This window comes from Homalodisca vitripennis, chromosome X, assembly GCF_021130785.1.
Source record: "Homalodisca vitripennis isolate AUS2020 chromosome X, UT_GWSS_2.1, whole genome shotgun sequence".
Taxonomy (NCBI): Eukaryota; Metazoa; Arthropoda; class Insecta; order Hemiptera; family Cicadellidae; genus Homalodisca; species Homalodisca vitripennis.
Window position 1 is genome coordinate 105,318,637 of NC_060215.1, and position 144,179 is coordinate 105,462,815.

Genomic DNA, 144,179 nt, shown 5'->3' on the forward strand with positions numbered 1-144,179 from the left:
AACTTCTTATGATAAGATATTGACCATAGTGTTATAAAGTGGTGAAATTGAAAATTAGTTGGTAGTAGAATTAAACGGCCACAAATATTTATTAGTGTTTAGCAGTTCTTAATACTTATGATTGGCCGTAAATTTACTTTTAATCGAAATTGGTTGGATATCTATTCGCTGAATATACTGAAGCTAAACACTAGACATTAAACTAAGCATTTAAATGTTTATCTGTATTTCTGTTTATTTGAATGTGTGACTTTCAGTATACCACTTAATATACATAAGATCCTGCATTCCAAGAATACCGCTGTTGGCCTGCCATTCGGTCAGAGTGTACAAAGTACAGAGTACGTCTTTTCTGTAAGACTTTTTGCCGAGTTTTGCACTACAGCTAGCCTTTTAAATATGCTTAACATTGGTCCATGATTCAAACCAATCGTACCAAAGAAAGAAAGCCTTAATATTTTTTTAGCAATTATTATACAATAGTTCTTAAAAAATAAGAACGAAAATGTATATATATATATATACAGGGTGATTCAAAACTAAACGGCAATCTCTCGGGAGCTTATTCTATAGCTAAAAACAAGTAAAAAAGTTCATATAACTATATGCCCGGAAATGCTTCGTTAGCGAGTTACGCCTAGCGAAAGATTTCGCCCGGATTTCAGAAACCCTTGGTGAAGTCAGGCCGTATAAAAATGGTAAAGGTAGTTACAAAGATACAAATACGATTGTTTTTTTATGTTTTTTATATCTGATAAATTTATTAAAATTCGTCCCAGAGCTGTAAATGCAATACTTTCAGAGATATCTTACGTAAAAACACAAGAATTGGTGCAAAGAAATAACACATTTTTGTGTTTAACGTAAGATTACTTCCATAAATGTTAAATAAAGGTCATTTTTTTCTTAAACAGATTTGTAGAACATTTAATTCTGAAAAGATTCATGTGAATTACTTAGGAAAAAAATTAATAATAAGTATTGAAATTTAGCTTTATTTAAAAATAAAACAGGCGCACAAAAATACATATTCTTATCTGCATAAAATATTAACTAATGTTTAGGTTGTGAGTAACAGCTGATCATTTATTCTAGACTGAACATTAACATAAAATGTATTTACCTTTATAAAACTGTAATAATCACCTATAATAGTTGCTCAAAGTGTCCTCCGTTGTTAGCAATGCACGTTTTCGCACGACGAATCCACTCTTTTCTAGCGCGTTTTCATAACGTTTGGAGCATTCTTGATAGTTTCTGCCGCCTCTGTAATGCGATTACGTAACTCCTCTATGGTTTTAATCCGTTTTGAATAAACAATTGACTTCATCCAACCCCATAAGAAAAAGTCTGCTGGCGTGAGGTCAGGAGAACGTGGTGGCCATTTTACTGGTCCATTTCGACCAATCCATTGTCTACCGTATGTATCATTTAAATAGTTTTTCACATCATTAGAAAAATGTGGAGGTGCTCCGTCGTGCATAAACCATGCATTTATTCTGTTTTGAACAGGAATATCTTCCAAGAGGGTAGGCAGGTTTGTTCTTAAAAAATTTAAGTACGCTACTCCATTAAGTCGATTAGGGAGGAAAAATGGACCAATCAAATTATAACCCAGAACACCAAGCCATACATTGACTGAAAATGTATGTTGAAAATGCCTCGTCGCAGTTTCATGTGGGTTGTCGTACGCCCAAGTATGGGTATTACGAAAATTTACAATTCCATTTTTAGTAAAACAGGATTCATCAGTAACGAGAATTCGCCGAAGAAAATACTGATGTCGTAAACAATTTCTTCTTAACCAGCGGCAGAACATTTTCCGTTTATTAAGATCTTGCGGTAATAAGTCTTGAACACGTGTTATATGGAATGGGTACAACTGTGCTTCATGAAGTGTCCGCCATACGCTTGACTGGCAAATATTTAACTGACGTGATAATCATCTGGTGCTTGTGGTTGGTGATAATTCTACAGCATTTATTATTGCTTGTTCATTATTATAGTTCCTTGCGCTACGTTGACGACCAGTATCTATTCGCTTCGGTTTAAAGCTACCAGTTTCTCTAAGTCGTCTCTCCACAGCTTCAAATGTTATGCGATCAGGCGTTCTTCGATGTGGAAAAGTATCGCGATATTCCTGAACTGCAGCTAAACCATTCTTGTTAACTTTGCCGTAAATCAGTATCATGTCCGTACACTCTTCAAACGAATACATACCATTTACATTATCTGCCATTATTTACTAAGATAATTACATACACTTTTATAAAAATATTTAACAAAATATTGTAAAAATAAATATTTAATAAAATATTTTATACACTTGTATAATATATTTCCAAATAATCACAGGATCTCACAAAATACAATCTTCACACGCCACAATACAAAAACCTCCATAAAGGTTATTCAAATATTACTTCATGAACTTAATTGTTGATCAGCTGATATTGCCAACCTTTGCAAAGAAAATATGACGATAACAAGTGTTGAATAAATGATCAGCTGTTACTCACAACCTAAACATTAGTTAATATTTTATGCAGATAAGAATATGCATTTTTGTGCGTCTGTTTTATTTTTAAATAAAGCTAAATTTCAATACCTATTATTAATTTTTTTCCTAAGTAATTCACATGAATATTTTCAGAATTAAATGTTCAACAAATCTGTTTAAGAAAAAAATGACCTTTATTTAACATTTATGGAAGTAATCTTACATTAAACACAAAAATGTGTTATTTCTTTGCACCAATTCTTGTGTGTTTACGTAAGATATCTCTGAAAGTATTGCATTTACAGCTCTGGGACGAATTTTAATAAATTCTTCAGATATAAAAACATAAAAAACAATTGTATTTGTATCTTTGTAACTACCTTTACCATTTTTATACGGCCTGACTTCACCAAGGGTTCTGAAATCCGGGCGAAATCTTTCGCTAGGCGTAACTCGCTAACGAAGCGTTTCCGGGCATATGGTTATATGAACTTTTTTACTTGTTTTTAGCTATAGAATAAGCTCCCGAGAGATTGCCGTTTAGTTTTGAATCACCCTGTATATATATATATAGTATTTCGATATGAATGTTTGTATATCTGAGTGAGTTGCATATCAGAAAGGAAACAATATGTTGGTTTCAAAGGAAAGATAAGCTCGAGTGGTTTCCTGAATAGAGCATCATTTTTCCGCCGCTTGCGGTTTGAGATAGAATTGGTTGTCCAAGTGAATGTTATTGTAACATTTGTTTGTTGCTCAAAAATAATATCTTATGCTGGGTCAACTTGAATCATTATTGTAATGAATGTTAAAAATCTATTTACTGTGTGTCCACAAAGTCTTGTCACACTTTTAATTGATTATAGGTAGTTATAGGTGACTATGAAACACATGTTATAAAGTTTGGTTTTAATTATCTGAGTTACCCACTGTCTCATTCGTTGATGACAGACATAATGGCAACTTTGCAAAGAAACGTTAAGTATATTTTTTGCCGAACAGAGTTTTATACTGTGATTTCAATGCAGCGTTAGTATCGTCGAGTGTTTCATTATACTCCCTCTCGCAGAGGGGGAGCATTTATTGATGGGATAACATGTTTAAAGAAACCGGCAGCTTACTGGACAAAACGAGGACATAATATGTCCTTTTTAGGAGCTCCAAAAGAGTCTTAGCGGCATAGTGGCCGTGAGCTGAGTGTCCTTAAGTTTTATATATATATATATATATATATATATATATATATATATATATATACAAGATGTTTGACAAATCTGGGTACGGCTTAATATTTTACAAACTATAGCAGATAACATCTATAAACTTTGCACATTTGCATATGGCTATGTAAACTATTTTTTCTTGCTATTACCATGACATGCCAACCATGGGGGGACGGCCCACAGAGGAAAAACATGGAAATCTTAAATGAAAGCATGGGTCGAGTGATACCTCATTTAAAAGAGCTCACTTTGTAGAGTTGAATGCCGCAAATCGCATCTCAAAAGGTTTATCCAATCAGAAATGGCGGGTTGTTTTAGGTACACATTGCAAAGTACATTATGCGCTGCCATTTCTGACTAGATCCGCCGAATTCTGATGCGGTAGGCGGCGTTTCACTGTACTAACCGATGTGTTTTCACTGACCTTTTTTAAATTAGCAAATTATGTCATAAATTTATAACACACAATAAATAAAACTAAAATGAATTCGTCGTCTTCATGTTTATGAATTAACATGGTTACACACTATCAATGCTATTTTATTTACTATGTGAAAATACAATCTTAGAACAAAGTACTTACTTATTAATAATTTGAAACTCTTTTATTTACAATACATGTTCAAATTGTTCTCCCATTGCAGTTTGCGTAAAGGATTCGATGTTTGGCCGACATATTGTTTTTCACAAAATTTACAGTCAAATTGGTAAATACGATTTTTAGTGTTACAGTTGATAGTTCCTTACTGAATCCTTACTGATGAGTTCCTTACAGTTGAACATACATGATTGGTTACATTACTTTTAACATTTTTACTTGTAGACATGCTCTTACAGGTTCCACAACGAGGTTTTTGGCAAGGTTTACAACCAAAGGACTGTGATTTCCTTATTTACCTTTTTTAGAGGATCAGTACAGACCAACATCTGTTTTAATGTTGGTGGGCTTTTTGAATACCACTCTTGGAGATTTTGAAAATAAGTTTTTTAGTTTCTTGAGAATTTTTAAGTATGAATCGTTGTGGAACAGAGCTATAATTAACTATAATATCGGAGTTACATAAAAACTGTACTTGTTTATATCTGCACCCCTACATATAAAACAGTTTAGAAACAATACGTTCCGGTCTTAATATCAATAACAAATAATTCAAGTTTTTTGGCACTTTTCAACCAAGTAGAATAGTGTTAAAATAAAATTGTTATTAAATTACAAGTTATGGAGTCCTTAGTCATTCTTGAGCGTATAATATTGTAAACCACTACTTAATAAGTATAATTTTTAACACAGATTAAATTAAGCAAGTTTTGTCAATTTACCATAACCGGCAAGTTTCGAAGTTCTAAAAATAAATGTTATTTCTGATCGAAAATATAATTTTAGGTGATCGACTATTTTTATATAAAATGCTATTGTGGATAACAGGTCCCGTCGGTGCGTCTCTGGTTAAAATTTACAAGCGTATTAATAAATACTTTAGATACGTTCCAACATGTAGTTATAGCTGCCCGTTTTCAAAAACCGTTTATTTCATTTTCCCTTGCATTATTTTTTTCTTGTCAAGACAAAACTACTAGTGTATGCACATCGTAAGGCAGTAATAAGGTATAACTTTAACTGTGTCAATAGCGGATGACATTATTAATGAGATTCTTGGATTGTTTGCTAATGTGCTGAGATTCACTTGTATGAGTCGACCGTTATTACTACACAAGTTATTGCTATAAGAAGCATATGCAAAGATTTGGCTTTCAAAAATTGCCTAAAAGCTTCTCTTATCAAACGTGTGTGCAAACATGTTGAGGAGATACTGGCGAAAGTCGGACTAGAACTTAATGTGCTATTTATACTGTACAGTGTTACCATATTAATGCATTCTATAGTTTTTCTTAAATGCGTATAGTTTAAATAGCATACAGGAGTCAAATAATTTATATTTCTGCACCATACAACAAAAAATAGCCTATTAGTGCCATGTGGACACATCAGTAGGCCTAAGTACAGTATTCACTCCCGAGTTTGGTACTCTTCATTCATTGGCAGGGCTGATAAGAGATAGACAATGGGTGTTTATTACAGAGAATATATTGTGTTTCTGTGACAACCAAATTCCTAAGAACTTAAACTTTACATTATAGGGCTTAAAATGCTCCAGTTGTAACTAATTTCAGTAATAAAAAGCAAGATATGATTACAGGAAAAATGTCTAGTTTAAATAGTCAATAAGTCATCAGGAACAGGATAATGTTTTTTGTTGTGTTATTATAAAACTACACGTACCTACAGGTTGAGATTCTCTACTCTATGTGGATGTATTCCTAAATTTGGCTTACGATTAATTTTAACCACAGAAAGTGCTAATCACCACAGTCTCAGTGAAACACAGCGTATAAAGCTTTTCTATGGCCAGACCAATTAACGCTTAGCTAAATACTAGCGAATTCTGTTGATTGTTGATCTATTGATTTTGATTTTATCAGTTTCATCTCCTCATTTCAGTTTGGTATTTTCGGGAACAATAGATAATGGATACCTGGAATTGGATGTTCATAATCCTAATGTTTATGAATCATGGAGCAGTTTCAGGATGTCCAGGTGAGTTTAGATGTTTCATAATGTACAGTATTGTTGAGAGAGGATATTTTTCCATTGATAGGTTTACACATATATTGTGCCGATGGTAATTGTATTATATTTAATAGGGCAATCCCAATGAAAACATAATTAGGAATAAATTATACATGTATTAACGTTAAAAGACTTCTTTCAGTTAATCTATAAGTAATTCGTATTCAAACTTCTTGAACGTTTTCTTACATAAAATAAAGGGTAATTACATAACAGTATTACATGTATTACCTACATGGTAACTGTATATTTTGTTGAAATATTTGTATTCCTGTTTACTAATACCTTATAATGCTTTTCTTAATAAACTAAAAAACAAATGAATAATTATTAGTAGTTTTACTTCTCTGCAGACACCGAATAGGGCATCTGATATGTTTTTTGTCTGTCCAAAAACCCGTATTGATTCTTCGACATTATATCATGAGCAACAATATATTCATAAGCAATGATCTCGTTGAGTGTGTGAAAAGGATATTTCACCAGCCAAACAGTAGGAGCGGTCCTCAATCTTCTCTTGGCGAGGCATCTTAATTCCTCTTCCTTACGGTTGTGGTTTAAGGTTGTGCAGCTTCTTGCCTCTACAGGAATATTACTTTTGATGTTGAGAGAGATGATGAGCTGGTAAGTGGTAATGTGGTCCGTGTCTAGTATTTCAGTCATAGAAGTGTCTATTCTGCAGCTGCTGTTGTCCATCAGTATAACAAGATGACTTCTTTTATGTAGATGTTTACTATTTTCATAGTCTTTAGAGTCCTGAAAACTTCTTTATAATTTTCTTAAAAATTTCTTAATTTTCTATGTAGCTTAACTCATCTATAGAAAGAACTCATCTCATAGGAAGAATGGTACGTAATTTTTGAAATAGACATGTGACTCATAGATTTTTTGCGTTTTATAACATAAAATTAATCATTTATTTTAGAGAGGATATTGTTTACATACTGTGACCAGTAAAGACGCTCATCGACAACGACTCTACATACTTTGGCTGGGCATTCCTTTCCACATGGTATTGTTGGAACTTCCACATCTTCTCCCAAAAGCTAGTTGGCTTGTTTTGTCTGGATTTACCACCAAGACATTTTAAAGGCAGTATTGATAAGGGTGTTCAGTGCTTTGAATTATTTGCCTAATTTATTTATTAACTTGTAATACGAGTTCATGGCTCAGGCAATCAAATGCCTTGTTCAGGTCTAGGAAGAGACTTGTAAGAAGTTTTTCTTCCTCTAGACTGGCAAAGATGTAGTCTACAAGTTTAATATGGGATTTTGTTGTTGATTTTCACTTGATGAAACCATTTCGTATGTTATTTAGTACATTGAACTTCTCACAATGGTCAAAAAGCCTTCTCAAAACAATATTTTTCCAGGATTTTATAGAAAGTTGGCATTATTGATATTGGTCTATAATTACCGGCTACTGTTTTACTGTCTTTTTACGTTTTAGGTAATTTTTTTTTGTAAAAGTTTTCAGGCTGAAGGAGATTGACCTTGCATCAATGATTTGTTTATAATACTTCACAGAGGTATTTTGAGTAATCCATTCCAGTGTTTCAGTAGTTTCGTAGAAAGGTTGTTTGTCGCTGAAAAAGCTTTTGATTGAAATTTTAAATAATTGTAAGTATTCATATTTAGTTTGTATATTGAAAATTATTTCAAATATAATCTTTAGATGGGTTTGTGTGTAAGTTTATTTTTCGGGTTTTAGTAGTTAATTCTGGTTCTTTCTAACTGTTCTAGATACTGATGATGAAGTGGTTCACATAATTTGTAATAATGCATTGGTCATCTTCTATGAACTCATCAATTTCAAACTTGAATTTTTGTTTAAATAATCTGTTATATTGTCCTTTATAATTTATTATCTTCCACAGGGCTTTAGATTTATTTTCTGCTCTATTTATGGAACTGGCTGATACTTCTTGTCTTAATTTTCAAGGCCTCATATCATATTATTTCTTATCTTTGGCTAGGTCACGTTTATCACATATTAGAACATGTAAATAATATACTATTCCCGGCAATCTATTATAAGGAAACGAAAAATTATGGACATTTCTTTAAGGTAAACTTGTGTATTGTCAATTACATTATTAATATTACATTACATTCAACCTTATTACTTTCAGACACAGCTCAACAGCTAATCGTCTCAAATATACAGCCTACATCTGTCGACATTACATGGAGTATGAGTTTTACAGCAAGAAATTGTGTGAAGAGTTACGAACTTAAAGTTTGCCTAAAGGATATATGCAAAACGCACATCAAGACTCTACCCAACTTATTATCTGCATTAATAAATATCGTGTTCGGTTTTGTTGATTTTAGCCAATCATTAACTAATTTAGAGCCGTGTTCCGATTATTCGGTGAACATAACAGCAGTGGACACGAATGGCAAGAGGTCATCTCAGTTCAGCTTCAAGCTTTTCTCCACAAAACATCAAGGTATTATAAGAATTATCTCCCTTGTTCTAATATTTATATTAAATAAATTAATTTATTCGATGAAATTAGTTTTTTACAAATATACGTAATTATTATATATGCATTAATAATCATATAATAACTAAATTGTGTAATACTATAACATATCTTTGTTTGAATTTTATTTTTTACGATGGAAGGATTGTGAAGGAAACAGCATTTTTTCGGACATTTGCCATCGTTCAGTGAAAGAAAACATTACGTTTCAAAATCTGAAATCCGATCTCTTCTTCAGGTAATTAACTAACCTAACATATAATTACAAACTAGGTTAAAATTTAAAAAAACATACCAAAGCGTTGTGGCACGCCTAAGTCAAGAATCACAACCGCCATGTTGTGTGTCAACTTCACTAACTCTAAAACATGCACTTAATAAAAAGTATACACAACGTTAATCATTAAAACTGAACTACATTATACAGGTCACAATACGTCTTCATTCGTCTACAAACCACCTAGTGTTACTGATTTTTGTTTTCACTGAACAATGGCAAATGTCCGAAAAAATCCTGTTTCCTTCACTATAAACATTATATTTAATTTATAGTTTACTCAATTTTAATGAACCATAGAGATAACATAGGTTTACTTTATACTAGATTTAATAAAATGCAAATACCTATAAAAACTTAGATTAGTCTAATGACCACTTATCTAATTTTACCAAACCATTAAGTAATATTTAAAAATTGTAATGCTGAATTATTAAATTATAACTACATTTTGCTAATAATTTAAGTTTGCTAGGAGCAATGTAGAAGGCTAGGAGTACAGAAGTGACAGGTATTTATTTGGCACTCCAAAGTTATGTTAAAACTAATTATTAGAATATGCTTTTAATTTTTAATATATATCATTCTGCTCAATTTAGCATGAGTTTACTGCCACGAATAAACAACATAGTTATCAATGTTATTTTTTTTATGAGTGAGATGTATTTCTCAGTGGAATAGTATAAATCCCTAATTGGTTACAAATTTACTTCTAATCGCTGAAAGCTCTGTAAAGTTTTTAAGGGTTAAAAATAGGGTCAGAATCCGAGTAACACTAACTTCGCCAAAGCGTTTAGTCAACTGATATCATCATCGCTAAGGAAGGAAAGGAGTTGGTATATATACGTACAGTGTCCTCCCAGATACGTCTACGTGTCCTATCCACTTAAGGAGCAGAGTCCGAAGAAATAACCGAATTACTGACTGTCTCAAGCCGCCTACGCTCGCCAGAGTCTGCCGAATGAGTATCAGAAGAAGAGTGTCCGACTAAGTCAGAGAAATCATTTTCAAGGACCATCCTTGGGTGTGAAACATAACTAAACCTAATTTAAAATACTTAAATTAAAAAATAAAGAATCTACTCGCCTTTAAAATGAATCAATGCTATATCAATACTGATGTTTAAAAAAAATAATCCCTATTCACCTTAGCAACTTTTACCAGCTGACACTGAAGCGAAGTAAACTCTCACCCAGCGTACGCCAGGACGAGGTCAAAACAAACCAAAAAGTTGTTATAAATGTATGTTTTGAGTTCCATTAAAATATTTTTTATAAACAACCATTAAATGTAGAAAGTTAAAATTTCCAACATATGCTAATCTAGAAAGATCGTTAATTTTTAAAAATTGAAAATTTCTTAGTCAACAAAATTCAAAAAGGTGGTTTTTTATTGAAATCGCTCAGGAGATAAAAATCTTGTGGCATTTTTCTTAAGCTAGTAACATATCATGTTTGCAAGTATTTTTCTTGTTTCTAAATTTGGTGTAAGTATTTAGGCAGTATAAAAATAAAGTTATTTTGGGGTTAAAAAAACACAATAATTATTATTACATTTAAAAATCGATATTGTAAGAAACAATCTGCATGACTCGACATCCACGGTTTTGAACAATTGAATCTACTTTTATGTTAAAACACAGTTGATTAGAACAACAATAAATTCAGATAAGTTATTAATTTAATTATTTGTTTTTGATAAGATATCATTCATTACTTTCACTTGTAGAAACAGTATTAGTCAATAGTACTCTTATTCTATTTAAGATGGAAGATTACCCATTTAACTATCAAGCTGATATGAGATTTATGTATAGAAAAGCAGACGGTAACAGTCGTTTTCTAGCGTCCAATCTGTATTATGAATCATTTCCAAATTGACAACAACCTACCCATTAATCATTAACTGCAGACAGAGGTGTACAGAGACACCGTAGAACACCTGACTTACAAGAAAACATCTTTCAACGAGTAGAGCAAAATCAAGGCAATAAATACTAGGAAGTTCCGAGTAATACTCAACGTAGACCACATGGCAGTATGGCGAGTTCTACATGAACCGATGTTATATCCGCACCATTCATCAGCGTGTACAAGCCCTTAGTCCTGCTAACTTTCCATTACGTTTGCAGTTTTGCCAATAGTTTATTAGTAAGCTAACAACCCTGGATTTACATAATTAGTTTTGTATACAGATGTAGCTTGTTTTAACCGAGATGGAATAACCAACTACCACAATACGCATCAATGATGAAACACCAAGCGCCAATCATGAAGGAAAACATCAATAACAGTTTAAAATAAATGTTTGGGCGGGCATCATCGGAGACTGTTTTTTATGTTCTTTTCTATTACTTAACGGGCTAAATGGTGAACACTACAGACATTTCTTACAACACGATTTGCCACGGTTTTCGATGATGTTTCCTTGATTGTGAGAGAGCGTTGTTAGTTTATGCAAGATGGAGCTCCCCCGCATTTTAGACTGGATGTCAGGCACTTTCTGGACCAAACTTATGGTGAAAGATGGATAGACAGAGAGGGGCCTGTATCGTGGCCGCCTCGGTCGCCTGATCTGAATCCAATCGATTTCTTCCTTTGGTGTCATTTCAAAGATCTAGTTTATGAAAGACCAGTTAACACCAGGGATGACCTTTTACAGCGTATCACTGCAGCCTGTAACACTGTAAGGAATAAACCAGGAATAATTGAAAGTACTCGGCAATCAATAACCACACATGTTAATGCACGCGTCGCATCAAATGGAAGGAATATTGAACATTTGTTTTTAAATGATCTTTAAGGATTTGAAATAACTACTGTACTGTTAAATTGTCCCGTCTTTCTTAGTAATGACAACTTAAAACTAGGAGATATTTTTGTTCAATTTTATTAACACTGGTAGAACACTTTAATTTTCTGAAACTTGGAAAACTTGCAAATATGATATGTAAGTAGATTAAGAAATATGCCACAACTTTTTGTATTTCCTCAGCGATTTCAATAAAAGAGATACTGCTTGTTTTAGAAAAATCTTTATACAGTTTATTGATTCTAGTACTTTTTTATACAGGAAGCATTCATTGAGAAATTCATGATAAAAGATTGTAAGAAAGCCGCCATTTTGAATTTTGTTTTATTTTTGACGATCTTTACTAGATTAGCAAACGATGAAAATTTTAATTTACTACCTTTAATGGTTGCTTAGAAAAATTGTAATGTAAAAAAAGACAAACAGACGGGGGGACGGAAAACTCGTTTTATTCGTTTTAGGACACACATTTATAGGAAATTTTTGGTTTTTTTTGACCACAGTAACAACCCTCCTGAAGTTTTTTCAGTGTATTTTAGTTACACCCTATATAAATGATCCAACTTTTAGTTTGAATTCCCAATGTCCTATGATCAAAAACTTGCGAAAGGCACTTCTACCAAACCATATGAAACCCAGACTAGCCTTTCTGGCAATCGAAAACAAAATACTGGTGTTTCAACAACAACAAAAATAATTGTGTTTATGAACATACTTTTAGATATTTACCGTGTGTAATCACCTGCTTATGGTTATTAAGTGTTGCTCCCGACTTTTCGAGTAAACTTTCCGTATAGCTCTTCCGTTGATATGCAGTTTCTGGTACCAAGTCTACTGAGGGAACATGGGAACTATACTTGCTCCGGTCTCTCAAATAGTTCTCATACTGCTCCGCCTTCATAATCATGTAATCCAGGGTAGACATATCCTTCCCAACCATTGTCAACTTATATTCAGGGCGCATATGCGTGTATGTTATGTCATTTTATCTGGCTTCGAAAATCTGCCTTGTCTTTTAATTAATGTAATAATTGCGATTGCAAAGCTCCGAAACGACTAGTTTTCCCCCTTGCGTTCAGCGGATTTCTTTATATAAAAAATTCGTGGTTCCCTGGATAAAACTGATTTGAGAAGCATCGAACGAACCATGAATCCCAAAATACCTCCAGAAAGGGCTTTCAAAACATAGGAATGGTGAACGCCTTAAGCCTTGATTAACTCTTCAAGCCTCTCTAAAACGCAACGGGATCCTTTTCCCATCGAATCGGAAGTTTAAATTCATTATAAAATTACATATATGAGAAGCACCGCCAAAACTGCGTGGAAGGTTAGGTCGCTGATAATATTCTAAATGTAAACCTGAAGTACCGACTGTCTCTAGTCGCCTATCCGCTCCATAAGGATATCACTCACAATTAAGGTTGCTCGAGTTATTTACCATCCTGACACCAAACGGAATATTAAGATAAAAGTAAGTAAAAGATTAAGTAAAAGTGGGTGGTGTTTTATATGGTTTTCAAAATTAATTGTGAATCATATTCAAATATTTTGTTTTTGTCCAATGGTTTCTATACAACAAATTTATAGATTTCAAAACATATCTTTTTCAATGCTTGTGGCCTAGACCTTTTAATAAAATAGTAATCACCGTGGCTGGCTGTTCTCTTGCTGTAAGTTAGTGAACCATTTATATGAAATTAAGTTGAAAGAAATACTAACCTAAATTTAAACTAGTTCATAATATACGGCTACGGTCATTTTAATGTTCAGCATTGGTTGCGAAATTTTCTAAAGCAATTGTTGAAGGATAAAGTTTATACGTTATGATTAGTGGATGTGAGAGACTCTTTTGTAGGCATCAGAGCATTTATTTTGTAGAGGAAAAGTTTCCTGTTTTGACCAAGTAAATTGGTTAATGGATCGCGAATTAAAAGACAACTTTTGAGAGAGTGTTTGGCGAACGGGTTTGTTTGGGTGGCTTCACTAGATTTGTAGGGGGTCGCATTGTGGGGGCAGTTCTTAGAAACATTTGTGGAACAAATGAGCCTGTGCTAGCTGCACCTTATTCTGTACCTCCACCTCATCCTAAGCATAAGCAGGCTAGCAGCTCAATGACTTTTATAGAAGGAGTGATTTACAGTATTCCAAAAATACTACAAGCTTATGTCAAACCGAAATAATTCCTGGTATTTTATACCGATCAATGACCCAGATGTTTTAATTTAAGGTTGTGAAGCGTTATATACGTTGTACAGTCTATGTTGCACGTATAACTAAGGAACTACTTAACGGATTCTCAAATTATACCACGGTACCTAGTGTGAAATTCGAGTTTCAAAAATTGTTATTTAATTTATTAGTGAAGTAGTTTTATGAGTGAGGTCCATGCCTTTTCGTTTATACAGTGGTTTGTAATGGTAGTTTCGTTTAGTTTTGTAGGTTTATTCGTTTTTGTGGCTGGTAGTTTTGTAGCTCTTTGTAGCTAGTAACTATCCGCGTAATTGAAATGCAGTGCTTAGCTTGGATTATTTAGTTTCAGTTTTATATTTCAGTTACTGCATAGGTTTCAAAATAAAAACCATGCCCCAGAATACACGTTTTTGTGAACCTATTTTATGATGGTAAAGAAACTTAAGGATGTAACATTGCAAATGAGAATTAAATCCATACGTTTGGATACATTTCGTGTGTAATTGGCACCGTACAGGATGCAGAAGGCACTAAAAGGGGTAGTACAGAAACAAATAGCGGATTTACTAGCCACAGATATTATTATTGAACGGTCTGACACACCGTGGAATAACCCGATTGTGTTAGTAAATAAAAGGCTTAACATAGATGCACCTTCTATTCTGTAGGTACATCAACATGTGAAGTACAGGATGTGTGTGGATTTTAGCGGTGTTAATGCTTTAATGCGGAGGAATAATTATCCGTCACCTTTAATACAGACAAGGAATGTAGTATCTTTAAAGATACTAAAAGGAATGTACAATTGTTACGAATATGGATTCATTATTAGGTTGTTATGGAGTTAGTGTTCATTCAGAGGATAGGCGGAAAACTGCATTTGTATTGTCTGATTCTTTGTAGCAATATAAACGTATTTCCATTTGGTTTGATGTCTGCTCTGTTGACTTTTAAAGGTTGTTGGACAGCGTTCTAAGTCGTTTGAGTTACGGCAGGAGTGCTTGTGTTCCTAGGTGATGAGCCAGAAGAACAATGGAGGAGTATGCTGATAGGCTGAGGGATGTATGTGTTAGAATAGCTGAAGCTAATTTGGCTATGCAACCTGAACAGTTTAGGTTTGCACGGAGAAGTGTAGACTTTGTTGGGCATAATATGTGTGACTTTGAAGAAAACCCCAATAGTAAGTAAATTGAAGCAGTTGTTAATTAAGCACATAACTGCAAAATTGAGGGCTGTACTTATTTTCGTAGAAAAGGTTCATTTTTATCATATGTTTATTCCAAATTTTAGTGATAAAGCTGTCTTTTATTAATTTGACTAGAAAATGTGTAGGGTACCATTAAAGTTATTAAATGATAAAGGTACTAATTTTGTAAGTAACTTACTCAAAACTACATGTAAATTATTGGGTATTCGTAAGCTGCAAACTACACCCTTTAAGCCAGAAACTAACGGTTTGTTAGAAAGACTACCTGACGTTATTGGCACTATGATACCACATTGGGTGGATGAACATAGCTCAGATTAAGAACAACCTTTTGCGCCAATGGCCTTAAGAAATACAAATAACGCTGCTACGGATGCGTCGCCATTCTATTTAACGGATGGAAGGGAGATGAATGTACCCAGTGGTGATGATCTGAATTGAACTTTACCTGGCCTTAAGAAATACAAATAACGCTGCTACGGATGCGTCGCCATTCTATTTAACGGATGGAAGGGAGATGAATGTACCCAGTGGTGATGATCTGAATTGAACTTTACCTGGCCTTAAGAAATACAAATAACGCTGCTACGGATGCGTCGCCATTCTATTTAACGGATGGAAGGGAGATGAATGTACCCAGTGGTGATGACCTGAATTGAACTTTACCAGAAGACACGTCTTATGTTAATTTGGTAGCACTACTCGTATGAGGTTGTCCAAATTATCTTTCATTAGAGACCGTATGGACGATTTAATTAACAAAGATCATCAGCGTGATGTATTAAACGAATCCAATAGTAGTAGTTCGGCACAAGCTGAGAGCTTATTTCTTATTCACAGCAAAGTTCTGATTTTGTAGCTCCTAGCCCCACCTCCTCAAATTTAGGATGATAGATGATATCCGGGACGAATATTGGTCTCCGGGAGTTCCGATTAGACTCTCTGCTATAAATGAGGGGGATGATGGGTAAGAAGAGCCGGAAACATCTATTAGTAATAATACTAGGTCAAAAATTATTTGAAAATAATTAAGTGTTTTGTTAGAGGTTTCTAAATTGAGTCCTTGCGTACTGTGGGTTTTAATTAGTAGTGACAATTGTTGATGTGTATTGCTAAACTAAATTCAAAGCTGTAGTAATTATTTTAATTGTCGAGTAAACGATAGATTTTAATTGATTTAGTTTGAAGAACATATATAATCAGATAATTTATACATAACGTATGAATCATTGCTGTCTCAAGTGATGTGAAGTGGTATGATGGATTTATAATTAATGAGAAGTATTCAGAAGATTAAGTATTAATCTAAAGTTAGATTGTGGGGTTCTTGCGCGGTGATGGTATTGTGATTGTTTACTGTATATTATTTGCACGGTTTCTTTTTTTTTCATTTCCGGGTTAATGACTGGGATTCTAGTCACGAAATATGTGATAAAATGTGAGAAAACTTTTTGACAGTTATTACCGGTACTGTTTTTTAAAGAGCTTGACATAATGGTTTTAGGGTATTTTTGAATTGTAGCCAAATTTAGTGTACATTTAAGTTACAGTGATTTGGTATTTTCTTTATGTGATTCAACTGATACGCTTCAGTAAAATTTATCACTTCTTACGTGGGTAGAGTATGGATAAAAAGGGAATAATAATTTTCTAGTTGAAGGGACTAGGAAAAAGACGGGGCTATAATTAATTCAGCCGGAACAGGTTTATAGTGTTTGTTTGAAACTCTAGATGATAATGATGACTTTAGTTCGTTGTATCTAAAACTTTGTACATGGGTAAAACTTGAGGAAGGCACTATTAGTTTACTAGAGAAGTGGCTGTCTTATGTGCGAGACATGCAATATAACATGAAAAGTAACGCAACATGATGTCGATATGTTTGCAAAATTATAAATTCAAATTTAAGCAAAATTACCAACAGTATTACTATTGCGTAGGAGGATGTTATTGGCTTAAATAATAAAACTATTTTTTCCAAATGAGTAAGTTTGTACTCTTTAATCAGAAGTATAGCGTTTGTGATTCAATACTTACATTCTGAATTAGTTACGATTCTAGGGGCATTGGATGAGATTGCGTAGGGAGTCATAAGTTTTATTTTGATTTATCCGTATAAATTTATGAAATTATAACGGGAGTAAAGATAAGATTACCTGGGGGCTATACCCTTCTTGAACCCGTGCATGTAAATACGGTACATTTGTTTTATACAATTTGCAAAGGATTTGCCATATCTTATAAGGAGGGTATAAGAAATTGTTTTTCGAGTGCCCATCCAATCAATAAAAATACATTTCGTCTTAGATATAATCTTAATGCTCCTAGTACATAATGAGAGAATTGAAAATTATATCAGTCGTAATTATGTTTATTTAAAAAATGTGTTTTATTTCTATTCAAGCTAAAGTAACCTGAAAGGTAATTTTAGGGTTCCTTTACTCTCGTCACTCTTATAAGAGAAATACACATTGGAACGGTATCAGGGACTCTCTGTGTCAAATAGCAACGTTGTATCTCTCCAGGAGATATTCAGCAAGTTTACTCTAACAGGAGCTGACATGGTTTATTCGCATTCAGTTCTTCAAATAATTAGAGAAGAAACGATCAAGTTGGAAAACCATAATATGGATATTGGTGTTAAAGTGAATTCTATATCATTTTTGGTATTAACAATTTTTGTGCCACTTGAGGTGTGGCAACTCAAAATATTTTGTATTTTGTGTCGTATGACGCGAGTGAGCAGGATGATGTCAAGATGTGCGGGCCGCTAAAACGGGACGAGCAAGGAACTGTTAAAACAGCGTTTGGGAACTGGGGTCATATGACGCGAGTGAGCAGGACGATGTCAAGATGTGCGGGCCGCTAAAACGGGACGAGCAAGGAACTGTTAAAACAGCATTAGGGAACTGGAATCATATGACGCGAGTGAGCAGGACGATGTCAAGATGTGCGGGCCGCTAAAACGGGACGAGCAAGGAACTGTTAAAACAGCATTAGGGAACTGGAATCATATGACGCGAGTGAGCAGGACGATGTCAAGATGTGCGGGCCACTAAAACGGGACGAGTAAGGAACTGTTAAAACATCGTTAGGGAACTGTAAACCCAAGACGGCGAGGCGCGGCACTGCTTTGCGGCTCAACAACCTTGACCAATGTCATGCGCTTGACCTTGTTGGTGACGCCACTGATAAGCAGCCGACTGAATTGTCAATATGCGTTATTATTATTGACCTGAGTGAAACGATTGCTTTTTAAACATGTATGTCATCTTATTAGTTATTAAATTCAGTGCAATATTGAGTAAAAAATTATACACTAATTAGACACGATAGGGAAGGCAAGGAGGGTGGCGGTGTTGCCGTATATTATAAGAGTTTTTTTTTAAATGCAATGTTTTAGCAAGATCACAGGCCCAGTACTGCAAAAAAACCAGAATTTCTAATTTTGGAGGTATGTCATGGGTGGAAACTTTTGCTTTGTGTAATGTACAGACCCCCTAAAGCTGGTCACTTGGCTGAATTTTTCGATATAGTGTCAAACTTGTTACCTTTGTATGATAATTTAGTTATTATTGGAGACTTAAATATAGATTTAAGTAGTAATAGAGTGTTCTATGATAAAACCCAATTACTGGAGTTGGTTAATCTGTTAAATTTGCAAATATTGCCTCTCAACCCGACTTATCATCTGCCTACGTCCGATACTCTGTTGGATCTGATTATTTGTAAAGACACTTTTAGAGTAAAGAACCACGGACAGTTAGCAGTGTCAGGGATTTCTTACCATGATTTGATATTTGTTGAACTTAATTTTAAGTTAAGACTAGGATTGAAAAAGGATTTTATTACTATTAGGGATTTTAAAAATATTGATACAAATCATTTGAAAAACGAATGTGCCATGTTGAATTGGAACGAGGTATATTTATGTGAGAATATAGATGACAAAGTTGATATTCTGTGTAATAGGTTGGTTTATTTGTACGATAAATATATTCCTGAGAGAAGTATTTACACAAACAAAAATCCATGTCCTTGGATTGATGGTCAGCTCAGATTACTGATGAAAGAAAGAGACACTATGTATAAAAGGTATGTTAGAACAAAAGATCCTGTTGTATTTAATAACTATAAGTTGTTACGCAATAGAATTAAACGATTAATTAGGGATGCTAGAAATAGTTTACTTTGAGAACTGTTTTCAATCTGATCTAAATAATAAGTCTATGTGGAAAATTGTAAAAATCAAGGCGTAGGAAAAGAACCTAAAAAAGTTTTTAATCCAGTTGTTTCGGTTGATGATTTGAATTCGTTCTTCTGTGGCATAAGTAATAATGTAAATTTAGACTTAATTGCTTATTATAATAGTCTGGGACCAAATGATCAAAATAATTGTTTTAGTTATAATGAAATTAATTGTGAAGCTATACATCATGCTATACTGAATATTTCATCGAATGCGGTAGGCAGCGATGGAATTCATGTTAAGTTTCTAGTTATAATTTTTGAGGAAATTAAGATTATCCTGAGACATGTTATTAATTTTTGTTTAATGAACAACGTTTATCCCCAGCAATGGAAAAGAGCTCTTATTTTACCGTTGCCTAAAGTACAGAATCCTACTGATTGTAACAACTACAGAGCAAAAAATATTCTATGTGTATTCGGTAAAGTATTTCATAAGTTAATCTATGAACAGGTGTAAACATTTATTTGCAATACTAATGTACTGTATAAGTATCAGTCTGGGTATAGAACCAACTTTAGTACTCAAACTGCCCTGGTCCGTATTACTGATGATGTGCGCTTTGCTATGGACAAACGTCAATTAACTGTGATGGTTCTACTTGATTTCACACGTGCATTCGACTGCGTCCATCATGAATTGTTGTTATCAATCCCCAAAATCATATTGTTTTAGTGATAATGCTACCAAATTGTTTCAGTCATATTTGTCAAATAGGGTTCAAAGGGTAAAAACTGTGAGTGGTTTACTGTCTAATTGGAGGCATAATCCTGTGGGTGTTCCGCAAGGTTCAACTCTCTCTGCAATGCTATTTTCTTTGTATATAAATAAAATATGCGAATCGTTAGTTTTTAGTAATTCAATGTTATATGCTGACGATCTACAATTGTATGTACACACTAATGTTAAGGATATAAACAATGCAGTGGCAAGTTTGAATGCTGATTTAAGCACATTATTTCAATGGTGTAATGATCATGGTTTGAGCTTAAATATTGCTAAATGTAAATCAATAATTTTAGGGACTAGTAGACTGTTAAACACTATAGATCTAAACAGTGTCAATCGTGTATCTATCAATGGTAGATTTCTAAAGTATGAGAATATGGTGTTAAATCTTGGGATTAGAATAATGAATACTTTATCCTGGTCAGAACAGGTTAACTATGTATATAAAAGGGGTTTTTCAATGCATATATCAGTTCAAACGTCTATGTTTCAGACCATCTGTTGAGATTAAGATCATGTTGATTTCTAGTTTGGCACTTCCATTGTTTGACTATGCTTTGGTGACTTATTGTGACATGAATAACATGATGATTGATCGTTTGCAAAAGGCTTTAAACGCCTGTATTAGATTTATTTTAAACTTACGTTTGGATGACCATGTGACTAATTACTACAAACAGTTAGGATGGTTAAAAATAAAAGAACGTTTAGAATATAATACAATATCATTAGCATATAAAACTTTAAATAATAGAGAGCCTCAATATTGATATGAAAAATACAGATTCATGGAAAATGTACATTTGAGACAAACACGTTTTGGTAGTACAATTTTACAGTTTCCAATACACAGAACTGTTGTGTATGGCAAGGCATTTCACACTCAGTCAATAAGATTGTTAAATAACCTAGATAATAGTATTAAAGATAGTACCAGTATCAAAAATTTCTTGGAAAAAGCTCAAATGTAATCTCGTGAAAAGATATGAACAATGAAAGTAGGAAATCTCAATGTAATTGTTAAAACTTAAACACCTTAATTATGATAAACAATGTGTAACTTTAACCTTAACATTGTTGTATAAACTATCAGTACCATAGAGTGTAATATTTATCAAAGTATTTGATAGTCATAATAGTGAAAGTAATACAATTAACATATTAATTAATAATTTTGTTATTGTTGTTGAATATGTAACAGTCACAACTCGCTTTATATATGGTAATATATGTATTGTTGGCCTGTCACAGTGGGAGATTGGACCGTAGACAATTGTCAAATTCTCTCTCTCTCTCTCTCTCTCTCTCTCTCTCTCTCCTCTCTCTCTCCTCTCTCTCTCTCTCTCTCTCGTTTTTTTTCGTACGTCTAAAAAAACGTTAAAAACTGCACATATCAATGTTGAAAGTTTGAGAGCACACAGAGAATCTTTCCTTCAGTTATTCAGCGATAACATGTTTGATATTATAGTAGCTACAGAAACATTTTTAGATCCAGTTATGCAATCAGCACCTTATATGATCGATGGGTATAATATGATAAGGCATGACAGAGAAGGAAAAGAAGGAGGTGGCATAGCTGTGTACCTTAGAAGTAATCTAAGTTATAGAATAATAGCCTCATCCGACTCTAGATATAGTAAGAAAGTAGAGTATATTGTGTTAGAAGTTACGTGTGTCTGGAAATTGTTGTTATGTGCAGTATATCGCCCCACAAAAGCGTCTGGAATAGCCGAGCTGTTTGATATTATAGCTAATTTAATGCCCACACATGATAATTTATTAATGTTAGGTGATTTTAATACTGATCTCAGCTCTAATAGAGTTTTTGCTGATAGAACTGCATTATTGAATCATGTTGATGCTCTTAATTTAAATATTTTACCACTGAATGCAACCTACCATTTACCTAATAGCGATACGCTGTTGGACTTAATTATAGTGAATGATGTAAATAAGGTAAAAAAGCATGGTCAGTTGGCTGTTTCAGGGATTTCTTACCATGAATTGATTTACGTAGAATTAAATTTAAGAATTAAGTTAAATGTAAATAAGAACAGATTAGTTATAAGAGATTTTAAGCATGTGAATATCATTAATTTAAAAAATGAATGTTTAAATACGGATTGGGGCAATGTGTATAGTAGTAATAATATTGATGAAATGGTTAAATGTGGTTGAGGAGAGATTGTTAGAATTATTTAATACATTTGTACCTGAACGAGTTATTCGTAAGAAAAGAAAACCTTGTCCTTGGATAGATGAAGTACTGAAAGGGTTGATGACACATAGAGACTCTAAATATAAGCGTTATGTTAGAACAAAAAATGTGGGGGACTGGGAAGAGTACAGACAGTTAAGAAATAGAATTAAGAGATTACAGAGAGATGCGAGGAATCGTCATTTTCGTTTGTTACTGGAGGAACAAAAGTCGAGCAAAGACATATGGAAGATTTTAAATAGTCAGGGTGCTGCTGGTAAGGAAAAGAAACATATTTCAGACCCTATTGTTAACATCAATGACCTTAATAACTATTTTTGTGGTGTTAATAATGGTATAGACAATAACCTGATTGAATATTACAAGAGTAAGAGAGAACTAGGAGATACTCATAATAATTTTAAGTTTACTAATATTACTGTAGAATTAATTCATAGTGAGATTAAAAACATTTCCTCTAATGCAGTGGGAAATGATGGCATACCATTAAAATTCATCAAATTAGTGTATGATGAAATAAAATATGTTTTATGTTACATTTTTAACTATTCACTTAATAATAGTGTTTATCCTAGTCAGTGGAAGAGAGCATTAATTCTGCCATTACCAAAGATTGATAATCCTTTAGAATGCAAACACTACAGGTCTATAAATATTCTGTGTGTCCTAGGGAAGATTCTTGATAAGCTTGCATATAAACAGGTCAGCGAATATGTTAATGTAAATAATATCCTGTTCAAATACCAGTCTGGTTATCGCCCTGTATACAGCACTCAAACTGCCCTGATAAGAGTAACAGATGATATCAGACGAGCCATGGATCAGAGGAAGTTAACAATATTAATGCTCTTGGACTTTAGTCGAGCTTTTGAGTGTGTCAACCATAGGCTACTATTGCAGTAGGGGAGAGTGGGGGAATTGTGCGCACCTAAGGGAAAATATTTTTCATATTTTTTTAATGGCTTATTTTTGTGTCATCCGTTTACACCAAAAGTTGAAGTGGTTATCATACTATACACTGGTGTGTTTTTTGAAAATAAAATACCCTAAGGCAAACTATGTACATTTATTTTTCTAAGAGTATGCAAGAGCGCACAATTGCCCGAACGTAAGGGTAATGGTACGCAGTGGGGTTGGGTAATGGTGCGCGTTTTTGAGCACATATCGGAATGTGGAATAAAAGTCACCATTTATAGTAAACACTTTATTATACAGTGTGTAAGTAAAACATTATAGTGAATAAAGTATAAAATGGTTATATAAAATGTTTTTGGTTACAAAGAGATATTTTTAATATGAAAGAGATAATTTTTTAAACAAAGAGGATAAAAATTATTTTAGTATTTACAGAATTCGCAAATAAAGTCTTTAGCTGATTCTTTCATTGTGCATGCTGCGTGATACCACTTTCCGCACAATATACATCTGTACCACAGTTCCCTGTCCTTTTCCATGATCTCCACAAAAACCACACAACTCATTGGGGGCGCCCCCTCAACTGCGTCTAGATCGATTACACTTCTGTCTACATCGTCAAACTCGTCATCAATTGCAGATGGCGCTGAAGGGTCTATGTCTGATTCATCTGATGTGTCCCAAACGCTTTTCTCTAGTTTGTGATAAGGCCTAACTTTGGTCCTTTTTTACCTTACTGGCAGTAGGCCCCATTGCTTTTATTAAGTTTAGGAGACAAAGCTAAACTTTGAACAAACTTCTGGTTTTTTTTTTGGTCAGTCTCTTTTTTTTTCAGTTCTTCTTTTAGTTTTTTCTTTTCTGCATTAGCTTCTAGTTTTATTTTAACTGGAGTGCTAGTTAGAATTTCTGAATGTTGTTTTTCCCTGGGTTTTTTTCTGATTTTGCAGGCTTATAAACCTTCTTATTTGAACTCAAGAAAGGAGCGTATGCCAGAAAGGAGTTGGAAGCTTTGGTCGATGTGCACGGTAACGGATCATCAAAAAGACTTGGTGCAATTGCAGTTGACTGAGGACTTCCGAAAGTTGATGGTGTTGACACTTGACTTGTGGAAGGGAGTGTTTTTTTCTGGACAAACAGTGATCCTAGTTGGTGTAGGCATTTCATGCTCTGGAACTCCTTCTACTGGAGGGATAGGCAAGTCGCGCATTTCAGCCATTCCGTTGTCAAAAAACTTATCAGGTTGAAAGGGAAAATCCCAGCAGAACGGAAGCCTGACGCAGCATTAGACATGGTAGCTACCTTTTATAAAAGCTTGATTAAGGAGTCCGGCAACATCATACTCGGTTATCTTCTCATGACCGGATCGCATTAGATGAAGATCATATTCTCTATACAAGGCGTTTTTCAATGACCGAAAAAAGTCAGGTCCAGTGGCTGAAGCCGATGGGACGTGTGAGGGGGCAAAGATATCATATGAATGTTGCTGTCTTTGCAAAACTTGTAGGCCGGTATGGATATATGACTGTTGTGATTGTCCAGGATTAGAAGAACAGGATCCTCGGGTGTAGTAGGGTGTGAGTGTTTTTTAAAGTGAGCTAAGCCACTCCAAAAACAGCTCCGAGTTTGTCCAGCCGTTGTTAGAGAGGCAGTAAAGTGCACCATGTGGTCCATTCACTTGAAGGTTGGGGGTCATTCTTTTGCGTGGATATATCAGCATTGGTGGGATGTAGTGGCCACCAGCACTTACACAAAAAACTGCTGTGATTGTTTCTTCCCCTTTCCCCTGAAGTAGCCCCACCTACTCTTTTAGCACCCTTTAGTGCCAACACTTTTGGGCACTTCTTTTGGACGGTTGTTATAACCGGTTTTTCGTCCTGATTGTACGTACGGTGGGGGTCTATTTTCAAATTTATGTATCACTGCTTTCAAGTTATCAAAAAAAATCTTAACCTCTTGCTCATTGAACGCTGAAATTCTGTTAAGACTTGTGTTTTCAGGCTGGCGTAAACTTCAGGTTTGTGTTGCGTTTCAAGTAGCTATATAACCAGTCTTTGCCTGCCAGACAAGTTTCTTTGTTTGAAAAGAGTGCTTAAGCTTAAGAACCATTGTCTTCAGCAAATCTGTAGGCAATTCGGCGAAGCTCTTTGGGTGTTAAACCATAAAAAAGACTACTTAGCAGCAAAACAAATTCACTAAGTTCAGCTTCCGTCTCTGCCGGGAAAATAGTTTTCCGACCTAATCGAAGATTGACGTCTCTTAGGCCTATTGGTTCCTGAACGGCAAGGTATTTTCGTAAGGTTCGCCTCTGGAATGTTTGAAACTTCTTCCGACTTCTCTGATTTTCCCTTTTCTCTTCTTTGACAGCCCGCAAAGCATTTTTTAGGTCATCTGGCGAGTACTTTAGGCGATCACCCTTTCGAATGTAATTTCTCGGCATCTGAGAACAAAACCACGAAAAACAAAGATTAGGCAAACCTTTGTATATAAGCGTGTGAGGGGGAATCATGCGCGCAAACGCGTACCATTACCCGACTGCGACCATGTGCGAATAAACCTAACCTAAAATATGCAACTGAACTAATCTAAAGACCAATCATATACCGAAACACGCGTAAATTAACGTAGTTTAAAGACTATGTACAGATTATTTAGATTGGAGAAATGATGTAGGCTTACCTTCTTATTTCCTGATGAGAGAAAATTATAAGAAAATCACGATAAACACTTCTTTTCACTCTCACTCATTAACAACTGCCAGTGGCCGCGCCGGGTGTTGTTGTCTAGTAGTTCGCATAGCAACCGCTAGGTGCAGCACTTATCAGACATCGGATTACTATGTCCGTTTGTCTCAAACAGTGATGCGCACTATTACCCACTGCGCAGAAATTACCCCACTCTCCCCTACTCGAATCATATAATTTTGATGACATAGTTCTTAAGTGGTTTTGCTCTTATTTAGTAAATAGAGTTCAAAGAGTTAAAACTCAAAGTGGTGTACTGTCTGAATGGAGGTGCAACCCTGTAGGGGTGCCTCAGGGGTCAACAATGTCGGCATTGTTATTTAGTTTGTACATAAATAGAATAGATGAACCTATTACTTTTTGTAAGACAATGTTATATGCTGATGACATGCAAATGTACACACACTGTCAGTTGGATGAAATTAATATTGCTGTTGACCGCCTAAACGCTGATATTACAATGTTGTATAAGTGGTGCACTGACCATGGGCTAAGCCTGAATGCAGCTAAATGCAAACCGATAATATTAGGAACACCTCGTCTTTTATCTAATGTTAACTTAAATGAGATTTTGCATGTAACAATAAATGGGGTTGCAATTAATTATGAGCATACTGTTGTTAACCTAGGTGTTAGAGTGTGTAATACGCTGTCATGGTCGGAACAAGTTAATTATATTCATAAGAGAGTATACCAAAGTTTGTATAGGCTTAAGAGGCTCTGTTTCAATCCAAATGTACATATAAAAAAACGCTTGTATCTACCCTTATTTTTCCACATTTTGACTATTCCAATGCCGTATTTTGTGATATAAACAATGAACAACTGCAAAGGCTACAAAGAGCACAAAATGCATGTATTCGTTATATTTTCAATTTACCAATAGATGCGCATATTACTGCTTATTTTAAAGAGCTATATTGGCTAAAGATCAATGAAAGAATTGAGTACAGTGTTCTATTACAGATGTATAAAATTTTGATGTTTGAGAAACCAGACTATTTATTCCATCAATATATAATGATGAACCGTGTGCATGGTAGGGAAACAAGATTTGGTAACATTACTCTACAGTTTCCAATTCATAGAACTGTAACATATAATAGATCTTATCATGTAAGGAGTATAAGATTATTAAACAACTTGGATGACAGTATTAAATATGCTCCTAGTATTTCTTTGTTTAAAAAAAGGCTAAATAATCATTTGTTGGCTAGATATGAGTAATTACTACATCACTGCTGTAAACATAATATATGTGATTAATGAAATTAAATTTAGATTACCATGTAAATAATTGTTCTGTGTTGTTTTCTTTTCGTTGTGTATAAATTATAATGTATATTTATTAAACTGTGCATGTAAATAATTGTTCTGTGTTGTTTTTTATTTTTGTTTTGTATAAATTATAATCAATATTTATTAAACTCTTTATTATGCATGTTTAAATGCATGTGACTTATTAAGGTGTTTAGGTTAGTTTGAGAGGAATAGTTATATTTATTTCATGAAATACTTGCACTTTATCTCTAATATGTATTGTTGAGTGTGCAATGGTAAAAAAATAAAATAAAATAAAAATATATATATATATTTATAATTTAATATTTAGAATTTATAATATCATTGTGTATTGCTGGAATAACCTTGTTACAAGCATGTAATGTACAGACATGTATACAATGGAATGTAAAAATGCTTGTGTATAAGTAAGACATGTTTTTCCACAACTACTGTAATAATTAATGATAAAATTGTAAAATGTTTGGGGCCTGTCCTGGAGGAAGAGTGGACCTTTGGTCTAAGCCAGGGCAGGTTAAATAAAGAAATTGTCAAATTTTTGCTCTCTCTCTCTCTCTCCTCTCTCTCTCTCTCTCTCTCTCTCTCTCTCTCTCTCTCTCTCTCTCTCTCTCTTCTCTCTCTCTCTCTCTCTCTCTCTCTCTCTCTCTCTCTCCTCTCTCTCTCTCTCTCTCTCTCTCTCTCTCTCTCTCTCTCTCTCTCTCCTCTCTCTCTCTCTCTCTCTCCTCTCTCTCTCTCCTCTCTCTCTCTCTCTCTCTCTCTCTCTCTCTCTCTCTCTCTCTCTCTCCTCTCTCTCTCTCTCTCTCTCTCTCTCTCCTCTCTCTCTCTCTCTCCTCTCTCTCTCTCTCTCTCTCTCTCTCTCTCTCTCTTCTCTCTCTCTCTCTCTCTCTCTCCTCTCTCTCTCTCTCTCTCTCTCTCTCTCTCTCTCTCTCTCTCTCTCTCTCTCTCTCTCTCTCTCTCTCTCTCTCTGTCTGTAAGAATTTTATTCATTTCACAATATAGTGCGTTTAGTAAAAAAACAGATATATTTCCAAACATATATATCCAAACATATATATTTATAAGTACATTCACTTTGGAGTTATTTCATCGAGATTATAACCATATTGTGTAAACTCAGTTCCAGGAGTTGTGGCTGGCATAAACGTGTCGAAGGTGACTCCTCACTCGCTGACAGTGGAGTGGGAGGAGCCTACCTCAGCGCCCCGCTGCACTCGAGGATACAGGCTTGTGCTGAGCCAGGATAGTAAGTTCAAGCAGCAGATAGACTACATAACAGTCGATATATCAGAGAACATGAAGTACACCTTCACTGGGCTCGACCACTGCTCTCTCTACTTCATCTCTGTCAGAGCTTTACCAGAAGACACTTCACGAAGTAATCCAGTAATCTTCAATAATTTTGAAAATGAACCCACATTCTCGTTTACTTCTATAATAAGTAAGTGTGTTACGTATATATTTATAAGTGAATTTTAACGATAAAATATCTATGTTTTGTATTGTAGAGGTTAATAAGTAGTTAAAACTATTCTAGGAATAACGTATGGTTCTACTGTCAGATTGCATTTAGGTGTGACGTGTCTATTTTTTAGCCTAAAATCCGAGAGCCATTTTGCATCTCATAATCAAGAATTTGAAATCTATAAATGAACTTTTCCCAAGAAATAATACAATCTTGTTTTGGTGAAGGTCGTATGTAACGGCATCGCAACAGTTAAACATGTCAAACAATATAATTATTATCAAAATAATATTTTGTCAGTTTAACACACTTAAAACCAACCATCAGACTCGTTAAATAGTTATACTACATTCAAATACAACTATTAAATAATTAAAACTGTATATAATAATTAAATCAGGAAACGATTGACATTGGAAATCTTCATGTGATAGGGTGGCGTACTGGTTATAGAATTGATTGGGTTATTCATATAACATTGTGTTGCTTATTTTATTTGTAAATTGTTTATCTTGCATTATTTTATACTTCAACTCAATGGAGCCATTCGTGTGTTCTTATACGGAAGAAAATCAACATAGCTGTGAGTACAGTAGCCTATGAAAAACGTGGTATGTTCCCATAACGTACATTTTCAACCTAAATTAAATAATGATTTTTACTGAAATAGTTGTCAAATAACTTATATTAAATATATCATTACGAATTTAATGAAGTCAACAACAGTTCTTTTAATAAAAGAAATATCCAAAATGTAAACTGTACCACCATCAAAACACTACGCACTTTAGGACAGGGCTCATATAGCATTGGTGTTACACAACGCATTTTTAAATAGTCAGTGTGTACTACCGTTGAGGCACTACGCACTTTAGAATAGGGCTCATGTAGAATACGTGTTATGCAATGCATTTTTAAATACTTAGCGTTTACTACCGGGGAAGCACTACGTTCTTTAAAATAGGGATCATATAGCATTGGTGTTAAAAAAATGGACTTTTAAATAGTTAGTGTGTACTACCGGTGGAGCACTACGCACTTTAGAAAAGGGCTCATGTAGCATCGGTGTTACACAACGCACTTTTAAATAGTCAGTGTGCACTACCGGTGAAGCACTACGCTCTTTAGGATATCGCTGATAGGGCATCAGTGTTACAAAATGCACTTTTAAATCGTAAGTGACAACTACCGGTGAAACACTACGCACTTAGAATAGGGCTCATGTAGCATCGGTGTTAAAAAATGGACTTTTAAATAGTTAGTGTGTAGTACCGGTGGAGCACTACGCACTTTAGAAAAGGGCTCATGTAGCATCGGTGTTACACAACGCACTTTTAAATACTCAGTGTGCACTACCGGTGAAGCACTACGCTCTTTAGGATATCGCTGATAGGGCATCAGTGTTACAAAATGCACTTTTAAATCGTAAGTGTGTACTACCGGTGGAGCACTACGCACTTTAGAAAAGGGCTCATGTAGCATCGGTGTTACACAAAATGGACTTTTAAAATAGTCAGTGTGTACTACCGGTGGAGCACTACGCTCTTTAGGATATCGCTGATGTAGCATCAGTGTTACAAAATGCACTTTTAAATCGTAAGTGACAACTACCGGTGAAACACTACGCACTTTAGAATAGGGCTCATGTAGCATCGGTGTTAAAAAATGGACTTTTAAATAGTTAGTGTGCACTACCGGTGAAGCACTACGCACTTTAGGATATCGCTGATAGTAGCATCAGTGTTACAAAATGCACTTTTAAATAGTCAGTGTGACACTACCGGTGAAGAACTACGCAATTAGGTTAGGGCTTATGTAGCATCGGTGTTAAAAAAACGCACTTTTAAATAGTCAGTGTGCACTACCGGCGAAGAACTACGCAATTAGGTTAGGGCTTATGTAGCATCGGTGTTACACAACGCACTTTTAAATAGTCAGTGTGCACTACCAGCGAAGAACTACGCAATTAGGTTAGGGCTTATGTAGCATCGGTGTTACACAACGCACTTTTAAATAGTTAGTGTGTACTACCGGTGGAGCACTACGCACTTTAGAAAAGGGCTCATGTAGCATCGGTGTTACACAAAACACTTAAAATAGTCAGTGTGCACTACCGGTGAAGCACTACGCTCTTTAGGATATCGCTGATAGGGCATCAGTGTTACAAAATGCACTTTTAAATCGTAAGTGACAACTACCGGTGAAACACTACGCACTTAGAATAGGGCTCATGTAGCATCGGTGTTACACAAAACACTTTAAATAGTCAGTGTGCACTACCGGTGAAGCACTACGCTCTTTAGGATAGAGCTCATGTAGCATCGGTGTTACACAAAACACTTTAAATAGTCAGTGTGCACTACCGGTGAAGCACTACGCTCTTTAGGATATCGCTGATAGGGCATCAGTGTTATAAAATGCACTTTTAAATCGTAAGTAACAACTACCGGTGAAACACTACGCACTTAGAATAGGGCTCATGTAGCATCGGTGTTACTCAACGCACTTTTAAATAGTCAGTGTGCACTACCAGCGAAGAACTACGCAATTAGGTTAGGGCTCATGTAGCATTGGTGTTACACAACGCACCTTTTGTTAGTCAGTGAGTGCTACCGGTGAAATACTACGCTTTGAAAGTATTTTAAACATCAACATTGTGTTTTGAAGTTTGTGCTGAGTTATGAGTGACACCAAGTATTAGAGCGTTCCATGAATAATAATTTCATTAACATACATATGTTTGGATTTAACATCTCTTGAAAGAAGATGGATAATTTTGGTGGATAGAAATATTTTAAGAATTTTAATATGTTACTTGTTGATACCTTTTACAATGCACTTTAAACATAATCATTTATCTGTTTTTAAACTCAAACCTCTACCAATCACAGTCTCTTCAAACTGATTACCTAATCTACTTTTAGGATCTTAAGTTGCGGGTGAGGACTCAGGTGTGCAAGTATTTCCCGAATCGTATGTATGTGTATTTGTGTAATCTGTGCTTTTAGGTTAGATGCTATCCCAGATACAACCTCTTAAAGTATATGGAAGAAGTTTACATTCACAAAACCAATTTTGTAAATGGTCTTATGTTGATTTCAATAATGCCCTTGGGATTGGACATGTAATCGAGATGTTTATTTGGTACCGTGAATTTGCCTTCTAAAAATATTCCAGAGATAAAATAAAATATTTCATCTAATGAATGCGTATCTAACTAAACTATTAAACAGAAGATGAAACTTGTTAGACTCTAATGTATTTTATATTTATCTTAATTGAATGATAGTTTTATTATATTCATATTTTATTTTATATAGAAATATATAGTTATATATGACACGTGAGTGTGATTATAAGGTGTAGACTGTGATAAGTAAACATCTTGCCTAAGCATCAAAAGCAGCTTTTTGGAGCCCCTACTCTATTTTCTGCAGAAAAGCCTATTCTAAAGTGTACTGCAACAGTCTGGGAATGGAGTTTACCAATATTAGATTCAGTGAATGATTTATTTCCTCATATATTATCCTGGTTTACCATGTGACCGTCACATTTACTATGCAGTTTTCTGTATGAACAATAATGGCCAAGGTAAGCATATATGTTCTTGATGGTCATATAGTGTTATATTTCAAGTTCAAAGTTCAATATATACATGTAAACCTACACTGACAAATGATATCATACTTTAAAAACGTTTTTAGAATTTGGGTTATGCTCCCAAAGTACTCTCCTTGGTAGAGCGTCTGGTTGTAGGACGGGCTGCATTAACAAAACCATTATGGTTTTCTAAAATTGACAAAAATTACCATTGAATAAATATTTTTATGACATTATCACATCCTATTAATGTTGGCCTGTGCAGTTGTTATGTTCAGTAAATATGGTATAAGCTCGGAAATAATATATCTATCTCACCTGGAAGATGAAACGAATTTTAAAATTTGTGGAGAAAATGTACGCTTAACCCAAGCTTTATAATCTCTTTAATAGAACTATATAGTTTGACTAACGGAAAATAAAATATTTTTATTGAAAGAACTACTGAATTGTTACAGAAACTAAATAAAAGACATAATCTAATGATCCTTGGTGACTTTAATATTGTCTTACTTGATAACTTAGTGGTTCTGATCAAATTAAAGATACCTATATTAACTTTTTTAGGCCTTGACTCTCCCACTTGGGTAGACATTTTCGCAACAGACTGTATTGTCTGATCATTCTGCTCAACTTAATTCAGTGACAGGTGTTGGCACTGTTGGAATTTTTCCCGTTAAAATAACCTCTTTTAAATAACCTCATATAGAGAGTCGTGGTGAGATGTTGATAATGTATTCTCTGTTAATAAAATGTTTGCTGCATTTTTACAAACATTTAGCCACAGTTTTGTTGTTGAGTCCGAAGAAAAGAACAAAAATAACACGCAATAAAATCAATAATAAGTAACTCACTCGGGGTATAATAAATTCAAGAGACATTCTCTAAAAAACCTACATATAACTTTAAAACTAAACCCTACTAAAAAAAGAATCACTACAAAAAAATGTATTCGATGGTAATAAAAGCTGCTAAGTCCCAATACCTACATAACACCCTCTCTTCATCTTGTAATAAGACTTCAGATGGGTGAAAAATAAATTAATCAATCTAAAAAAAATATGTCATAAATTTTTAAACTGAGTTTAAATTATGGGTTTTAAAAGCAAACCAGGAAATATGTGAAGCATTGCATAATCACTTCACAAATAATCACTTGCACAGCTACTAAATTGAAACCTGCTGGAACCCCCTTTGCAGACCCAGAAAAAGAACTCTGTACCTGATAGTCCTGTCTCATTGTATCCTGTAACCTCGAAAGAAGTAATTGGTGCCGTACGTATGTTAAAAAGTAAAACATCCTCAGGGATTGATTTTGCTTCAATCAGTGTTGTAAAATGAAGTATGTATGCCATCAGTCGGCCACTAGCCACCATTATATCACATTATTTTAGATTAGGTCAGTTCCCTAGTGCACTAAAGAATACAGTCACTGCGCATTCAGTGCACAAGGTAGGCGATAGTTGGCTCCTAGACTCATATCGTCCCATATATAAAATATATACTTTTAGTCAAATTTTCAAATTGATTTTTTTGACCGTTTAACTTCTTTTCTAAATTCAAACGATATTTTCTCAAAGTAACAATTTGGATTTACGAAGCGTAAATGCATTAGTGAGGGTTTTTAAATGCATAAAATTGCTTTATTTCCCTAAATTATTACTGAAATAGACAAAAAAAGACGGGGGAGTCGTGATAGATCTGACGAAAAAGCATTCGATTGCGTGAGTTATTCACATCTTTTGGATTGTCTAAGAGATGGTCAGAGAAAGGCTGGGTCGCATATCGTTACAGTGGTTGAGCTCCTATCTATCTCTGCCCAGGTCTAAGGCACCCGTTCATTGTGAGCCTCAGTAAATATCTGTGTCCCCCAAGGATCGATTCTGGGACCAACACTCTACAATTTTTATGTAAATAATTTACCGATGGTAGATAATTTCCTACAATACCATCTGGTTATGTACGATGACGATCTTGCTGTCAGCTTTTCCAACGTCACTGCTAAAGAATTGGAAATTAAAATTCATGTTTGTTTTAACACATATATCAGTTTTTAATCGTTTAAATTTACATATGAACCTAAACCCCCGTTTGTATGGAATTTTCTTGGTGGGTTGAATTTAATTCACCTACTATTGAAATTGACAACACAGTTGTATGAATACTTTGTATGACAACAGAATGAATGTGTTAAATGTCTGGGAGTACATATACATGATGACTTCAGTTGGCGGCGTACTCACATAAACCAGGTCTACCGGTCTGTCTCTTCATCTGTATTCCTAATGTGCCAACTTGCCCAATACCGCAGTGAGTTCCTGATTAAACCTGTTTACTGCTCTAATGTTGCGTCACGCGTAAGGTCTTGGTTTATTGATCTGGGGCGCGGCTAACCTAACAAAGATTAATAGAGTGTTTGTATTACAAAAATGAGCCATTCGTGTTCTTGCGGGCCTAGGTAAACGAGGCTCTTGTAAAAGTGCATTCAAGAATTAAATTTGTTGTCAACACTACCTTGACTAAACATTTTTTAAATTGTTATGTTTGCAAAATTCAATAGTTTATCATTCATTGGTAGATCCGCGGAAGGAACACGGGTACAACACCCGATCACGAGTGAACCTCCGACAGACACAGCACCAGTCGGCTTTGGCTGCAGGTTTGCCTCTTAATGACGGCGCCAGGGTGTTCTGGAGACTTCCTGATTGCCTAAAGTCCATCCAAAACAAATCAGAATTAAAGCTCAAATTGATCAGCTCTTAGTGGGGAGGTGCTTATCCTCAGTAGGAGAGTTTTTATCGTGGGTGTATTACATTTACGATAGATTCCTCTATTTAGGCTACTTTCTCCTATTATTTAATAAATCTAATGCCTTTGTTGTTGTTTTTTTTTTTTTTTTTTTTTTTTTTTTTTTTTTTTTTTTTTTTTTTTATTTTGTTATAACAAATTTAACATATTGACATTGTCATAAAACTTGTAATTGTCAAACGACAACAAATAAATTAACATTTCACTTTTTCTAGTATAATAGTGAAGAGTTACTTTAATTATTATCAACATCATAAACAACAAGAACTGTTTATTCATTTGTTGTAATACTAGCTTGTTAATATTGACTACATATAGCCCATTTTAGAAAACAATAATAAATTAATAAATGTGTATGATTTCAGGTAATGCCACTGTGGAAAATCTGACCATTGATAACTTTTCTGAAGACCAAATAACAATTTCTTGGAAATATTCTGATCCTTCGCTCGCCTGCCTTTTCGAGTTTAAAGTGGAGGTAAAATCAAGGACAGCCCATCGCATCCACAGCTCTAGGTCCATGAACTTCAAGATCAAACAGTTAAATCCTTGTACAGTTTATGACATTCACGTGACGGCCATGTTTGGGGGAGGATTGCCATCGCAACAGTCAGTTGGTATAACAGCGCATACACTCCCTCGAGGTATTCTATTGTTTATATTTTAATATCGGCAGTAATGGTGACGATGAAGCTTGTATCGGATGTTCTTAATTCTATCACTACATTGAAAATTCACTCAATCGATATTCATAAATTTTGAATTTTGTGAGGCCTTTCGATAATAGCTTTGCTATTGAAAGGCCTCACAAAATACAAAAGTTATGAGTATTGGTTGTGGTTATTTTTTAATCTAGTGATTGAATTGGCAGTAATGTTAACACATGGTATTTATAATATGCAATGTGTTATAATAAATTAAAGTAAATAGCATAAATATTAACGTATTTGGCCTTATAACGTATCTTTTAATTCCAAAGAAATGTATCCATTTCAAGAAAAATATGAAATCTCTAATCTTGTTTCAGAAAATCTTTTGAATGAACCAGTACAACACATACAAGTGCACAACAAAAGTGACATATCCCTGACTGTCTCTTGGGTAGGCCCAAAGATGGGAATGAATTGTGTGGAGACTTATATAATTGACACTAAAGATTCAATAGGTAATACAGTTTCTTATGAGCAGACTAACCAAACCATTTTTGAGCTTATTAACCTCAAAAAATGTGAGGTTTACTATGTCCATATCAGGCCCAACTACTATGGTACTACCAGCACAGCCTCTACACTACAGCAGCTCGGAGACTCAGTTATTGTGACAAATACTACAACTCAAGGTAAATACTATACTGTATAACTATTTTTGATTCTTTTTTAAGGCTTAAGCATGAATAAACTAGACAGTAGTAAAATGCATCAATATTACAGATATAATATTCAAATTCGTTTAATGTCGTAAGACAACTTTTTTTGTATGACAGAGTCAAGTACATGCTGTATATATATATATCAGTTTTAATATTTAATAGTAGAGGATTAGAGAGTGAAGGGGTTACGATGTACACGAACCTGTTTGCAATTATTTTAAAGCTTAGTGTTGTTTCATGAAGAATGAACCCTAATTGTTTGAAAATCTTGTGATCTTGTTGTGGTTTGCGATAGTTGCCCGTTTTCCAATCAAGATCAGATTGTTAAATATGTTATATTTAACAAGTATATAAAGGTCGGAAACTGATGAAACGTAATATATACTGTATATATAAATAGAATAATATAATATTATATATAGAATCGTTTTAGTTTAGCCATTGTAAATATGAATTATTAATTTACAGAATTTACAACTACATTGAAAGTAACAGTGCTCGACAGGTTTTGTACTTGTCGGTTTTTCAACTTCATTAATATACACATAATGTATATATATATATATATATAATATATATATATATATATATATATATATATATATATATAATATATATATACATACATATTGTATATATATATATATATATATATATATATATATATAATTTATTTATTTATTTATTTATTGATGTGTGTTTCTTTTACAAAGTACTCTTTTGGCTCATGCATAAATTTCAACCTGTATGCATATATTTAGCATTGAAAACTGTGTAGACAATGTTGTGGTGGAGTTACGAATGAAGGCTGAATGGAACAGCCTGCAGCTGGCCTGGACGTTACCAAACACATATCGCAAGTGTGTGAGCGAGTATGTTGTGCAAGTGTGTAGTCGCTTGGGTTGCCTGGATGAGGTGACGGTACACGGTATGTCGTACTCTGTCTCCAACCTGAGTGTCTGCACACTGTACAAGGCCTCAGTAGTAGTCAAGCTCTCCGAGAGCAGGTTGTCCAGCAAGAATGCCACGGTCACACAGCTGACCAGGTCTTCAGGTAATTCGGACTATGATTATCAATTCGATTGTGCTAAAATAATATAGTATAAGCGTTGTTCAAATTTTATTTAAATCCAATTCCAGGAAATAGGTCGGCTTTTTTATTAAAATGTAGACTCCAAATTTGGCCAGTTTATTATATAACGTAATCGATCATGGATCTATGGTATTCTTCAATGGAATTAACTTACAAAATTAATACAATTTTATAATAGTTCATGTGTATCAAATAGTTTAAAAATATTGTGTCATGCCGTTGACATATTATTGAGTTACTACCATATTAGTATTATTTTATAACTCTATTAAACTAAATTAAATAAAGAAAAGAGCCAAATTCAGCACATTCGGCATAGGAAATTAATTTGAACAAAAACACGTTCATCTTATACATTGCAAATTTTATAATTAAGATTGGTACATTATCAACAAGGCTGGTTTTACAGTTCGCAACTTTAGATCGAGCAATACGTTAAGTTCTACAAACTTTAGTACTTTTTAGCACTAGTTATTCCACTTTAGTTCCTGAAGTTGTTTTGTTCTACTGGATTGGACCTGATAGTTTTAAAGCGGAAAAAAGTCAACGTTTTAGAGCGGTGTATAGCTGTTTGTTTCATCGACATTCAAACTCAGAACTTTGTCGGAGTCACTTTAACAGTTTATTACTGTAATAAAATCCTATTGTACCTATAAAATTGGGATAATACAAATAAAATATCTATTTTCAAACATATAATACCAAATATATTCAAAAGTCCGTAAGTATTGAAAAAATACTGTTAGTATTTAAAGGTTTATTGTGTAGTATTTTGAATTTTCACTAATATTCCAATCTCGTTATTTCAGAACCTCTGAAGTCACAACTGTTCTATCAAGTGAAAAAGACATCAGTGGAGCTTCAGTGGCAAGTGTTGAACATGCCATCTGAATGTGGTAAAACATTCGTTTTTTCAACTTTGAGCGCAAATGGTTCCATTATTGACGAGAAGAAATTTGATTATATTCGTAGGATGTACAGCGTGTTAGATTTAAAGCCTTGCCAAAGCTACTCTTTTGATCTTAAGCTTGTGGATGAGAATGGCTCTTCTACGATTGATTACAATTCTGTTAACGTGGTCACACAAGCTTCAGGTGAGCCCCAACATTTATATTTAGTTTGAAGGCAAATTTTAAAACATATATTCCAAAAATGTCCAAGAGTTATGAATCCTAATAGATTGTATCAATGCAATTAGATTGATTTAGTATCAACCTCATCCAAACTGATGATTATTTATGTTTCTTCGTATATTTGTTTCTTTATATACTATTTGATAAATAATATTAATATTTTATATATACATTAGTATTGCGTAATTGGTTGAGCGTTAGCAAAGTAGTGTTGGACTTTTTCTCTGTCTGTCTGTCCTCGCAATATATCGAAAGCAAACTGAACTGTAGAAAGCTCATTTATATACAGGGTTTTAATTAACTCCTGATACGCCTGGATATAGCGCAAAAAAAATAATAATCTGTAGCGACAATGCCAGTTTCTTATGCATATCAACACAATGCATGCGTGATATAATGTAAGGGAGTATTTGTCCATAACTTTTAATAGAAACGGAGTATTGGTGTTTTCGTAGTGTTATTGTGTTTCTACTGAATAAACTTTTAATATAAAATTTCACAAGATAGAGGTTGCAATTTGAAAATTTAAAGTTAACCCCTTCTACCCCCTTTGAAAAGAGGAATAAAATATTTTTTTCTGTCCAAAAAGTCCAAAAAAGTATATTAATAGATATGGTGAAGATTAGGCATGTCACTCCATGGGAATTGGCTGAGCGTTAGCGAACATTTTTACAATGGTCTTATGGGTAATTATGATGGTAATGATAAATTCGCAGAATACATAAATGTTCAAACAATATGAGTATAGCGATACGTGTAGCCTATGACTTGAAATAGCTCATAGACATACGAGCGTACAACTTTAGCGAAGGCTACCACGCGACACGTGGCGAAGCGTACTTCTAGTTTTCTATTACTTTTCATATCATTAGCAGTTTTTTTGACAATTTTCTTTTCATGCCTTAAAAATAAAGAGAAAACTATAGGCATTTGTAAACATGCTGAGTGCAATCAAATGAAATTTAAATATATGATATAGCAACACAAATATTGTAACAAAATTAACTATACACTTGAATGTTTGCATTCAATTTCACCTAAACTGTTACGTGAAACTTAGTGTGCGCACTCCTGCCTTGTTTGTAAAATGGTAGCCAAAATTGTACTAGAGAAGTGTTGAAAGACATTTATTTCAATTTAGTTAAATATTTATAATAATCAAGTTGACACTTCTCTCATTCTAGTTTTTCTTCTCTAAAGTTAACCCTACGGACTCACTCATGATACTATGGTGATAGTAACATATTGTTTGGATTGTACCACATGTACATTTACATTTTTGTTTACAGATGATATGACTGTCAGCAACCTCGAGATGGGCCGAGTATCCCATCACTCATTGTACCTAAAGTGGTTCCTGCCAGAAGAGTCCAGTGTGTGTGTGTCAAACTACATGGTGACGTTTCGCACCACCGACAATAGGACTATAAAGAACCAGACTCATGACAAAAATATCACCTGGTCAGATGAAAGTCCCTGCAAATTGGATTCTGTTTCAGTTCACATAATGAGTGAAAAACAAATAAGAGGTGTTCCAGCCGTAATAGACGTTCGGCAAAGATTGGAAGGTTAGTGTCCACCATAATAGCTTTTGTTATTTATTTATAGAATCATACGACTGACATGCCATTAAATACCATTTAAAAATCATATTTTGTTTTTAAACTTAATTACTCATAATACATGTTTCTATTTATCATATAACCATTATGATGATAACCATATGTTCTGATATATATTCTTGTTCCAGATGAGAAGTTTTTGTCGTTTAAAGTGATCAAAATAGCCAGCAGGGAAGTAGAAGTGCTATTGACAAGTATATCGTTCATTTGTGTCAAAGAATATGAGGTCAGTTGGTACACCTCTGGTTCTGATGTCATAATCTCGCCATCCACTAAGTTCAACCGCAGTGTCTCTACAGGTCATCTGCTACCCTGCACCGAGTACATGGCTGTGGCCCAACCATGGAACGATCGCTTCAGGCTTCAGACTATCACTCGTAACGTAACAACTAAATATGAAGGTATTTTTTCTATATATAAGTTGTCGTTTTCAGTTTAGACATCACGTTTTATTCTGTTGCCATCTTGCTTCGAATTTAATTTAAGATCTAAGATGCTTTAAGAAGTTTTATGAATTTTTGATCCACGAAATAAAATAATTAGTATTTCAATTTAACAGTTACATTTGTTACCTATATAAGTGACATGTTTGCTAGATAGTAGCTCTAACACAAGTGCAAATATAAGCCAATGCATAATAATCTGATAATAATTATACATTCTTTATGTAAATCAGTGGTTAAACGTTAAAAACTAAATAGTACCACAACTAATCCGCGTGTAAAATACACATTTGATGAAAATAATTCAATACAACGAATTATAGAACGACCTGACTAAATTCAACGAAAGAACTATTCCTTTTGACCCAAATCAACACAGTTCCTCCTTGGAATCTATTTACGAGTACTAAGTTTCAAGTCTCTAGGACATTTATATTATTGTCACAGGCGGTTATACGGATAAACGGAGAGAGGGACAGAGAACTACCCTAAAGTATTGAAGTTTGAAGTTGTACCCTAAAATCATATTCCTTAGACGAAGAGGAATCCATTTATCAAGTTTCAAGTCTTTAGTAATTTTCTATTAGAGTTATCGCAAATAAGAACATAAGTGTTGCTAAGCGCTAATCTAGAGAACGGCGGGGGGGGGGTGTTTAAACCCGAAGAAAACTTTATACAGACAATACCTTGAAATTATTTTCTGAATATTTAAGAATTTAAACAAATTATGATAATATTACAAAACATAATAAAAATGTAACTAACATTAAACAGCTACTCAATAAACATGACTAGCTACTCACAGTGTAGTTGCAGCCTCATACGTACTCATCATGATGTGATTGGCTCTCCACACAACTCGGTCTGGTGATTCCTCTATATTCAAGAGTATATATGTTTATGTTTATGTCGTTTATGAAACTCATAATGTTTAGGCTGAGGATGAAACATGAATGATAAATGACTAGCTACTCACAGGGTAGTTGCAGCCTCATATATGATGTGATTGGCTCTCCACACAACTCGGTCTGGTGATTCCTCTGTATTCAAGAGTATTATGTGTAGTGTGTATATTTATGAAACTCATAATGTTTATGCTGAGGATGAAACATTAATGATAAACGACTAGCTACTCACAGGGTAGTTGCAGCCTCATATGGACTCATCATGGTGTGATTGGCTCTCCACACAACTCGGTCTGGTGATTCCTCTATATTCAAGAGTATTATGTGTCGTTTATGAAACTCATAATGTTTAGGCTGAGGATGAAACATGAATGATAAATGACTAGCTACTCATCAGGTAGTTGCAGCCTCATATGGACTCATCATGATGTGATCGGCTCTCCACATAGCTCTGTTTAGTCATTACTCTAAAATCAAGAATATTGTTTATTTTGTGTATATTACTATTCATGCTTACAGTATTTAGGCTGGGAATTGGTAAATGTATTTTAATAATTCAGTTTTAATTGTCATAGAAACTATTTGTTTAATATAAATTAAATTACTATGTATTGAAGTGTGTATGTGACACGTCAACAATAGAAGCGTAATAGAATGATTTATGACATGTGTTTTAGAACCGAAGCTGACACTGAACATCAGTGCCATACCTCGTGGATTTAACATTTCCTGGCAATTAAAGAATGTAGAATCTAGAAGATGTTTGCATTATATCAGAATATCCACAAGATCCAAATTCAGTTTCCATGAGGTAATTCTTACTACATTTTCTCTATGAGTAATTGTATAAGGTTCATTACGAGGGGGGTTTTTGTATGAAAACGTAACTTCCTTCATTCACACTTCAAAAAGAATGCCAAATTTAATACTCGCTATCCTATAGAATTTTTATCTATTCTCTCTAAACAAAACAGTTTCACCCATGACTGGTACTAAAATCTTTGCTTGAGAGTATATAAATGAATTTTCCTAACACATTTGATTATAGCATAGTTAAGATATTTATGGACTATATCGAATATTTGGTTTTTCAGCAATTTGGTTAAAGCGATTTTATAATTTTTTTATTATAAAGAAATATGTTATATCTTAAATGCAGTTCCAATTTTAAACTAATGTTATAAAAGACAATGTAAACTGAATTGTTCCTATACCGTATACGATAACATTGCAGCTTTTATTACAAGCACTGATTTTCTAACATAAAGGAGATTATTACAAATGTATAAGAACCCACAGTCTTTAAACTGGACTTTTAAAAAACTTGATGTCTTGTCAGTTGTATTTTTCAAGACTCGAATTGATTTAATTTTCTCAGATAAAAACATTAAATTCTTTGATTGAACATCCCCATAAATGAACTCTATTACATAGGGTAAAATTCCATGTTGAGCTGATAAAAAAGTATCGAGATTGATCCAAATCAAATTGTTTATAGTTATTTTTGAACTAAACACAATTTTAAAGAGTCTCTTACAAGGGTTTAAACAGTGTTTTTTCGTTTAAACAGTGCTTTTTCCATCTTAAATTGCTACCACGAGTAATGCCTAGTAGTTAAATTGGTTTATTTTAGTTATTTATTTCAGGAATAGCTGTAAGAGAAAATGAATTAGCTCAGACTTACTATTCATAAATGTTACACTCAACCCAGTTTTTTGCATTTCAAAAGCCCTACCAAGCTGGAAATATACAAGATTTATTATCGTTATCTTTTAAATGAAGCACTAATATTTTACAGGAACGCTACAATCAAAATAATTAACAAAAATTGAGTAGAAAAAATGTTCGAGCACAAAACTTTGAAGTACCTCTGCAGCAACATCTTAATTATTGTTACTTACAAGTATTTTGTGAAAATATATTTTATTGCAATTTAATAAATTATTCATGATAACATGCAAATAACTTAAATTCTTTTATTTCGTTAAAGATATACAAGCAAAGGCTTTTAAGTTCTTTTGTATGCTGTTATAAGCTTATTTACAACCTTTTTAAGTTATAATTATAAAATATTATAATTGCTTCTATAAATAAGATACTATTGTGTTTAGGTCGGAAACCAAATTAGTTAGAGTGCAATAAATTTATAAATTAGTCAATATAGTTGAACAGGTAAAAAAAACTCTACGATTATACCTAAAAGTGGCATAATCACCATAGTTCTAACATCATTTCTGGTTTTCTAAAAACTGGGATAACTTTAGTTAGTACAAAACATTCCGCAAAAATATACTTTGCGTAAGTAATACAAATTAAAATGCCATAGGAAATATAACAGTGTTAATTAATCTTTTAATCTAAAGACTCAAGAGACCAGAACTTCTTCATTTATTGAATCTCTGAGGTTTTATCCTACTGATCCTGCCATCTGTGTTTCAATGTTTTCCAAAAATGATAGATTCAGATATAGACTTATCAAATTTAATAAGCAAATAGGAAAAACATATATCCAAATTTAGTATCATTGCAATCTTATTAATATTTTGAAATAGTGTAAGAAAGAAGTTTTCTATTGATGTTCACATTACTTAATTAGAAGTAACCCGTTTTCTTGTAGCCCCTTCCTTATTATTAGGCTGATTAGTGTCTAAGGCTGCTTAATATTTTTATTGGCATTATCAATGCAATTATAATTGGAATCTTTTATCGCTTTAACTATGTTAGTTGGTATCATACCATTTTTTATATTTTTAAAACTAATCCTTATCCGATAGTTTTATTGAAGGGTAAACCAACTATACATGACTGATCTAGTTTTAAGTAGTTCCTTATTTCCCTTATAGGATTTGCACTTATTGACAAAATTTTTTGAATCTTGAAGATAAATTATGAACCAAAATAAAGAAAGACAAAATTTATATCAACATTAATATACAAATCTACCCAATCAACATCTACAAATGTTCCTTAAAAACGCTAGTGCTATATCAGAATTGAAACGTATTACAGCCACAAGAACGATTTTTATCAATCAGACTAAAGCTTCCCTTTATTATGAGATTATATCTTGTTTAAGAATCTAAACCTCAAAATGGCCAAAACAAATATGAATACAAATCTGCTTAAATATTAATCTGCATAGAAATGTTCATTAACTGTACAAATAATCAGTAAAGTATATAGAAACAAATAACTGACAAGATAATGTAATAAACACGAATTGTCACCTTATGAAATTATTGTGTGCTTTACAGGTGAATGTTTCGTCTTCTTCGACTGTAGAAATAAGTAATTTGGTACCATGCAGGACTTACACTATAACAACTCAAGTAGTGGGGATTGGTGGTAAACTTGGTAAGGAGTCATTTGAGAGTTCAACAGTCAGCCCCCAAGGTATGTATAAATATATATACTGTTATTGTCTTTCAGGACAGTCTTTACAACGTTCATACAATTATTTTACTTTGTCACAAAGTATCTGATTTTGTTTATGACATTAATTGCCAAGATAAAATATTATGGTGTGAAGATAAGAATCAAACTGGGTCATGTCTGGAATTAATTACATCTGCGTACTTAAGCTTAAATAATTCCAATTATGGACATTTAATTTACAACTTGATAAAACTTTGAAGTTTTGCATAACATACTCGAATAAAGCTTAGAATTAATCGTCAGCAGTGTCCTGCAGGGTTCTTGTCGGCAGGAAAGGAATCGGTCCACAAATCTCAAAGCTGCACGATCGCAATCTATGTTCTTCCATAGATCGCAAGGTTGAGGGCAGGTTTTGGGCATGCATTGATTCAAAACTCACTTTTAAATAGGGTGGACGTAGAAGATATACTAGTAGAAAACTAACTGGAGAACAAGCAGAATATATGGGAAACTGTCGTTGAGGTGAAGGTGCATCTTTGTAGCTTTGAGATCTGTGGGATCTCTTTCCTGCAGATAACTGTAGGGGAAATCCTAAAGATAAGTACAGGAAAACAAGTTTACTCTGAAAAATTGCAGAAACGTAATGTTGTAAAATTGGTATTTAAACGTGTAATAGTTTAAATTGTTCTTTGAATTATACTTCAAAATGAAGTTGTTTAAGTATTAATTATTTCAAGATAATGTTTTGAACTATATTTTTATTAAATACGGACGGATTTAAGCAGACAGATGTATTCAATTTCAGATAGACCTAAGTTTAATGGTTTTCTTGACAGAATTAAGTTTTCATGTAGTAATAATATGAAAGTATTTTAAGTAGCACAATGGCGCTGTAGTCACTCAGTATATGATCAAAATTTAACATTTAATTATAATACAAGTCCCTACATACAAGGCACATGATAAAACAACTCATATACAGAAAGTTACATCAGTCAAGGAAAAAAAGGTTCTTGCTCTAGTCATTTCTAAAGATAACTTAGGTAGAGGGTGAGACATTTCAGGAAACCATTAGTATACATTTTGTATGACTAATTTTTTATGTGAATCTCTTAGCCGTCTGAACAACTGTGTGTAGAAAGCATTCTTATTAGGTATAGTGTGGTTAGAGTACCATACGACGTTAAGAAATGACATAAGCACTACCGAACGCTCTCATAGCATCTAACTTGTAAATATATACTAGTGCCGTCTGCATGAAAATATTTCGATGGTATAACATTTTTGCAAGTGTTGCGTGTATGGAAAATTACTGAATCGTCTCAAATAAGTTGCAACATGTAAGCATCATCATCAGCAGTTATCGTAAACAAATATACGTACGTATGATTTCATTCATCTATTTTGCAGACAAAGGGTAAATTAAGCAGAGAGAATGTGATCTATTCTAGTCATACCGGGAAAGACTGGTGGTCAGCAGAGATAAGATAACACCGCCTCAAATTTCATCGGATCATATTCGTGTATAATATACCAATCACTTTCACGTTTATTTTCACCATGTTGTATTTAAAGGTGCATAGAAGGTTTTTAATCCAGTAGAAATGAGGTTGGGAAAATGTTACATTTCTATCTTTTTCAGTGTTTCCAGCTCCAGGCGAGGCAACTATATTAAATCTTACAAAAACGATGGTAGTGTTGGAGTGGAAAATCGATATGTCAGATTCGGACTGCCGAATCACTAAATTTATTGTGAATTGCGAGCCTTTGGCAGGAAACGTGAACTACACCCACGCCTCACTAATAACAGTCACCATCACAGGGTTACAGCCCTTCACACAATACAAATGTAAAGGAGTAGTCGTCAACGATGCAGGATCATCCTATTTCTCAGAAGTTACTTTCAGTACAGCAATGGATGGTGAGTTCATCACATCTAATAACCTCTACAAATTAATAGTTTTATATTATTTCGGTATTGAATTAGATAGTAGATGTATGATAAATATATTTGTGATGCAGATTGTATTTTATAAATTAAAATAGAACTTTCGTTAGTAGATCAAAGACCACAACGAAACATATGAACGAAATGTAAATGAATATTTATGTTAACGTTATTTATTTCATCACACGACTACATTTGTAAAGATGTTGAACGTAGCAAGAGTATTAATCATCGATTTGGAAAATAATTTTGTCTATACTTATGATTGTGATTGCATAGAATATCGATATATACAAAAATGTATTATCAAATAATAGGGGTGGTATTTTGTCACGAAATTAAAACATACACAGAATAATTAAAATTCTATATCTAAGAAAATTACATATTTTAAATTATACGTTTACTCCATTTTAATTTATTATTCTCTCAAGTTTTTTTTCTAGTTTTTCTACGTTTTTACAGTTTTTTTTTGTATAATTTTCTTTTTTCTCATAAATTTTCCATATAAAATATTTTCTATTTGTACCCATTTAAACCTTATTACAAAGAGTTTCAACTTCTGCCAAAATTTCCTGGTCAAGTACTGTGGTACAGAAACAAAATAAGTAGGTATACTGTGGCAAAGTATAGTATTTTATTTCTATAACAGGAAAACCATTGAGTGTACGAAAAATGTAAGCTTCATTTAATGGACTAATGAAATCACGTTGCTGCAATCATACATATTTTCTATAGTATGTATAGTATATCTAAGATACATTTTAATAACCATAAACAAAATAAACAACTAGAGGTAGAAGTACCTAGGGCAGATCATCTTACTACCTTACCATTACCATTTATCTCTATACCTCATTTTCAAATACCTCTTACCTCCTACCATACCTCTTACCATGAGTGAAAAGTTAAATTTCATAAAAATTAGCTATGGACTCAAAACAGTTTTCAAAGTATTATGGAAACCCGGTTTTTAAGATAGAAAAAAGGAAAATTAGGATTCCGAAATTTCTTATATCGTGCAATTTAACGGTAACATTTTTACATAGTAATGTGAGATATGCTAATCTCGCTTCAAGTTAAACAAAAGAGTAAACAATAATTGTCGATTTTCTCCATTCAACTTGTATTATTCAAAACAGCATTCTTGTAATCAACGACGACACAACAGTAAAGGAAGTGAGGAAATACGAGTTATTTAATCAGTAGATATTTTATATGGGGTCCAAAAAAATGTTGCATTCTCTTTAGCGTACGAACTGCTTCAAATACCTTTTTACAGGTAGCTACAACGTAGTCAGTCCAACCCCGCGTTTTTGCAATCCCAAATCCCAAACTTCTCACACTACTAGAGTATATTACAGCGTCCCCGTTTACCAATATTTCACATGGGGTTTTAAAGTCAACTGTATTCAAAAGTCTAAAATGCCCAATTATTATAGGTTGTTTTGCCCGAGTTGAGCTTCAGTGCAAAGTAAAATCTGTTGAATGTCCGAGGTAATGTTTTAAATAGTTTAGTTATGTTACTAACATCCCGTGAGCATATAAGTCATCAGTATAAGAGTGAAACCTTATTTGTCAATGCCTTGCTTATATCATTTATATATTGTAAAAAAATAAAAGGCCAAGCAAGGATCTTTATGGCACACAAGTAACATGCTTCCAGTCAGATCTGATGTCATCAACCATAACTGATGTCTTATACCTGAATAAGATCCCATCAATGTAAGGACATCGGTGGAAAATCCTATGTCTCTCAACGTTTCTACTAATAGAGTGTGATTAACAGTATCGAAAGATTTAGTATACTCAACCTGTGTGGTTAAGAGATGAACAAAAATTATTCAGTATGGCGAACAAGACACGTTTCACCAGTCGAATGTATATACCATCAGCACCAGTTACGTTGGTACTAATACTGTTGTACATGGAGGAAATCGAACTACAACACTGCATTAAGTTATAACAGAGGATAAGCATGCTGCGTGGGGAGCAGACCTTGCAGTTGGTAGATATATTTTTTCAGTGTAACATTATTGTTTGGTGGAGAAAATAATAGAAACCATTATTTAAAACATTGAAGGGAACTTGGACTGAGATTGGAGAGGGCTGCTTGCCAAAGTCCAACTTTTTCACATTACGCCACATGACCGATGAAGTATGTTTCTTGTTGGGAAATAACGTGTTGATGTATCTCAAGCTAGAATCACGAATGTTCTGATTAACACTGTTTCGGAGTGGACGATACTGATCCATGGGCCACCGCATCGCCAGTTCTGGTTTTCCAGTAGACTGCGTTTCGAGGAGCCAACAAATTAAAAATTTCTTGAGTGATTTGAGCCAAGGCACTGGGCGCATGTTTTCAATCCAATCGGTTTTTAACAATTAGAGCATGCTTGTTGAAAAATGACAGATCAGTGAATTTAATGTACCAAGCATTTCATTAACGGTCGACTGAGTTTCTACGGAGTGCCATCGTGCTTAAAGTACATCTTATAGGTACATTTAGTACACATAGTATATTTTAAAGACCTTTCAGAAGGCTTAGGCGTTTTATAGAAAAGAACACAGGAAATAGTTGGTCAGATGCTCAGTATTAGGAGGGCGCTAACAAACACCCAGAAGTAGCAGATCCGAACCAGAGAGCCCAATTTCTAAGAACAGATATTCAGGTCCAGCCGAGTACCCAGAGGCGAAGCATCTAGTAATTTAATCCTTAAATAACTGTTGTCTGGTGTATACCGCGACACCTCCACCCACTTAATTGAGCTTGTCATTTCTTTCCAGGACGTATCCACTTATTGATATCTCAACACTGGGAATACTCGGATTTAGCCATGACACTGACAAGTGTGATGCCAAAATGTAGCACTTATATCGTCCACGTGTCCCCTCAATGACTTATCATTAACATGGGCAACTTTAAATGGTTTTGGATATGGATAAAATTCGCTGCTACAGACACACGTATACACACATTCCTACAATCCTTTCATTTCAACACAATACACTGATATGCAAAATTCCATGTTTTATAAGAAGAGAAGGAAATACATCCTTGCACTCTGTAGATAATATTAATAAATAAATACAATGGTACTAAAATAAAGTCCGAAAAATATATAGACGTATATTAATAATGTTAGTTAATAATTTATAGCCAATACTATTGAAATAGTGTTTAAGTTTGAAAGTTGTATGTAAATCAAACAAAGTAAAATAACATAACGCACGCGCGCACGCGTCACACACACACACACACACACACACTTTCAATTACTACAATACCCTTTTCGATCTTTTCATTGTGAAATATATCGCAAACTGTAAATTTTAATTTGAGCAATTTCTATCAGATTTTGAAAATATCTTATAATCCTACAATTATTATTGGAGATCTAAATGTATATACCCTTAATAATAATAGCACTGATAAGGATAATTTAAACTTACTATCATGTTATGAGTTTTTATGTTATGAATACCCCAACCACAGTATTTAGCAACTTTGCGTCCTGCATTGATGAAGTGTTTATCAGAAATTCCAAGAATGTAGATTTTACTTGTAGGATTCTAGAATGAAAAACCAGATCATATTGGATTAGATCTAGAGCTTTCAAGTGAGTTTTTTTGAATAATAACGAAACTTATTTTGTCAAAACTTTAGATATTTAAATGTTAAGTAGGCAATTGAGATAGGCTGATAGGGATAAGGTTTATAATGAGCACAATCTTGACTAATGTTTAGCAGAATTTTATGGCACATACAATAAGTTCGTGAAGCGTCCTCTTTTCTTCAAAAAAATGAAACAGCAAGAATGATTTCTATTCTTGACATGACTGGATTTCCGATTATCTAAATTCAATGGTTAACAGCAAAAACAATTTATTCAAATATTTTCCTACAGACAGAAACAATTTAATTTTAAAAGTGCAATATAAAAGTTTTTTCTTTTAGTATCTAGAAGGATAAGACAGGCAAAAATGAACTATTTTCAGGTATATTGTGAAAAAAAATAGTAAAAAACTGAAAACATTCCCTAAACGGGCTGTTGGTTGAGGGCAATGTTGTAGCGGTGCAATGCAATGTATACTTGATAGCAAATACATTCAATGATTATTTTTTTTAATTTTGTGTCTAATTTAAGATTTAATAAATTTGGATATGATTCCTAGAAGATCATTCTCAATATGAGTCTGTTTTCACTCAGTTTAGTCTAAGAGACCAAAAAGTACTGAATACAATAATTAATGTGGAAAATAAGGCAAACTCAAACCCATTGGAGGTATCGTCCTATCGGCCGATATCAGTAATTAATTCCAAGGCTAAGATATTTGAAACTACTGTTAAAAATAAGCTGATAGGTTATTTTAGCGGTAGAGCGGTTTTTCTCGGCATCGTTACGGTTTTCTGCCAGGTAGAGGAACTGGCCTGGTTCTTCAAAAGCATATTACGCAAGTAACCCGTGAAAAGGTCAACGGGTATACACACTCGCAGTTTTCCTTGACTTTCTTACGATACCTTAGATTTTAGTATGTTATTAAATGAATTTAACAGTTATGGTATAAGTGGAATTGCTTTGAATGGTTGATATCTTTTGCACTGAGCGAAAACAACCAGTAATAATTAATATTCCACATAGTACTAAAATGCTACAACTGCAGCATGGGATCAGCGCGAGGTGTGTTTGGGCCGATTATATTTATAATCTATATTAATGATTTATTAAATTTACCTTTACACTCCTCTATAAGCTATATTCGCTTACGCGGATGACATGGCTTTGGTCAGTTCAGCCTATATTAAAGACAGCTTAAAATTAAGAATAAGGGGGGATTTTTAATATCTGAATGGTTGATTGTAATTAACTGTTAATCAATGGATCAAAGTCTAAAGATAAATCATCAAACGGATCATTTAATGTGATCAGACACATCAATGTAAATATCGTTGTATTTGTTCAAATATTGAATGTTTGTCTAAATATTGAAGTAGACAGCGTGATATATCTAGGTTTATAAGTCGATAGTTATTTGAAATGGGATTACCATGTGAATCGTCTTTAGAATAAGCCGAGAAAAATAAATTACTTTCTTTTCCATCTTAAATAAAATATAAGAAGTAATTATATGAAGCGGTTATATTAGCCTTGTTTGAAAGTGTAGATGTGTTGTTTCATATATATATATATATATATATATATATATATATATATATATATTAATTTTGGCTTGTGTGTGTGTGTGTGTGTGTGTGTGTGTGTGTGTGTGTGTGTGTGTGTGTGTGTGTGTGTGTGTGTGTGTGTGTGTGTGTGTTTAGTTTATTTAAAAAGTCTTCAGGTGTTGGCAAAATATATGTTATGGCTTTCATTTTGCTTATAGTTAACACCACATGCAAATAATTGTTTCCGTTTCCTAAGCGACACATGACTGACATAGTCAATTAGAGCACGTAATATTGTACTACTAATATCATTACTTACTATCGATAAATGTTTCTGATATGTGAGTTGTTTATGATTACTATGTAATTGGTTGCATGTTTATTTAATGTATCTATGAAGTGAGTAAATAATTCAAATTTACTTATGTTATTTATGTTCACTGAATAAATTCATTATCATCTTTAGAATAATATCAGCAAGAAATGCAATAAACAATAATAATACAAAATAAGAAAGCTCCCGTACGCGTCTTGCATTGGGAGAATGTAAACAGAAATGTTGTAAACAGAATATTTGCTGAATAAACACGTTGTGTGCTGTGAAAACATACACACGCACACAAGCACAATAATTATATACATGTATATATATTTATATACATTAAAATTTTGTGAGTTGTAGCATATTTCAAGGTATAATGGTTCACTGATTAACATTCGATAGTTTATAATAATGTTTTAAATTAGTGGTATACAAAATCATTGAGCCAGTAGGTTATATAGAATTCTGTAAACAGTATATATATATATATATAATATGTAAATATTTTTAAGTCAACTGGACTGCGCTGAGGATACTCCAGTACTTTTTTTAAAACTACTAAATGTATTATTGATATCCGCATACAACCTCGCAAGGACATGGGACATTTATGCTTGTATTATCTCATACTTATTAAATTACTTTTTGAATTTACAAATACAAATACAAGCACACGCACATCTATACACTCACACATAGTACAATTCAAGAAAATCATTTATTTATCTTTAGGATAGGTACTAATCTATTATTATAAATCATTATATTTAATTCATGTCAGTATGGTTATTTAGCAAGAAAAGGAGAGCGATAAACATATTAATTGTCCAATGACTATGTAGCCGAGCGTCTTTTCTTGCCAGAGGTCACCCAGTTTACACGGCCGTCATAGTCCAGACGTTTCGCGCCCCATGCTTGGAGATCGCCTGCTGGAACAGCTCCCACCGATGGAGCATCAAGTCCTCTCTAACGTTCACTTCGTACGTTCTTCTTGTTATTGAAGACCTCCCTCCGTGTACGGTAGCTGACAAACCTGACGATGATGGGCCGCGGTCATCACTCCGGCGAACAGCATCGACACGGTGAGAGTGATGTATGTCGCCCAGGCTAACGTTGAGTCCCAACATCTAGGTACGCTTTTTCACCAGCATCTCATCCGTGTTATCTCCTTCTTTTACGCCAAACACTCACAAGTTGTCACACCGCTGGTACTGCTCGAACTCATAGCCTTCCGAGCTGATATTCACAAGTGGCAGCTGATACCTAAGTCTCGCCACCACCTCTACCTTCAATGTTTCTATTTCGGTCAGCGCATTTAGGACGGTGGAGTTGAGATACTCAGAAACGTGAGTCGTCACGAGCTTTACAATGCACGCAATAACGCTGTCGTCTGATAAGGCACCGCGGACGGCAGCTATAGTGTCGGCCTGCCTGCTATCAGGGCTAACTTATAAGGCCGGGTCGAACACAGCTCGTTGGGCAGGTGGATTGACCTTGGACCCTGCTCCACTGCCACAGCACGTCATGACAGGCGAATGATTGAATGGCATTTTTCAATTATAGGAAAAAATTAATATCAATTGATAAGCAATCGTGCGCACTATATTGGCTTACCTCAAATCCACACCCAGAGGTTAACACACCTCAGTCCAAAGTCTAACAGTCTAATCACTATCAATCACAAATCTTTGACAATTAATCGGAGCAAAAACGACGCACTTGTGTAGACTATTCTACACTCAGAGAGATATGAATGAGGGCGAAGATGAGGGATCATATTAACTTTCTATAACAGTTTAGGACATTTTAAGGAAATTGCTTTATTTAAATCTAATATTTACCTTATATTTTGTAAAAATAAAAGGTTTTTTGTCACAGATCTTGAACTTACGAGTATTCTGAGCTAAATATAAATACATAAAAAATGTGTCGAAATACACAAATTTAAGCATGCAATTTTGAAAAATATGAACATTCATTCTAAATCTGCACCATGATTCTATATATTTTTTGCGCAACGTTTTTCACACATAGCATCAAGTAGAACGGGTTTCTTTGTGTTTGATTGTTAGTATACAATAAATAGTCTAGTTTCACAATTTAATCCTTTTTATGTTTTTATGTTAACCCAGTAAAGTTGTTGAAAAGTTAATAACGTTTTAAAAATGTAGCATTTCCATAATATATGAGGCAATAGTTGCAATTGAATTAGAGCAATGGAAATCTTTAATTTATATCTATAGATATTAATAGTTAATGTAAACAGTAATTTTCAGATGCATTCAACCACTTACACGACTTTAGTAGACTTTATTGCATCACACAAACCACATCTTCTACAGTTCAAACAATATATGTGCAGGAATTATTTTGAAATGTAGGCCCTATAACGTTTTTCTGTATAAAATTATAATACAATAAAGAAATCTTTAGAATTATATCTCAAGACGAAAAACCCTCTATCTGAAAACAATAGCTTCAAAAGTGGTCGGAGGAAAACGTTAATTATGTGTAGCTTTCATAATACTTAAACGGTTAGCTCGCAATAAATATACAGGGGTGCTGAAAAGTCTTAAAACAGTATAATGTCTTCTGTACTCGTAAACGTACAAACATAACACTTTGTGCAGTGACATAAGTGAACTATTTTTATGCAATTCACCACCTGAGGAATATGGGCCGTAAGGAGTCGGTAGATAATTGTGAAGGTAAAGGTAGACAGATATGCACACTATTTTAAAGAGCTTAATTCATCATGCCACAAATTAGACCTCAAAAGGTTAATCCTAAACAAAATTGCGGCGCTCAAATTTTAAATACTGATCTTATGTGCAAGTTCAGGAGTGGCTTAATATTACTGTAACCATATCAGATGAAGTTAGACAACTATACACATAGTTATTACGCAAAACACCTACTTTAACATGTATTCAGTATCCTGATATTCTTTTATAGGGAGGAGTCAGTAGAATAGACACAGACGATATTAGCCCGTTTTACGACTTTTCAGCACCCGCTTACATGTTTTTTTCATGTTGTTTTACTTGTGTCTGTCCATAAATATCGGCATACTAAACAATAAATACGTTTTTCAGTTCCTAGCCAACCAAAGAATGTGACAGTGACTGCCATCTCGAGCTCTGAAGTGCGAGTGCAATGGGGTGTCCCAGACCAGAAGTTTGGCACAATCAACAACTACACTGTTATACTCCAGAACCGCACATTGAGGTACGAGGTAGCACCAGGGTGCCAGCTGCCAACCCTCCAGCCTCTACAGATGGTAGTGAACGGAACTACGACAGCTGCGGTGATCACAGAACTACCAGCCGAAATGCAGTTCCTAGCGACTGTAGCGGCCGCGACTAAGGGCGGCCCCGGACCTCCAAGTGCGCCTGTCACTTCTGCAACTCTCCCTGGAGGTGAGTTGACTTTTCGCTCTCAGAATGAACGATACAACTAGTTTCAAGCTGTTCAACTATTTATGCTTAACAACATGTTTTTCCTAAAATAAATCTATATCTCCAACACCTAGATCTATGCTATCATTACTCAACGTATAAACTGTATAATTTATGTAGTTTATGTTTATGTAATTATTTTCTGGTTATTATTTATCTAGTTATTGATAATGTATTATTTATAAAATGTTTAAAACTGAGAAGATGTAAACCCTGTATCATCTTCAATGTATATAAATAAATATATATATATATATATATATATATATATATATATATATATATATAGAGGCATCATAGGTTATAGACGTGTGGTCGGGAGGGAGTAAGCTGGGTCATGGGGTTTCTCAAGGATCCATCCTCAGTCCGCTACTTTTTCAATTGTATGTCAACGACGCTGGCTCGTCTTTGTACCAAGAACAGATAGTCCAGTATGCCGATGATCACGACTCTGTTTAAAAGTAAAAACAGAATTTAAAATTACAACATTCACTGAGCTCAATCTTAATGACCTAAATCTTAAAAAAAACCCATAAAAATTGTTGTGTGTTCAATTTCACTTGAGGCCAGCCATCTCAGATCAAAATCTTAGTGATGTTGCAGGAGACTGAGATCGAAGAAATCTACTCGACTAAATTCCTTGGAATACACCTTGATCGAGGGTTGACACGGGATAGTGAATTAGCCAAAGTTTGTTCAAAATTGTCCATGTTTTGAGGCAGCTATCCTAATACTGCCCAACTCTGATACTGACGACGGCGTATTATGGATTGATATACCCTGATTGATATACCCTGATTGATTTAAATATACATCAAATATTTTACAGTAGTTTTGCACCACGATTATTTAACATAATTAGTTATAAAATTGGCGACTTCACAACACAGAGAGAGTTTTTGAAACAATTGAAAAAATGGCTTTTTGAACAAGAAGCTGTCGATAAAATATTAAAAATAGTAAAGTAGGTTGAGTCTTGAACATTTTGAATCGCTTGCACTTACTTCTTGCCTGAATTTCCTATGTGTTTTTGGTACATCTATTTGTTTGCTTACTGGTATTTGTCACTATCTCTTTAGTGTCTTTTTATTTCTTTGAATTGTAAATATAATTACTTGGTATGTTGGTGAAGGAGATTTTTACCATTGAAGTTACAAAGAAATAATTTCCATTCAATGGCACAGTATGTTTTTTAATCAATCTCTTTTTCATACATAATTTTTAAACTATGTGTTACGTTTCGCTGCTAGCCGTTTCATTCTTTTTGTTTAAAACAAGTGATGGAGATCCCAGCTCAGGCTTTGCCTAGGGGATTCCTATTAATTTTGCCTTATATTTATTTATATTGTTATTGTGTTAATTTATTCTACCTTTTTATTGTTATATTTTGAACTCATGGTATTGTAAAAACTGTGTTGTGTACTTGTATATGAAAATGTACTGTTTTGTACTTGTTTTTTGGCAAAATAAAGATTATTTATTTATTTATTTATTTATATACTCTACCTGGCATAAGGAGAGGTCTCGTGGGGAGCTTGTACAAACACACATTTGTCTAGAGTGTTTTCACTCCAGAAAACAGCCGTTCGAACAATTGTAAAACTTCAATGGAGAGAGTCGTACAGACCAGCAATCAGAAATCTGAAACTGTTGACACCCTGCCTTTAAATTCTAGAGACGTCTCTTTTTCAGATCAAAATACGATCACATTAGAGGTAGTGATATTCACTATTATGAGACCAGAGGCAGGGACTACTACAAAACTGGGAGGCACAGGACGGTAGTACATGAACGTTTGCATTCTTAGGCAGGACCTCAGTTTGTCAACAACTGCCAAATTTGATTAAAAGTACCGCAATACAGAAGGTATTTATAACTCGTATGAAAACCGCATTGATCTCAGAAGCTCTTTAAACGGCAGACGTCTACACTTCATGTTACATGTTTGGGTGATTCACACATGCATTAAAGTCCTTATTAAACCTTTTAAAGGTATAAAATTCCACACTGAATTATGTATACAAATAAGCGGCTGCCATGCATAAATTATAAAATTTTGGTTGTAAATCTTGCTGGGTTATAATATTGCCTTTATAATGTGTTACTAGAAATATTTTCGTACCACGTCAAGATTTATTGGTTTACCCAATAAAGCTACTTTGCTTAAAAGTACAATTAATATTGTATTTTATACATCTAAAACATAGCTGCCATCTTGATATTTGATATTTTATTGTGGCTTGCAAAAATATTTAAGGACAGTAAGAAATGTTATCTAAACAAGTAAATGATGAAGATAAGCGTGACATTTCTACAACATGAGGATGAAATAACAAACAGCATTTTAATTATCGTATTAATTATAGTAAATTTGTTTTGTCTTTAAACCTATATGTTTTATTTTTTCATACTTTATAATTTTTTTACTACGGTGTAATCTAGACTTCTGAAATATACTTAGTTCATTTTTTCACCAATTATAACTTTAATAAGAAGCATTACTAATATACTATTGTCTAGTGTCCGATCCGGTCCGCAACATGAGTGTGACAGTGACACAGAACTCCACTAAATTGTGGTGGCTCCCTCCCTGCAACACAGGTGGACCTCTCGGTCAGTTCCTGGTCCAGTTAAATGGTTCTACGACTCTCCATCATAAACTACTGCTGGAAAATGTGAGTTTATTTTAGTTATACCTATCATAAGAGATTGTAGAAAGTAATTGTCAAATTATATAGTTTGCTACAATGAAATAGAGTAAACTTTTTTGAACATACCCTGAAATAGACAAATAGACAAATAATAACAGTCAAGGGGTTTTAGCAGTATTGCCCACCTTGTGTAGTATGTAATAACTCTCATCTTACCGTTTGTTAAGTTCCATTTACAGGTATGTGACTCAATAAAATAATAGGATAACAATAAAGAACGCATCCTCTACTTTTATGAAAAGTGAAAATAATAATATCTTATAACTGTGATCTGGTAACCATTATTTAGAAAGGCCATTTTAAAGTATGAAGAATGATTTTCAAATACTGTAACTTTTGTGTTACGTTATTCAAGTATTATATTGAGCAAATTTGGTAATACTGGCTACAAGTGTAAGAAAGCGTTCCATCGTAGTTCATAAGTCTCTGAAGTTTATGGTATAATAAATTGAAAAATCTATTCGGATGGACCATTAAACCTTTAGAGAAGAAGCCTGTAGCACAAACCGTGTCTAGGAGAAATCGATTTTTAAATGTGCTCTACCTCTGATACAAACCGCCTATTAACATCTGGTTCTACTGGACCTTAACAAACTCAGTTTCCGGATTAAACAGGCGACTCAGAAAGGAGTTACACTCAATAACTATTTAGTGTTTGCGTTAATGTGTTCCGCAGTCTTTCCTAGCAAATTTAGTTAAGAAGACCTCCACACGACGAAATCTTTATATTCCCCGACATATGTAAAATGTCTTGAATAATTAAATACTTTTAATAAGGCAACATATCATCTACATTTTCTTGAGTTCAGCTAAACAAACTGTAAATTTCCAGGTAATTTATAGGTATAAGTTATCAAGGATAGTTTACAGGTAACTGTTTGGTCGGGGATATTTTTCGGTACCCCCCCCCCCCCCCCCCCCATTAGCTAAGTTTTTAAACTTATTATTATTACAATACTTATTTTATGCCTTATACTAATATTATTATTACAAATAATAATAACGAATATATTACCAAAATTTTCAGGTAAATGTATTGTTTTGGTCCAATAGAACTTACAGCCTCAACTATAACCTTGAATTTATAAACATATGTACCTAAACTTAACGAAATTGGAGTGTAATGAAGGAAGTCTTCTAATTATAAAAGTAATAAATATAGTATGCAAATATAAAAATAAAATCTCAATGAATATTGACGGGAAATTATTCTTTAACAGCAGAGTGATGTTGCAGCTTGACCCTACTAAGGTGTTCAGCTTAACAAGGATAAGTATTTGCAATCATTTTAAATTTTGTTTATCACAACTGTTAAGTTGGCTGCCATGACCTGATATTAAATGTTTTTGTGGGTGATAATACAACATAAATTTAATTCAGAAACGGAAATTAAAAGTTTTTATTGCTCATACACCCAAAGAAAGATTATTTTCGTGTTAATAAAAACATGAACATTTCGTAAAAAATCTTAAATTTAGATGGCATTCCGATACATTTGTCGAACTGCATTACTACCATTTTATTTTTAATTAAATTTTCACTAAGAGTGGATTACTATTAATGGGTCTGCAGACATATTAATTAAATCGACTTAAACTTAAGTAGTCATTCTTTAAAACAAAAATTAAAAGTGGAAGCTGACATTCACATTTCTTTAGAAACATGATAGAGACTAACAAATGCCATAGAAACTGCTCCAAAACCTAAACTTTCAGAAAATATTATACATCTTTTTATTTTTTATCATTAAAGAACAGTTATGTGAGTTTCAATAGTGTAAAACACGACATTATCAAAATTTCACTAGCAAAACATAATTGCTGTTCAATTTCTAAATATTGTTAATACAAACTAATAATTCAGGCATAGTTTTTTTTTATTAAATAAAGCCCCATAGCTTAGAGCTTAGAGTTTGATTTCAATTTATTTTCAAATAGTCCTCCGTTCTTCCTTATTCAGTTACTGGCTCTCATTTGTATTGCTCCAACAGTCACTTTATGGCTTAGCTTTTTCCTAAGTTTCTGCGCTACAACTTGGATCCTATTCAAAAGTTCCTTTTCGTTATATACAGGTGTTGCATACACCTCATACTCAAGGAACCCCTACACAAAAAGTCCATTGGTTGAGATCAGTTGCATGCTGAGGTACAGGACCTTCTGTATCTATCCCAGTTGAATAGTTAGCGTTTAACCAATTTTGGACGTCAAAAGTAAGTTGAGAAGGAGTGCCATTTTGTTTTTAAATAGTATCTTAACGGTCTCGAAACATCCAACATTTGAGGCAAATTGTGTTGCAAAAATTTAAGATGCATTATTTCCAGTTAAACTTCCCTGAAAATGTGAGGTCCCAAGAAACGATCGCTAAACACACCTACCCAAGCATTAAAAATAAATCTTCTCTGAAATGACTGCTCTCTTGTAGCTTTTGGGTTTTCAGTATTCCACATGTGCATGTTGTGAAATTTAAATATCCCTTGTCTTTTCAAAAGAGCTTTGTCTGTCCATAACACTTCTTCTTCTGTAAAACTTTCAAAGTTGTACTTTTACTCCCGCCAATGTCACCTGCCGGAACCCTGCTACTAATATCCTGATCTTATCTAACTCTGTCCAAATCCAACGCTGCTGTTCCCAACTCACTCCGCTCCTTGTGCACAGATCCACGTTCTAACAAACGGTGATGCAGCCGTGTAAATACTTGTGTACAGTTCGAGGACTTTAGCTGTGCGCGTGACCTGGAGTGTGCGGTGATCGGCGGGAGGGGTGGCGGGGTAGCATTATGCGCTGCGTCCCGAAAACATTTCCTTTGACTCATGGTTAAAACCCTCCTTTCAGGAATCGTATTGACGCAAATAACTCATCGCACTCGCTACAATCAGTCTGTTTTGTGACAGTGCTGAGTGTAGCTTGTGCTTCGCTTTTACCGATAATGTCTGTTGAGTTAAAGTCAAAAGTCAAAAGCCTATTCATAGTCAGGCTCGCGAAATTGTGAGTAATGTTTATACATTTATGAAGGAAGAGGCAGACCATCAAACTGTTAAAATTCCGTTGTCAAAGGCTCGCCAAAGAACTGCTGCAGCAACTGGAGTGTCAGAGCGAGTTGTGACTAAAATAAACAGTTAACTTAACAAGTTGAAGGTTAGTAACATGTGTGAGGCAAGTTTTACTAAACCGTCAACGACGTAGAATAGTTGACAACTTCCATGTTGAAGAACATCGAATACCGACTGCAAAACTTTTGAGGGAGGCGCTAAGGGACAAAATATATTTCCAGGGTTGTGAGAAAAGTTTTAGGTGGGTATTAAAGGACCTGGAATTTACTTGGAGAAGGACGGTAAACAATAGGAAATTATAATTGAAAAGCTGGAAATCCGAGAGAAGAGGATAACATACTTGAGAGCGTTGAAAAATTACAGGGAACAAGGACGCCCCATAATTTATTTAAACGAATCTTATATACTATCGTCTCATGTATCTAACCAAACTTGGTCAAATGGCTCAAATGAAGGGTTACACGTGCTGATTTCCAAGGGCGAGAGACTAATAATTATCCATGCGGATGGAGAGAAAGGGTTCTTGCCCAATGCTTTTACATGTTGGAAAGCAAGCAACCATAGTGGAGACTACCACGACAATGTGAATGGGGACATTTTTATGAAGTGGATAAAGGAAAAAGTGTTACCGAATTTAGAACCAAATTCAGTACTAGTATTCGATAACGCGCCCTACCATAACATACAAATGGATAAAGCTCCTACTTCAAAAAGTAGGAAGCAAGATATGAAGTTGTGGCTTTCAAAAAACGGAATACCATTCTGCGACGATATCCTTTTATCCTGAACTCTACAAACTTGTGCAGCTATATAAACAAAGGCATTTCCGGTACGCCTTGGACGAAACTGTTCAACTACAGGGTCATGACATCTTACGACTTCCGCTCTACCACCCAGACCTCAATCCCATTGAGTTAATTTGGGCCGAAGTCAACATCATGTGGTTATAAGAAATACATCTTTCACTACGTATCAAGCTAAAGCTCTATGCGAAGACAAGATATCAAGTATGGGCGCAGAAGAGTGGTCAGTAAAATGCAAGCACGTAGAGAAAATCGAAAGGGACTATGCAGCCGCAGAACCCCAGATTGACAATATTATAGAATCCCTTATTATATCAGTTGGTTCGGATACAGACAGCAGTGACAGTGAGCCAGAAGAGGAGGACAACTTGAGTGGAATTGAAGAACTCCAATGAAAAAACAATCATTGTAAGTAACATTTGTTATTAGAAAATTATATTCTAGCATTTGAAAAATTAATTAAATATTATTGAAGTGATTATAAATTAAATAATAAGAGAATACCAAATAATAACAATAATAGGACTTATGATTGTTTTTCAGTTGTTATATTGTTGTTTAACGTGTTTTTGAAAATAACGTAAAGTCGTTAAGAGATTCTTGCGCCTTCATCTCAGCGGCTAGCACGTAAACGCAACCCGCCACACAGATAGCGTTCGTTTTTTGAAAGGGTAGTATTAGGGCTGCACGAGCACAGCTAAATTCCTCCAACTGTACTGGGAACTCGCCGACCAGGATATCGGACAGTGTACTCCCTCTGAGCCGTACTAGCATTGCCGTCACAGAAACCATACACAAAATGCATTTATACGTATTCCTGATCTGTAAAGGACATATTGAAATCACTGCCAACTATTAAATGACTCAAATCCACTACAAATAATAATTTTACTATCCAAACCAAATATATCATTGGTGTCAGACCTTATCTCATGGTAAGATGGGATAGCCAGATATAGTTAAATAAGGCTAGTTATCCTTGCATTTTGCTTTAAACATAGTCATTACTACCTAGATATGTTTAGGTTCTAAAACCAGTTGGGTTCGGCTAGTGAAATGTTGATCATTTCATGTTTCAAACTGTTGAAGCTCACATAACTGTACTTAAATGATAACAAATATAAAGTTATACTGTATAATATTTTCTGAAAGCTTATGTTTTGAAGCAGTTTCTGACATTTGCAAGTTTTTAGAATTTTGTTATAAAGAATTTTGAATGTCAGTTTTTTCTTTAATTTTTTCAAAAACATGAGTACTTCCTAGTTTGAATCAATTTAATTAATATTCCTGGAGATGTAGAATTATTAAAATTTATCCATAATTTTTCTAAATCTAATGTATAATAGAATGGTGGTAATCAATTTAGAGATATTTGTCAAAATTTCATAGTCATTTTACTACTTTGTCGATACGTTTATGTTTTTATTAAAAAAAGGAAAATAATTTTTCTCTAGGTGGGTGTGAGTGATAAAAACTTTTAATTTCAGTATTTGAGTCACATTTATGCCGTATTATCACACAAAACGTTTAACACTAGGTCATGGCCACCCCGTGAAGAGCTGCTCCGGAAACTCAAGGAATAGTGTAGGGTCGCTTTCAAATACTGTGTACGTTTATTGTATTTGTGGGATTAGTTAAACCAATTTGCTTGAGCAAGTAAGTCATAAAATTAAATTGTACCAAACTAAAAACCTACGTGACTGTATATTCAATCCATCCATAATCAGTCATTTGGCTCATATGTTACCAAAACTATTACTAAATGACAAACAATTAATTTTTGTGATTTTAAACTGGTTCAAATCGGTATTGTTTACCTTATTTGTACAACTTAAAAACAGTTTATTAATTATGATTTCCTAAATAATTTTTCCTATAAATGTATGAAAACATTACCCACAAAATAATCTTTTCAAACTCATTATCTTTGAAGAAAGTACAAAGTGACCAACAAAAAGCATGCAGAAAGTGCATCACACCCTTTCCTTCTAATTAAAACTTTATATAAATCTTAAACCAATGAAAAAATACCTGAAATGGATCAAATTAAATATTTTGAAAGTAATATTCTGGATATAGCATTTGGTTTGATTGATGTGGGTAACAGAACTTGTCATACTTTAATACTGAAGTTGTGCTATTCATTGCGTGCAAGGGTCTAGGTCTTCTTCTTGTTCTTGTGAGACCTTATGATTTTGTTAAATATTATGATTTTTGGCAGGTGTTCTCTTACATTATTATTTAGAACTTTTCCATCACAAGTAATACAATAGGCAATGTTTTGAATTTTTCTGTGGTTTGGTGTTTATGATGCATACATAAGTTTTAAATTTTATATTCCTAGCTACAAGTTAAAAAGTTTTATATTACCGAGCGAGAAAAGAGCTAAAATAATAACAGAAGTTCTAAAATTTAACTAATCTTTAAAACAGGATTATGATGATATCATAACTATCAGGAACTAACAGGATTTTCCTGATATTTGCCATTGTTCAGTGACGGCTAACAAGTATAACTGAAAAATGGCAAATGTCCCAAAAAATCTTCCCAAAGTATTACCGTTAGGGCAGAAAGGTAGGCAGGTTGCGTGGGCCCAAGAAACGGTCAATGATCACACGTTCAGGAGCAGCTGGTAGAATACTGGTCAAAGGTAGTGTATGATATCTCACACGAGCTCGTTGGTAAGTTACAGCACTTCGTTAAGCTTCTTGAACAGACTGAAATGTTTGAACTTCTTTTTTTATTTAATGGAAAGCTTAAAAATCCCTTGATTTTTTACTGAAGTGAACCACCCCTTTTCAATAAATGAATGACTGAAGTAGTACTCCACTTGCTTCTTTTCTAGACCGTTATCTCGCGAGAGTTCAAAATAATATGAGTACCAGGGAGTTAAAAAGTCAGTCGTTTAAATTTGATATATGCAAATGATATTTATCACAAGATGAAACATTGTGTCTAATATGTTTCAGCCCTTGAACGACAGTTACAGCGATATATACAACAATTCCCTTCTGAAAGCAGAGTCTGCTCATAAAGTAACAATTATACCAGTTGGTTATAGTGGAACATATGGTCAACCTAAATCTGAAATCTTCACTGTCCCTCCAAGAAGTAAGTAATGTATACTTCCTTGCAGTCAGTTATTTTGTGCAACCGACTGCATATTTGATATTGGAAAACATTTGCGCTTCATGAAATTACTTGTGCAGAAAGCAAATCACTTAACATAAACTGTATTAGATATTCTCATAAATAAATCTAGAAAGTATTTCCTTATCAAGATTTACTGATCGAAACGAGGTTAGATGTATGATGTATATGACATACAACTAAACGTTTTGTTAAATGTCTTTCAAAAACTGGCAGTTGAATGTAATGTCAACCCACTCTTTTCTATATTTTTACCTGTTATGCATTTTTAAAGAAATTTGTCAAAACGTGTTTATGTTATTTGTTGATGACTTATTTTCTTAATACGTTATAAGTTTTTCTTAATTAATTGTAGAATACTGTTTCTTGTTACTATGTTTTATATCTTTGTTTCAAAGGTACTTTTTATAAGTAAGATGAGGATTGTGTCACCTTACTGATTTACCAATTTTCTCATATCTATTTCTCTCCACTCTACATGCGTAAAATAAATACAATAAAGTATGTACCTGTTTAGGCAGCTATAATATAGTAGAATGTGAAGATTTTTTTAAATAACAGTGGTCGTATTGTTTAATTAAATTTAAAAAGGAGTAGGTTACAAAATTCGTCAGTTCCAATACATTATTTTGTTTGTACACAAATTGTTTTTCCCGAAAATAACAAAGCGATTTTGAATAAACGATTTTTTCAAATTTTAAATGAGGGAGGCTCACAGAGACTCCACTTTCTTGTTTTCAGGTTTTTCAGGTCCCACGTTTAAACCACATTGAAAAGCCAGGCAAAAATGCATGGATACAGTTTTTTTCAGATTACTAAAGTTTAAATAAAAAATGCTATCAATCATCAATTTTTATGTACACATCAGGAAGTCTCTATTGCAGAGAACATTTTTTTTTTCCTGGAGTAAGGGGACAGGAGAGATGGGATTCTTCCCAGTTTACATCAGAGTTCTAGATGAAAATCTTCTTTAAGTTTATTGAAACATGGTATACGGAAACAGGACGGAATAAATTACCGAGACATAGTTTTCTTTCAATTACCATAATTTATTTAACGAATGCTAAGTAACCTTATGCTGTCGTGCTTTTGTTCTGAGTTATATACCTGTTTGAGGCAGTTAGAAATCCATCCTAGAGCAAGATGGACACGCAGAGAGCAAAGATGAACATTTTCAAATAAACATAGCTTTCTAAATTGTTTAATTATATCAAGTTTCTAATAAGGCTTTAAAAATGCCAATCTCACAGTGTATTTCAGCATTTTAAGTGATAACCGTGTTTGAGGAGATACAGGATTCATACTACGCTCGAGAAAGAATAGATAGCAGTTAATGTGATCTAGAAAAATATTACAATTGCAGTCTCTGATATGGCTAGGGATGTTTTGTTTTTAATGTCAATGTTTTTAATATAACCCCTCCTTCGATTATGCCCTTAAAGGGAGTTTGAAAACCTCAAATAGATAATTATGCCGAGGAGACGCAAATATATTTTATGAACTAAGATTCACACAGTACTACTAAGGGTATTTGTAATTTTCTAAATTTTTCGGGCTGACACCTTGAGTTTAGAGTACGTGTACTACCAGTTTCATCGAGCAGCGGGACATGTGAAAGTAGAGTTTGAGATTCTTCTAAATTAACGCAAATTTCTTAAATGACCGGGAAATAATTTACCTTCTTTTGACTCTTTTAAACATGGGCGTTGAACAACTTTACGGAATATATGAAGGTTAATTGTTTTGATTTTACCACGTAAAATAGGCCAGTTCTTCTAAAATAACGAGTTTATTATATTAATTGGAGTCACTAAAACGTCATGGTCTTCTAGTCTTACAGGGATCTTCATCTGTATTCCTAATTATATTCCACGTTACAAAAAAGTATAAATATTAAATCAATCAAGCCCAGTTAAAAATTCAATAACAATTATAACAAAAAAAAAACAAAAAATATAAACCATTGTTTAAGAACTACAATTTATTCATATATGATACTACCACACAATTTTTGAAAGTGATGCTGAAATGCAATTTAAATAAATAAATCAATGGATGCAATGTGAAGTTAAAATTCCGTTATTTGAAGCAAGTTTAAAACAATAAAATTCTCTGGCAATGCAGATTAAACGCCTGTATTTTTGACGGGTACTTTCATACAGGACAAAAATCTTTATTATATATATATATATATATATATATATATATATATATATATATATATATTTAAAGAATCTCCTACTTTATATTTACAAAAATTCCAGTAACCTCTTTTCTTCAGTTTTACATTCGCATAATACTCGCTATTCCAATAGTACTGGAATTTGATCTCTTACAGTGAATAATTCGATCTCAACTACTAATTGCTACTATATCTTCCAAATTTTATATAGAAATATTTCTTCAAATTTAAACAATACTAATATTTTTTCTGCGCCTTCAGTTTTTATTGACTTGCTACTCTTAAATAACATAATTTTAAATTTAAATTGTATCTCCGCCCGCCCCACAACCCCCCCCCCCCCCGGACACACACCGCCACATTGACTCAAGACATATATTGGCATTGGCTGCATATACCTAGGGTTGTGGCTTCATCTATTAAACCAAACAATAATAATTCAAACTCATTGTTGCTATTATTGTTTTTATTTGAGCAAATCGGGTCTACGCACAAGCCACATTGCCTATGTAGATCCATTTCCTCAGGCAGATAAGGTAAGAATTTATTATAAGAAACCTGTTTAGTACCTTAAATTTGTTCCTTTAGATTAATAATAATTATGATGTGTATCTTTTATGTTCCTGTGTAATTGTAAAATCTTTATGGAAATAAACAATTTTATATATATAATTTATATAATATATATAATAATTTATATAATATATAAATTTATATATATATAATTTTGTTTCTTATGGTGTGGCATTAAAAATACATACCACCCAAAATTTCCCCCTCCTACCATCAACCCCGGTCTATAGCTGATGAATTATCACTTGATTAGTTATCCTCGCCAGGCGTGTCGGCAGGGCAGATTCTTTTTTTGGACGCACCACGTGGAAAACAATCCTTATTTCAAGGTCAAATGTCTTTCATATAAATTAGTAAGAAGTATAATGATATTCACTAATTAGTGGATAGTATAGTGTACAGATATGTAACTGTCGCATTAACTGTTTTTTATTTAAAATACTGAACCACGAAATTATTTCTTTTTCTTTTTTGTTATTTGTGAAAAATAGTACACATTGTATTTAGAAGGACTGAAAATAAGGGTCAAATGTCTTTACAAGTTTCGGGTTAATTTTTAATGTCTTCTTTTTTTATTGATCTCCCGTTTAAAAACGATAGTGTATTGACTTTGAAAAACTTAACAGTAAGTTATTAAAAACTCTGAGATGACGAAACGTTTCATTAGATTAAAATTGACGCTTTACTCTTAAGTTCATTGATCTAGCCATATATGGAGTTGAGAGTCTCCACATTAATGTGTTCCACTTTATTCTAGTTCCTGCTGAACCTGATAAAGAGAAGTTTAAGTCCTTGCCGCCAGTTGAATCTTCCAGTCGGTCCGCAGTTGTCACCATCCACAGAGACACTTTCCCCAACACTGAGGGCACTGTCCGCTACTTCGCTGTTCTCCTGGCTGAGAGTTTCCCACATGGACCAAGTCACGGTTGGCTGACAAACGGAACACAGTTTACACTCAAAACTTGGGCTATGGCTCGCAAGTGCAGGCCTATACCTCCCTATCAGGCTGATGCACCCTGGCCAAACCCTTTTCTATGTAAATATTATGCAGACTAAAACATTCACCAACAATATCTTTTGTTTTGTGCTTGTTAAGTTACAATAGACCTACAAAATATGAGAGATCTGTCACAAATGTAATAGTGGCGTATCACATACATTTTATAAATTAATCTTTAGTGGGACGTGATACTAAGTAATATGATTTGCATCATTAGTAATTAGGTTGTTATTCATTTTGTAGTAAGACCAACTGATGATCCTCGTATATTACTTTCACAAACAAAATAACCATTACAAATTCCTTCGTATAAATATTCTGGAAAGGTAAGTGGTATTAGAAGAAAATGGAAATGTATAATATTATATGAGTTAAATCATTTAAATGCTTAGGATCTTGCTTAAATAACAAATATTTAATATTTAAAAGTGAAATGACGCATTTTGTGAATAAAATTCAACGTTTAATTAATCAACAAATTAATAATCTTTTATTGTCATTGTCATATTACAATAATATACATTATGTAGAGACAATTAGTATAATGGTACAAAATATTTAAATACGTATTACCATTAAATAAATAAACCTGCGTAACAACGCCTTAACATCGAAATAAAAGGCAACTCACAACTAGAATAAATCAAATAAAATGGTAAATCCGGCGAAGTACTTACGAACTGAGTAGAAACATCCCTGAAACATCAAACAGGGCCAATTCCTCAATATTTTTTACAGTTATTAGGGTGTTTCCAATATACGAGTAATCTGGCCTCCGAATTTTGCGGCATGCCATCAGCCAGAGCCGAGTGATGGACTTGTAGCAGGTTCCCACTGGCGCTGTATTGTGTTGATGTAGGCCTATAACAGAGCCATCCAATACATTTATAATATTAAATTTAGATTAAAGTTTGGTAAATATATAATGATAGGAAGGTTAAAATGCTAGGCCCCATAAAGCCATTTTTACATAAGCTTCTTCGAGATACACTTATTACAATACGTACAATTCTCTGGCAAATAAAGACCCATTTTAAAAGTATTGAAGTACCAAGGCGCAAAATAAAGACTATATAAGATATACCGTGATTCATCTAATCCGAAGTATATTAGTTTTAGTTATTACCATGGCGGTATTTCGCACATTTCGACGTGGGGTAGGATGACGAAGAAAGGTAACACATAGTGAATATGGGATCGCACCTTCAGTCCCAAATATTTCAATGTTGATTGAATTTCAATTCTTCTTGGTTAATTGCTATTTCGGCAGTTTAAAGGTGACGATAATTCTTTTGGAAAGTGTATAAAGTTAGTTTTAGAGAAATTAAGGTGTAAATTAAGATTATTTGAGTCTGACTTTCTTGACTGTTTAAACTGACTAAAAGTGAACAAACAAACAATCGTGTATATCCCTATGTTAATGCTATCTATTTGTCTCATTTTATATTTGAAACTATAATTATATAGGTAAGCCTGACTTTAAGGCTTTTGTTTTTAAAATCCTACGTAATAAATCGCGTTGTCAAAATATTATCAATTAGTAAATTATTTCAATTTGTTTTCTGTTACTTTTAATGTTTTAATGTTCAAATCGAATGGTTGTGTTACGATATTTATGACCAAAACAGTGCATTCTTCAGTAATTTTAAATTTATTTATATTAATACGTGTAAATTGATGTATACAGCAACTTAATTCTATAAAAATTTACGACAGGCTTAGAACCCTTTTTACGTACATAATGATTTTTATATGTCAATTTATTAAAAGTAAACCGAATTTAGTTTTTAAAGTAATACCGCTGATTCCCAATGGTTCGTGCTTTATGTGATATCAAGCTAAATACGTAAACGTATATTTTTGGTAACGTAATGCTAACAGCGTCATCCCTGGAAGAGCTCAAAGTGGAAGTGGGATCGCAGGAGTGTTCTGAGACAGACTACGCAGCTTACTGCGACGGTCCCCTGGAGTCTGGCACTGCCTACGAGCTGAGGTTCAGAGTATTCACTGCTACAGGATACCGGGACTCCCAGTCTATCAAGTTTCAGACAGGTCAGCGGTAATAAACCAATTATATGTTACTTTATACTATTCATTACAAAGCTTTAAATTTACAGCAACTTTATCCACATTTATACAAAAACCGATGTGTCACTTCAATCTGGGCAACCTTATGGGAAGAGCGGCAAATCGCTAACCGCAAATGTAGAGATTCTGGGGTTCATGGGCAATTTGATAAGTCTAGTCTACTGTGGGAGATGACTGTTGAAGTTGGTGGGGTTTGTTTCCTAACCTCAGAGGTTCTTGCTAATCTCAACAAGGGTGTACCACCACTTGCCTACTTTGACTGGAGAGGCTGGTTCAGAGCTGGCCTCTTCTTCCGGGGAGACATGACTTTAAAATGTAGTGCCCTAATTCTTCCTCATGGATCTCGATAGGAGGCGGCCCCTACTCCCTAACCTTATCCATCCTGAATATCCAAGCACTCTGGAAGCAGCGCAAAGGTTCTTACAGAACTAAGTGAAATTTATAAGCTTCTTGTCCTAAGAAAACAACAAAATACTCCTCGACATAAAGGCATAAAGAGTTTAACAGAATATGTGCACTGCTTGTCTAACCCGCAAAAACTTTGGTATATAAAATATAAAAATATTAGTAAGGAACGATTCATATAAACATCAGTAGCCAATCTTTGCAGGGTCATGGCCGCTGCTATATTTTATGAGTATGTAATAAAACGTATGAAAAAGTCATATTTACCTGTTCTTTTGATTCACTGCTGTTTTTATTTAAATAATAACATATACCGCACTAATAGTAATATACATGTATGACAGTTCAAAACCTAGTTGTTTTGTTCGTGGTCAGTACTATAGTGATTGGAAAATTATTAAGTTGTATTTAGTTGTTTTGTTAATAAATTTAGATGAAGTATCTGAAAATGGAACAAATTTATACAAATAGCAATAAAGTAATAGGTTTTCACACGTCTTTAATATATGCTGGGACTCCAAATTTTTTTTTAAATACAGTAGAACACAAATAAACAAAATTTCAACAGAATTACACAAAACAGAATTCCAAGATCTTTATTTCCTGCTGATCAGTAAACATAAAAAAGGAATTTGGCTTTTCTGCTACAATATTGTCATTTTCCTGCCCAAGGCATCAAAATTATTAACTTTTATTATGAGAGTAGGACCGCCCAAATTATATTTTAGTAATGTTACATGAGAAATTTATTGGTTTTTGTTACAGAACACCCAACTGCAACCTTTGCTATTGTTGTGATACTTATTATACTGACAATTGTAAGTGTGACCAGTGTTATTGTCTGGAGGAGATGGAGGTGAGTATTTAACTAATATTTAGGAGTTATGTCATTAATAATTCTTGCTATGATGAAAAATTAACGAACCTTATTTAATAAGGCGAGATAAAAGTAAAGTAAAAGCAAATTATATTACTGTGGGAAGACCAACTCACTACAACATTATGATATAAAAGCTCGCATAATTAAAGCTATACAATTAAAGCTAACTGTATTAAAAGGAATATCCCTTTTAGTAGTATGTGAGCGACTGTGTGTGAATTAAATTGGTTATTATTAAAAGGTTAAGCGAATCATCAGTATTTTTGTTGATGACGTGTTATTTTAACAACTAACCAAAAACATTTAAATTTAGTATAGAGGAAATTTATACACTTGGGACAGCGTTACTTGTAAAATAAACTGAATGTTAATATTAATTCAATATTTAAATTTCAGTTTTAATAAGAAAATGTATATTTTTATGTAAAATATTTTTAAATAAAATTCGAATAGTAATTAAATAGACGAGAATTATAATTGCTTGATTTTTCGGAAAGGAATGATTTTAAATACATTTAATGCGTTATATTGGACGAGAGACTCGCCAGGAGGAAGCAACAAACGTCTATTTATAATTTAAAGTCTGAGAAAATTTTACTTTTAAAACAATTCTGTAACGAAAAGTTGTCATAATGAATCATAATGATTTACAAAACTGAGAACTGGCACAAATGACCTTTCAAGAATAATAACTACAAAAAAAAAACATATAAGAGAAAGTTTATTCAAATTATTTTGCCAATTCTAAATATTACCAATTGAATTTATTTTTATTGGCTGAGTTTGAGCGAAACCTATTACTCACTCGTGGGGCTGTAAAATATTTCTGTCTGTATGTCTGTCTGTCTGTCACACGATATCTCGAAAATGAAGTGTTTGCATTTTACTTCAATGTATTATCAGCACTTAGATCGATGGTGGTGCATGTCACTCTATGGGATTTAGTTTAGGGTTATTGAATGTTTTTACATTGGTCTTATTTTTAACCATGGTGACAATGAGAAAATAGCAGAATAAATAGTTAAACAAACTAAACCCAATAATTTGATGTTGCATACTTATTATAGAGTAAAAAGAAAAGTGTGTATAGCCAATGTTAAAACTTGGCGGCAATATTTGATTTCAGTGCATTCTTGTTTGTACTCTCTCCCTATCTCACAGGAAATGTTATTATATCAACACTACTACGAAACAATTTAATTTAAATGATAAACAAGGGAATGCGAGATATTAAAAAAATATTTCATCTGTTCACTTTAAATTGTTAGTGAAACTTCATTTCTACATAGACAAGTATAAATTCTTTGATGGTTCATATCCAACCATGGAGTTTGGCTGAGCGTCATTGAAGACTATGATTCAATAGGCTGATACAGTTTCTCTTTTGCTTACCGGAGAGGAAGTAAATTTCTTTATTACTGTCCGTTCTGTCTGTCCGCCGGACCATTCAAGAATGAAATGAGCTGTAGGTTAGAAGGTTTGCACCCAACCCCAGCGCAGATTGTTACGGGATATGTATTGTGGAGTACTCCTACCTTGTTTATAAGGTGTTGAGAATATTTTTTAATAAAAGTGCTAATTTTGGTACCAATAATGTGTATATTACCAGTAGTTAGTGCATAGTACTAATGACTTTACGACAGATAAGTATTAACATATATTGTCTAACAATCGTTTAAATATAGGCCAAAAACATTTTAACCGACCTATTTTTATAAGAAATAAAAAACTTCGTAATGTATTGAGTTGGACATTCAATACTCAACTAAATCTTCTGAATTGTGTAAGGGTCTAACCATCGAACAATAACCTTATAAATTCATTACTATAAGACATTGCAACTTATTTTTTGATGTGAATTATTTTTACACAGTTACTACATAGTTCTGTTAAGTTATGAAATAAACGTTATTATTTCGAAATTTCTGTGTGATTATTTGTATAGGCTTTAACATATATGGGCTGACATATATGATATAGGATACTGTACACATATTAAGTACATGTATACAGAAAGAGACGGTATAAAAATAGAGGGGGTAAATATAAATGGGACGTTGGTCTGTACTCATGTTTATTTTTTGTTGGGTTTTTGTTGCCTTGTCATATTACACGTCTTAGTGGTAGTGTATAGTTCTAGAACAGTGTAATAGTTCTAAGTGTGGTTTAAATAAAAATACCACTATCAGTTTGCCAACTAACGTAAGTGTAGTGATGGAAATGTATCACCCACGTAAGGACGGCGATCTGTGAAACTATTTTTATATTTTCATGATACACTGATTACATCTGTTGCAGTGAGAAAAAAAATAAAACAATACTCAAGAAGAAATCGAAACTGAGGAGAACTAAATCTTCTGAATTGAGTGAGGGTCTAACCATCGAACAGTTTTTGCAACAGTCTGAAGAGGTTTTGTCATCGCCAGGTCTGTTAAAGACAGAGTTTAATATTTTGGAAAATGAAAACAACCAGTATCCTCAAATGATTGCAAAGTTGCAACATAACAAATGGAAAAACAGATACGGCAATATTTTCCCATGTAAGTACTAAAATAAATGTAGAAATTGGCAGTTCCATTCTCAGAAAAATGTTTAAAATATTAAACTATTTTAATTAAGACCAATCATTAGAATTTTGTGGTCAATAATTGGCGGAGCGTTAATGAAGCCTATCACTCGAGGGGCGAAATAAAATCCAGATGTCTCTCTCTGTGTCCACACGATGTATCAAAAACAAAGTGACCTAGACACTTGATATTGTGCATGAAGCGTCAATGTATTGTGAACACTGATATTGATGATGGTACTGATTGAATTATACGATTGTACTATGGGATTTGGCTGAGCGTTTTTGAATATTTTTATATTGGCCTTATGGGTAACCATAATGATAACGAGTAAATAACATAATACATCAATTTGTAAACAGAAAAAAAAATCATAAAGTATTTTAACATGGGCCATATTAATACATCTAGCTTAACTATTCCAAACACATACAACTTCATTATATGGTAATTTGATGAGTAAAATTTTAATGTTTACATAAAGATATAAAGCTTTATTGCTATGAACAAAAATATTAATGTATGACTTGGCAATATGTCTCGATAAAGATTTCATTAGAAGATTTGAAACTTCCTACTTGGAGAAGAATGGGTTCTATAAAAGTATTTGTCCAACAATGGAGGTTGGTTGTCATCGTTGAAGCCTGTCACTTAATGGGCTGACAAAATTTCTCTTTTGTTTTGCTGGGTAATGTAAAAGCTCTTTTCCATTTTATTATCGTTCTATCTGTCAGTAATCAAATGACTTGATATTACATTGAACCCCAGCAAAGCCTGTTACGCGACACGAGGAGAGCCGTACTCCTATATTGTATTGTATACAGATTTAATATTAGAATTTTCTAACCAATTTTATAAGTCCTTCATCTAGTTCGTTCTTGTCATGAAACTGAAATTTATTAATATGATTATGGTACGGTATATGCGTCAAATTCCGCTAGCTACTCTCAAATACTAATTTGTACTACAGTTTTAATGCATCTGAAGGGATGAACAGTTGTGGCGGCCGCTGTACAGTACCCAACCTCAGGGGGAATACTGGCCGGGATAATTGTCCATGTCTGCATGTACACTTTGTTGTAATCAGTTTTTATCCTAATCATATGGCTATTAAGATTAGGGGGTCATCAGCAGATCTAACTTTTTTGTAGAAATAAATTGGTGCAAATTATAATATATGTATGTTGAAATAAATGTATTCTGTACCCACAGAATTCACTGAACAAAATATCTCACTTAATATATTCTAATGCTTAGTAATTTGTTTATTTTGTTATGTTATTTTTTAGATGATGTAAATCGTGTCATATTGGAAGGAGATGATATAAATGACTATATCAATGCTTCTCATGTCAAGGTTTGTATGGTATCTTTTATACTTTAATTGGCATAACCAAAGTAAAATTTACAAAAGGTGTCTTGTATTTTCGAGTCAAAATAAAGTACTTGTATTGGGTTATTTTACAGAGAATTACTACAGATACTTTAATAAATATTGATTTTATTTTATATAAACCACTTAAAATACTTCACTTACCTAAATAGGTTTGGCTTAGAGCTAGGAGTTAGTTAAACAAAATTTCAATAATGTTTTAAATAATTAGTTTTCTTTCGTCCTTCTATTTGATAACTTTTTTTAGAAGACCCTGGAGACTTAAATCTTCGTACATAGTCCCTCTTGGTGCAAGTAATCCTTTTTATTTTGGGATAAAACGTTGCTATTGATTCCGTTAAGAAATGGTGTTAGTTCTGGAAATACCACGTTAAATTCTGGTCCTTTAATACTCCATTTTGTCGGTATTTTTGGTATTGTTATTAAATAAATATATTGTTTTTTATATTCACTTATTATTACGTTGGATTTGTCATACAAGAAAGCTATTTATTTCATTCCCTTATGATTATATACCCCGTTGTAGTGTGGGTCTAGATCGCTAATTCCTTGCAACCATGGTGTCATCACTTCTCTTCCTTCAATTTCTACTATCAATAACCTCCACCTAAAACGATTGAAAGAGATAACACTTTTTTATTCTCTTCCGACGTCCTCATCTTCTCCTCTCATTCTATCACATAGCCTTATTCTGCATTCTCTCTTATTCTCCAAGGCTTCCGTGACTTCAATTGTTCAATGAAATTTTGTGTAGTGATAAAGATAGGCGGATAAGTTAAATAGTATTGGATTTACTACTCTGGTTCTGCAGTAATTACTTGCTGTTGAATTCCATTAGTACCACAGGTGGTACTTAGCCTCGCCAACTTCCTACTACCATATATCTCCACATGTTTCATTCCTTCTTCACAGTCTTCTCGGATCCTTTCTCAAATGGTCCCACCTCATTAGATTCAGCCGTTCAAGAGGTCTTCTAACAACAGTACTTACTCGTGATAAATTCGTAGTTGGTCGTTTTTGTTGAACATTTTCTAGCAAACTTCAAATACTTTATAAATTAATTAAGTAGGAATCTTACTCAATTTACTGTAATACTCAATTTGTTTCATGTCTACAGTTAAAAGAAGCCAAGTCAGTAAATTACATAGCTTGTCAGGCACCGAAAGCTAACAGCTGTGGAGACTTTTGGAGAATGATTTTCCAGTTTCGTGTGAACATCATTGTAATGCTATGTATGCCAGTTGAAAAAGACAAGGTAAGGTTTATTATTAATATTAAAACTTTTGCATTCAAATAACCGAAATAATTCTATTGGTTTTAAAATAAAATCTCTCTATTAATAATATAGATCTGTAAATTATAATAATAATCAATAACTATGCCTTTATTGGTTGAAATTTTACTTGGAAACAATGTATAATTTTTAAGTAGTATACAAAATAAAAAGTAAGTAAAGAAGATAAAAAGTAGTAAAGAAAATTCTCAACTTTAGAGGTTAACTGAATCCTACCCGTAACTGATTAAATAGAAATAATATTTTGGGTCTAGATTGAATAATTTAAAAGTTTAATTTCAGTTTATTTTAACAAAACAAATTGTGTGTTGTAACAGCTATTTATTCGCCAATTAGATGCTAATATTCCATCAGTATATAAAATATCTGCTTCAAACCCTCATTATACTAATATTATTACGCACACGGTTACTCACAAGTAAAAAAACAGTCAGATTCAATTTAAAAATGTTTGTTGTTATTTCAAAATGGGGAATATTAGGTTAGATGAGAATATCTGGAAACTATATTATTAAACCGCTTTTTATTCCTAGTAGTTGATATCCTTCTATAACTATAATGAACCAAATATAATTTGTTAAGGGTGGAAAAACGAAAAAAAGGTTAAGTGGGAAGGTAAGCCTCAAACTAATGACATTTAACATTAATTTTCTCTCTTCATAGGAAAAATGCTTCATTTACTATCCAAGTTCAACAGACGTTGTCATGTACGACGATATTGCTGTCTACTGTCGTAAGGAAGAAGAGTTCTTGAATTATATCGTCAGAGACATTGTTGCTGATAAGGTAAATATGACATGAACATTACGTTACAAGTTTAAAAGGTTTTATTATAAGAGATGAATGGCAATTTTTGTATAACAGCTCAATTGTTGAAATCGGTGCACGGCTCTGTGACACTATTATGCAGTGTTAGTTAAACGTTTTGTTTTTATACAATCAGTTTTTGATTGTTGAAGATGGGAAGGAGGGCTGGATCTCGGAACACCTTTCTAGGAAATAGAAGTTAACTTTTTAGTCACTGTTACGACTTTGCCCATTTCCCCAAAATGGGATTTTGGGAGGGCGGCTCAACATTTTGTAAAGTAAAGGCTCATGATGTTAGGTGACACGTCATTTAATAATTTGAAAGGACTTGATAAAAGAGGAAAATTAGAGGAAACTAGAGCTTTCTATCTCAACCCAGTACAAAATGGCAGCTCATTGAAGTTAATTAAAAAGTCATTGAGGCAAACATAAACATCCACATTCATAAGATAAATAACTTCAATAGACGACCACTTTTCTTACATTTAAGGCTTCCCTTATCTTATCAGTTCTAAGGAATTCCAGTATGATGTTCAGATTCTGGTTGGAATTAACAACGTTAAGACGTGTTTTTGTGATACTTTACATTGAAATGGAGTGTTTAAGTGAACAAGAGCATATTATGCGGATGATGCGATGCTACGGAGACCGCGTGAGATTTTATGATGAAGTAAGGAAATTTATTTAATGACACTTATTCCTATAAAAACCCTGTATCTAAATCAGAAATACAAAAAACAATCTAACGTTTTCAGGAAACAGGCAGCGTTAAAGAATTCCCCAAACCTGGGCGGCCAAAAATCGGAAAACCCTCATGCCTTGACAAGAAATGTTTCCCAAATATTAGGTATATCTCAAATATCGGTTTGTAAAGTTTTACATGCAGGGGTTATAAAGCGTACAAAAGTCGTTTAGTTCATGGCTAATTGAGGACAATTTTGATAGTCGAATAGAATTTTGTGGAGTAATTATGCGAAACATTGATAATAATACAATTAGATTAGCTTTCTCAGATGAGGCAACTTCAATGTTAAGCGGGAACGTTAACTGCTCGTAATTGGGCTGATTTTAACCCTCATTGGATGGGAGAGCAACATACCCAGTACCCTAAAAATTAAACGTTTGGCCTGGCATTGTGAGGGATTATTTTGTTGGGCCCTTTTTTATTTAAACCTAAATGCCGAGGTATATCAGGAAATTTTACAAAATCAGGTCTATCCAGCTTTGGATGTACTAGGATGTAGCAATCAACAACTTTAACGAAGTTTGGTTCCAGCAGGATGGAGCAACTCCACACTATAGTCTGCATGTCCGCTAGTACTTAAAAAATATTTTTCGCCTTATATTGCCTTGAGACAGCAGTTTGAACATCTGATATAAAACACACAGGTTAGTAAGTTTTAGCTGCTTCTGCTTACCGTAATTTTCATTACTAGTCCTACTGTAATTTTACATTTTAAGTTTTTTAACTGCCTCAATAAAGCCGATTTTGGGAAATGGTTCACTTTTTCCCATAGGGGTGTCCTGAGTTTCATTATTCACTGTTCTTTTTCTTTAACCAAGGCCTTTCAAATGAAGTATCACTTAATGGATCTTTATATTTAAAACTTTTGATCTCTCCTTCCAAAATCCTATTTTGGGGAAATGGGCATAGTTATGACAGTGAGTAAAAATTTCACTTCTATTTCATAAAAAGGTGTCCCGAGTTCCATCCCTCTACCTTTATCCATCAAAAACTAAACAGAGTGTAGTAAACTTTTAACTCACACTGTATATTAATAATAGTTTCATAAAGCTGTACAGTTAAATTGTAGTTCTTCAAGTAGCATTGAAAAAAAATGAATTCTTCGATTGTTGAAGTAATATTTTGTACATTCCTGAACATAAGAGAAGTGGATGGAGTAAAGACAAAAATAAAAAGGAGAACAAATTGGTTGCTTGGTACCCATGAGTCGTAATCCGTTTCCGGATGAAATATTGTTTTATATTTTTATGTAAAGAAATTAGGTCACAGTGTTTAAGATACTATTTATGAGTGAAGAAAAAAAATCAATTTACTGTAACAGAATTTACAGCACGTCTTAAAATCAGGTGCAAAGAAAAAGTGTTGAAGATAAGACCGTTAGGAATTTTTACAGTATCTACATTAATGATGACTAATGGTAGTAACACTTTTTTATAAAACCATTACTATCAAATTAATATTAAAAGTGTTTAATTTTCTTAAATTCCATTTAATAAAACATTTAACAATTCAGAAATAAATCAAATAGTTTTATGCCACTTTCTGAAGCTACAACTCAGATCATAACTGTAGAAGATTCATATTAAAATCTTCAGACTTTTTTTGGGCCTGATTATTAATTTTACATTTTGTATTACAATTTTACTACGTTTTTTTTTTCTTTACTTCTTTACTTTACTTTCTTTGCGTTATTTTAAAGAGCTATGTATATAACGTAAAACCAGTTTTCCCAATCAAAAATAAATGTTACTATCTTAATTAATAGGATACTGATACTTGAGAGAGAGAGAGATACACAGAATTAACTGACCATAATAGCCCCTGCATGTGTTAGGGCTCAGCTACAGTGTCACATACGGTATCGTGCCGTTTGATACAATCTGGTACTTCCGCTGACACCTCTGCATCAAATGAGTTGACAACTTTTGGTACTGGAAGTTGTGAGTCTGAAATACAGTCAAGATAATTTTGTACAATACAGTGGTGTTGGAATTTTAAAAGCTTTCTCTTTTTATGCGTTGGAAATATAATCGAAAAACAGTTTGATACAATCCGATGGAACTGGTATAATTTCTAAAAGCTGTCTAGAGTGTTGTGAGTTAAAAGGTCAGTCAAAATACTGTTAAATGGCTCTACTAACATTTTCGTTCCAAACGCGAGCTTCAAGTAATTTGTAAGGTATTTTCTAAAAACAGACATATGGGAATTACATAACTAAAATATTTTACTCTAAGATGAACTATTATATCTCCTCTCGCCTGCACCTGCATAATGGCGTTATTTTTCTGCGTAATTAATCTGTTGTTACAATTTTTATTCTACTTACTTCTTAGATCTAATGGGTTACTCAGCAATATTTAGGTTAGTGCAACTATTTTTGTAATAAAAAACAAATTCTGCTGAGCCAACCTACTATTTACAAATGTTCATAAATATTCGGAATCTCATAGTCTGTGAGAGACGAACGATATATACATACACAGGCGTTGTTATGAACATATTTCAAGTTGTATCTTATCAGAAAATCGTTATAAATTGCATCACTTATTGGTTGATTCTTAGGATGTTGCTTAACATTTTAATAACAGCTATCATTGTGACAAACTGATGCTGGCATTGGTTTTTAGTGTACATGACTAAAACATACTGAAAGGTTACAATGAAATATCACTTTCGAATATATTCTTCTGGGAGATGGCGTCACTTGTTGCGAACTTCAATCTCCATGTAACATGGCCATGTAAAGGAACTGTCGATTCCCTAGCTCCCTTTGAAGTCTGTGTACACATTTTAATTCCCCATCTTGATCAAAATTTCTTGCATGGAAAGGTTACACCAGAAAATAGCGTATAGCTGGATTATTCTGTTTGTGTGTGCTTAATAACGAGTATAGAAAACGTAATAACTATAAATCTGTATTTGCTACATTGAGTAATTCAAGACTAGATATGTAATCTCCCTGACATTCATAGGTTTATTGTTTCAAAGGTTGCCAAGTTAGTATGTGTTACCATCTATGTCTTCAATAAGATTTTCCATTTCAAGAGCATGTAGAAAGAATTGTTGGAATGCACCGCTCGTGATGGTGAAGGCAGGCTAATGTATTAGTATCCACGGGAGAGGTAATGAAATAAAATACGCACTGTTTTGAATTGAGAGGTACTCTGCATATCACTGTCTCAACAACCAGGGTGGATCCTGATTCTCTTCATAGTCGTGTTTTACATTTTCACGACATGAAAAGAAAAAAACAATTAGCTGTAAAGAGTTTTATTCAGATAACCTGTATTGGACACGAATGAGGAGAGCGTAAACTCAATTGGTTTGAAAAAAGCAAACATTCTTTTGTTGTTCACATAGAAGTCCTTACATCAGTGACCTACACGCAACGAGGCGACATTATTTATCGGATTACCGAGGGTTCTCGTGTTTAATAGAGTCATTAATCCATTACTCATGTATCTGATTTTTTCACGGGTAAATGTTATTAATCGTAATTTTCAACGTACAACGAAGTGTATTTTATTATTTCAACAACATATCAAAGATCTGAAAATAAGATAATTTCTAGAGTCCAAATCTTATATATACATGAAAGCTATATACCGAATTGGTAATAAGACAAACTAATTCAAACACTGGCACTCGTGTCTGCCACAGCCATCGTGTTAAAGAGAAAATATTCCAACAATCTTTGGATCCGATTTAATATATTAATGTTTTTCAAATATGTTATAGGGGGGCGTTACACTGGAAGTGAAACAGTTTCACTTCACTGCATGGCTAGATTTTAAAGTGCCAGAATCTCCAGACGTAATGGTGAAGTTTGTTGATGCCGTACAACACGTGAGCAAAGGCAAAGAACACTATATGGCTGTACACTGTAGGTAAGTAATATTCACAAATCTAAACTGTGTACGAAATTTATAATAAACATGAAACAGATACACTTATATTATATTTAATTGTCATTTTGTAAATGATTCTAGCGCAGGAGTTGGCAGAACAGGTACATTTATAGCTATTGATGCTCTAATGAGGTTGATACGTCAAAAGTGGAACTGCACATTCAACATATTTGACATAGTGCACAGGATGAGGCAACAGAGGTGTAAAATGGTACAGACAGAGGTTAGTAAATATAAGCAATGGATAATATTTTACATGATTATGACAGTGTTTAATGAAAATAAATTTCAAGTCTTATATTATTTACACTTGTTTTAGGTAAATTATGCTATAATTAGTTTTCATTGGCATAATTTTGAGTTTTGATGCAACCTAGGAAATTCAAACTTAAGAGAACACGCACACTGAATGTTTAACTGTAATTATTTATTTTTATTACATACTCAAATGTCATAATACTGAACTGTATTTCTACGGAAAACAGTGTATATTATTTCATTTGTTGACAACTTTTGCATCACCACTTGATCTTCATACAGAGCGCAACGACGGGGGGGGGCACGAACGGAACCGGTACTCCCCAAAAGCATTTTATTTAAAAAAATTCTATTGCCTTATAGTAGAATATCAATCAATTGCCTTCGGCTAAAAAGAACATTTATATCGGAACTTTGGAATTAGTCATAATAAAATATGTAAATTCAAACTTTACATCTATTTTTGTGAAATACACGGCACTACAGATATATTTTAGTGTCACGCAGCAAGTACGAAAGTGGGGTTAGTTCAGGGTTCATTACCCAGAGAGCTCATGAGCCCGATAATCCTAAAGACTGAAGACTTCCAGAAGCCAGTTAGTTCCAGGTTGGTTCTAAAGGCTTAGTGGACATATCCCAAATATTCTAAGAAACTAGATCTTTAAATATATAAGAGGTTCTCAGACTAACATAGCCTTATAGCGGCTACAAGATATTCATCACTGTAGGATTCAAGGGAAAAGAAGAAACACTGAAATAGGATTTCTCCAAGCAATTATTCACTATAAGAAACCATGTGCTTCTAGACATTATGTTGTACAAGAGACGTCCTTGTGGCTGATGGAATAATATACCAGTATCCAATAGGTCACTAGGTCACAGAATATTTTTAGGATGTCTATTGCATATATACATGCGGCCCGAGAGATTGAAGAGCTAAAGAGTTTTAATCTCATTTATTGACTTGGAAGGAATTCACCTTCATTATTTCAAAGACAAACTACTATATTTGCATCATACTGTACTGCAGGGAGAATTTAAGTTTATGGGCCCTGCCTTATATTTCACCCTAATAAAATGGTTCTTAAGTCAAATAAAATTATAACATTAAAAAATGTAATAATTAATCTTTAAAAAATTTTAAATGAATAACTCATTCATACATACATTCATTGCCATTCCACTCGTTCTCTCAAATCTACCCCAACTAACACTTCCGTGACATCTTTTTCAAGTTCAATGCTTGGCAAGCAGTAACAATAAATTATTTGTTCGGTGGTTAGCTTTAAGAAGCATATATCAGACCTTTCTTGTCTCTCTTGCGCTTCTTTCAAAGAACAATTTTAATTTGTCAGCGAGATATATGGGCACTCCAGACTTGAGTATAATATACCAATTTCACAAGTAACAAAAATATGTTATTTTTTTATTTCTAAGCAAACAAAAAGTATTTAATATAATATCAATTCTTCACCTTTATTTCTAAACTCCAAGAATTGATACTGGAATAACCAAATTTTTCAGACAGCGGCAGTCAGGATATAAAATAAATCTATATTAGTACATTTATTACTATATCCTATATTACAATTATTTTATCGCATTGAAAAAATATTAAACTAAAATATAAAACTAAGGTATAGTTTTAACACGTTCCGATTGTTAATGTAGCTTTCTTTGGCAGGTAATTGTCTTGAAACAAATAGCACTCTTTCTGGAACTTATCAAACTTATAAATTTGATTTGAAGAGGTTGAAGGTTGAAGAGGTTGATTTGTGTACTAATCCTATTCCTAGTACTAGTACTAGTACTAATCCTAATAACTTTTTAGGGCCAATACAAATACATCTACGAGTGCCTGAAATATGCTTTAGAAAATAACAGGACTCCCTTTATAAAAGGTAAGCCATCATCATTAGAGCCCAGAATTATCATAATAATTACTAAACATTTAATTTCCTGTGACCACTACAGCTAAGTCACATTTTATGCTACTAGATCACTTACATGCATTCTAACTTATATAATATTTATTGTGTTATCTATCTATGGTTTGAACATAATAACTAAGGAAGCAATATTTTCAAATGCTGACCTAACCTGATGGTCTACATAAAAGACACGTGTATATTGAGTAAATAATTTAATAATAATAATAATAAAATTCAAAAAGTTTGCTCCAAAAAATATCTAAGTTTTAAATGAAATAATGACGTTATCATATGTGTAACTTACTGAATATGTAAACAGATAGTATAATATATAACTATTTTTATGTCTACGGATCAGTCAGTACTATCTGCTTGTTTCCTTTTTGTTTATTCACGTGTTTTCTATAAGGTAGGACTTTCATCAATAACCCATTTTCAAATGTGTTACGTCATTAACCAAACACAAACTTTTTGGGTAAGAAGCCAACCACGGTGGTTTTCCACTCTGCTTTTTTCGAGATCCAAGTTCACAGAACCCATACTATAGTCTAGAACGTAAAGTTGAGATATATTGAAAATACTATTGTTGAAAAGACATAAAAGTGCACGTTGGTTAGTAATTAGTTTAAATCAATTACATTCGCATTGTCCATTGAAACTTACAAAGCGTATACTTATTGCGTTTGTTAAGCTTGATTTAGCTGATGCGTACCTACCCAGACTCAACAACTAATTCATCTCTCGTCTACCCAGATAGCGTAGTCGTGTATATGTTTGAAATTGTTTATGTTAAAGTGTTAAGTAATGTGTCCTGATCAATTAAAAATGATTACAAATTTATTTATATGGATAAATAATTCAGAAAAGTATTGAAAATGTATTCTGGGCTAAGAGTAAAACAAAATAAAAGAAGTTCAACCCATTAGTAAAAACAACTCTTGTAAATTATAATTGTTTTATATGTTTCAGTGAGAATTCATTTATACAAGAGATCTAAGAAAGGTAGGTAAAGTATATGCCTAACGTCATGCATACATTGTAGGGGATAGAATAAGAAAACTGCTCAAATGTTTCTATTGTAAATTTTAAATCTGGACTACCAGTGTACTAGCGATTTATTGAGTTTAAATTATTAAAAAATATTATTATATATTTGTGAGCTCCTTGGTAATGGTTTTTTATCACGATACTTTAAATCTCAGATTTGTTTACGATCTTCCTCAGAGGGACAGCTGAAAGGGCTCTACGGGAATTCTTTTATTTAAGTATAGGTCAAGAAATGTACTATTTTAAGACAAGTGTGGTCTTAAATTTACATAGGCATAACCTAGAAATTTGTACACGAGAAAACTCTCTCATACCTATAATATTGACAACAAATAATTATACTTTGAAGGAAAACAAATATACTCCCAAGTTTTCCTAATTTCCACATTCAAGGTTGAATGTAAAGTAGGCTATAAATTATTTAGTAGTGCAATTTAACGGGTGAAATAAAAGCTAAGAAAATAAAGCCCACAGAGGACATACAAAGTCGTAACTGGAATGTAACATTTCTTGATTTTGTTGTTTGTATCCTGTTGTGTTTAGTAGATCGCTCTTTTTAATGAGAGCAAACCCTCTAGAATTACTTCTTTCCAAATACTATATTGATTCTTACAGAGTTTGAATCATAGTCCAGGTACAAAATAAGAGATAATTTTTACGCTTACTTTTTGTTAGAGAACAACACTTCACCTGGGAATATCAGTATATTTATACTGTAATCTTGAATGTTTATAAATATTCTGTCCTGTTGAACCATTAAACCTTTAAATTATAAGCAATGTGTATTCATAAAACCTACCATTTAACCTTTAAATTTATAATATGAACGAGAACTAAAACACGAGTAATCGTACTCAATTACTTTGTATATGTATTGTCCTCAAACCCCTATAGTTTAATGAGGTGCACTACCACTGACTATAAATGATTGATTACAAGAAGGACATCGAGAATATAAGACAGTAAGGAGGTATCACAGCAACAGAATCTAACTTGCTTTTAAACCTCTATAATAATTGAGCACCACTACATACCAAATATTATTGATTACAGAAAGGATGTCAGGAAGATCAGACAATAAGGAGCTGTTGCAGCGAGAGCATCTGTATTGTTCTCAAACCCCTTTAGTAACTGAGGTGCACCTTTACTTACCATATGATTAATTACAGGGGAAGATCAGACAATAAGGAGCTGATACAGCAAGAGCATATGCATTGTTCTCAAACCCCTGTAGTATCCTGAGGTGCACTACCACTGACAATATGTGATTGATTACAGGAAGGAGGTCAGGAAGAGCAGACAATAAGGAGCTGATACAGCAAGAGCATATGCATTGTTCTCAAACCCCTGTAGTATCCTGAGGTGCACTACCACTGACAATATGTGATTGATTACAGGAAGGAGGTCAGGAAGAGCAGACAATAAGGAGCTGATACAGCAAGAGCATATGCATTGTTCTCAAACCCCTGTAGTATCCTGAGGTGCACTACCACTGACAATATGTGATTGATTACAGGAAGGAGGTCAGGAAGAGCAGACAATAAGGAGCTGATACAGCAAGAGCATATGCATTGTTCTCAAACCCCTGTAGTATCCTGAGGTGCACTACCACTGACAATATGTGATTGATTACAGGAAGGAGGTCAGGAAGATCAGACAATAAGGAGCTGATACAGCAAGAGCATATGCATTGTTCTCAAACCCCTGTAGTATCCTGAGGTGCACTACCACTGACAATATGTGATTGATTACAGGAAGGAGGTCAGGAAGAGCAGACAATAAGGAGCTGATACAGCAAGAGCATATGCATTGTTCTCAAACCCCTGTAGTATCCTGAGGTGCACTACCACTGACAATATGTGATTGATTACAGGAAGGAGGTTAGGAAGAGCAGACAGTAAGGAGCTGATACAGCTGAAAGATCTGTCTAGTCCTTAAATCCCTGTAGCGACCTGGCTGCACCACCACGTACTTCATTTACAACGCTGTTGCCTCATTATCCATTTACAGATCCTAGACCATAAAATGCCTATGCATATGTAGACCTATTATATACTATCTATATTCTACTATCTATATATATTCTAGATTTTGTAAGATAATTTAAAACACAACTATAAATAAAGTACATTCTCAATCGGTTTATTACAATTAAACAGTAATATAAAACAGTGTTGTCACTAATAGTCAATATTAAAATCAAGTGTTCTAGGGAAATGATATCAGCACCACTTTAAACATATTATGGTCAATGTATTACTTTATAAAAGGAATATTTTATTAAGTTATCAATTTTCATATGTGGCTCTGTTCAACTAATAAATATATATGTTGAGTAATAGCAATCTCAAAATATTTTGTTACTTTGTCATGAAATTCAGTATGCTTAAACTCCTACTTCGTACTCCAATAATTCCTTGCCATAAAGTTTATACTTGAAATCTTTGGCAAATAATAAACCCCTCAGCACTTACCTTTTCATTTAGTATTTTTTGACATTGTTTTCTGCTTTGAGTGAAAATATACTTTATTAGAAGGGATTTTCCATACCTACAATACTGCTAGCTTTATCTTGTAGAAAATATTCATCCATACAGAAGAAGCACAATTAATTGGCAAAATATTTTGTATATAAAAGAACATAAAACAAAATATATCTATTTAACATTGACTTAACCTTCCTACTGACATTCATGTGTGAAAAAATAAGTAACATAAACTAGACATTTCTAAGAAAAGGCACAGTTATAAAAGACTTAAATAAAATGTAACGCCTTGTTTTGTTTAATTTTTGTATTATACTAAACGATTGTAAAGTAAATCTAAAAAATATAGGAATGAAAGTAATAATCTTGGTTGTTAGACAGGGCAGACGTAATAAAATGCTCTTTTTATGTGAATCATTGTATATTCTACAATTTATAAATTAATATGGCATCACATTAATGTTTATCCTGAGTTGTATATACATTTGACATCATATAGCAGATCTTGATGGTTGGTGTGACTTTAACATAAATATTTCCTTATTTATATTGACAGCATTTCTTATGTTTTTTACGAAACTTTTTTGGTGTTATCTTAAACATAGGTACCGTAATTTTTGCTGTATTTAGCATTGTATACTATAGCTATAGTAGTATCGAAATGTAGCAAGTTCGCTTGCAAACATAACAAGATCATTGTGATGTGTGTTCCCCAACATCAGACAATACTGTTTGTCTAATATCTGTAGTGAAAGAGTTTAACCTTGTGTACAATATCAATAGTTGAAACCATATATAACACATCCTCGCAACAAAAGTTTATGTCAATGTACTAACACTTTACACTATAGGTATAGTAGTGTTCACATATAACACGTTGTGGTTACTAACGATTACATAAGCATTATGTGGTGTATGACCCAACAGTAAACACTACTCAGCAATGTATTACACGTGATATGATTGTATATTACAGCTATAGTAGTGGCCACATATAAGATATTGTGCTGCTAAGTTCCAGTTCAAAACCAGTTGGCTATGAATAACTGGCTGTTGATGATTGTCTGTGTACATAAACTCAAAATAATTGAGGAGTTGTTCCAACCTTCTTCCATCTGAGGATTATAAGTTCTATTAACAGTTTGAAGTTGCATTTTTAATGTGTTGGGATTGCCCAAAACTCATGGGTTACCGTTGGCTTATTTAGAAGAGATACATTGGAGTGAAAGTTTGGTCGTGGTGAGTCAGTTACTAATGATGCTATCAGTAAGTTGCATGAAGATATTCTTATTAGAATTGAGCAAACAATTAAAGAACAATTTATGTATATGCTAAAAGGTTTTACTCTTAACTGAAATACAAGCGCAATAAACATTTACAAATGCATGGTGTTCCTGATTTGAAAAGTGAACATATTACACAGGTTATAAACAAGCTTTCTGATATTGCAAGTGTTCCATTAGATTTTAAAAAACGATCTATAAGAACTTCATAGGGTTCCCACAAAGAAAATATCGGGTGTAAAACCTAGAATAATGCAATTTTCAAGTAGGAAGCCAGGGACATATTTCTGAAAATTGCAAAACTGTAAAGATTGTATCAACTTCTTTTGAACCTGGCTTACCTGAGACTTTCAAATGTGTTAATGAACACTTAAAATCTTATCATAAAGAACTTTTATTCAAATCAAAGCAATTGATTGAAAGGGGGTTTCAATTTGTGTGGCCAAAGGATTGTAAGATCTTTGTCAGGAGAAGTGCGTCACAAAAACATGAAGAATGACAAAACATATACAGATTAAAATTCTCGATGATGTTTACAGATTTTTTAAATCTGCTGATGTGTAAGAACTGTAAATACACAGAATAGAACAGTTCTTACACTGTAAATTCTTCAGCAAACTGCATACTTCTTTTTTTTATTATATTTTTGTACTTGTATGTGTAAAGTTACAAATATTTTTTGTCTTTGGCATCATGGTTACCCATAAGACTAAAGTAAAGATACTTGGTAACGCTCAGCTAAATCCCATGGAGTGATATGGATTATCGTCAAACCAAATTTTTCTCATATAAAATAATGCTTCAGGCACAATTTCAAGTCTATAAGAAATTTCGTTTTCGAGATATCTTGCGGAAGACAGACAGATAGATAGTGATGAAATTTGTCAAACGCCTGAAATAATAACAATATACCAATAACACTGTTCAAACATTATATATCTAAAGTTTAAATTTTAGCAAAACTAAACCTTTGACTTTTATATGAACTATGTAAATTGAAGAAAATCTATTACTAAATCTATGAATTAGAAATGGGTGTCTTTCCACCTGTTTATCTGGGATGTCTAGAGAACGGTAAATCCAAAGCGTGGGAGAATTATGCTCTTGCGTTTAGTTAAATTTAACAGATTTCGAATCACATAGACTTCTATTTAAATAAGTATAACAGGTTAGTGATTTATATAAATATAAAAGTTATACAATTTTATAGACGAGACACATTTCTTGTTATTCTTTATTTAAACTCTCATGAAACAATCCTGAATGACGATTAAAGATTTTAAACTTTAAATGTAAGCCTCTCCACCCCACTTCCCCAAATATAAACAATACCATGTGCCACTTAGGTATGGAAAATTAAGAGTTATAAATAAATCATTATTACTTGTTTCTCTTAAAAAATTTAAATAAAATAAAAAAATTCTTAGTAAATACTTTTGACGTAAAATATAAGCCCCTCCCCATTCACAATACTCTTTTTAAATCTACCATTTACCAAACGAATAAATAGTTAAACAAATATATCCTTATTTGCTTTTATGAAAAAGGAGAAGGAATAGGTTTGACATATGTGTTTGAGCTTTCTCCCTAGCTGACTTCTGCGGCGTTAGGTACTCTCGTTACTTTACACGTAATGTTAGAGCAATTATTTCGTTGCTCGGTGTAGGACAACGTTTTATTGTCAGCATTATCAACAAAACATATTTCACAAAAGTCAAGATTTATTGAAGCTTTATAGTAAGAAGCGTGTAAACAAGAGAATATTTTATGAAATTGATAGGGATAGTTGCATCCCCGATAGAGCCGGTAAAGGAGGCTTGAGGCGGCTGGTTTCTGGAAGGGCTACTGTTGTTTGAATATATCTCCATTTGTTTGAACTCTTTCAGTTTCTTAAGATAGTCTTATAACAATTTAATAAGGAAGTGAGGTCAAATAGATGTCGTGAATAACTTGACAGTTATAAATCGAGAGTAGTTAGTGGATGGTAGGAAGGTATACTATTTGCATGGATGGTCACAATTTTAATCAGAGTACCTTTATGGCCATCCCAGCCGAGATGTCAAAGCGACGGCGCTAATGGGAAGTTACAACAGGCCGATGGCAAACTCGCCTCTCCTGAACCAAACTGTACGGCTTACATGGGTTGACCTGATCATCCAGGACTTTGTGCTGTGAGCTCTGAGCCCCGGGGGACTTCCTGGGAAAAGGTATCATTTCTGACTGCCCGAACTGACCAGACTTGCCAGGAGCCCAATATAATTGTGTGTGTGTGTGTGTGTGTGTTTTTTATACATAATAAAACTATATAACGTTACACACTAGTAGGTCCAGTTACACCATTATGCATACAACGACAGGAACATCATACTTTTTAGTAGTATTACAAGTAATGTTTTTAATTTTAAAGTTAATTTGTTCTTAAATTAATCTGAAGCAAGTAGGCTACATGTCACCTTTTAAAAAACGATTTACTTTCCTAGAATGTTGTTAATAGTAATCAAACATACCGTGATCAATTCATACTGATTATCATATTAAAAGGTTAATTGTTGAATACAAGATACTTATTTTAATGTAATAGAATAGTACTAGATAACTACAAATCTATACTTTGCTCTATTTCCATAAGCAAGGTTTATAATATTCAGTTTCCCATAGAAAAAAACGTGTTCTACACAATATAGATGATGTTACACCAAAAATTTGCCAAAACAGATACGTTAAAATTTATTATATTTTAAATTAATCTTCCATTTTTTATATTTCAAAGAATTAATAATTCTTAATACAAATATATTTTAATGTAAACCACGTTCATGCAAATATAAACCGGATAACTTCCCCCGTAAATGCAAATTATACTTTTCATTTTAGACAAAAAAGTGAATTTCATGAATTTATTTATTTTTGTATTTCATGAGTAGAGTACAGTTTGTAGACCACCTATTGTGATCTGGCTTTGTTCTTCCCTAAATACAGGTGCTCATTAAGATATAAATGATCATAAACCCCTTAATTTTATAGAAGATACTTCTTATGTCTGAGAGCTCAGGATAAGCTTTTGAAATGTACTACTGCCAACTCGAGATTAATGGATAGTCCAGCAAGTTGTATTCCACAAACTCCTTTTTTATTTCCAAATCTGCAGACCTCTGAGTGTCTCTGGATATGTTTTCAGAGAGATCCGTGGCCTGTTTACATTGTTATATTGATTTTTCATTGGTTGGATTATTTTTTCTCCGAAGAGTCTTTGAATCGTTTTTACCTTATTAATCAGATTATGTTCCTTGATGATGAGGTTGTAGATTATCTCCCCCACTTCTCCAGAACTCACTGTAAAGTGCTAGTAAGTACTTCACTTTGTTTCTATTGACATCTTCATGCTGTCAACACTGCCAGCTCTACCTTATTGTCCCTTCAGTCCACTTCAGCATGTGGTAACGACTTATTACGACACCCTAGACTCATAACCTTACGTCTTTGTTCATTTGAACCTTATATATGGTCCTTTATTCTCTTTGAAAATCAATATCAAGACAGATGATGGTCATATGAGGTAGTATGCTATACTTCCTTAAGATTTAGTGCCCTGATTGTTGTGGTTTCTTTCAGATATTGACTGCCCAAGTTCGACACCATGGTATCACGGACAAATTTTATTTATGTTACTATAATATTATGATAATCTGTCCAAAAAAAAATTTACTTAATTTTAATTTAGTTAATTTACTTAAAATAACTGATTAAAAATTTAATTAAGATAGATTATAGGGAATTCAATTAATTGCTCGTAAAATTAATATTAATTTATTCAGTTGGTATCAAATAACCACATAACGATTAAGATAATGGGAAATGGTTGCCGATTGGCACAACCAGTCGCGACCCCTACCTTATAATTATGTATTATTATACGCTTTGACAACAATAACATAGAATATTCTATATATTTAGGGTGTTTATATATCCAGATGAGCCCTCTATATCGCGGTAAGCATGATGTCCTGTTTGTCTCTGGAAGGGACAAACTGATACCTCCAAATGCCTTGGCTTGGCAAAAGAGATTAACGTGTCTGATACCATAAATTGCCTTTAATAGAAAAATACTGTGGCGGTTGTTGACGCAATATATTTCTCGTTCCATTTTTTCACGAGGAAATTATTTCACACTGTCATTAGAACTTTAGGTAACGTTTTCTTGCCAACTTTCTTTTAAAATATACAGGGCTATATTTATGGATTTTTAAATACATGTAGTTATTTGTAAATTAAAATGCAACTTCCATGATTTTTTTATTGATGCTCTAATCTAATTAATAATCATGATTCCTCCACATCATACAGTATTGTAGATAGTAAAAGACTTACGACCTATATTTTAAAAGAGGGTTACTCATTATAAAAGGAGCCACATAAAATATAGGGAAGAATTTTTTACAAGCAATTGTTTATAACATTTAACATGAAAATACCAATGTGATAACATTTTCAAAATATCCGGACTTAAATTGGTACAAAGTCAGTACTTAAACTTAGCTTGGAAGGGTTTGTTTGTCAGTCCTAACCATAGAAAACTTTAAAAATGGTGGTATTCGAGCAAAAATGTTAACTAAACCATTTCACAATATAAAAAAACAGGTTCACATATATTATGTAATTATGAACAACTTTTATCCTTTTACTTTTTTAAATATCTCTAAAGGATTCAAGATGGCATCCAATTGATGTTTCGAAAAGGAATCGCTACATATATTAGTTATTTTGCATTAAGGCGCAAAACAAAAGTGTTCGAAAATTCTTAGGCCATTTACGATAATTTATATTTCCACGAGTTTTTATATCACGTATACTTTAGAGATAATGGGCAAACAAAGCTTGAACTAATATAGAACATTACCGGAATGCTTGTGTATACGATAAAAATATTATTTCTTAATAGATATAGACCGAACCTAATATATATATATATATATATATATATATATATATATATACAGTATTTGTAAATAGATTAGATGAGTTTGAAGACGTACCCAAAGTTGTGAAGGACCTGGACCTAGCGCTGGGCATTGAGGTGGACGACTCTCAAATTACAGCAGCTCATAGAATCCCGACCTTCAAAAAAGATCGTTCCGCGGCCCTGATAGTGCAATTCCTAAAGAAGGATGTGAAAGACAATTGGATAGGAAAGTTCAGAGAAGCCGGGATATTGACAGCGGATAAGGTGAATCCTCACTTCAGTAAACAAAGTGTACGTAAATGACCATTTATGCCCTGAAAATAAGCTGTTTTGAGTAAACTAAAAGCGAAATGTCATGATATAGGCTATAAGTATGCTTGGTGCCGTGATGGCAAATTGTTTGTTAGAAAGGACCAGGGAGATAAATGTGTAAAAGTACTAAGTATAAGTGACATTGACAGGTTAAAGTAAATTATCCATGAAAAGGAAACTACAGAACGTTTATTATTGTGTAAGTTATTTTCTAGGTTATGTTATTGTTAGAACATGGTTATGTTGGGTTACAATTTGATATGTTTTGATCACTTAATGTTTTAGGTTATGGTAGGATTTATGGTAATAAAGTATTTTCATTTCATTGTTCTGTTTAAATAACTGAATGCCAAAATCAAGCACTTTAGATTTTAACACTTTTTTCAGCAACCAAAGAATCCTAACTGTTTTAATGTGATATATACTAACATACGAAGTATGAGATCTAATTTCCTGGCTGAATTTACTCAAATTGAAAGGAAAGTAGACTTTGTGATAGTGAAATTTGGATAGATAGTGATGAGATAAACTGTAATAGCATCCCAAGATACCAATGTTTTGCTTGTTTCAATGATAATTTTAGGGCTGGGAGGATATTGTGTTTTGTAGATAATAACATTACTGTAAATGATATTAAGGTCAATATGAAAACTGCAGATATTTTTCTTTTGAGCGTCAAACTGCTTGGAATAAATTTTAAATTATTTTGTGTATATAGACTACACGAACTTTTTGTCATGGATTATGTAAAAGAGCTTGCAGATATTTTATTAGAAATTAAAAGAAATACTATTTATATTGGAGACATTTATCTCAATATCTAGAATATTTCAGAAATTTCCCAATCATATAAAGGTATAATGAGTAACGACGGCTATGTTTCGTTAATTAACTCCCCTACAATAATTGTATCTAATAGCTGCATTGACCATATATATGGTCAATAAAAACGTTAAAATAAAATATTATTCAGAATCCTTTGAGAAAAACCTTCATAGGTGTAAAATGTCATCCAATTTTGCCACGGGAATAGAAATTAAACCTAAAGCCAAACATACTATACCTCATACTATATCAAATTTTATCTAAAACGTTTTTATTTAAGGTACTTATTCCAACTTAAGTATATATATATATATATATATATATATATATATATATATATATATATATATATATATATATATATATATAATCGGAATATAAACTGTTTTAAAAGTCCAGTTTTTGATATTGACCTTATTCATCACTGTGTATTAGGCTTAAGTTATAATTGTGAAACTAGGACAGATATTACTAAAAGACTAAATGAAATGGATGAGAAGTACATACTCGATTCAAAATTAGTTAAGATTTAACTAAAGGATAAACGGTGGAAAGAATGTTTTGAATGTACAGATGTGAATTAATGTTATGAGAAGTTTCATAATTTCTTAACCGAAATAATACAGAGTTGCAAGAGAAAAGTTTAAATAAAATCAAAATATGAAAAGCCCAAAGTAATTAGTCCCTGGATAAATGGATCTATTTTAAGAAGGATTGACAAAAGGAAAGAGCTCTATATAATATATAAAAAAGACCATATGATAATAATTTTACAACATATTACAGACGCTTTTGCGATAATATAAAACAAGAAATTGATCTAGCTAAACAAAAGTTTTTTTGGCGACAAAATTAGAAGCTGTAATGGTGACTCCGCGCAACAGTGGAGGGTCATAAATAGTATCACTGATAAAAATAATAAAAAAGGAGTACATAAAATTGAGCCGGATATTGTCGCGCGGAAGATAAACAAATACCTTATCTCGGTTCAGTCAGATAACCGAGTGTCGCGTCAAGGTCAGAGTCAGGTACGCGCGCATAATACAACCAGCTGCCCGTCATCTGATTTAGTTGTTACTGTCCCCAGTTCATTCTTTATTTTACCGAAGGTGAACTGCTTGAAACTATTAAGCAACTAAAAAATAAACGTTCTAGCGGATTTGATTCTTTCACAGTTGCTTTAATCAAGGAAATCTCTACTCTTATAGCTCCTGTTTTAACCTATATTATTAATTAAAGTTTTACCAATGGCATTTTTCCAGAAAAACTAAAACTAAGTTCTATTATACCCATTTACAAAAGTAAAAGCGATAGAATAACGTGTGTGTATTTATGTAGTTAAGCATGATACCGAACACAACATGAAATGGTAATGAACTCGTTTTGTGTTAAATATAACTTTTGTTTAAAATGTTTTAAAGTTGGAATAAGTACGTTAAATAAAAACGTATTAGATAAAATTTGATATAGTATGAGGTATAGTATGTTTGGCTTTAGGTTTAATTTCTATTCCCGTGGCAAAATTGGATGACATTTTACACCTATGAAGGTTTTTCTCAAAGGATTCTGAATAATATTTTATTTTAACGTTTACACTACTTCACTCCAATAAATTCATTTCATAACAAAACAAATATACGATTTAATCACGACATTTCACCATTTTAATCAGTAAAAGTGTACTTTTTAAATATTCCACATTGTTAACATGTAAAACGGGGGTTGCTTTAAATAAAAAATCATTACCATAATACATAACCTACAATATATAAAACTATCGAAACTCGTTCCCATAGCAGAATTAGGAAAAACTAACATTCTCTTTTCTTCCTATGTTTACTTCAATTGTCATGATGCAAGGTGTTAGTTAGAAATAAATACCTGTTCGTTTTAGTAGCAAACATACGTTTCTGTAAGCTATGCATGGTTATCTTTATTTACTGATCGAGCTACCCTTTGTACTGCGGTATAATAAAGAGGTTAGCGCCTGGCTATTTGTCAACACGAAACCTATTTGTCGTCAAATACGAAAAGGTGACACCAATGGAATACATACAGAAAGACTGCATGTATCGCCTGGCTTAAACATAAAACCTATTTGTCGTCAAATAAGAAAAGGTGACACCAATGGAATACATACAGAAAGACTGCATGTATCGCCTGGCTTAAACATAAAACCTATTTGTCGTCAAATACGAAAAGGTGACACCAATGGAATACATACAGAAAGACTGCATGTATCGCCTGGCTTAAACATAAAACCTGTTTGTCGTCAAATATGAAAAGGTGACACCAATGGAATACATACAGAAAGACTGCATGTATCGCCTGACTTAAACATAAAACTTATTTGTCGTCAAATACGAAAAGGTGACACCAATGGAATACATACAGAAAGATTGCATGTATCGCCTGGCTTAAACATAAAACCTGTTTGTCGTCAAATACGAAAAGGTGACACCAATGGAATACATACAGAAAGACTGCATGTACCGCCTGGCTTAATCATAAAACCTATTTGTCGTCAAATACGAAAAGGTGACACCAATGGAATACATACAGAAAGACTGCAGGTATCGCCTGGCTTAAACATAAAACCTATTTGTCGTCAAATACGAAAAGGTGACACCAATGGAATACATACAGAAAGACTGCATGTATCGCCTGGCTTAATCATAAAACCTATTTGTCGTCAAATACGAAAAGGTGACACCAATGGAATACATACAGAAAGACTGCAGGTATCGCCTGGCTTAAACATAAAACCTATTTGTCGTCAAATACGAAAAGGTGACACCAATGGAATACATACAGAAAGACTGCATGTATCGCCTGGCTTAATCATAAAACCTATTTGTCGTCAAATACGAAAAGGTGACACCAATGGAATACATACAGAAAGACTACATGTATCGCTTGGATTAAACATAAAACCTATTTGTCGTCAAATACGAAAAGGTGACACCAATGGAATACATACAGAAAGACTGCATGTATCGCCTGGCTTAAACATAAAACCTATTTGTCGTCAAATACGAAAAGGTGACACCAATGGAATACATACAGAAAGACTGCATGTATCGCTTGGCTTAAACATAAAACCTATTTGTCGTCAAATACGAAAAGGTGACACCAATGGAATACATACAGAAAGACTGCATGTATCGCCTGGCTTAAACATAAAACTTATTTGTCGTCAAATACGAAAAGGTGACACCAATGGAATACATACAGAAAGACTGCATGTACCGCCTGGCTTATAAAACATAAAACTAACTCATGGTCTAAATACGGGAAGAGCAGAAATACTCCGCCGCCAGGCTTTATGCTACAAAACAAAAAATACACCGCCAGGCTAAATGCATAAAAATGACTTGGGGAATCGAAGAAGAACTAACTTATTTTTAACAACTTTTTTTGTATTACCGTAACATACAATTTAATATACAGTATACTACCATGTCCGTTGGTGCTTCGCCCGCACAGTTAAATCTGTAGGATTGGTAAGAACATTTACCTTGGTGTCGAACTGTTCCCAAAAATCACTAATATCTGTGAATAAGTAACCATGTCGGAGATCACGAGTTCTTGCAAAGTCCGAGATCTCATTGAGCATCGTGTTATAGCAAGTTAAGTGGTCTACACGCTAACTGGAATCAAAATTCAAAAGAGTTGACCACTTCGGAACAGTGTTTAAGTTATCACATGAGGTTACGCCACGAGGATTTTGCAAAAGTACACGCAGCTAGTATCATCAACATTGCCGGACTGGCCAGTGTACACTTTGCCCAAAACATTATCTTTCTTAACTTCTCGATATCCTGGCACTGGATTTCCTTGTTTAATTTAGCAGACCTAATACCTATAGCCTGGTACTTCTCAATACGTAAGCGTCCTTTCAAAGGCATCAACTTTCCACAAGTCGAGAAATCTAAGCACTGCTGTTTTTGGTGGGGTATTAATTTTATAAATAATGTTATCTTGATTTAAGTGATTTCTCCGTCCGGGGAAACGGCGTATCCTTCAGGCTGCTAAATAACCGTTAAATTATTGTCCTACATCACATTTTGTTACCCAGTCCAAATTTTTATTGTGAACTCTGCCTGGTCTGACCTTTTTTCTACTAACGTTGTACCGTTATATAGTTTTACTTCGTATAGTACATATTTTCGCAACCCAGTTACTTGTTACTGGTTAGTATAAGTCACATCCGATGTTCTTGGAACTAAATTCTTGGCGGATTGATAACCTAATTGGCACGCGTATTAATTTTTCTCTCGGGAACTTTGTAGCTGCCGAACCTTGATACCTCCCGCGCCTTGTCCGTAAGTAAAAATTGATATTTGTGTTATAAGTTAGCCATTTCATGCGAGACATCTAATTTGAATTTAATGTAAAGTAAAATTATAACATGTAAAGTAACTTACCTTGAATGTGTTTTTTGCCAGATCATCTTGGATAATATTTATGGCGATGGCCTTCTGACGAGACCACGTCTTCGTGATTGTCTCGATAAATGGCTAATACCGTCACGATATTTCTTTATGCGAGTTTCAGTTCGCTCTTCGAGCTCACTTCTTGAGTTCAAGCCCAATCACTTTAGACTTCCATTCTACTAATTTTCTCCTTTTCAGTCTATAGCTGCATTGTCAAGTCAAGAATGCTGACGCCCGCGTTTGTGAGACAAGTTCATCGTAAAGGGAAGTTATTTTTAAAGTTTTAGTAGTGATTAATTTCGAAGGTACAATCCATAGAACATTGGAATATTTAGGCCCATCCCATGGTATCATATTTTAGTTCATTCGTACTCTATTTGGCAGCAACGTGGCAATACTTTATTTTATTTTACCAACTAGAAGTCGTGCTTTTATGTTTATTTGCCAATATTAAACATATAAGTAAACTTCGAATTTCGAGTATTCATTACTACGACCTCAGTGGTGTCCAACCCCATGTGTACTCGTATTATCCATTCGGTACAGCTTTTAGATGTATTTTTATCGATTTTTCAGAATGTCGATACTCAACATCAATATGAGCACAGAATGTTCAAAATGGGATACAATTATATGGAAATACCCAGCAGTGTTTAAGATCGAATCCATTGATGTTAACAGTCAAAACTCTATAGGCTGGGGACTGTCTACGATACTATGGATAGATAACCTCTTCGATTTCAGTGTCAAGAAGTGATTTGGGATATTTTTGAGCAAGTTCCATTTAAGAGTTCCCGTTGATTGCTCCATATGGACCTGAATCATAGCTGCCTTGACTGTCATTCATCACTGTATTTAATGGTTTATATATTTTAGGATCGGTTACTTCAGCGACTATTACTTTGTCCTTGAACTCCGGTCTTATCTTATTTTCTAAAAGAAGAATATGAAATTGGAGAAGTCCACGTTTCTGTACATGGGACTCCTGGAGTGGCTAACCGTGTAACATATAGTAAGAACTTTACTGTGGGTTTAACTTTAATATGCAAATACTCACTACTACGTCTTATCTTGTATTAAGACCTGTTGACCTTGTATTAAGAGCTCTGTAATTTATGGTCATTACAGTTAATTATAATGAAAAGATCCGCTCAGTCTTAATGGCGCACGTAATACATAGTATCTTTGGTTTTTTTCATGCATCTAGTTGGGGACCTCCAGTAATAGTCGATGGCAAAACAACCATCTCGCCAAGCAAACTACCTCTGGTACTTCCACTGTCACTTCTTGTCAAAGCGTCTTTTGAGCGAGCGTACTCTTACTTCTCAGCTTTTTTTATTGTAACGATTCCTTCAATCTCGATTTTCACATACACATTGACCAAAAACTAACGAAAAAGGTTATGGAACAGCACTATGCAGCAATCTTTGCCGTCATGCTCCATTCCCATCATCTTACAACTGTAAAAGTCAACTGCAGATTAGGTCTTCTTAAGAGAGGCCTTCGTCTTTGGTTCACACTAAGGAAGAATTGTCACTTATTACGCATTAGTGTATTAAAACGACCATGGTGTATCCGTGAGGCTTCCTATCGGCATTAGTTGACACTCGGAAGTCCTATTCGTCCTCAGGAACACGATCAACACCTGCTCTAAAATCCAAAATATACTTGTGTTTTTACCAGTTCAAATTTAATACCAGGGTAGATAATACAACAGATATCTCTCTTATTATCTTCTCCATTAACAAATTATATTTGAAAAATGAAGGCTGTCTCTGCGGCTCCTGCCTAAGGCTCCATATATTGTGGTATACCTGTTCTTGGAACGTGAAGAACTCGTGGTGACACGAGTGTTCCTTATTTCTCTCTAGCTCATGATGACTTCCATTTCGCAGCATCCATTCTACTCCATAGCAGCAGAAATAAAATGATCTGCCAATGGATGCTAATCTCTGAGGAGGCTATTAAGAGGTTCAGAGCAGGGTCCACTCACACAACACATTCTGCGGTCCTTTCCTTCCACTTCAAACCTCGCCACAAGATACAGGGAGACCGAGACCGTACATCAACAACCTTTTCATTTCAATAATCAATCTCATATTCATTAAATAACCCAGAATTTATCAATCCAAGGTAGTGATATGTTTTATTTATATTTAGCTGTAACTGTTTGATTAACACTCAGGTTTTTTAAATTATATTTTAAACTTTAATGTATATCTTAGGGTTGCATTTACTAAATTTTTAACACCATTTCAGTGATTAATTTTTGTTTTTATGTTTTGTAATCGTGTCTTAGTTTTGCTTCTACTGCAAAAGTTTGTAATAATAAATTTCAGAAATGTTTGAATGTTAAATAGCAACTTGATTTCCCTTTTAAAATTAAAATTAAAACTTTGGCTTTTATTAGTGTTTTTCAAAAGGATTTGATGAACAAATAGCTATTTTATTTAAGATCACTTCATTTTCTACTACATCCCAGCCGATATCTTATTAGACCGCAGTCCTAATGCTGTAAGATATAGTACTGAAATATGCCATACCTAGGACAGTTTTTTTGCTAATTTGAAAAGTATTAAGTGAATATATGTAACAATGTATTATAACTATGTAAACCTACGTTGAATAATGTTTATGTTACTTCCTACGTTAAGTGCATACGTTGGTTTGCAAAAGGTTCTTGCCTTTGGTAAGATAGTCAGTGAACCTAACATTTAAAATAAAATAAAACCGTAAATTGCTCAGTAATTTAACAAAGTCTATAAACCTGTACCTTATATTTGTTTGAACATTTATACTCGATGATAACCAAAATTCTTTGACTATAAATAAAGGAATACTTCCAATATAATAAACTATTAAGATACTTTGTGCTATGGGTAATAGTCCTAATGGAAACTTAACGGTAATTTTAACTTTAACTTATATATTTAAATGATTAAAATGGAAAAATCTTAACATTTAGGCTATACTTCAAATGAAATTAAATAAATGTTATTATTTCATTAGCTTTCCGCCTGGAAAAAACACTTCTGCATGCCCAGCACTTGGATATTAGACTAACTGCGTTTACAGCGTTGAAGGCGTCCTGAGTGCATTTTATGCTTTCGTACTGATTTGTTATTACTTATGATACAATTCTCCATGAGCGTTTAAAAAAAGAATTCAGTATTTAACAATGTATAGATGTATATTTGTCTGGAATATCATGAGATTTAGATGTAATATGTGTGATATGTACAGTCTTAATTTTGTTTCTACTACAAATGTGCATAATGATATCGTTGAAGACGTGTTGAAATTCAATTGTAAATTTTGTGAAAATATAGCTTTAAACGTTACGTTTACTATTTCAAACTCTACTATTATGAGATTACAATAAAAGACTCATCCAAGGATCAGGGCTTTTTGTTGAATTATGTTAAATATATATGTGTTTATTTTTATTTACACTAACACACACATTCCCAAATGTATTTTCGATTTGTATGTTTCACAGCCCATTTAAAATGTACAAATATGTTTCAGAATTTACTCCCGGTAAATATATTGCTAACAAGTTGCTAATATTAAAAAATTAACATTAAATTTTAGATTTAAATGAAGTAAATGTTGTAGTAGGTGGCAGAATGGTATGATGTCAATCAAAAGCATTCCGGAACATATGAATAATTTTATTGATACAAATAATTTATTTTATTGCTGCATGCATTTGCATTGAGTTATTCAATCTCCCACCTCGAGGGAACCTCTTACGAGCATAAATCTATTGAAGCGTTTATTCACTATTAACTTTTTAACTCCGATAGTTAAAATGAAATAAAACCAAGTTATTTTGAAAGACAATGTCATCCTCCAATATTTATACAGTATTATCCTTATTTTTCAAGTACCTTGAAATACAAACAGAAACGAAACTTTCGCATTTATTCTATTATACCATACATAGAGTAAGTAAATATGTTAAAGGGTTAAATGGTTTTTAAAAAGATTTATACTTTTTACCAGAGGAATAGAAACACTGTAATAAAAATAATCGTAAAGACCTATAATCGGTGAAAGGTGACTTAGGACATAATACTGTTTAGTTATTATAATTTGCTTAGTTATTATTATTTAAAATCAATTAAAGTAGCTATGGTATGAAGGGTTATTCAAGGGTTATTCAATGAAGGTTGTTGAAAAAAACAGGAAAACTTTTTAGATGTTTCTAATAATTAAACAATTAGAATACGTAACCACATTATGTAATATGTGAGGCACCTCTTGCAGTAAAATTTGGACCCACCTGAGGACTTAGAGATTCAAAATAAGAGGTAGTAATTACAGTAAGTCGAAGCCGTCAGTCCACCCCTCCTACAATATCCTTCTGTTGTCGAATTCCAAAGATGTCGGGACGCTAAATCACGATGTCGTGACGAGGTATGCAGTGAAGGAATCTGTAATTCGGTTCAGAGCCCGTCTAAACAAGGCCCGTCTGATACAATTGAAATCTTGAAATAGTTTATTTAACAGAAGACGGCTCAACACAAACAATAGAACAAATTGGAGTAGTAATAAGTCCTCAACTATAAATAAACTCTGAAAACTGCAGAAAATGTACTAAACACAGTTAAGTTCAGTAAAAAGACCGAAGTAACAACAACTAGGTTATGTTACCAATACACAGCAAGGATAGTCTGCTCCGCACGCCACCACAGCTGAACAGAACTAAGAGAGACAGAGAGAGAGAGAGAGAGAAGGAAAGAGAGGGAGAGAAAGAGAGAGAATTTGGCATTTTTTTATTTTCCCTGCCCTGGTACTTATACAGGAGGCTTTAAATATGTGTTAGTGCATTTAAGCAATTTATACATTATTTTATCAATTTTTATTATTTTTTTCTAAAACTTATCATTTTTACTTAAATACTTTTTGAAGTTAAACATCATTAAACTATAAAAATTAAACAATAATCTGAGTTAACAAACTAATACAATCCAATCTACAATAACAATACAATAATTTTCTTATACTCGAACACGATATTTTTACTAAATATAACAATCACGACACAAACCATGAACTATCAGTACAAGAACAAAACAATATTAAAATTTGTTTGACAATACGATTTATAAATTATTCACGCCTGTGTCGAATCAGAAGAAACGTCAAAGGTCGAATTCTTCACCAATAAGTGCGAGTGATAACCTCAACATGGACAGTGAAAAGGTAGGAGAAATGTCTTTAGGACAACCAATGTTTGGTTTAGAGGCTATGCTGGACAAAAAACTCGCAAACCTTGTAACCAAAGAGGTGTAGATACAAACAGGTTAGTTGTGCTAGAAAGTTAAAATAAGGAGATGAAGGTAAAGTTATGCCAAATAATTGAGGAAAACTAAATAATTTAGAATAAACTTGTTTATATGGAAGCAAGAGGAAGGAGGAACAACTTAGTATTTAAAGGATTTAAGTGGAATAGCAGTGGCAATACAGACTTTATACTCTTGGTCAAGTATTTTTGTAGTGATATTTTCGGTACAACCAACTCTTTATGGGTAAACAGGGCCTTAGGTAGTAATGGACTGGTAATTGCGCATTTCCCCTCAGATACAGACATAGACTACATAATGTCGCGATTAGCCAGACTGAAAGGTACAGGTTATGCAATATATCGTGATTACCCTATAGTTACGCGGGAGAAGAGGTGGAAGCGGTAAGGCGGTAAGGCGTGAGATAGAGAGGGTAGCTGGTAGACGTCTAATACCCCTTGTGAACGACCGTCTCATGATAGAAGATCGCCATTTACCTGAGAGGACGGTAAGCTGGTAGCAGCAGGTGGTCGAGATGGAGCTGAGCGGCTGAGAGACATAATTCAACACGATCTCACAGATTTCCTTTCGAGGCTTGCTAGGGAGGACAGAAGAATAGCCAGAAGAAAGTGCAAGACAAGAGTTTGGAGGCTGCAAGGTCAGAAGCCAACTCTCCAATATATGCTCAAACCATGATCTCAAAGGACTGAAAAATTATGAGTTACAATGTTCGTGGACATAAATGGGGTAAATGATACTTTATTTATAGAATTTGTTTATGAATTAGATGTTACCTTTATATGAAACATTGAAACATTTATAGACGAGAATGATAAAAAGTTTATTTTAAATATATTTTCCCAATACAAAGTTCATTTTACTTTTGCAAACAGACAAGCTCAATTTGGGCGCAATATAAGTGGATAAATTACTCTAAATAATTTAGCATCTCCATATTTCAATGTACTTAATTAGATACACTTAGGCAACTTCTCTTTTATACATGTCGATCCAAAAAATATACATTTATTTGTATTACCTGTATATTTAAATTATAATAAGTGGGATATGGAATTTCTTAGATTAAGAAAGATTTTGGAAAAAAATAGCGGAATCTATCGCCTGTAGGAGATTTAAATGGGTGTACTGCTAAAGAACAACTTACGTTTGAAGGCGTCATTGAAATTTTAAATAATAATCTAGCGGGATTCTGTAATCAACAGTAAAGGCAATAGACTGTTAGAGTTAATGGCAGACTTTGGTATGATAGTTTTGAATGGAAGATCTGAAAAGTGCGACAACAATCAGGTAAATGTTAATAATATAATTGATAGCATTGAGATTTCAATAAACAATCAAAAGCAACGCGATGATACACGAAAGGTTGCGGCCAACTTTCAAACAGCCGTAATATGACTTCGAGTGTTACAGTTCTAGAAAGATGGTCTTTAGGTTTTTAAATTTATTTATAACCTCATCAGGTTCGATTAAATTACATTGGAGAGCGGAAACAGTATAAAAATTGTTCAATATAAAAAAACACAACATTGCAAGAGTATGATTTTTAATCTGAATAATATCTCGTATTCAAAGAAGTTTTGGGAGGCGATAAATAGTTTTAAGAAACAAAATGGGAGTGTGGTGGGAAATATTTCAGTGAGCCAGTGAATTGCACATTTTAAGATCCTGTGAAATCCTCCTTTATTATCAAATTATATATGTTACTTAGAGCCTCTAATTATGAATGAAACCCTAGATAGGGAATTTTCTGTAGTTGAAGTCGGGAAAGTACTGCATAAGCTGAAGAGCGATTAGGCTCCCGGTTACGACAGAGTCCCTTAGGGGTTTTTAAATACGCTCCACATTCACTACTTGAAAAATGACTTACTGTTTATAGTAAAATATATAAACGGCCAAATACGGGATAGCTTAAAAAGTCTGTTATTTTTCCATTATACAAAAAAGCAACATCAATGTAGTAGAGCACTACAGGGAATTATCATTTATAGAAAGCGTATGTAAAATATTTTGCAGCATAATTTAAAATAGATTAGAAAAATGGATAAACGAGAGAAATATCTAGACTGAGTTTCAAGCAGGCTTAGGAAAGACTGTAGATAACGGTTTTAGTTTAAGGGGGACCTGATGTGACCATTGCAAAAGAAGAGTGTGTTGGTCACGTCCAAAAGAGGATGTACAGTCGATTGAAAAAATTAAAAGAAAAAATAAATCTACAATTTTAAGTGACGGAAAAAAATTGGAGGGAAAAATCACCTTACAGATCAGGTTAAAATCAGTTGTGTGTGTACTATGGGAATAGTAGGCTATTTGAAGTCATTAAAATGATTTAACAGGAATGAGGAAAGCTATTTGGGCTATCTGGAATCATAAGGCCAGTACCGATGAAAATCCGCTGTACCATTTTTGTCCAAACGGCCCGGAATCATGGTGTAAATACACGAAGGCAATTTGTACAAGTACAGTCAATCAATATAAGCACAGAAATACAATTCCAGTAGCAATAATGGATTTTATAAAGCCTATATTTGATGACTAGTCCAAACCCCAGTTAGTAAGGAGATGTCTAAAAGGAAAAACGCAAAACGCGAATGAAAGCTATAACAGCGTATTATAGAACATATGCCCTAAAAGAGGATTTGCTGGAAAAAGAATTGTTGAAATAGCTGCCTATGAAGCTGCACTGGCATTTAATGAAGGAAATATAGCCAAATATAACGTCCTAGAGGTCTTAAAAATAGTCCCTCGAAAATATTTTGAAAGCGCAATGGAAAATTTTTACATCTTGAGAGTGGGATACTCGGAGAAAAAGGCAAAATTGGGAACACTGGAAGTAAGAAGAGCAAGAAGAAAGCTAAGAACTGAAAAAGAACAAAAAGACAAGGAAAGAGAAGGTGTTAGCTATGCTGCTGGTGAATTTTAAACAATTTTAATGTAAATATTAGTGTTAAAAAGACTTTGACAGCCATTTTCAGAAACCTGTGTTTTACATTACCGTTTCCTTCATAACTCAAAAACTATTTGTTCTACAGCTACAAAATTTTTGCGAATTACTCAGGACACATATTATATCTGCAATGTGAATTACAATCATAAGGGTGAGTAAAAACATGTTTATATAATGAACATAATTTTAAAATAAATTTATACTTTATCAAATTTTAATTTTAAGAATATATTTAAACATGTATTTATTATAAGAAATTTATGAAAATAGTTCATATTGTACTATAAGCATCCAGGAACAAGAATATAATTGCATATTTCATTTTACAGAAGAATTCTAGAAAATATTAGGGAAACGGAAATATGTTTTTTATAAACCATAACTTTATTTATAAATTTATAAAAACTAAAAAAACTTTTTATTCTTCCAAAATATTTTTAAAATAACTAAGACCTGTGTTAAGCATAACTGCAAAGTTTTATTATATTTGGACTTCATTTGAATTCACAGTAAAATATTGTATAATGCATTGCAAAATGATTGCAACTAGCCGTACCGGCCCCCTTAACTTGCATGGTAAAGGTACAATTGGCAAACGAAAGATTGGTATTACATAATTATTATGTCTTGGACAATTAAGGCGCGGGCAGGCCTGGTTAACTTGAATTACAAACCTTGATTTCCTGATAAAATTCACATTTGTTCTTTGTGTAACCGGATTGATTATGAGACGGTATTTCACTTTGTGAGTATTTGTCCTATTCTGGCAACGATTCGGAGAAAATGGTTTGGGAGTAACGTGCTAAGCGAAAAAGAATTTTTTGACTACCTTGATGAGAAGGATTAGCTTCAATTTAGAAAATACATAATAGATATGTGGAAAGTGCGATGGAATTTTGTCTATTTATTTAATTTATAAATATTAAATATGAATGAAAAACTTTTAGATAAGACATGGAAGGAGCAAAAAATAAAATTTAACAAATATTATATTATTTTGTGCGTGTGTGCGTGTGTGTGTGTGTGTGTGTGTGTGTGTGTGTGTGTGTGTGTGTGTGTGTGTGTGTGTGTGTGTGTGTGTGTGGGTGGGTGCGCGCGTGAAATATTACATTTTCCTTTTCTTTTTTCTGATATTTAGAACCTTATTTGAATCGCCAAACTTAAAATGTCTATAAAACATATCAAGACATCGTCTTAATATTAATATGGTTATTCGGTTATTAAATGCCAACCTGACAGACGGTTGAAAGTCCATTGTATTTGGTGCAAATTTTTGTTCCTTACTTTGGATAAATAAATACTTATTTACTTTTAGAGAGCTAAAGATAGTTCCTATTAAGATTAGTGAGGGTAATATTTTGTTTTTGTTTATTGTATAAATAAAGAACTTTTTCTTCTTCTTGTTCTACTCAGTGTCAGCCTATGGTCAGTGTACGTATAATGGCCTTAACCTCAACACAGACAAGTGCACAGTTCATTACATGACCCCATACACTATTTTACAAACCCTAGGTCATACCAACCTACAGATCAGACTGTGTGGCAGTAGTCTAGCATTGTGTGACAAAGAGAAAACTTTGGGAGTCATATTGGATTCAGGCCTCACCCTTCGTGATTCATCTGCTACACAGCGTGCCTGAGGTAGATTGAGAGGTCTGTATGTAATTATAAATATGTCTGAATCAGCAGGAACATGTATCTCCCTTTAGAAAGAAAGTAGGTTTGGCCCAAATGGAAGACGTATGAAGTGTCCTGACAAGCTGCATGACTCACAAAGTCCTATGTCTTGGAGAGCCTCGGTATCTTAGACACAAACTGTCGTATAGGAAAGAGATCACTCAAAGGAGCACCCGCCAAGACCGAAAGTTTCATTTTCCTCAAGTGCGGCTTGAGGTCGGGAAGAGAAGCTTCACCTCCTTTGGCCCAACGATGTATAATGACCTCCCTGACATTTAGACTTATGATGGTTTTTTTAATTAGTTTGAAATTTAGTTATAATGTAGGTTTAACGTTTTTATATTTTACTTAGATAATTTGTATTTTTGTATTTGTCTTGCTTTAAAACGTTTAAATCCAGCGTTTAAAGTGTTTTTTTATAATATTTGTTACAGTTTGTGTGTTATATATGTTACTGTTATTTAGTTGATAAGTAGTTAGTAGGGATATATCATTTGACGCAAGGTATCCGAAATACAGTGATGTACTGAAAAACGCTTAAGAAATAAAGGAATTTTTATTGTTTATTATTTGTATAAATTTGTAAAAGCAATTTTTTCCTTGGATGTATGTAGTCTCTAAATTAATAATAAATTCACCTCCTATTACAATAACCCTTCTCTTTTGGCTGACTGGAATGACTTACACCCGTGTGTACCGCTACGTTGTTTCTTATCTTCTTCTTTCTTTCTACATCAATCCATCCTTCCTGCTCGATCGGTACTTCACTAGAAGGTAGATCTCTTTTTCGGACGTTTGAACTAAATCAGAAGCTAGAGGGGCCTCTTGACTTCCATTTGTCAGATTCAAATATATAATGATCCATCATTCTGTTGTTTGTATTGTATCTACCTTTGAGATTGATTTTTTCTTTCTGTCACACTGGCATAGGATGTTCTTACTACCTGTTGATTTAGGCTTCAGTCACATGGTCCGAACCATATAAACTTAATGTTATGCTAGTCGAAACTGAGGCACCTACCATAGCTATTAACAACTCAAGTGTTTTGTTAATCTAAATGATCATTAGTAATGTCTCTCTCGTATCCAATGAACTTACTAACCATTTCTTGAAGCTGATTAGCCTCAGTCCTTTTATTAATGGCACTCTTACGCATAGCCTCCAGACACAATCTAGATCTTTCATCACTTTTCATCTAGTTTGACGATTTGATCATGTTTCTCATCACTAATTCTCATGCTGGTTGCATAAAATCATAGTTCACAAAAACCGTCACACTGAAATGACTGACTGTCATCTTGAAATCCATCCATCAATATCTTTACCTAAGTTTGGAGTCCGGCATGTCTTGGCCTCTAAAAGCTCTCGAATTCTAGCTTAGTTGCCTCTAGAACCTCTAGGTCTCAGAGAGTCCCTGAACTCTGACAGCTGCCGACCTGCCTCAGGTCCTGACCTCTATTAATTTTCAATTTATAGCAGGTACTGGCTACTGTAAGACCCAGGTGTCTGGCAGCTAGAGCTTCCGGAGTTCTAAAACTGCCATTTTTTTTATTTCAATTTTGTTTCACGATTATTTTTATACCAATTGTTTAGAATTTTCTTACGAAGTATTTTCTTTATGATTGAAGTATATTCAATCATAAAGCGTTTGGATTCCATCCCATTGTTTCAAAGAGTGCCTAAAATGTATGTTCAATTAATATTTGTTATATACAAATTTTATTAAAATCGATCCAACGACAATTTGATCAAGGAATTGTACATATAATACACTGAAATTTACAATGCTACATAGAGCGATAAAGAGCAGCTGAAAGTTTAAATGAAACTAGAATTTCTCTCACGTCCGATCTTCACCGAATCACTGTTTGAACTAAACAACGAGACTGGTTGCAAATGGGTAGAAGAGTAAAACAGTGGATTTTCCAGATAACTGGCATTTCCAGGGATGAAACCCTGTGTGAGATCAACAGTCTCATGTATATAAAAGGGAGCATATTGTTTCACTTGGGTATCATTAACTAAAACACAATTGGTCTAATGCCTTTAAAAATTTTTAAATTCACTCAGAATGTAACTATACGTACTTGTAAATCCTAAATTTCCTAAAAACTTTATTTTTCTATAATAATTTAGATACTTGTATTGTTATTACTTTTGATCGTTTAGTAGTAGATTACAACAGGATTCAATTTATGAAAGCGAATTCGTGTATATAAAATTACGTAACAACTCATGGAGAAGAAATATACAATATAACGTTGACAGGTTACATCTCTTATCATCTAGGACTGACCATTTTTGTTTTGAAAATTGTTTCTTACTGTTAATCTTTCTCCTTCAGGACTCTCATATGAGTAAGTGTGTTGTCAAGCAGTTGTCTAGTGATGGCTGCAGATTCCATGTCCATAGACAGAAGTTCAAGCAACGCCTTCAGGTGTTTCTGTATCATTAATCTTTCGTTCTTATATCTATTTTCCAACATTTGTCATGCTACTGCAAAGTTACCAGATGAGAATTCTATTCATTCAATTACTTTTTTAGATTTATCCTTAAGAAAAGAATCTCAATAGTATAATTTTTAAACGTCTGTTGAACTTTCATTATTATGAATGAGTGTTTAGAAGGAATTTGAAAATGAGATCCTTTCATCATAATTACCAGAAAATGATTGTGAGCGGACATGTTGTGGGTCAACGGGTGGTGTAGTTATCTCAGGTGTATTTATTCTTATTTGAGTTGATGGTGTCTTACTATTTATGAAATCTTCCGCTTGGGCAGTGGTCAGTACAGAGAATACTTTGTTATCATGCAGTTGGGTTCCACTAGTGTATAATAATTCTAATTGTGATTGGATGGTTCCATATTCACCCACCAATACACGTTCTAAATTAAGCAACAGCTGCCTTAATCTAACCCCTAATTAACTGTATTATATCTTCCTGGCTCCAGATACCACTATTTTCACTGGTGATTATGACCTAAGTATCAATAATTTGTGGGACATAACATAGGATCAAATAGAATATTAGGAGTTGGTTATATTAGCTTAGGCGAAAGTTGATTTTGGAAATCAACTAGTAGTATTTCAATGGTGATTTGAGAGAGTAATAGAATTTCTGACATATTTTTGTTATACATTTTGTACCCTATAGCGAGGAAAAATGTCCGAGATCCTTTTATCCTTTCAAACCTTCCATCGTCAGTAACAAACTTTCATCAAAGAATGGTGTTTTGTCGTTGTAAGGAGTGAGTATTGACTGAAATAAATGAGAGACAGTGAAAGGCGTAGTTTTATGGTCCACCAAACAAGTATGAAAAAAGAGCGGCTTCTCTTCACTCGACGATCTCTTTACTCGGGCACGTTCTGGAAAGGCAGCACGCTGTTAAAGGCAATGTGATGGTGGTTGAGGGTTGCTTTTGTCTAAAAGGATTGATTTCAAGAAGACTCCTCGTGCTGGATTTCTGTTAAAACACTTTCACGCGCTTTCACTTTGTCCGTATCCGAAATAATTGAATCTGTGCCGGAGGACCATATGCCTACTAGACGTGGCAAAACTACTATATAATGGGGTGCTTATTCAGCACGGACACGGTCGAGGTGGTGTATTAGCACCCCTCAGTTTCAATATTTCCTAGTTATTTCATACACTTGAGACTAATGAATTACTGTTCTAATAGAGCAACTAAAGTATTTAACACCAATGTTACAAAGGATAACATTATTTATTTTCCACCTTTAATTTAAAAAAATAAAACACTGCGTTTCGAAGATCGGGGTATTTCTCAGTGAACTTTAAACAAGGAATCTATGTTTCGTTCACATACTAAGACAAAGCAGTTAAAGTTTCATGTACTTAAAACTACTTTGTATTCTTATATTTCTGGAATTAGATGTATCTAAATTAAATGTATTTTAATAAATTCAACATTATTTATATTAACAATAAAATTATATTTTGTAATTTTTCAATTACCCAAAGCCAATACATCTCTTTGTTTTGCATTATAATTTCAGTTGTTTGATCATGATTAATTATGTTTTATAAGAGTATTCAAATATTAATTCTCATATGTGAAGATATAACAAGTTGTTAATTGGCGTGTGCCTAAATTGACACGACATGTTTTCAGTATCGAAAGCATAAAAATCTAAAACTTAAAATGGGTTGGGTATGATAGTAATAATTCAGACAGCTTTCAAATAACTTTATAACTGTATAACTATTTACATATTAAAGGGAACATGTAGGATATTAACTAATTTTGACAAGCAAGATCCAGCCTGTAAAGTGTCCCAGTTGTTGTAGATTGTTGCTTGAAATGTCTAATATATTATGTAAATTTCTGTATAAGCATTAAAAAAATTCTTTATTACCAATATTCAAATATCATCATTAGGAACACCAAACGCGTACAGAATACCAGTACAACAAAGTTTAAAACATTAGCCCTTACATTTAGATTGTCTGATGTTTAGTTGAGAGTGGTATAATCAACACCACATCACAAGGCGAGAGTCAAATTGTCTTATCATGAGTTTTCAGGTTCACGTCATGAAGAGTTTAATTCAAAATTACAAATTAAAACATTTTTCTAATGAAAGTAACTGTAATAAAATGCATACCTGTCACAATATTTCAAATAATATATCGCAATTCAAATCTTGGAATATATCGGCTCGCTATAGATCTTCAGTTAGCAAGGTACTGTCTGATTTTTTTACGGTTGTCCACATCCACAGGGTTTACTAAAACGTTAAAAATCAGCTTTACGCTTTATTTATTTATGTTATTGTAACTCCTTAAACGTACATTGTAGGTACGTTTTGTTACACCCTGCAGATATTGTTAATTATAAATAACAAAAATTGTACTAAAATAATAAGTGTATGGAGACGTTTACATTTAACAACTCTATAAAACTGACACTTGTCTTCCCAAAAAACCCTCATTTTGTGGTTACATGCCATAAAGATGAAAACTAATATCACTGAATTAGTTGGGATCGAAAACGTGAGGTTACAGTCAAAGCAAAGATTCTGTCTCAATTCGTTAGTAATACAATACTAATAGTGCAGGCCGTCTAATACCCATTGTATAAAACTTCACATTGTGCATACGTTTTAGTACGACTTTATTATACTTGAATGACTAAATTGCGATTTTACCCAAATACTGTCTGTACGAAAATTTAATTCAAGATATCTGGACAATCTTGACAGCCACCGATATTGTTACAGACCAAATTACGATATTCAAACATTCTCAGGGAATTGGCAAACCTGAAATTGGATAAAGTTGTTTAGTTACAAAACAATATGTATTTAGTTTAATCTAATTAAAAACGTTTAGTATTATTCTTGTGTTGTGTTAAAGTTTATTTCTATATTCAATGTAATTGTGTATTATGTGATTGCAAACATTTTGCTTTGTTTTGACATTTTGCTTTCTTTTTTATATAAATACTCTTATTCATAAATTTATTAAGAATTAACTTTAATTGAACAAGAAATTGAAAATTTAATACCATGGAGGAGAAAAATAAATATGTGATCAATTTATATTTGGGGGTTATGTGAAACATCAAATTACGATATTCAAATAATCTGGGAATTGGCAAACGGTGAAGTGAAAAAACATGTCTTGTGCTTTATTTACATAATACTAGAAAAATAAATTAACTTTACACGGGTACAAATTCAAAAAACTAAATTGGGTCAACACAAGTAAAATTCATTTTTATTAAAAGTACTAAATATAATGAGGCAAACAAACTAATTTGGGGGGTTTAGACGAATTCAGTGTTGAAGGGGCAAATTACCTCAGAAAATTTAAATAAAAATTGATAGATAAATAATTAGGGTACATAAGAAGACTCAAACTGATAAATTATAGTGGACGTAATGGAGTTCCGTATTTATTAACAACGAATTAGATTAAATTAAAGCGTGAAGACGCTGATTTGAACGAGAGTGGAGAGGGGTATTGTCCTAGACACTACGCCGCAATCTGGTATTCTCTTCTTTCTGGCGAGAAACCTCAAGCGAAGCGGACAAAGGATAGATGCTCCTGACAGTGACGTGGACAATTTGCTAGTTTAAAGGAAAAATTTATTTCAGAGCGATGGGATATAGCGTTTATTACATAAATTGACATAAAAAAAAACAAAACAAAATCAGTGAATTTAAGTTAGAAATGGTGTGCAAATAAATCTAAATAACAAAGTGAGTTTCTTTTACTTAATATACATATATCGCATCTGTCGAGAAAATTGGTAAGTGTTAATGTAAGTTATAGCCATAAAACATTAATAGACTCGCAAAATTTAAACCTTTTAAATAAATTAATCAATATGGGCAAGTATGAGACGAATTGAACATTTTCAGTGTAAAGACAAAGACGTAAATTAAAATACCGTTTAGATACAATTTAAGTGTGTATTAAATCAGTGACAATCCAGAATGTACTGTGAACACTTGTAAACAAACATACAATTAATCAATCAATCACCTTTATCATCAAAATTCAACACAGTGAGTTTTGATTTACACAAGGATTTGGACCCTGAGATTGTTTTACAGTGAAACACAACAGTTGTTCCCACCTACATTGAATGACAATAATTAAGATCATGAACCAAGACACCAACCCTAATTAAACCTACGCTGTGACTTCGACCCACGGTATAGTAACCGGCCCACGACACATCCTGTAACCAACGTGAGGTACTACACTTTAACTGAACCGGAGGATATGCCACAACCAATTCAAAATCTCATGAGTCAACTAAACATTATAGAAACCGAAACTGTTCAATGTGCAGATGGGATTTTTTGCGATAATAGTACAACTTCTGATAATGTTAATAGTGCAGTTCTTTTTCCTGAATTTGAAATTGCTAGTATGTGAGACGCGCACAGCAGTGGTTCATATCAGATCTCACACTTCGTTTTCAGCATGTGCTGGTAGGATGTAAAAAAGTCCGAATTCTTTCCAATAACGAAAGGTGTATTCCAAGGATATATTCTCGGTCCTTTGTTGTTCATTTTATATTTCAATGATCTTAATATATATATATATATATATATATATATATATATATATATATATATATATATTTGCCTGCATCTGTAATTCAAACTATTATATTTCTTCATAATTTTTTAACGTTCAGTTTAAGAAATATTAAGTGGTGAGTTTGACCCAACGAACTGTCTCGATCTCAATACTAAGCATTTTTATGTTGTCCATTTTCGTTCACAAGTGACTCAATTTTAAATTATAAACGTAATTAATGTTTTTTGGTTCTTGAAAATGACTCCCTTTTTTCCTAGGCCTCGATATAGATTCTCCCCTTAATTAGTCTAATCACATTGACATCCCTACTAACATCAGTAAATATTTGTTTTCTTTGCAATATCTATCTGAAATTTTAAATATTGACTCCCTTAAGCTGGTTTTATAAGGCTAATGTCTAATTTCATATGGCCTTATCTTTTTTGGTCCTGGAACACTTAGTTCAATAAACATAGTTTTTGTGATGCAGAAGAGGCCTGATCGCCAGATTTATAATTTAAGGGGGAGTGTGGGGGGTTTTTTCCGCAAGAAACTATAAACAGTACCATTTCTCATTTTTTAAATTTTATATCAGTGTGTATTCTAAGAAATGTTGAATATTTTCAGCTAAGATACCATAACTAATCTGCCCATCATAAATCAAGCGTTGTAGTTCCGGAAAACCAATGAAATAAATTTCAGTTTTTCAATAAACAAGAAAATATTTAATAACCTACCTGTAGCAGGAACTGTGCCAGTGAACATTTTTTTCGAAACTAAATGAAAGACCTTTTTATTAGTAGAATGTTTTTATTCACTGAAAGAGTTTTTGAACACCAATGGGACTAGTATATTTATTTTAATTAACTTGCACTTAAACTGGCTGAATTATTGTTATATAACTTTATATTTGGATTACAAAATACAGTTTGTTGCGCCTCAATAAAATCTACAAGTTTTCTAGGAGTGTAAAGAAGTTTTGATTTGAAGATATGTAACATCTTATGTGGTGTGGATCTTATATCGGGCCACTTCTGGTTATTGTTCATACTGACAGTATATTAATAAATATTATAAATACATAATAGGTCATTACCAATAATAATATACAGCAACAATAATATTCACTACCACAAAAGCCGCTAATATTATTATAATTATGTTTTAGAAAATCGTATAAGTAAATGGTAGAGGTAAGTTCCAGAACAAGCTAGAAAATCCTATATTAATAATTTAAGAAAACAAATATTTGTAATAAATATGAATTCCTCCCCACATGCAGCTTGCTTTATTTGCACAGGGAAATAATCTCAAGCAAACATATAAGTTTAATCATTAATATGATAAAAGGACATTTTGCGTTTCTTAAATTTGTGATATAAATAAAGCGTTTCCCCAAGGACCATCAAGGTTGGTCACTTTTTTAGCTGTCACATCAGTGACTACGGTTTCGATTTAATCACATCTGTGCAATTATTGGTTTACAATGTAAAAAACATATATGACAGATAATTAGAAACTCTTTATCTGCAAGTTGATACTCCACTCATAATGGATAATAAATCAATCTTATGGTTTCATATTGAGCATTGCAAGAGGCTTGGAAAACAACCTTTAGCCCCCTCCAAGTCCCATCACCGCTCCCCACCACATTGCTTCTGATGCGGGGTACTGCACCAGTCGAGCTACGTCGTCCTGAAAAGATAACTGTCTGAAAGTCTTGACTCGCGGTCTGTTAGCACAATGTCAGACAAGTGATTGCGCGAAGTGAGTGCAACTACGTGGGGTGGTTGTTGTTTCTTGCAAACTTTGCGTGTCTCTATGAAAAGTGTTAATATTTGTGAAAGACATTACATTACATTACAACCAACTGTTTTGCACTGTAAGTGAACCCAGTATCTATACTACAATGACATATTACATCTTAATATTCAAATCACATTAATTCGTTATCAATAGCATTGTGATAACAAAGCAATATTAATAAATTAGGAATATGACTAATATTTACAATTTCGATCTTATTCTCAACGTAACCTATTCTTGTTATAATGACATGCACGAATTTCCTGTTAAATGGAAAACCTAGGAATATGTTCCTTTTTTTATATACTTTAAACATTTTATAGTTAGTTAGTCTTTACTTTGCGACATGGTTACAATTTATATTCTTTGTTCACATTCGCTGTTAAACATACAGGACCACTCTCTCACACACACATGCATACGCCTTATAGACTTTTTGTCGTGTTTTAGGTTAAGTTAAGATAGTACCATGTGGCCCTTATTTCACTTTAATAAAAGATTATTTTCTATTTTATTCTGTTATGTTCATGCAGTTGGGATTTTTATTTTACGGTCAACACCAAAAAACACAAACAGGTTTTTTTTTACGATAGTAAATAGTTTATACTTTAAAATTGCATTTAATACATTACTAAGTGTAGGATATATATAAACAAAATTATAAGCTTACCAATACCTTATAAGTTCTAGAGCAGGTAAAAAAATAAAACGTTTTATAAAAAAACGTTTAGCCTATAAAGGCTTTAAACAGGCTATAATACTATTATCCTGTTTAACCAAACATTATCAAAATTGTTAGATTTTGTACGTATGTTTATCACAGCTGTTTACTAACCAGTATAATATACTTCTATATTAGAATTACTTGGAAAGCTTCACATGTTCTATTATTACAAGACAATTTTACTACAATACAGTATAAATATTATTTAAAATTATTACATATAAAAAATTAATGTTTTTTCAATTTTGGGTAAGAAGAATTATACGAACTTTTGTTAAACATTTTATTTGTAAAATGTTTGATTTTAAATAGTGCTTACTAATACAAGACTTTCAAAATATCCCGGTAAGTAATTTTGCTAACTGCTTCATTAAAATAATTTAGAACATTGATATAGGCCATAAATGGAACTTTTTGTTCTTTGTACAGCTCTCCACTTTACCTTAAGGAATCATCACATAATGGGCCATTCATTCTAAACAAACTTTATATGAAGACTTTTTTGTAACGAGTGGCCGTTCCCATTTGAAGCCTTATTCTGTCCGTCTTCACAGGTCACTGGGCTGTGCGAGCATCTTATCTAACAAAATAAGATAACTAAGGGGAAGAGTTTATGCAGTGCAAGGTCGATGGTTCTGACAAACAATGCAACGGTCGCAGACAAGATTTGAACCTGCGCTATAACTACCATAGACCCAAAGTCCAACGTTTAACTTCATGACATTTTTTGTAAATATTGTTATAGTTTAATCATAACTGATTAGAGGAGGAGTACGTTTATGCTCTATGTGAATATATCAAAGTCGGAAAGGATAATATGTTTATAATAATATGAATAATGTTTTGGCTCTCGATTGAATAATTTACAATTGATTTATACACCAGTTGATTTAGCTCCTTATAGCATTTTTCGGCTGTAACTTGGTTTTATTGTTATTTCAAAGGGGCTATGACAAAACTACATGATATGCTTAAATATTGGTCATATGTAGATGAAACACACATAATTTCAAATACCGGCATAAAAGTGTACATGATTGCCTTTGACTGCCTTTTTACTTGAGGTCGTGAAATGATCAGCCAATCAAGCCCACACGTATATTCATTGTGATTAATAAATGTGTTAGAGCGTTAGTCAAGTTTGAGCATCATATGAAATGACATGGTGGCTTTGAAATGCAATTTATCACTTAATAAGTTATTTGGGTTAGCACTTTTATCTTTTTAGATATAGTTTTTTTAATGATTTTTGGGGAAGAATTATAAAATTTAATGATTGTTCTTAATATGGGAGAAGGTTTGGTTTGTTATTAGTTAACTGTTCTGAATATGTAGTTTCTTGTTATAAATTTGGTTTTGATTGCATATATCACAAAAGCTCCTGTTTTCCAAAATTAAATGTAAGGTATTAATCGTATTTGATTAGAAATATATATACAGGGTGTTCAAAAAAAAGCGTTACAAACTTATGTGGCTGATAGTACTCATAATTTTAAACAAAAGTGTTGTATAAGCATAGGCCCATAAACGTCTCGTTCAGCCATTAGCCGCCATTTTTATTTTTTATTAAAAAAATATTATCTCTAAAACTAGTTAAGCTAAAGAAATGAAATTCGGTACATAGATTTGAATACGTTAGGGACAGGAGTCGGGTTTTTATTATTTCAAATTCCACTTATCCTCTTATTGTCAGATCTAGAAAAATTAAATCGTAATATTCTTCTTTGTCATACGATAATCTAAGGCCTTTGTGGGTGTTATTTAGGTTAGAATCAAGAAGATGTCCGTTCATTTGTTGCCAAGGAAGCATATATAGCAAATTATATCATTGAAGGTCCTTTGATAGGACCTTCAATCGCTCTTCTTTGCCTTTAGGTTTTATTCACTCCAAGCTTGATTGGTCATATCATGATAATTAACAAGAAAACATACAATTTTAATTGTCCTAGTATCTGAGTAATAATGACTCTATTACCATAATTTAACTTCAGTCGTAATTTAATTGTTCTGTTATCAACACATACGTTTTTACAAATATTTTTTAATTCTTCTAAAGTAAACTGGTAGTCATCAGTACTTTTAATATATGAAAATATTTCCCCTATGGCAAGATTCAATGCTTCATCTTGAGGACGACCCACTTGACCTCCAGTGGTCGGCTTTAAAAATGATACAACGCAATCATTATGGTACTTAGCTTCAGCAGCAACTAAATCGTGTTGCGGTGTCATCAGAACGAGATTAAGCTTTCATAACTGAGTCTTTAAATGAAAGAGTTCTAACGTTACAAATTTTACTACGAGATTTCTCTGTTTGCTTCTTTTTGTATTCCTCATTCAACTCGTCGCTGCAAAATAAACCACAATTTTTAAAAGAAAAATATGACTCACTTACATGTGTTCTAGTACGAGGAGGACTTTTTGAGAGGTACTAGCTGATTCCTCTTCATGTTGCCGTTTTGCTACTGCAATTGTACTATTTTGGTTGTATTGTTTGCGACTCTACAAATGATTTGTCATTGAATTTACATTCTTCACGTAATCAGTAAATTTATTCCCCCCTTAAATACTCGCGTTAAGTAACGTCTTCATGCCGCGATCAACAATAACACATTCACTTGAAGATAAAAGTTTAGTGCAACTAAAATATTATTGCGACATATTTTCAACAAATAGTGAGTACAGCACAAACTTTAGCAGAGAATATTTGAAATAACTACGTCTTTTTACTAAGAAGGAATTTTCAAGACTAACGGTGATTAAGGTGCGACCTCAGAAAAGCAGGTAGACAGAACGGCCACACGAACAATGGAATGGCAGGCAGATGTTGCTCAAAGGGCACACGGTCCCTTAAAATTAGGACTTGGTTTTTTTAATATCATATTCTCAGAAGTATCGGTCAATATGAATGTATTAGTCACGCAGACTTATAGTTTTACTTATATTACACGCCCAATTATATCATAAGCAGCTTAGTCGTGCTTATTATGGACAATACAGCGTAAGGAAGTTTTGTAATTGTTTTTTCTAAAAAATGGTTAGTGTTATTATGAAAAAAGCATAGGGAGCATTTTTTTAGACAATTGCATGACCTATTATTTTTGTTTGACATATTTTTTTATAAAACTAACTGTTTCACTGAAAAATTCAAAAAACCTATTTTTGTGAAATATTACCTTGAATAAAAAGTTTTGCAGACATGGGATCGATGGGTACTTTTCACAATTTCATAGCAATGGTGTCCCCAACATATATGCACATTTTCAGATTTCAGGAAGTTAATGCAAGGTTACCCCTACTTTTGGGCTAAATTGACCGGACTAAAGAATAATAGACTTAAAACTAAGTGATACATACCAAAACTGGAAACAAATCAAATGGTCATTCGTCCAGTGCGCAGGCTCAGTATATCGCCCGCCATAGCTGAATTAAATTTAAAATAATTAAAACGTATTAAGTATATCAGGACTAATTTTAGATCTTAATTAGAGTGGATTTAATTAGTTATTAATATATAGGTTGGGAAAGATTCAACACAAGTTCGATGGTAATAAATAATTTAATATTGATAAGGTGAGAAAATGTATTATCAAATGTGCCAGCCCAAGAGGAGATGAACAGAACCTCAGTTTTGTGCGAGATCAGCTGGATCCTATCAGTCCGTAGCCCTGTAGCCATCGGAGATTGTAGTCTCAACTTCTAAAATACCAAATTGTAACAACCATCCATTTACTTTTCTTTGAACAGAACTAATAAGTAATAGCGATTTAAACATTGATACACCAACATTTCTACATACCTTATTAGACAGATCTAAGGGATTTGTTCTCGAACAATACTTCCCTAGTTGTAAATAGACTGTTTTATTTGAACGTAACGTGAATATGTTTATTACAATTATGCGATAAAAATTGCTCAGTTTATAAAATCAGTTAAGTAGCTAAGACTGAATTATCTTGAAGGAGTCTCAGCAGAGCACCGATTATGTTTATTAAATCCAACTTTTAATACTAGTTTTTGGGAGAAAATAGAGGATTAAATTACGGATGACCAAACAATAATTACGAAAGAAAGCAATAATTATATTATATACAGCATTTTGCAGCGGCTTTTCAGGAGATTTTCCGCCGAATAACAGGGTTGTCATAGGCATATCCTTTTTAACTGACATATTATACTGTGATACAAAATCTATTATATATTGAAGAAGCCTGAGACAAAATATGAATCATTTTCACAGGGCCTTTAGTCACAAAAGTTACTATACATTCTTAAAACTAAGCAACTATAAATAATACTCATAATGAATCAAATATATATTAAAATTCAAAATATTTAGTTTATTTACAATTTATTCCTTATAAACTGTTGTTTTTATCTTTAGAAGATAAGTAATTTGTTTGAAACATTGTTCATAGATGCTTATATCTTCAGTTACATAAAAAATATAATTCTTGAAAACTGTGTAAAATATGTCTTAATGGAAATTTTAATTGGAATTTTTAAGTCAACTCTACACCTTTAACTTGTTGAAATATATTCGTACGTAAGTTATTTAAACTCGTCAAATGAACTTACTATCGTAATAAGTATTGCGAGATTTACTACGTAATTTTGTTTAATATATAAATGTGTGTGCGTGTTTTCTAAGCGATCAGCACATATTAAAATGGTTAGTGGATTGAGACTAACTGCTGGAGCATGTATTTTAGTAATCAGCTGTTTTTAACGAAACATTCATACTCTCATAATATTAGAAGCCGCAAGACAAATCATTAAAGTTATTTCATATCAACAAAAGGCACATCTAGTCTATAAAACATTCGATTGATACCAAATGTGCATATAAAATAATAGCTTTCGATATCTTAAATCGCTGTGACTTCCGGAAGCCAAGAACTGCCTTTATACATTATAAAGGGTGTAAAAAAGTTCCGCACTGGCTTAATAACTCCCGAACGATTACGGAAAAAATAATAAAACTTGGTAGCAATGAAGGATGGTCTACAAAGAGTTCGTCAAATAAATTTCACGTAAGCACAGCTCAAGATATTTATCGTTTTAAAGTGTAATGTAAGATGTACATCAAATAAAGTTCAAAGTCCAACCTGAAAAGAAGAAATGTCTATAATAAAAACTGATAACAGGTTTTCCCTTTATCATTCATCACTGATACACAGCCCTATACAATGATGTATATCTTGAGCTATGTTTACGTTTAATTTTATTGCCGAACTCCTTACTCACTAATTACCTTAAAAACCATTTATTAAGTCCAGTATTCAATTTACTACGCTAAACTTTCACAACTCAAGACAAGACATTAATATTAAACCATCTAGAACAGAACCTACATTTTAAATGTTTAAAACTTTAAACTAGCGTATTTTTTAAAGAGTTAACTTCTTGAGGTCGGATTTGCGGCAATTTATTCCACTAATAAAGACCTTCAGATTTCCTCCTGACTCCTTGAGGGCCATTCCCCTGACAAGACAAAAGGAATATATGTATAGTAAGTTAATTATTTAATTTTAGATCAATATACGATTATAATCTTTTGATTGCAATCAATGTTTTAGTATTGTTGTATTAAATAATCGACACGATATGTCTAAATTTGTATCAAATTGAATATTTTTATATTTTTTCTCGGTTTTAAAAAATTTTACTTTATTTTTTCTTCGCAAGCACACGTGTATTTAAAGTAGTCTGCACTACAAGTACGAACAGCCAGATTACAATAGGATTACTAAAAATTAGAACATATAGAGGAAAGTAGCTAAGAACTACATTTAATACCTTTCAGCTGGGTTGGTTGCCATCCACAGATAACAGTAATACGAGTAGATTTTAATAAATACGTACATTCTCTTGTTAACGCTAATTTATACATCCACGCATCTATCAATAATCTATCTAGCCCACACGCCCAATACTTTTCGCTTTTATATATGATAGAAATTAGACTCTATGATAAGTGTTCTTTGAACAGAATTTATTCCTAATGGGAGTTAGTATTAGACAACACAAGACAAGGTGTCCTCATGTTCCTGAAGGTTGCATAGAATATTCTAGAATATAAAATATTCTGTCCATACATACATGGCTTAAATTTTACATTAATTAACTCAGCACGTGCCTTTAAAACCCAATGGATTGTGAATATATCGTTTTTTTTTTTTTCATAAATATGAAGTATGGCCATGTTCGAGGTCCGATGAAACATACAAGCCGAACAGCTCTGACCCTCGGTAACCATCCCTCCTTTCCTTCTGTCTTTGATACCTTGATAACTGATATCAACTGATTATGAGTCCATTCTATTGCATCTACGTCACAATCACTTTCCAATTATAATTTATTGTATATCGTGCCACCGATCTAACTCTATCCATTCTTTACACAAATAAATATTCCTCTCAATAAATAATTGTGATAAAATATGTTGAAATCATCATTAGTCCAACACTCTTCATGTATCATTTTCTATGCTTGTTTCAAAGTACAAATAGTTTGGACTCGTGTTGTTTGGTAACTAAATATTCTTAATATAAATCATTATAAAACTCTTTCGATATAATTGCTCACTAAAATGCCCCAAACTTGACCACCGTAACTCATTAGTGATCTAATTGAAGCTTAAATACAAAATATTGTAATGCTTAACAGAATTTTGTTGAGGTCAAAATGATTATTTCACATTTCATTTATTACCAGTTTAGCTGCCTTTGCTTTTTTCCTGCGTGTGATTTCTACTATAATTTTATCTTTAAACTTACACCTACATACTTTTATATATTAATTACTAATTTTTTTATTGTTATAAAACTATCTCTACCTTCTAGTTAATTTCCCACAATTTTCTTAAAAGTAACATTTTAGATTTGTGGTGGTTATTTTCGAATTCTAGGTTGAACGGTATTTCTTAAGGCTACCAGTCATAGATCGGAAACTATCCGCAGAGTTTCCAAAACTATAACTCCCCTCCAGTGCTTCGGATAGATAACTAAAAAATAACGAAAATAAAAGATGCTCAAAATACAGCCTTATCTTAAACCGATATTTGCCTCGAAATTGTTGGTTACTTTATTATTAAACGAAACACCTGCAGTTGTTTTGCAGTAATAGCTCTTCAATATATTAAAACTTATCTTGACATATCTGTGCATGACAGTTTGTAAAGCAAAAGTTTTACATTTATTCTATTAAATATTGCAGATAGAAACAATATAATTTTTCCTCTGTTTTAGAAATTCTTTGCGGTACCACACGCGTTAGATTAAATCATTTATCAATTGTTGAGAACCCCTTCCTAAACCAAGTTGAAATTCGTTAAAACACTGCTGTTCTTTTTTCTAAATAACTGATCATACAACAAAATTGTGGACAGTTTAGCAACACAGTTAATGAAAGGTTGACTTCTATACTTTTTGAACTTATGTTCCATTTATTATGCAGTGAAAATATTATGGGTCTCTTAAAAATTTCCGGTGTCTGTTCCTCTTTCTATTTAGTAAATTATTCTAGCGATGTGAAAATACAGTAATCTTATCCATGTTTATGAAATTCGTACGGCATTCGGCCATAACGAAGCGATTTGTCTTTTTTGTCCTGGCCAATATTCTTTTTCATTTCTTCCAAAAACAATTGCTATCCAAAGATTCATTTTACACACGTGATTTTGGAAAAACATTCAATACTACAAATATAGGATACAAATGGAGGATTCAACATTTTTTTAAAGGTACAGCTAAGGATCCTTTGCTCTTGTACTAGTTTTTGTGCTTTACATGTACTATAGACCGAATGGGCCACATCCTTTACACATTCTGTAAAATCTGCAATATTTTTTTGATTATTATCAGATATCAATAAAGAACTGTATGTTTGAATTGTATGTTTGAGTGTGATCCTGATGTGGTAAGAATGTACCATATTTTAGCTCTGAACTTGACTTGACTTTTCCTATACATGTGCTATATCATGTCTTCACAATAAAACATCGATTGATTGATTGATTAATTGCGAACTAACGAGATCAGCAATTTGAGGTCGACATTGCTCACTCTCCCTCGTTGTCCAATTAGCTTAGGTAATAATGGTGTCAGCTGTACATCGGTTCTCTCCACCCTGACCCACCCTCGGAATCTATCAGTCATGGGATGGATTACCACTTTAAAAGTGGGTGTTACTTCTAAACAGCTCATAGGTACTATTGCGAAGTCAATTACCGAAGTTCCTGTTGGTGACAAATAAATAAACTCTTCCTCATTGTCTCCTTCAGTTCAGCGGTTCAAAACAATTTTGCCAAAGTTGTGACAAAATTATAAAATCTTTCCACCTCTTGCATTTATTACTGTCTTTTGATTTCCTTGCCATGTTATAGTTAAAGATAATTACTCAAAATTACCTGATCTGGAATTATATTTTCTGACCCTATGCGCGTCAGAATTTGATCAGAACTATCTGTTGTGTAAACATTTAGACTCTGAAATCCATATCCCATGAATTAAAACTGAGATATAAAGGTAATAGGTATAAACTTTCTGGTAATCATTTTCGTCTTATTTTAACCACGTTCGTTTTATTCGTAACAAAATGGCTTTACAATGTGGATGGATATTTTGTTTATTCGTATGTCTTCTATCGCTCTACGAAAATTTACGAACCTAACATTAAACTCACAATATAGGGTAAAATTATAGAACTTCTTTAATAAGTATTTTTAAGATAAAACTAATTAACGTAAGAGGAGAACGGTTACTAACCTTACTCTTAACACCCCATACATTAAGACATAACAATTTTAAATATTGTGCTAGCTTATAGTTGTCTTTTTCCGTGTCAATCATAGGATTGACGTGGTCCTTTTATCCCTGGGAAGCCCTTGTCACTGCGATGTCCGCCGCTGCTATCTCACGCGTGGACTGGAATTGTTGAAAGTGTGAAGTTCTGCCCCAGTGGATCCTGCAACCTTGTTCCCCCGTCGACTGTCCCAGCAGCCTTTTATCTTCCCATGGAAATTGGCAATTCTTTATGTGGAGGTGGTCAAAGACTAGTAGGATACTAAAGTTTCCTTTGATAAGGATAGGTTTTTTCTGGATTAGTTATAGTATGTGTTATTCTAGCAGATAACTCAGTAACTACTGCAGTTGATTAATAATGGAGACATATAGTAAAAGAAGAAATGTTTTTAACTCTGCTTTAAAAAAAGGTTAAAAAATATAAATAATTCATGCCAGATGCGAGGTACAAATCGCAATTCAAAACTATATTTTAATTTTATTTCTTTTTACGTAATTCAATCAAAGATTACATACCCAAAAATATTTCTAAAAGGCATTTCTCATGGCAAGGATCGTAAAAAGTAAAAAGTTTTTCTTTAATTCAAACGTAAACTAAAGTTTCAAAACGAAAAAATCAATGTTATTACAATTTTAAACTAATAAAGTCAAGATTAACCCAACTAAAAAAATTCCTTACAGTTCGCTTTTAAATTAAAAACATCACTTATATTAAAGTATAATAAATACTTTCTCTAGATTCAAGTGGCTATTCCAGTCATAGAAAGTATATGGATTTCCACTATACAATACACTAAAAAGTTTCAGATGTTTACGTTTATCAGTATAATTTTCAAGAATTTTTACTTTTATATTATTTAAAATTAGTCTATCAAATGATACCAGTTGCAAACGAAAAAGAAAATTAAACAGCTTTTCAAAAAACTTGTTACTTTTCAGTTACAACAAGAAATTTAGCCTTGCAGGTTTTTCTCAGATCATTTACATTTAATCATATTATCTGGTGTTATTAAAACTATGAATAACGTCTCACAAATTTCATATATATTTACATCAATTTTGATTATCGAAGAAAACCTCAATAAAATTACAAATTGGATGAGAAAGGGAATCCTAATCTTAAATTTGCAACACCCAAATGATTTATACCTACACAAACTACGTCGAGGTTCTAGATGTTTAAAACTCACAGAAACATGCTTCACTGTACAAATTATCTAGACGATCTTATTGCTGGGACGAAAAACACCTGCTTCTAATTCCCCTCCATAATACGTATTTTCCGATCCCTCTTATTGGTCTCTCACTCTTTGCAACAGTTGGCGAACCAAAGTAAAATACAAGATGAAGACGGGACAAGATGCCAGAGGATATGATCAGACATTATCACCTCATCTAGCTTATACCTAGTCATTAATTGCTTGATCATATTACACAATTTCGTGGCGTAGCTACTCGTGTTTCAACGTTAAATGTAATGTAATAATCCGTCAGGTGGCTTCATCCTTAAAATTGTCATACTCAAGAATAAAAAACAATAAAAGGCACTTTTTCCAGCTGCTGCCTTGATTGTTAGCTTTGTTCTTATTCTTACCAGTGTAATATAGTAGGGCAATATATTTTAGATTTTTTTTCAGTTGTTTTATTTATCCTATTGTTTTGTATTCACGTGTGTAAACTCGTTACCGATGAAGTGGCTGTCAGATTGACACGTTCTTCGACAAAAAGCCTGAAGTCTTCGTTATAAGATCTAAACTCGTGAGGCTATACCGCAACATGCTTTAATGCATGATGAAGGCTATAAAATAAATGACTACGTAAAATTTAGGTGAGTTTATTATTTGCGATTAGACTCTCTAGAATTTTGGTGATCGGTTACTTATAGAATATCTTGAGGAACTTTGTTTGATCGTCACGATCGGTTCGGGCTACTATGCCGGTGTCATTACATTTAGCCCGATAAACTACATTCGGTAAGATAACGGCTCGGAAACTAGATATAATCTTGTTCAAACATCGATAAAAACTATTATTCTTGGGTTGAATCTCTAGTTCAAGGGATAAAGCATCTAACGCGTACATAATGTTTTAAGAGCAGATAACAAAATTTAACCGAACTACCAAATAAGAACTAAAGAGAACTTCATTTATTAATCCATTACTTCGTAAAAGTTTTAGAAAAACATTTGAATGAACTCATCACTACCCAGCTCAATACAGTTTCAAAGGAAGCTGTGATCGTCATCATCCTCATCTTTCTCTATCATAAGCGGTGTCATCAGAGTCCATCTCTTTCTATTCGCTCAGTAGTTTAAGTAGAACTGCTAAGTATAAGTATGTTTTACAGCTTACAGCTCAATTAATGCCCGAGAGGATTTTCATGGAAATCTTGTATACAAGCCCTGGTAAATATGATATATATATATATATATATATATACGCCCTGGAAATATAATTTTATACGTGTTTATAATAAGAACGTAATATCGCAAATCGCACTTCATAAGTTTCTTTCAATAAAAAATGGCAGCTGATGGAATATGATCAATACTGAAGCATGAATCACCACTGTTCTGAATGGGTTACACTTTTTAGGAATTAATTCATTTGGAAATAGAGCACTTTGAATACGTAGTCAAAATATTACGTACAGAATATTAAGATGTTTCATATACTTAACACACTTTGTGATTAGCACTAATTTAAGTGATCAATATAAATATACTTAAGGGACGTTTGCAATAATGATTTTGCATTATTGCAATCAGGATTTTGCAATAATGATTTAAAAATTAAGAATTTGAGTTTTAAGAATCTACTCAAAACTGTAGTCTATTAATAAAAACATAAATATAAATGAAAAAATAAAAATTATATGATTCGATTAGAACAATGATGATGTTTTGGCATTAGCTCTAGTTTTAAATTAAAATATGTAAAAATATCGATTGAAATGTTTATACAACACGTAAGGTTCATTTATAGAACCTATTCCTACTACCTACCATTGAAGACTATTGTCTGTGCTTAACTCAATAAAAGAAAACACCGTGTGCTTTACGTAATTTAAACTACCATATTGTATCAAAGTCTAAAAAAATATGGTGGCACTCTTCGGGAACTATTGAGTAAAATCAGAATCAATTTCCATTCAATCCGTATCATCAAATGCTCAATTTAATCACTATCTGTCCGTTGGGTTTTTCTACTATATTTTTTCTCAAGTGACCGTTAAAGCTATGAAGTTGAAACTTTGGACATGTACCATACTTATAAAGACTTATCACTAAAATATAAGAATCTTTCTTTTCAACACAATAGCTGTCCGTTTAAAGTAATTAGTTTTATGTTAAAACAAACGATCTTTTATTTATTCGAAGAGCACAACAAACAAATTAATTGATAGCTTCGCAAACCAGATATATATCTAGTGTGTGTCTTTACCATGGTAATTAACACACTGAAAGAAAATCATTTATATTACAATTCACATGGTGAAGTTAATTATTTTATGAATTTGCATAATTTTCTAAGTATTGTAAGTAAAAACTAGTTAAAATGCCCTTTTTCTTGAAATTAAATATCATCAGCTGTTTGTTGAAAACGGTCGGCTGCTTGGAAAAAGTAGAGAGGATTCGAGTAGTTCAAGTAGATTACAAGTAGGATTTAAGTAGTTAAACTTGAAATAGTTTGGTCTCTATTATAGTGAATTGAAATTGAATTTAGATATTATTAAAACAGCCAATCGTTGAAAGTAGCTGTGATGTTTTAGTGAACATATCTTTGATGGTGATTCATATCAATTCACAATGATAGTTTGCATATTACAGCTGTTTTCAAATATGAGCTCAATACTGCCGTGACAAGAACCTAACCCAGTTTTAGTATTCGATGAACAAGCCAAGGGCGAGCGGTCCATGGTCCGGTCGACATCACGGCGGGGCCGGTGCATAAACAGACTCAGGCTTTGTGTGAGTATCTGCTCCGGTATTCGCTTGGATCAGCGTCTAGAGCCTGTCCACCGAGTATGTTGGAGGTACGTGATGATAACTCTCAGAAGTCTTCACTAGTAGACACAAAACATACATAAGACCTAATACTGGTGAAAAGAGGCTTATGGCCCACTGCATTTTATGGTCCGCTTTAGCCGATTGTTATGTCTGCGATGATAAGATTTGTTGGGTTTGATATGGTTAGCGTGAAGCCTTGAGCTTGTTGACCCGCTGATGTCAACAACACATGTCAAACACAACATGTGTCTGGTCCAAACATGAATCTCTTCCTATTGAAACAGCTGATCTATCTCCTAGATAAGATAAAGATCCTATCTTATTTAAGTGAGAAACACATAACACACTTAACAGGTGGACTTGGCGAACGTCTCGTCAACATTAATTCTGTTCCTATTTTAGTATCCTACTGGAAACTGTACTCGGTACCTTCTGATCAAACAATAATCATGTGAGAGGAGATGAACAACAATTATACTCGAAGACCCATGGCGGAGATGCCAGATTGCGCCCACTGTCATTTTAGTTATAAAAAGGTCGGCCGTATAGGGTTCTCAGTAAGCTCGGAGAGTCGAATATTAAATGAACATAATCCTTATAATAAGTCATATATTTTTTTAACTCTTACTTTGTATTCTACTAAAATAAATATTCTATAATAATTACTATAGAATATTTATTTTATTTTATATTATTTTATTTTATTTTATTATTTTATTAATTATAATTAATATATATTCTAAAATAATTAAAGAAAATTCACACTCGCGCACACACACACACTCAATTACAAACAACGATAACAGTACGCAGTTGCTGTAATTGATTGAGTAATCATTTAAATTTCTCGGAGTTTGAGATTAAACGCAAAATTTAAGGTCGGTCTAATAATGAAAAGTAGTTTTATCCAACCAATTTAATTTGCGTCATGACGATATACATATAGATAGATTTATAGTTTGCAAGCTAATAGTAAGAATTGAATAATACCAAATTGCAGAATATTATGCCTTAAACCACTTCAAAGCTGTAAAATGTTCAAAGAAAGACACAACCATACAGACATCCAATAAATGAAGTGAGATAACAAGTACATTTCTCAATGGAATTTTTACTTGTTCTTTATCACTTTATTACTAGGTATAATAAGATGATGATATCGGCCTTCATATCATATCTAGAGCATCTCCTTAGAAATCATGCAGAAAAGAAATAGTTATATCCCCCCGGAGGACAAATAGGAATTATATCAACCCACTAAGTGATAAGCCTCAATGACGCTCAGCAAAATTCCATGGTCGAACATCACCACCATAGAAATCATTTTTAGGCTATATATGTAGAACGTTTCATGTAAAGTTTAAAGTCAGAGGAAATCTTTCTCGAGATATCTTGGCACGTGATACATTCACATATTTGTTCACCAAAGTGTTTTCATAGAAGTTTTCAAATAATACAAGTTCCAATGAGCTAGGGGGTTACTACAATGTAATAGTGCACTAATATCAAATCTTGAACCGATTTTTAACATAGGCTTTATACTGTATTATTTTCTTTTTACTCTATGAATAAAAATGTTAGATGTTAAAATGTCACATAATTGTTGTTAGTTTGCTTAAAAATCATTTATTCTGATATTTATTTGTTTCCCTTACGGTTACCCATTACAATGTTGTAAAAATATTTGCTAACACTCAGACAAACTTACAGGTACCTACTTACCTGCATGCATCTTTTCTGCATAAAGATAACATATTTTGAGTATATATACAAAATTTCAGCTCTATCGTGTAATGAAAATTGATGCAATTTGAGTAATGTATTTTTGCGTCATGACTATAAACACAGAGAGAGGTTGAAAGCTAATAATAGGAATAGAATAGAACTTCTTAATGCTGTTTCAAATTCATGTGTTCTAAAATGTTTTGTCTCTTGTAAATTTGCAAACACTTCCAAGGGGAGGGTGGTTATGGAACATGCAATTCCAAAATATAAATTGATGTTAAGGAATAAAGAGCTGTTCAAGATCAAAAAGTATTTGGGGTTCCACGAGGGGGTTGGGAAGTATGGAATTACTTAGAGATAAGTGGGAGTTTGAAGACTCACCCGAAAACGTTTGAATAGGAGTATCATACTGTTTTAGACGATTTCACATCTTTGGGAACTTAACTACATGTTCTATACTATTAAAATGTATTTAATAATTGTGATTTACTACATAAGTTTTTATATACAGACGTTTATTGATCAATTGAGCCTAATCTCGAAGGTTCACTCCTCATAAATAATCCATAGCATATGGGAATGTTGCAGACATATAGCATTTATCACAACAAATACAATTCTTAGGAGTTTCCTTTTACTTTAATGGGTTTATTAAATGTTAACATCTTACAAATAATGTCAGAACGATATGCTAGACATTTGGTTTGAGTAAAAGATTAAATTGAGTCTGGCTAATTTTTGTACAATTCAACTTTGGCACTGTTAATACAGTAGACCGTTTGAATGTATACGGCCAGAATAGACACCTTTTTACCGTAGTAGACTTTTCAATCTTGTAGTCTGTATATTTTTGTTATCGATACAACGTTGAAAACTCATGTATGGCCTTTAATGTTCTTACACCGCTTAAATATTTCACATATCAACTACAATATTTCACATTCTTCAGGCGCTTGAGACATATCCCTTTTTTAATTTAGTTAGCCCAAAATGATTGCATCACCTTAAATGTAAGAAAGGAAGTCATGTACGTCCTATGGGCCGGTGCAGGGAAAGGGTGTGCTATACTGTATTGAGGATTGATATCATTGTACATATGTGTCATTTATAGGTCTCTTAAATTCTTTGCACTGTTGTTCGGTAGTCTTCTTCTCTACTGATGTTTATTAAAGCACTCGTAAAATTCCGATCATCCTTTCTGTATAGAGGCTGGTGTAGGGTAATCAAATCTAAAATAAAGAGGGTTAAGTAAACATATGTTCTCACCATTAACTCGTTTCGTCATATCTGTTCTGGTTGGCATTTACATCTTAAAGTATTTATATGTTGCTATGCTCCTAGACAATAAAGTGTGAGAATCAAAGTCGTTGATTGAAGATTTGATGCCAAGATTGACGAACGGACATTGACAAGGAATTTCTAGAATAGATAAATAATGCTATACCATTGCACATTGTCAATATTCTCGTTTACCTCTGTAGACTTCAAGAATGAGCTGAGACGTTGCTTAATTACTGTAAGAGTTGCTTAGTTATAGTATTTGTGAGTAACTTAATCTTAAGAGATTAAGAAGTGTGTGTGTGTGTGTGTGTGTGTCGTTCCTAAGAAGTGGTTTTTCTACCTAATGGTAAATAATGGTTAACACCCCTTACTTAAATTTGCTTTATAAAATCTTAAATATTGGTATTAAAAAGTATAAATTGTTATTGAATTAGAAACAATCTAAATATGGTAAGAAACCTAAAAAATAAATAGACGAGTTTTCTGAATCTTTTTATGGATATGTAAAAAAGATATTTATGCGTCCTATGTTCTCTGATACTGTTTATATAAAAGGCGTGCTTAGTTTGGCTAATGATCAAATAATTTCCTTCGTAGAGAAAACTCCTTTATTAATCTTAGTGAAAATTAAGTTTTGTTGTTTTACAATGCATTTGCTCTCAGTTTTCGCACTATAGATATATATTAAATGGTTGAACTTGTTCTATTTATTCCGATTGAAGCGGTCTGAACTTAACAGTTTCACGCAACAAAAAGTGGCTGTAGAAACTGGAAGGATCGTTTTCTAAAGGCTCCTTGATTCACGTTACTTTTAGTCTTCTTTACAACCTTCTCTAGGTATTGGAAGATCTTAATAGCGTAATTAGAATTGGGCCTTTTCCTAGGGTAGTACGCTTAATACTATTACTCCTATGATACTAAATTCAGCATGATTTGTATTACTGCTGACTCTAAGCAAGTAAACTAATTAATTCCAGCAACTACTAATCACTTTTATGTATGTAGGCCTTGGGATATTGCGTCATTGTCATCAGATTATGCCACCACCTGTTTTTGATCCTAAAGATCATAGATTCACTGAATTTATCATACGGGGTTGTTGAGAATATTAATTCTTAAAATTGTTAAATAGTCTTAAACATTGGAATATTATATTTTTCAAGTTTCTCTACGAGGAATTTTAGGAATTTATAAGACACTTAAGCTATTTTGTAACCATGGGAAATAAAAACCTCTGAAGATAAACATATGGATGTCTATGGCATGTACATGATTTTACAGTTTATTTTTAAAATATTTTTTTTCATTGCATTGATATGTTTTTTTTATTTATGGCATAAAAAACATAAAAATAATTTGTATGGAATATAATTAAACAAAATTACGTGTTTTAGTAGCAGATTTTAGGAAAACTATTTTCTTCTAACAAAATTGCCAATCCATCCAGTTATAACATGTACATACTGTAGAAATAAATATCCTTATCTTCGACCGCTTTTCTTTAATCCTGATTATAAGACTCCACTAGATTCTGCTTCAAATGCCTCATAACCCTAATGGTATGATCAAATACTATGTAGTTTAATTTTTCTATTTTGAAACAAGGTATATAAAATGACATTCACCAAAGTAACGCAAAGTGATTCCAAATAAATGTACACTGTATCATCTTAATGCGTAGGTAGATTATGTAGACATTTGTAGACGAAGGGATAGTAATTTTTACGGTTTTTTTATATAGATATAACATTATTTTAAATAAAAATTGAGTACTTTCAGTTGTAATAAAACCCTGTGAACCCAAGTATTTGCAGTATAAACAATAAACAAGTTTTAGGATGTAAAATAATAATTAAAAAATTCATTTTACACACAAATGGCAGTATGTGGTCAGGTATTAGTTCAAATATGTGACGTGTATTTCCTGCATATACAGTTCATTGTAGCACATTTGGTAATTTATAATTATTACAATACGTAAACTTTAATTGTAAAATATAAAAAAATAACGGAACTTTAAAAAGCACATTGCACGAACATGTATTTATGTTTAAAAAGATACGTTACAACTGTGTACCTTTCGTGTTATAACACAAAAGTACAAATAAGAAACAAAAATAGTATTTTGGCAGGCATCATAAAAAATTGTTCATTTAAAACAAAAGCACCTACTCAAGATTTCCACCATTTCATAGTCTTTATATTATGGTCCAGTGCCATAAATTGAGCTGGGAGTAGGACAGTACGGCCAAGTATACGTCTCTGAGCAAAGGTCGTACTAGTGTCGTGACAAGACGAGGGAGACCGGTCCGTTCATAGTGGTTAAGAGAAATGGATTCCTGACTGAGCCGTAGTAGCTACTGTGAGGAGGTATAAATTGTCGAAATTAATTTAAGTATATTATTTTAATTCTGCGAGTTGTAAATATTTTAAATATTTATTAATTAAGTGAACAGTCCATTATATAAAAACATGATCCATCAGTTATAACACTCATCTACACATTTGATAATGCATAAATAATAATAATTTTCTACCAAATGAAAACTATCGGTGTGACATGATCTGCTTGAAATTTATTATTTATATAAGACAGCATATATATATTTTTTAATTGAAACAAAAACTTTTTACACAGTTTAATATTTATTATTCTTATATGCGTATCCGTTCAGAAGCATAAGAAGAAATTGGGGAGTAAACATGATTTAAATTTGTATTTGGTGTTCACACAGAATGGTAAAATGTTTCCTAATAATTAGAAAATGTTAGCGGAATATATTAAAATTCTACATTTTAAAATTAAATACTTTCTTAAGATTTTCGTATTAGGGAAGGCCCATTCAGTATGTGATTACACTATTAAAACCAGATTACAACCAACGCGTATATTTTACAAGTGGATAATATTGATTATGTTGGTTTATTGCGATATCCCATTTCTGGTCAAAAATCTACGGCACTTACGCTTAGCTAAAGTTACACATTTTGACTTATTGATTTTTTATTTTGAAATATGTTTGTTGACAATAAGTAGAAATTAAATTAAAGTGCCTACACTTGTCAAACGTTTCTCCATATAATATACTGATGAAGAAAACTATTAGTATTAGGGTTATAATACATTGCTATTTGAAATGTAAATAACAAACAAAAAAATAGTCTCATATCTCATTTAATGTTTGCGGGAATACGAAGATTTTTTGAAGGTATTGGAATTATATCTAATTTTTTGCTTGGACAAAAAGCAAAGGCGTCGTCTGCTTATAGTAAAATAGATCCATAAAATAGTCTCGAAATTCAAATTTAAACTAAAATTATTTTACTAGTTGCTATATGAGATTTTTCTGCACTATACATATGGCTATTTGTGTTGTAACTACATCTATTCCATTAGATATTACTTTACATTGTAATATATAATTAATACGAAGTATATAATCTGTATTGCAATATTTTTAGGATATCAGTACCGCGTTGCTATCGTGGAGCAAGTTTGGAAGGAATTAAAGAAGAGAAACTCAGATCCGCACAGCCTCACCTGTACATCAGTTTCAGCGTAAGTAAACTTGCGATTAATTTCACAAGTGGATGCACCTAACAGATAAACACCTATACCGTAGGATAGTGTTAAGAAACTAAATACTTTGAAAATAAATTGTTGGAGTTTGCGCAACGTTTATCTTATTAGGAAAGGAACTGTGACCATCGACGTGAATTGTGCCCTTAAACATACGCGCGTCCTTCTTCACATATAGTAGTTATGTTAATAGCCTTCCTTGTACCTCGAAAGAACATAAAGGCTTGTAGTACTCGTGTATTAAATTCAGCTTAATATCAACATGTTTACTGATGTTTTGTATAAACATTAGTTGTCAAACTCAAAAATAATCTAATTCTATTCTAGCTAAAATAGCAATATGACATATTTCGAGTACAATTCAAATTATGTATTAAATACCTTTTACGATTAAAACCTATTTGTTCTTACAAATCGATTTAAATTTTTTAAGAAACATCTGTTAGTTGGTATGTTTACTATGTTGAAAATATAACTCTTCAATGACTTATTTTTGTCGTCAGGTTCCGTTCACCGAGAATCTTAAACCTGTTGTGGACTGAAGCATTAAACTTTCTGTCTGTGAGCAAGAAGATTGATTATCTACATTAAAGGAAGGATTTTTGTCACCATGGCAAGGACTGGCTTCTTTCACCTGGCAGCACTGATATTTCTTTCATTTGTTCTTCGTTACGAAGGTAACTGTTTGCCACCACAACCAATTGAGGTCGAAATCGGGACATGGAATACAAGTTCTATGCACAATGTTCTTCTTGACAGTGAGAACTGGTGGAAAGACATTCTGAAATCCAGAGAAAATGAAGATAAATTGATGGAATCTGAGAGAACTTCTCCTAACATTTCAAACAAGAATAAAAAAACTGAGCATAGGGAATCTGAAAGTGAAGCCACTCTCAAAAATACGCACGGCACAGAAAAGATGAAAGGCCCAAGAAAACCTTCAGTGACAATAACAGACGTTTCTATACACAATCCAGAAACTCTAACAACTCGTAAAATAAAGTCAACTCCAAAGGGAGAAACAAATATAGTGAAAAATGAGAACCAAAATAAAACCAAATGTGGTTGTAAAGACAAAGAGTGTTCCCACAATACAGCACAAGAAAGTGGTATTTGTAACTTATATGCGTGTCTTATGCTTCTTGCATGCTCCTTTTATAGGTATCACGTGTTTTAGAAGGGTCGTTCAACTGGATTTATTTCATACGGTATAATCATATACTGAACGGCCAAACACATCAAAAAGGGTATAGGCCTAACACTTGTTGGTGAACAAATCATCTCAGCGATAAATGCTTAGCTTAGGGAAGACGGTAGATAAGTTAGGCCACGTTTGTACGCTAGATTGCCATTACAGAAACAGCTGTCTGCTTCACTGACACGAAACTTCAAATGTATAAATACAAAATAATAAACAATTAATATTAAAAAATTGTCACCACTACTTATTGCATTGCTTTATTGAACAGATTTTCAAGTTCAATCCTAAAACAGCCACGAGTGATTAAACGTTATTTACAGCACATAGGTTGAAAACAAACTATAAACAAGTTGTGAAGATTTATGTATTTAATCGGTGTGCTTATTAATAACAAAACCTCAAATAGAAAGCTAATGAGTAAATAAATATTATACACAATTATTTTATTATCTCAATTGTGTATCGCAAAATTAGACTCTTTAGTAAAAGTTCATTGATTAGATCATTCAAACATGTATTTATTTTACATTTTCGTAGTTTGCAGTATGAATTACACAAAGAAATGTATTACTTTAAAAATGGTTTCAATTTCACCCAAGGAAATTCTGAATTTTGTAATTGTTTAGTTTAGATTTACGAATTTTTTCAATATACAGCAAATGTTATTTTTTAATTTAAAATTCTTATTGATTTATTATAAGCTATGTGATATATTTTAAAGTTGAGTGTAAGAGAGAGCTAAACAGCCCTGACTCCACCTCAAAAATAAAGGTATATTTCATTTCGTTTCATATATTTCATGCAAGAAAACTGAAGAAATTTAATGCAGTTCTCGGAAATAAATATTAGTAAATCACATTTACGGGGAGCCAATTTGTTTTTAAATACTGTAATTTGTAATTCTCTATTTACAAATGTTGTAAGTTAATTACACAGTTTTAATCTAGTTTTTAATGAAGTAATGGTATTTATATTTCAAACACCACAAGAGTTTTTTTTTTCATTATTTCCAAAATATTATAAACAATATATATATATATATATATATTGCAGCCCTCTACTCTACTCAAATAAGGAACGAACTATATTTTACTTGAATACTTTAAATTCAATATTATTTAATAAACTGATTAATCGTGTCATTGTGTAAATGAATTATGTGTTTTTACTGTTTACGTTACTACTTTTTTATGTTTTTACTATTAATTTTCAAGTGATAAATGTAAGTAATATATGTTTGCACTAACAACAAACATATATTACTATATATGGTTATGGTGTTGTTGCATTACTTTGGTAATGTATTATTACCAAAGTATTGTTCAAATACTTATAAGAGTGAGTTTTTTAATTGAAAAGTTTTATTGATGCATAAATGAGAATAAACATTTTGAACCAATGGCATTACTCAAATTTCCATTTCCCATCCATTTGTTACTTTCATGCTAAACACATGCCTGAGATGGATTTCTCGACAACCAGAATCACCACCACAACGACATTTAGAGTGCAGAGTATTGGATTAGTTTATTATTGTTTCAAAATCATTTTCCTTTATAATATAATATGCCTTATAATAATTTTAGTATTTTTCAGGTCTGCCAATCTATTGCCCACAATGTTCTTTTGAAATAATCTTTTTAAGTTGCACGTTCAAACTTGTTAACTAATACTCGCATGTTCGTGTCAACTCAAATTGTAAATTAATTTCATCTTTCATTTGTTTCCAAACAATACACAAACACATTTGACTTACACAAATTGTGAAAAGATTGGAATTTTGGAATAATGTCTGCAGAGACTCTACGCCTGTGGGCAGGATTAGGATTTTTAAGTCAGTCCAGTACTTCATCAACTTAATTCATTGAACGTTGCTAGCATTCATTAACAATAAATAATTATATTAGTTTATTATAGTCTTTTCGCGAAGTATGCCGTAATTTTAATATGTCTTAATTAAGTAATTCGAGGTTTTGGGGGCCTTAGGGTTTGCCAATAAGTCTTTTCGTTAGTTTCACTCATTCAGTAAGGGGTTGGACCAGGTTATCGCATAATAATATATTTATTATTATATCAGTAATACATTAATTGTTATTTAATTTGTTAATTATAACACTCTATAATCAGTTCATCAAAGCTGGCGAGGGAACTAAACTAAGTCCACCTTTAAGAACAATACCGGTTGATTCGGACTATTCTCTTTATGACCAACAATAGCAACTTATATAAAATACCAATTTCCAGCATCTCATCACGGCCTTAACGCCGCAAGAGGTAGCAGTAGCAGTTCGTGGTTATTATATTCCTCGCAGCTTTAAATTTATTAATTATGAACAGGATTCAACAGTTGTAACATTTAAGTACATACATAATAACTCCTGAATAACAGTTTTACAGCCTTAAATTAATGAGATATTTATATTACAGCTTGTTCATATTATAACAAAGTTTGCTAATTTTATAGTTGTTTTATAGTATTGAATTTTAAATCTGGTCTTTCCCCAATAGTGTAAGTTTCCCTCAGTAGGGAATACGCATTTAGTATGTAGCCTACCTGTTTTATTAAAATTAGGTATGAATCAATGCATATATTTTACAAGTAGATAAGACTGATTATTTTGGTTTATTGTGATATCCTCTTTCTGTTAAAATAATCTACATTCCTGCAAATAATATGCTGATCTCCCATAGAATTCTAGTTACCATAAATATATTGAAATATATTAAAAATTAGCGATAAACATATAACTAATTGTAAATATAACTGTAACTTATACTACATA

At 33.0% G+C, this 144,179-nt stretch overlaps 1 protein-coding gene and 1 long non-coding RNA gene across 2 annotated transcripts; both read left to right on the forward strand.

Annotated features, from left to right (window-relative positions):
* Positions 1-15,150: 15,150 nt before the first annotated feature.
* LOC124369544 (receptor-type tyrosine-protein phosphatase eta-like) lies at positions 15,151-90,261 on the forward strand. The gene is made up of 28 exons (XM_046827569.1): positions 15,151-15,298; positions 18,019-18,158; positions 24,384-24,630; positions 28,597-28,917; positions 35,715-35,993; positions 36,377-36,688; positions 37,497-37,772; positions 38,621-38,905; positions 40,234-40,512; positions 40,695-40,967; positions 42,592-42,725; positions 45,169-45,307; positions 46,932-47,210; positions 55,819-56,142; positions 58,702-58,856; positions 65,714-65,855; positions 69,407-69,685; positions 71,531-71,701; positions 72,908-72,998; positions 75,321-75,562; positions 76,879-76,946; positions 78,100-78,237; positions 78,940-79,062; positions 83,567-83,715; positions 83,818-83,959; positions 85,826-85,895; positions 86,895-86,927; positions 88,846-90,261. The coding sequence occupies exons 1-28, from the start codon at positions 15,151-15,153 to the stop codon at positions 88,908-88,910; spliced, it is 5,304 nt and encodes a 1,767-aa protein (XP_046683525.1). The 3' UTR covers positions 88,911-90,261.
* A 29,682-nt stretch (positions 90,262-119,943) lies between these two features.
* Positions 119,944-141,639, forward strand: LOC124368559. The gene is made up of 3 exons (XR_006922963.1): positions 119,944-120,148; positions 140,078-140,174; positions 140,699-141,639. It is a non-coding gene; the product is annotated as an uncharacterized LOC124368559 (long non-coding RNA).
* Positions 141,640-144,179: the final 2,540 nt, after the last annotated feature.

Excerpts from the sequence above, each read along its gene's own strand:
- LOC124369544 (XM_046827569.1), top strand. The coding sequence starts at position 15,151 with ATGGAGGAGTATGCTGATAGGCTGAGGGATGTATGTGTTAGAATAGCT. Across the intron at positions 69,686-71,530 it reads CTGGCCAAACCCTTTTCTAT|CGTCATCCCTGGAAGAGCTC; the intron begins GTAAATATTATG and ends TAATGCTAACAG. Across the intron at positions 83,960-85,825 it reads GTAAAATGGTACAGACAGAG|GGCCAATACAAATACATCTA; the intron begins GTTAGTAAATAT and ends ATAACTTTTTAG.